Consider the following 143,740-nt stretch of genomic DNA (forward strand, 5'->3'; position numbering starts at 1 on the left):
GAACCACAAGAGATGGGTGAGATCCTGAATGAATATTTCACATCGGTATTTACGGTTGAGAAAGGCATGGATGTTAGGGAACTTGGGGAAATAAATAGTGATGTCTTGAGGAGTGTACATATTACAGAGAGGGAGGTGCTGGAAGTCTTAACGCGCATCAAGGTAGATAAATCTCCGGGACCTGATGAAATGTATCCCAGGACGTTATGGGAGGTTAGGGAGGAAATTGCGGGTCCCCTAGCAGAGATATTTGAATCATCCACCGCTACAGGTGAGGTGCCTGAAGATTGGAGGGTAGCAAATGTTGTGCCTTTGTTTATGAAGGGCGGCAGGGAAAAGCCTGGGAACTACAGACCAGTGAGCCTGACATCTGTAGTGGGTAAGTTGTTAGAGGGTATTCTGAGGGACAGAATCTACAGGCATTTGGAGAGGCAGGGACTAATTAGGAACAGTCAGCATGGTTTTGTGAGAGGAAAATCATGTCTCACGAATTTGATTGAGTTTTTTGAAGGGGTAACCAAGAAGATAGATGAGGGCTGTGCAGTAGACGTGGTCTACATGGACTTCAGCAAAGCATTTGACAAGGTACCGCATGGTAGGTTGTTACATAAGGTTAAATCTCATGGGATCCAAGGTGAGGTAGCCAATTGGATACAAAATTGGCTTGACGACAGAAGACAGAGGGTGGTTGTGGAGGGTTGTTTTTCAAACTGGATGCCTGTGTCCAGCGGTGTGCCTCAGGGATCGGTGCTGGGTCCGCTGTTATTTGTTATTTATATTAATGATTTGGATGAGAATTTAGGAGGCATGGTTAGTAAGTTTGCAGATGACACCAAGATTGGTGGCATTGTGGACAGTGAAGAAGGTTATCTAGGATTGCAACGGGATCTTGATAAATTGGGCCAGTGGGCCGATGAATGGCAGATGGAGTTTAATTTAGATAAATGTGAGGTGATGCATTTTGGTAGATCGAATCGGGCCAGGACCTACTCCGTTAATGGTAGGGCGTTGGGGAGAGTTATAGAACAAAGAGATCTAGGAGTACAGATTCATAGCTCCTTGAAAGTGGAGTCACAGGTGGATAGGGTGGTGAAGAAGGCATTCAGCATGCTTGGTTTCATTGGTCAGAACATTGAATGCAGGAGTTGGGATGTCTTGTTGAAGTTGTACAGGGCATTAGTGAGGCCACACTTGGAGTACTGTGTACAGTTCTGGTCACCCTATTATAGAAAGGATATTATTAAACTAGAAAGAGTGCAGAAAAGATTTACTCGGATGCTACCGGGACTTGATGGTTTGACTTACAGGGAGAGGTTAGACAGACTGGGACATTATTCGCTGGAGAGTAGGAGGTTAAGGGGTGATCTTATCGAAGTCTATAAAATAATGAGGGGCATAGATAAGGTCGATAGTCAAAATCTTTTCCCAAAGGTAGGGGAGTCTATAACGAGGGGGCACAGATTTAAGGTGAGAGGGGAGAGATACAAAAGGATCCAGAGGGGCAATTTTTTCACTCAAAGGGTGGTGAGTGTCTGGAACGAGCTGCCAGAGGCAGTAGTAGAGGCGGGTACAATTTTGTCTTTTAAAAAGCATTTGGACAGTTACATGGGGAAGATGGGTATCGAGGGATATGGGCCAAGTGCAGGCAATTGGGACTAGCTTAGTGGTATAAACTGGGCGACATGGACATGTTGGGCCGAAGGGCCTGTTTCCATGTTGTAACTTCTATGATTCTATGATTCTATAAGAGAGACTGGGAAGATTGGGTTTGTTTTCCTTGGAGCAGAGGAGGCTGAGGGGGGACATGATTGAGGTGTACAAAATTATGAGGGGCACAGATAGGATGGATACTAAGGAGCTTTTTCCCTTCTTTGAGGGTTCTATAACAAGGGGACATAGATTCAAGGTAGAAGGCGGGAGGTTTAGAGGGGATTTGAGAAAGAACTTTTTCACCCAGAGGGTGGTTGGAGTCTGGAACTCACTGCCTGAAAGGGTTGTGGAGGCAGGAACCCTCACAACATTCAAGAAGCATTTGGATGAGCACTTGAAATGCCATAGCATACAAGGCTACGGACCAAATGCTGGAATATGGGATTAGAGTAGACAGGGCTTGATGGCCGGCGCGGACACGATGGGCCGAAGGGCCTCTATCCGTGCCGTATAACTCTATGACTCTATGAACATAAGAAATAGGAGCAGGAATAGGCCAATTGGCCCCTCAAGCCTGCTCCGCCATTCAATAAGATCATGGCTGATCTGATCCTAACCTCAAATCTAAATTCATGTCCAATTTCCTGCCCGCTCCCCGTAACCCCTAATTCCCTTTACTTCTAGGAAACTGTCTATTTCTGTTTTAAATTTATTCAATGATGTAGCTTCCACAGCTTCCTGGGGCAGCAAATTCCACAGACCTACTACCCTCTGAGTGAAGAAGTTTCTCCTCATCTCAGTTTTGAAAGAGCAGCCCCTTATTCTAAGATTATGCCCCCTAGTTCTAGTTTCACCCATCCTTGGGAACATCCTTACCGCATCCACCCGATCAAGCCCCTTCACAATCTTAAATGTTTCAATAAGATTGCCTCTCATTCTTCTGAACTCCAATGAGTAGAGTCCCATTCTACTCAACCTCTCCTCATATGTCCGCCCCCTCATCCCCGGGATTAACCGAGTGAACCTTCTTTGTACTGCCTCGAGAGCAAGTATGTCTTTTCTTAAGTATGGAGACCAAAACTGTATGCAGTATTCCAGGTGCGGTCTCACCAATACCTTATATAACTGCAGCAATACTTCCCTGTTTTTATATTCTATCCCCCTAGCAATAAACGCCAACATTCCGTTGGCCTTCTTGATCACCTGCTGCACCTGCATACTAACTTTTTGATTTTCTTGCACTAGGACCCCCAGATCCCTTTGTACTGCAGTACTTTCCAGTTCCTTGCCATTAAGATAATAACTTGCTCCCTGATTTTTCCTGTCAAAGTGCATAACCTCACATTTTCCAATATTGTATTGCATCTGCCAAATCTCCGCCCACTCACCCAGCCTGTCTATATCCCCTTGTAGGTTTTTTATGTCCTCCTCACTCTCCACTTTCCCTCCCATCTTTGTATCACCTGCAAACTTTGATATGTTACACTCGGTCCCCTCCTCCAAATCGTTAATATAGATTGTAAAGAGTTGGGGACCCAGCACCGACCCCTGCGGAACACCACTGGCTACTGGTTGCCAGTCCGAGAATGAACCATTTATCCCAACTCTCTGCTTCCTGTTAGATAACCAATCCTCCACCCATGCCAGAATATTACCCCCAATCCAGTGATTCTTTATCTTGAGCAATAATCTTTTATGTGGCACCTTGTCGAATGCCTTCTGGAAGTCTAAATACACTACGTCCACTGGTTCCCCTTTATCCACCCTGTACGTTATGTCCTCAAAGAACTCAAGCACATTTGTCAGACATGACTTCCCCTTCATAAAGCCATGCTGACTTTGTCCTATTAAATTATGTTTATCCAAATGTTCTGCTACTGTCTCCTTAATAATAGACTCCAAAATTTTACCCACCACAGATGTTAGGCTAACTGGTCTATAATTTCCAGCCTTCTGCCTACTACCCTTTTTAAATAAGGGTGTTACATTAGCAGTTTTCCAATCTGCCGGGACCTTTGCCGAGTCCGGAGAATTTTGGAAAATTATTACCAAAGCATGCACAATCTCTACTGCCACTTCCCTCAAGACCCTAGGATGTAAGCCATCAGGTCCAGGGGATTTATCCGCCTTGAGTCCCATTAATTTACTGAGTACCAATTCCTTAGTGATTTTAATCGCATTTAGCTCCTCCCCCACTAGAGCCCCCTGTTTGTCCAGTGTTGGGATATTCTTAGTGTCCTCTACCGTAAAGACTGAAACAAAATATTTGTTCAGCATTTTTGCCATCTCCATGTTTCCCACCATTAATTTCCCAGTCTCATCCTCTAAGGGACCTACGTTTGCCTTAGCCACCCTTTTTCTTTTTATATAACTATAGAAACTCTTGCTATCTGTTTTTATATTTTTTGCTAATTTATTTTCATAATCTATCTTCCCTTTCTTAATCAATCCTTTAGTTACTTTTTGCTGCCTTTTGAAGACTTCCCAATCTTCTATCCTCCCACTAAGTTTGGCTACCTTATATGTCCTTTTTATGGCTATGTGTTACTGGCTATGTGTTCCCATTATTGGTCCAGAGTCAACAGGAACACTGGCTGTGTGTTCCATCATTGGCCCAGAGTCAACAGGAACACTGGCTGTGTGTTCCATCATTGGCCCAGAGTCAACAGGAACACTGGCTGTGTGTTCCCATCATTGGTCCAGAATGACAGGAACACTGGCTGTGTGTTCCCATCATTGGTCCAGAATGACAGGAACACTGGCTGTGTGTTCCCATCATTGGTCCAGAATGACAGGAACACTGGCTGTGTGTTCCCATTATTGGACCAGAATGACAGGAACACTGGCTGTGTGTTCCCATCATTGGACCAGAATGACAGGAACACTGGCTGTATGTTCCCATCATTGGCCCAAAGCACTGAGGCTAATTCCCCCAATATTTATTTTTATTTATATAAAGAGCAGCACTTCTAATTTAGAACATCCATAATGTTACTTTACTTTTTCCCACATATTTTAATAGATAATGCCTTTTAAACAGTAAAAAATCTGGAATAAAAAAAAACTAGTATCAGTAATGGTGGCCATAAAACTACTGGATTGTCATAAAAACCCATCTGGTTCACTGATGTCCTTTAGGGAAGGAAACCTGCCGTCCTTACCCGGCCTGGCCTATATGTGACTCAAGACTCACAGCAATGTGGTTGATTCTTATTCGCCCTCTGAAATGGCCTAGCAAGCCACTCAGTTCTTCTCAAGGGCAATTAGGGATGGGCAATAAATGCTGGCACTGCCAGCGATGCCCACATACCATGAACGAATAAAAAAAAACTATAAAGCATTAATGAATGCAAACGGGTGCTGCAGTTAATGGAGACCTGTGCCAGAACCATGATATAATGCCAACAAATGGAGAGTAATATGGGGCATTGATCTCATTGTGGCACAGTCAGGGGAGGAAGGCTCCTTAAATAATTAGCTGCCTCAGTGCTCCAATGACCTGCCTCTTGTGGGACTGAGTTATACTGACCAGGATCAATCCTTGGTCTGTGCTGAGTTAGCTGATCTGAGTCAGTTCAGGAGTTGGGGCATCCCGGTTGCCCAGGCTGCTCCTGGGTTTGGGGTGGGCGGGGAAGGGAAATCAGCTGGTGAACAGCGTTGCAAAGCCCATGTGCGTACACATTGCGTGAGGTCCCAATCAGGCTCTGCTGCGATGCACCTCATGACTGAATAGACTGCTGATGCTGACTGACTAGGCTCACATTTGAAAAATGGTCACTTGAGTGAGGTACCCTGGCCTGCCAACATCCATGGAGCCATCCCCTAGCATGGGAGAAAAGCCGATGGAGCTTATTTTACTTTCAACGATTAATCCAAATCCATAGAATTCCCATCCTCCTGAACGATTTCAGCCAGTTTAACACATGCAGCGATAGACGGCTTGATTAAAATGGGATGTGAACAGTGAAAAATGTCAGATTTCGTTTTAAACGCATTGAGATTTGGATTCTAAATGGGAACAGTGTCCTGAAAAATCTGGAATGAATTTATACCCCTCGGCCTCTTCAGTGCCCGAGTGTAAGACGTCCATCAGTGCGTAAAAACATGGGCAGGTTACTCCCAAATCTGGGATTGGAAATCCTGGCAGGTGAAGTTCTTATAACCGGGCACCGAGGAGGAAACTTGGGCCTTCCATCCTATTGACACACAAATGCATTTCTCATCAAGAATGCTAATATAACTCTTTCCTTTGGTGATTAATTCTTTCCTTTCATGTGTTAGGCCTTCCATACGCCTCAGATATCCCTGCCTGGCAGACAAGAACTGGAGAGATTGAAGGTAATTAATTCCTGAGTTCTCTACTGTTTGTTTGCCATTCTGATTGATGCCATGATAGAATTATAGAATTACATAGAATGTACAGCACAGGAACAGGCCATTCGGCCCAACAGGCCCAGCAGATGTTGATGCTCCACATATGCCTCCTCCCCACCCCTCTTCATCTAATCCCATCAGCATATCCTTCTCATGTGGTCACTGCTATTCTTGAGATAGTATGTCACAAGCATCATAGAATCATAGAACCTTACAGAACAGAAATTCCAAGATGCTTTGAAAGAGGCCATCCAATTACACCCACACCCCTGCTCTTCTCCCATAGCCCTGCATCTGACCGTCCTTGTCAAGCGTTAGGAATTGCGATGTCATCTGCACCCTCTCAAGTTTCCAGATGAATTCAAAATAGGAGCAGATAGCGAGATAGCAACACAACCAGATCCAGAATGACTTCGATTCTTTAAGTAACTGGTAAAGTAGGTAGCAGCTGCAGTTCAATGAGGATTCTTTTTTCTTTTGTTTATTCATTTTGAGGAAATGGGCATCGCTGGCAAGGCTGGCATTTTATTACCCATCCCTAGTTACCCTGAGAAGGTGGTGGTGGGCCTTCTTCTTGAACCGCTGAAGTCCGTGTGGTGAAGGTGCTGCCACAGTCGGGAGTTCCAGGATTTTGACCCAGCGACGATGAAGGAACGGGTGATATATGTCCAAGTCGGATGGTGTGTGACTTGAATGTGAAAAGGGTCAAATAATTATTCTGAGGAAGGATTTTCGCGGATTTCTCAATCTTCCACCGTAACTTTGGCAGAAATTTTGGTGATATGGTTCAAATGCCCATTCCTCCAGAGTTTCCATCATTTTCCCGCCAAATTTACAGCAGGCGATCAGGAGAATCCCCGAAGAAATCGTAGATGTATGGGAAAAAGTAACCATAACAGGGAGTGTGTTGAGCGGAACAGTAGAACAGCACCCTGACCAGGAAAGAGATCTAGGGATTGTAGTGGGCAAACTTAGGAGACCATCAGATCAGGGCTTGGCTGTCGTGCAAAAAGAGGTAGTTGAAGTATTGGATTGTATAAGCAGAAGGACAGGAGTGCAGATCAAAGGAAGTTGTGTTGTTGCTGTGTTTTTTTTAATTCGTTCATGGAGTGTGGGCGTCGCTGGCGCGGCCGGCATTTATTGCCCATCCCTAACTGCCCTTGAGAATGTGGTGGTGAGCCACCTTCTTCAACCACTGCAGTCCCTGTGGTGAAGGTTCTACCAGTGCTGTTAGGAAGGGAGTTCCAGGATTTTGACCCAGCGACAATGAAGGAACCGAGATATATTTCCAAGTCGGGATGGTGTGTGACTTGGAGGGGAACGTGCAGGTGGTGTTGTTCCCATGTGCCTGCTGCCCTTATCTTTCTAGGTGGTAGAGGTCGCGGGTTTGGGAGGTGCTGTCGAAGAAGCCTTGGTGAGTTGCTACAGTGCATCCTGTGGATGGTACACACTGCAGCCACTGTGCACCGGTGATGAAGGGAGTGAATGTTTAAGGTGGTGGATGGAGTACCAATCAAGTGGGCTGCTTTGTCCTGGATGGTGTCGAGCTTCTTGAGTGTTGTTGGAGCTGCACTCATCCAAGCAAGTGGAGAGTATTCCATCACACTCCTGACTTGTGCCTTGTAGGTGGTGGAAAGGCTTTGGGGAGTCAGGAGGTGAGTCACTCGCCGCAGAATACCCAGCCTCTGACCTGCTCTTGTAGCCACAGTATTTTTATGGCTGGACCAGTTAAGTTTCGGTTCAGTGGTGACCCCCACGATGTTGATGGTGGGGGTGGTGTAAAGTAATTGGTTACTTAATCATAGGAAGGTTGTTGTTACCCATAATAGAGGACAGAAGGGAGAAGTACGATGATCTCTGGAGTTTGAGTTAGGAGGAAAAATTAAGTAAGTTGACCTTGTTTTCTAAGGAAAAGTGGAGACATCAAGGTGACTTCAATGAAATTCAAAAGGTTATGTGACAAATTTGCAACATTGATCCAGGAAAATTGTGCACTGTGGCGACTGGTTTAGATCCCAGCGGATCGTGTTAAAAATAAAACACAGGGATTTTAGCAGCAAGTAAGGAAGTCAGGTGGAGCAACTTCACTTAAGGAATAATAGAGTTGGATAAAGTTACAAGGGAGCGATTGAAGCAGACAGCATAAATGGGTACAAGAAACAATGAGAGGGATTTCTGGAGAGAGAAAGGAATGGGAAGGCAGATAGACGGGGTTGATCTGTGTAAAAGAGAAAGGCCTCTTTCTAAAATCTCACGTCCTTAACTGTAAACACGCATATGCAAAGCTCCGCTTTGTGTGGCTGGACAGCGGTGCATAGCAGTGAGTATAACTCAGCACTGCGAACTCCATGGTGCCAGTCTGAAATAACAGATTCACTAATACCTGTTTCATTAGGTCCAATGAACATGGATAGAATTAATCATTCGTTGTTAATTTATCTTGCATTCTCAATTCATCCACTCATATTTTTCATGAACTGCATGATTACCTAGGCACTTTCATATATTCCCTTTACAGCCATTTGAAAACTTTTCAAAAAGCTGAATTTCCCACTGTCACCACGCCAAGAGAGAATTGTATCAGCCCCATGATGAGTGATTATCTGGCATGAAATGCTCAATAATGCATTGGCTGTAATAATATTTAGCCATATCAGCCTTGGCTCAGTGGTCTCACTCTCACCTCTGAGTCAGAAGGCTGTGGGTTCAAGTCCCACTCCAGAGTCTTGAGTACAAAATCTAGGCTGACACTCAGTGCAGTACTGAGGGAGTGCTGTGCTGTTGGAGGTGCCGTCTTTCGGATGAGATGTTAAACCAAGACCCCCGTCTGCTCTCTCACATGGATGTAAAATATCCCATGGCACTATTCAAAGAAGAGCAAGGAAGTTCCTCCCAGTGTCCTGGCCAATATTTATCCCTCAATTGACATCACTAAAACAAAACAGATTATCTGGTCAGTGTAACATTGCTTTTTTTTTTGGACCTTGCTGTGAGCAAATTGGCTGCCAAGTTTGCTACATTACAACAGTGACTACACTTCAAAAAGTATTTCATTGGCTATAAAGCACTTTGGAACGTCCTGAGGTCGTGACAGGTGCTATACAAATGCAAGTCTTTCTTTCAATTTATAAATTTGGGTAACTGCCTTCATCCCTTGATCTGCAATATTCTTTTCTTCAAAAAAACTCATTTTCTTATGATTTTTGGACTCGTTAAGGTGAGGAATTTAAGTGCCGGGTAATGGAGTTTAGATCCTTTCTTGGGTTGTGATGTATTATAACTTACATCAACTGCTTTATTTTCATGCAGTATTTTTCACATTGATCAAGGAACTATGATCATATTTATTTTATAACTTGATGTGTTGGAATATTCATCCACCTTTCATCAACTCTGACAATCTGGGAAGGGATTGAATGATTGGAGATAAGGTAGAACACTGTATCCCCGATTCGCCAAGCTGATTTCCATCCAGGTATGGGTGCCCGTTGGGAGTGCAGGATTATGGAATCACTCCCTTTATGTCTTGAATCATGGAAGCAAAGTGGAAGCTTTCAATGAATATCATTCAGACCCTGGTATTGGGTTAGTATCTAGGATTCCCTCAAAGCTGTCCCTTACACTTATAGTCCATTTAAGTATAGTATAGATGTCGACCTTGGCTCTGAGGCAAAAGGACATAGGTTCAAGCCCTGCTCCAGAGACTTGAGAATGTAATCTATGCTGGCACTTCGGTGCAGTACTGAGGGAGTACTGTACTGTCTGAGGTGTCGTCTTTTGGATGAGATGCAAGGCATCATGTGCCCTCTCTAACCTCATAGTCCCACAACCCCACACAACCCACTTCTACCTCCTCCCCAAGATCCACAAACAGACAGTCTTGCTAGACCTATCATTTCAGCCTATTCCTGCTCCATGGAACTTTTTCCTTTTATCTCAACTCCATTTTTTTCCCCCTTGTCCAATCCCTATCCATCTACACCCGTGAGGTTCTGACGAAGGGTCATCAACCTGAAACATTAACCTTTTTCCTTTCTCCACAGATGCTGCCTGACCTGCTGAGTATTTCCAGCCTTCTCTGATCAACAGCCATCTTTGCTTATTTGGCTGCACCCACCAAGATGCCACCAACTCTGTAGGGCCTGGCAGTAACCATGGAGAACTGCCATCTCAGGGTCTGGGTCAGCAGAGAGGCAGAACAGAGCTGTTCCATCTGCTGCAAGGACAGCTGCAGTTACCATGCAGCATAGGGCTGGCACATCCAGAGACAGTAATGGGCAGTTGTGGCCTGAAACTTGGCTACACCTCCTTGCGGGCATGCTGCAATGCTGAACTATAGGATTGGTGCTCTACAGTGGAACAGAGGGCCAGTTGTCAAGGCAACCTCTCATGTAGCACCACATCCTCCTCAGCAGCCACCAAACTGGAGGTCAGGTGCTGGGCTGTTCTGTCACTGGCCTGCAGATGGAAGCCTTTCCCTTCATTTTTGCCTATCATTAACTTAGACCTCTACTTCTTCAGCCTTGGAAAAGGCTCCTAATGGGTTGAGATGTCTTTTGAGGCTCTCCAAACTCTTACAGAATTTTTGTCTCCTGCTGTGACACAATTGACCTCATCCATTTTAAATTGAGTTGACCTCAGAAAATTGGGTTTAACCAGCCCACGTCTGTTTAGTCAGTCTAAAACCCGGCAGTGTCCATTCTGCCTTAAATAACGACAATACAGTCCGAACCGCTTTTGCAAGCGTGTTGGTGCGAAGGTGATTCTCCCGTTATAAGCATAGGATGGTAAAACCATCATAGCTTCAGATGCCTTCCAGAGGATTCGGAATGTATCGTTAAAAGTTACAAAGTAAATCCAAGTGTGTTAATGGTAGCAGCATATGGTAAATGCTGGAGGCTGAATCAAATAAACTACAAAAAACAGTGCTGGCACTTAAGTTGGTTTTAAATTTCAAGCCCATAGCTCCTGATATTCTGGATGGAAGTATGTGCTGAAGTCTTGGAGTGGGGCTCAAATCTGCAACCTCCTGACTCAGAGGTACAACTGAGCCAAGCTAACACTGAAATAGGAAGCGATGAGGACTCAACTACAACCACCGTTCTTGGATTGTTTTGCTGTGTCTCATCGTGTACTCTTTTCGGCTCTTTGCAGGAAGCTTGCGAGACTACCGAAAGTGCAAGGCTCCTTTCCGCCACAGAGGATGAAGAAACATTGGTTGAGAAGGTTCAGAATTGAATTGAGGACCTCATTATTGCTGATCCCAATTACGTCAAGCATTTGTTCTTTCTCTGACTGGGGATCCTGGCAACTGCGTTGAATAACTTGTATCTAAGCCACCAGTCAGTGAGCAGCAAGAGATCCAGCTCCTATCAACCAAGATTTACTTGTCATAACACACCTCTAACTGTGCGTGTCAATAAACATGGCCGTTAACAATTGTGTTGTCACTGCTGAGGGCAAAACTTCTATCTGCCTGTTCTGTTCATGGCTAACTGTACACATATATTGAAGTTGTGTTTTAGTGGGTGCCACAGAATGTCTATGAGCTGTTCACCAAACTTCAAGCTACTGTTTGTACAAGTAACACTACTCGTGCTGGTGTGTGAATGGACTTGCATGCTCAAGCTTGTCTACCACTAATTATACCATCCAATAGTTCAGTCTTCTTTGCTCAAGCAATGGAAGAATCATCAGCAGTATCCTTCACGTTGTAGATCAAAGGAGTAATTTTCAACTTTGCGTGCCCCAGAGAGAGCCTTGCTTGATAAAAGTATTGTTTGGAAATTCTAGGGCTACTGCCCTTGATTTTAATTTAATTGGTCAGAAAACAATGCACAGTATGATCCAAAATTTCTGATCTGCACTCCCAGCAGATGAAGGTCTCCTCCGGGAGCATGAAGTCAGAAAATTACCCATGAAATAGTATTTATGTAGATGAATGCACTTGTGTAACGATCTCCTCATCTTCTGATTTCATTTTCACACTCTGAATAGTATAGTCAAACCTCCAATATTTGCCGTTGGATTATCTGCTGAACTATTTTGTGGGACAGGGTCTAGCACTACTCATGTTTGTGTTTCATCGTTTCTTGATGGTTAACTCTATATCGTTTTGTTTTTTTTACCATTTCTTTGGTACTATCTTCATTCTGTTCCTGTGCTATTTCTACATCTTATGGATAAAACCAATAATTGGAAAATGCTTGATGACCTTACCAATTTGCTCTTGTATCTAAGCAGGCCAGAAGGTCCTCCACTATGACATGTAAAGGAAGTCCCAGCCTACTGCTACATCCATACCCTAAAATGCAGCCCTTTTCTCATTCATAAATCAAGTCAAATAATGTGGGTGTGATTTTCTTGTTGCTCCTTTGTGTTGTGTCTGTGTTGTTGGAACAATGGAATATTTTGGGAGTCTTTGTTACGCAGATGGAAATTTGCAAGTGTCTGTGTGTTGTCATTATAGTGTCCAAACTGGTGCACTGTATGTAATGAGATTGATGTCCACTATCCATGTTGGGATTGATGAGAGATTGTAAAGATTCACCATTGGGCACTGCCAGTGAGGATTGGCGCTCGTAGAGAGCACTAGTTGGGCAGTAGTAAGCACGGGGCCATCTGGTTCTCAGTCCCTCAATTTAGATGGATGGAAAATTGGGAGGTGGGACTGTGAGTTCTTCAGAGTGTCACTCCTCGACGGGGAAAAGCTGATCAGAGAATCAGCCCTGTGGAGTGTACCTTGTGTGTGTAACGGAAATAATAGAGTATGATTTCATATGAAATATAGTACGTGTCACGACATATTCTTGGGAACATGTAATTGAATATACAGCAGACAGCCTGTATTTATATAAACCATTCCTATTAAACTTGTTATGTTTCACGGTATTGTGACTGACTTGGTCCCTGTATGTCCAGTTTCAGATGGCTCTGTTCTCCATCTCCTTGTCACTTTTTGCCACAGAACTTGCATTTATATAGCACCTCTCCGTTATTTCCTCTGGTGGGGGAGTCCAGAACAATGGGGCACATCTGGAATGAAATCAGGAAGCACTTTTTCACACAAAGGATAGTGGAAATCTGGAACTATCTCCCTCAACAGGCTATGGGTGCGGGTTCAATTGACATTTTTAAGACTGAGATCGATTGATTTTTGTTGGGTCAGGGTACCAAGGGATAAGGGTCAAAGGTGGGTAAATGGAATTGAGGTACAGATCAGCCGTGATCGAATTGAATGGTGGAACAGGCTCGAGAGGCTGAATGGCCTCCTTCTGTTCCTATCTCCCAAAGCGCTTTACAGCCAAATAATTACTTTTTAAAAGCAAAATACTGCAGATGCTGGATATCTGAACTAAAACCAGAAAATGCTGGAAATACTCAGCAGATCAGGCAGCATCTGTGGAGAAAGAAACAGAGTTAACAGAAAGGTCATCGACCTGAAACGTTAACTCTGTTTCTTTCTCCATATAATTACTTCTTAAGTGTAGTCACTATTGTAATGTAGGGCATTGCAGCAGCCAATTTATGCACAGCAAAGTCTCACAAATAGCAATGAGATAAATGACCAGATAATCTGTTTTTTGGTGGTGTTGGTTGAAGGATAATTATTGCTCAGGATACTGGGAGAACTCCCCTGCTCTTCTTCGAAAAGTGCCATGAGATAGTTTACATCCACCTGAGATGGTACTCGGGGACTCAGTTTAACATTTAATCCAAAAGACAGCACCTCTGACCATGCAGCACTCCCTCAGTACTGCACTGAAGTGCCAGCCTAGAAAAAGAAAATATTTATATAAATATATACATAAAGTATTATTTAAAAATATTTATCACGAAGGCATATCGACCAGAAGGTCCCAGGTCGAGTTCTAGATCTGTTGGCTGATTTTAGCTGAGTTGCCAGTAAGGGGGAGTTACAATGGCCTATGTACCCTCGGATTAGATCAAAGAAAGAAATCAGCATCTGATCCTCTTCCTGGAGGAGGTGGCTACGAGAAGGAATGTCCTCTCTGCCTGACCATGGCCCCATCCCCATGGGTCAGCATTGTAGCGTGCCTGCAAAGAAAAGTTTCAGGCTGCAGCTCAGCAGTACTCAGTAACTACCGATACCAGCCCTGTGCTGCATGGTAGCTGCAGGTGTCTCACCATATGTGAGTTAGCTCATCTCAGCCAGGGTGGTATCTGGAGGATCAAACTGCAGGGAAGGAAGGAGAATATCACTAAAGGTTCCCTGTCTTGGTTACCACCCACTGATGGACACTGTGCGTGGATGCTAGGTGAGGTCAACATCAGGCACCTCTATGGTTGAGCAGATCACTGGCAATCATTACTCCGGCTCCCGTTTGCAGAATGGCCATTTGTACAGAAAGGTGACGGGCATTCATGGACAATAGGGGTCAGCGCCTTCAGGAGAGAAGGGGAATAAAAGCAGAGAAAAATGGAAAAAAGAACTTGGAATGGTGAGGAGTCAAGATGCAATAAAATCAACTGGCAACCCACCAACCTCAGATGAGACCCTCCTATTGAATTAATATTAATCATTCTATTTTCCTCATTGCCTCTGTTGACTCCTTATGGCAATAAGAGCTGATGTGGAAGAAGCAAGGGGCACGATTGCTTCCCAATGTTAATTTTTTGCTGCAATCTGAGCATTGATGATTGGTTCACTCAGGGCGACCTTGTAGAATTTGCCGCTTTGCCTTCCATTTCCAATGTCTTTATGCCCGCTGGGCTCCCCTCTCTGACTTTGGTGTGACAGGAATGGCCTGTTTTCAGCACTGCTCCCTCATTGGTGAATTCTCCACCAATGAGAGAGCGACATTGATAACAGATCATAGAATCATAAAAATTTACAGCGCAGAAGGAAAAAATTCGGCCCATCGTGTCTGTGCCGGCCGAAAAAGAGCCATCCACCCTAATCCCACTTTCCAGCTCTTGGTCCGTAGTTTCCAAATGATGTTGTTCCCACCCCACACCGTGCCAAATTCAAACAGGAGATCTGAGCGGGATCAAAATATAACTGGGCAAACAGTGAGAATGGGCTGCAGGATCGTGAGTGATGAGTCAGTGGGCCTTTTGTATGGCAGGTAGCTAGTCCTCGCAGACTCAGTGTGTTGTTGAATTAGAATCAGGAATAATAAAACAGATAATGGGCTGGATTTTCCTGTGAGCAGCGAACCCCACCTGCCGTTCGTTAGATTTGCACTCACACAGGGACTTTTCATGGGCATTTGCGGCAAGTTCCTCTCATGACTGCTCAATCAGCGTGGTGCCCTCTACAGCGCGGATGCTCAGTCATTGAGTATATTCAAGGCTGAGATTGATAGATTTTCGGACACTAAGGGAATCAGGGGATATGGGGATCGGGCGGGAAAGTGGAGTTGAGGTAGAAGATCAGCCATGATCTGATTGAATGGCAGAGCAAGCTCGAGGGGCCGAATGGCCTACACCTGCTCCTGTTTCTTATGTTCTTATGCACAAGGCATCTGGGACCAATGTGAACGGGGCAAGCAGCTGTGTATCCCCTTAACCAATCAAATCGAAGCATGTTAATAAGCAGCGCAGTGTCAGAACCAGGAAGTGTAAGTTAGAATAGTGAATTCAATGTCAAATCAGGTACAGAAAGTGAAATAAAGAGAGGGTAAGAAAGATTGAATTAAGAGACAGAGATAAAGGAGACAGAAAGAAAAAGTAAAAAAGTTAAAGTTAATTTTTTTTAAAACAACGTCCAACAACAATTAAAATCTGAAGGAATGAGACTCCACACTTGTAAAAGTTAATTTTCAGTGGCAGAGAGGTTGTTTGGCAGTCATTAAGACTGAAATGACTTGGCCTACCCGTTCTTGATGAGATTACTCCATATCCACCAGGGCAGTGCAGGAACCTTACACCGTTCCATTCATTTGAATGGAGAGCCAGCCGGTGAGATGTCGTTCTCGAGGAGTTTACGGTGGATGGTTACATCTGGTACAGCAACTTCTGGATTTCGGCGTTTAACTGCGCATGTGCAAGCGCCAGAATTTACTGTACCAAATGCACAGATATAACGGTCAGCCCTGTTAGCCTCGCTGTTACTTTCACAGGAAAAGCCGAGCCAATGGGTCTTGAGAAAGTCTGAACGGTATTTACTCAGGCACCAACTTGTGTGTAAAGAAAAGTAAGAACTTGCATTTCTATATCACCTTTCACAACATCAGGATGTCCCAAAGTGCTTTACAGATAATGAACTCGCTGTTGTAATGCAGGAAACACGACAGCCAATTTGTGCACAGCAAGATCCCACAAACAGCGCTGTGATGTTGACCAGATAACCTGTTTGATGGATAAATATTGCCCAGGGCACCAGGGAGAACTCCCCTGCTCTTCTTCAAATAGTTTTACATCTACCTGAGAGAGCAGACAGGTCAAAGGTTTAATGTCTCAACCGAAAGTGCTCAGTACTGCGGTGAAGTGCAAGATTATGCCCGCGAGGCGCTGAGCCCACCACATTTCACGGGCCAGGAGGGGGGTCTTTGGATTAAGATGCCTACAGCAGGCACCAGTGCCACTCGAGGCATGTCTTGTGTGTCTGCCAATCCCAACATGCCAGAAAGCCTGGGGAATGGTAAAGGGTAAAGTAGTGCCCCCCCCTTGGCCCAACTGTAAGGGGATTGAAATGCAAAGATTGTTGGCTTCCTCTTTGGAGGTCCAGGCCTAGATCTAGGCCAGGACCCCAAATTAGGCCCCACAACTACCTGGCCTGCCTGGTTACTAGGCACACAGTCAGTGACAATAGACTGGGTCCCTTCGAGATCCGGGGATGTGGGAACTCCTCCCGTCGGGAATCCTCACCACCTGCTACGCCACTGACCATGTATGGGGCAGAAAGAGACTCCACCCTTTCCAAGGCCCACACAATCTTTGACATTAGGCCAGAATTAGCACATCTGGGTCCCGTTCTAATGTCCTGGCCCTTAAGGCGCACTCTTGCTTGAGTTATGGCAGAGGGTCGGGAATCGGAGGTGCGAGGACTGAAGCGGGGGACGATCCATCTTGCCCCCCCCGCCCAGAACATGAGGCCCAGGAAATTCTAACTCCCGGGGCCTCATTAGCATACTCCCGGGCTTGAAGCCTCTGCCTACAGATACGAGTGTGCAGATACTGGCAGGTGGGGACAGAACACCCCTCATGGCACTTGACTTGGCCGCCTTCATATCTTCGGTGACCCTCTTCTTCCAAACACCGCAGAAAGGGGGTTCCCCACTGGGACACCCCTTGGTGCCAGTAAGGATAAAAAATAAATCGATTGGCACTAAAGGTCGTGGAATCTGAGGGTTAGCAGAAAATGAAAATGGGTCTGCAATGGCCCATTAACACCTCCCTATACATGACCAGGCCACTAAATAATCTTCTATATCACACACTTAAAATAATTGGCAAAAAAGCCAGGGGGGAGATGAGGAGACATTTTTTATACAGCGAGTTGTAATGATCTGGAATTCACTGCCTGAAAGGATGGTGGAAGCAGATTCAATAATAAGTTTCTAAAGGGAATTGGACCTGTACTTAAACCAGAAATATTTGCTGGGCTATGGGGAAAGAGCATGTATGGGGCGGGGTGGGGGGGGGGGGGTGATGGCGGGGAAAGTGGAACTAGTTGCACAGCTCTTTCAAAGAGCCGGCACAGGCACAATGGACCGAATGTCCTCCTTATATGCTGTGTGATTCTATGATTCTGTCTCAGTCCTTAGCAATCGTGTGAGCCTGGTTGTTAAGAGCGTATCTAAGACCGACTTTCCTGCACATACGAACTACGCAAAATGACATCTCTGTCCTTTTTTGTGGTTAGTTACATCCCATGTAAAAGTCAGCCCCTCGCTCTTGAATCTTACATGTGAAAAATTGCCTCTTTGGAAGGGGTTAAGAAGGGCCGAATGGCCTTTCTCATCCATACATAGGGGAGCATCTCACGCTAATGGCAGCACTGGTGTCAGACACGGTCTGATCACTCGCTCCAGTGACCTGTCGTGGGGGCCTGGAAAATGAGTGTCAGCAGGCTGCTCGACTGTGGAGGGCATCCTGTCCTCACCCACCATCAACATGTATACACATTGAACAGCGACTTGGAGGGGAAACCCTGGCTGATTTTTCTTTCTTCCTCGCACCTTAGTCCACACTACAACCCCCGGCTGAGATCAGCTGACTCAGCACAGGCCGGGGATCAAACCAGTGATGAGTGGAAAACATAACGGCAATGTGCCTCCAGGCTCCTGATTAGTGCTGTGGGAGGGCAAGGCTCCGTGTTAGGAGCACGGTTTTCTAAAATGGCTCCATGGCCTTCTTGTGGTAGATGTAATGACTGTCTGCGCCAAGGAAAGGACAGTCATAAAACACACTGAAAGCTATCTATACATGGGCAGACTAACTTGAACAGGCCATATTTAGAAGACATTACATTGTCCTTTTTGGCTCAGGATAGTGGAAATTTGTAAGTGAGATGCATTCCAGGAATGTAGATGATTGCAGTGCCCTAGGGTCGCAAATGTTTTGGATGCAACTAATTGAAACCAGTTAATTAGTGATTTGTCATCTCACGGTCGTTTACCCAGTCATTTAAGGTAGTTCAGTTCCCCGTCATGGAAAAACGAAATGTATTTATTGACTCTGCCTTTTTATGTTCATCAAGGTGAGGGCCTTTAGTGCTGGGGAATGGAACACTTTCTATTTCGGACACACCTAATGTCAGCAGAAAGCATTCCTAGAATTACATAGAGTTACATAGAATTTATGCCCAGAAAGAGGCCATTCGGCCCAACAGGTCCATGCCAGTGTTCATGCTCCACACGAGCCTCCTCCCTCCCCTCTTCATCTAGCCCTATGAACATATCCTTCTATTCCTTTCTGCTTCCTGTGTTTATCTAGCTTCCCTTTAAATACATCTATGCTATTCGCCTCAACTACTCCTTGTGTAGCGAGTTCCACGTTCTAACCACTCTCTGGGTAAGGAAGTTTCTCTTGAATTCCCTATTGGATTTATTGGTGACTAACTTATATTTATGGTCCCTAGTTTTAATCTCCCCCACAAGGGGAAACATCTTCTCTACGTCTACCTTATCAAACCCTTTCATAATCGTAAAGACCTCTATCAGGTCATCTCTCAGTCTTTTATTTTCTGGAGAAAAGAGCCCCAGCCTGTTCAGTCTTCTCAGTTCTGGTATCATCCTAGTAAATCTTTTTTGCACCTTCTCCAGAGCCTCTATATCCTTTTTATTATATAGAGACCATTCCTAGTTCATGTATATCATGCAGATTAAAGCCACTCCCAGTACTTGCCCATCAATGTGCTTCAGTTCCCAACCTCAGAAGAGCGCCCTCTACCGCAGCAGTCCGACAGGCCTCCCTGGTCGATGCCACCCCACTGTGCACCGTAAAACGAGATGGTCTGATTTGCGTGATCACGATTGGAACACTCAGACCTCCACCCGCTTTGCGTCCTGCGCAATTTACCGTGAGCGGGGAACATGGGCAAGAAATCGCCTACCTCAAACAGGTAGGACTGTCATTTACATATTAATTAGGGGGCATGGACAACCCATGTGCCACTTTGTAATTACACCCAGCTGAAATAGGCACCCAGTAAAGGTCAACATATAGGTCAGACAAAAGACACAGTAATGTTGAGGTAAATGTGAGGTATTACATTTTGGTAGGAAGAATAAGGAGGCCACATACTGCTTGGATAACAAGAGTCTAAATGGTGTGGAGGAGCAGAGAGATCTGGGGATACTGGTATACAAATCATTAAAAGTAGCAACGCAGGTTAATAAGGCCATTAAAAAGCAAACCAATCCGTGAGGTTCATTTCTAGAGAGAGAGAATTGAAAAGCAGAGAAGTTATGCTAAACTTGTACAGAACCTTGGTTAGACTACACATGGAGTACTGTGAACAGTTCTGGTCTCCATATTACAAAAAAGGTATAGAGACAATGGAGAAGGTACAAAAAAGATTTACTAGGATGATACCAGAACTGAGAGGTTATACTTATCAGGAAAGATTGAACAGGCTGGGGCTGTGTTCTCTAGAAAAGAGAAGACTGAGGGGTGACCTGATAGAGGTCTTTAAGATTATGAAAGGGTTTGATAGGGTAGACGTAGAGAAGATGTTTCCACTTACGGGGGAGACCAGAACTAGGGGCCATAAATATAAGATAGTCACTAATAAATCCAATAGGGAATTCAGGAGAAACTTCTTCACCCAGAGAGTGGTAAGAATGTGGAACTCGCTACCACAAGGAGTAGTTGAGGCAACTAACATAGATACATTTAAGGGGAAACTAGATAAACACGTGAGGGAGAAAGGAATAGAAGGATAGGCTGATAGGGTTAGATGAAGTAGGGAGGGAGGAGGCTTGGGTGGAGCATAAACACCGGCATGGACCTGCTGGGCCGAATGGCCAGTTTCTGTGCTGTACATTCTCTGTAATTCTATATAATTTATGTCAACATTTCTTATCTGTTTTTTGTTTTTTATGTGTGCCTTTTTCCTGCTGACACACATGATCCTTTGAGCCAATTGATGCAATTATTTTTTGCCCCCAACATGATTACTGGCACCAATGCATTTCCCACTGGGAATTCTCCCCTTCCTCTTTGATGTGTTTGGAAGAATAGCAGCACCAATGGAGGTGACTCTAGGTGAGTCAGCTTGCACAAGAGGTGGCATGTGCCCAGCTGCCAGCACCCACACACCCACATCTGCAGATAGGGTTGACCAAGTCTTGCTTCAGCAGCTGATTAATGGATGCAGATGCTCCTATTCTCATAGGAAGCTGGGACATGTGAATGCTTGGCCACTCAGCGACATCATGGACATTTGGGAATTCCTGCTATTTGGAATGGCTTGGCTTTCTCCTGTTGTTCTCTCTAGCCTGTGATGTGCTCGCGTGCTCTTGTAAACTAGGCATCAGTCACCTGCTTTATGGATAAGTGGACTGCAGATTGACTGATGTTTAAGCCATTTCTCTGGGGGGGGGGGGTCATGTTCTCGCTGAAGTTATGGCTGAAGATCAGGACAATCCCCATGGAGATTCAGGGCCCTTGTGACCGAAAAATGTAGCCTAGCGACTCAAATCACACATCGTCGATGGAGGCACTTTCAAATTGCAGCAAAGGGAGGACAATTACTTAGAAGGTGTTATTATATCACTTATACATCACTGATATTTCATTTTCAGGAGTTTCCAACACCTAAACGGGAAATTAAGGGACGGGAAAATCATCCGCTGTGTCCAGCAGTTTGATCTGAAGAACCGTGAGAGGTAAAGGAGAAAGATTTACCAAATCCCCTTCATCAGTGATTTCATCAAAAGTAATGGACAATCCAGGACGACAGCCTGTAGAAAACATCTTAAAGTAACATGGGAAAGGAAGTGTGCACCATATGTTTATTTGACTCAGTGTGTTATACAAGAGGTTGGCACAGTGCCAGCGGTGACTGATGAGGCTTGTCAGACCTGGTGTGAACCTGCTCGCAGCCATTTTACCGTGGGCAAGAGTCGACCCATAAAAATTAATGGGGGTTTCAGCTCCGATGGGGGCCAGGGACATGGCGACGAGCAGGGTCCTCCCTCACGAGCACCGGATTCCAACAGAATACAGACACCTTCCACAAGCTGCCTCTTTGCTTCGATTCAATTTCCAAATTGGGCCGGCTCAACTAGGCTGAGACCGGGGTTAGAATCTTAATGTTGGCAATGTAGAAGGCTGAGCCCAAGCTGACTAAACACCTGGAGCTCAGCCAACATTTGCTTGCACTCATAATTGGGACTCAGCAATTCCAGTCATTCTGAATTCAATGGTCGATCACTTCGGAAGAACGGAAGTGCAAGAAACTGATGGTGACGTTGGCACCATCTGTTCTGGTCACCTCCTAACCACTCTGGCCACCTCCTGACCACCCCAGGCACTGCCTGACCACCTCGGGCACCTCCTGACCATCCTGACCACCTGCTGACCATCCCGACCACCTCCTGACCATCCCAACCACCTCCTGACCATCCCAGGCACTGCCTGACCACCTCGGGCACCTCCTGACCATCCTGACCACCTCCTGACCATCCCGATCACCTCCTGATCATCCCGACCACCTCCTGACAATCCCGACCACCTCCTGACCATCCTGACCACCTCATGACCACCCCAGGCACTGCCTGACCACCTCGGGCACCACCTGACAATCCCGACCACCTCCTGACCATCCCGACCACCTCCTGACCATCCCAACCACCTCATGACCACTCCGGCCACCTCCTGACCACTTCAGGCACCTCCTGACCATCCCAACCACCTCCTGACCACCCCAGGCACTGTCTGACCACCCCAGGCACAGACTGGCCATCCCAACCACCTCCTGACTACTCTGCCCACCTCCTGACCACCCCAGGCACCTGCTGAGCACCTCAGGCACCTCCCGACCATCCCAACTACCTCCCAACCATCCCAACTACCTCCTGACCATCCCAACCACCTCCTGACCACTCCGTCCACCTCCTGACCACCCCAGGAACCACCTGACCGCCCCGGGCACCTCTTGACCATCCCAACCACCTCCTGACCATCCTGACCACCTCCTGACCACTCCGGCCACCTCCTGACCACTCCAGGCACCTCTTGACCACTCCAGGCAACTCCTGACCACTCCAGCCACCTCCTGATCACCCCAGGCACCTCTTGACCACTTCAGGCACCTCCTGACCACTCCTGCCACCTCCTGACCATCCTGGCCACTTACTGACCACCTCGGGCACCTCCTTACCACCCTGGGCACCTTCTGGTTAAAAGAAAGAAGGACTTGCATTTCAATAGCACCTTTCACGACCTCAGGACGACCCAAAGCGCTTTACAGCCAATGAAGTACTTTTGAAGTGTAGTCACTGTTGTAAATTAGGAAATGCAGCAGCCAATTTGAGCACAGCAAGGTCCCACAAACAGCAATGTGATAATGACCAGATCATCTGTTTATCATGATGTTGGTTGAGGGATAAAAATTGTCCAGGACACCAGGGAGAACTCCACTGTCCTTCTTCAAAATACTGCCATGGGATATTTTACGTCCATCTGAGAGGGCAGACGGGGCCTTGGTTTAACGCCTCATCCAAAAGATGGCACCACTGACAGTGCAGTGCTCCCTCAGTAATGCACTGGAGTAGCTGTCTAGATCTTGTGTTCAAGTCTCTGGAGTGGGTCTTGAACTCACAACATTTTGATTCAGAGCTGAGAGTCCTACCAACTGCACTATGGCTGACACAGCAACCACTGTTATACGTATCCCCTAAGCAGCTCTCCTGGGGCCTACATCAGCCTATTATAAACAGGGCCTCCTTTCCTCATCCAGCAGCAGCTACACCAGATAAATTGGGAGTTCTCGGCTCTCCCATAGACCTCATAGACATTTTTGATCAGATATCTTTGTGCTCTGCTTGGGTGAATACTTGGCCCTGTGGGCTGCTGCAGGCCTTTAAATCCTGCAGCAAGATGTTATGTCCCCTCCCCTTCACCCTTCCTCTGCAGGCTGGTGAGTTCCTAATCCTGGAGCTCACCCTGATTACTTTATCGAGGCTGACTCTGGCAGGGTCGTCCTACTTTGCAACCGGTTGGCGTGAGTTGCACTCTGCCCTACTTATGCTTGGGTCACCATTTTTTTAAATTCGTTCATGGGATGTGGGCGTCGCTGGCGAGGCCGGCATTTATTGCCCATCCCTAATTGCCCTTGAGAAGGTGGTGGTGAGCCGCCTTCTTGAACTGCTGCAGTCCGTGTGGTGAAGGTTCTCCCACAGTGCTGTTAGGAAGGGAGTTCCATGATTTTGACCCAGCGACGATGAAGGAACGGCGATATATTTCCAAGTCGGGATGGTGTGTGACTTGGAGGGGAACGTGCAGGTGTGTTGTTCCCATGCGCCTGATGCTCTTGTCCTTCTAGGTGGTAGAGGTCGCGGGTTTGGGAGGTGCTGTCGAAGAAGCCTTGGCAAGTTGCTTCAGTGCATCCTGTGAATGGTACACACTGCAGCCACAGTGCGCCGGTGGTGAAGGGAGTGAATGTTTAGGGTGGTGGATGGGGTGCCAATCAAGCGGGCTGCTTTGTCCTGGATGGAGTTGAGCTTCTTGAGTGTTGTTGGAGCTGCACTCATCCAGGCAAGTGGAGAGTATTCCATCACACTCCTGACTTGTGCCTTGTAGATGATAGAAAGGCTTTGGGAAGTCAGGAGGTGAGTCACTCGCCACAAAATACCGAGCCTCTGACCTGCTCTTGTAGCCACACTATTTATATGGCTGGTCCAGTTAAGTTTCTGGTCAATGGTGACTCCCAGGATTCTTGATGGTGGGGGATTCGGCGATGGTAATGCCGATGAATGTCAAGGGGAGGTGGTTAAACTCTCTCTTGTTGGAGATGGTCATTGCCTGGCACTTGTCTGGCGCGAATGTTACTTGCCACTTATCAGCCCAAGCCTGGATGTTGTCCAGGTCTTGCTGCATGCGGGCTCGGACTGCTTCATTATTTGAGGGGTTGCGAATGGAACGGAACACTGTGCAATCATCAGCGAACATCCCCATTTCTGACCTTATGATGGAGGGAAGGTCATTGATGAAGCAGCTGAAGATGGTTGGGCCTAGGACACCGCCCTGAGGAACTCCTGCAGCAATGTCCTGGGGCTGAGATGATTGACCTCCAACAACCACTACCATCTTCCTTTGCGCTAGGTATTACTCCAGCCACTGGAGACTTTTCCCCCTGATTCCCATTGACTTCAATTTTACTAGGGCTCCTTGATGCCACACTTGGTCAAATACTGCCTTGACGTCAAGGGCAGTCAGTCTCACCTCACCTCTAGAATTCAGCTTTTTTGTCCATGTTTGGACCAAGGCTGTAATGAGGTCTGGAGCCGAGTGGTCCTGGCGGAACCCAAACTGAGCATCGGTGAGCAGGTTATTGGTGAGTAAGTGTCGCTTGATAGCACTGTCGACGACACCTTCCATCACTTTGCTGATGATTGAGATTAGACTGATGGGGCGGTAATTGGCCGGACTGGATTTGTCCTGCTTTTTGTGGACAGGATATACCTGGGTAATTTTCCACATTGTTGGATAGATGCCAGTGTTGTAGCTGTACTGTAACAGCTTGGCTAGAGATGCGGCTAGTTCTGGAGCACAAGTCTTCAGTACTACAGCTGGGATGTTGTCGGGGCCCACAGCCTTTGCTGTATCCAGTGCACTCAGCCGTTTCTTGATATCACGTGGAGTGAATCGAATTGGCTGAAGATTGGCTTCTGTGATGGTAGGGATATCGGGAGGAAGCCGAGATGGATCATCCACTCGGTACTTCTGGCTGAAGATGGTTGCAAACACTTCAACCTTATCTTTTGCACTCACGTGCTGGACTCTGCCATCATTGAGAATGGGGATGTTTGCAGAGCCTCCTCCTCCCGTTAGTTGTTTAATTGTTCACCACCATTCACGGCTGGATGTGGCAGGACTGCAGAGCTTTGATCTGATCCGTTAGTTGTGGAATCGTTTAGCTCTGTCTATAGCATGTTGCTTCTGCTGTTTAGCACACATGTAGTCCTGAGTTGTAGCTTCACCAGGTTTGCACCTCATTTTTAGGTACGCCTGGTGCTGCTCCTGGCATGCTCTTCTACACTCCTCATTGAACCAGGGTTGATCCCCTGGCTTGTTGGTAATGGTAGAGTGAGGAATATGCCGGGCCATGAGGTTACAGATTGTGGTGGAATACAATTCTGCTGCTGCTGATGGCCCACAGCACCTCATGGATGCCCAGTTTTGAGCTGCTGGATCTGTTCTGAATCTATCCCATTTAGCACAGTGGTAGTGCCACACAACACGTTGGATGGTATCCTCAGTGCAAAGATGGGACTTCGTCTCCACGAGGATTGTGCGGTGGTCACTCCCACCAATACTGTTATGGACAGATGCATCTGCGACAGGTAGATTGGTGAGGACGAGGTCAAGTAAGTTTTTCCCTCGTGTTGGTTCCCTCACCACCTGCCGCAGGCCCAGTTTGGCAGTTATGTCCTTCAGGACTCGGCCAGCTCGGTCAGTCGTGGTGCTACCGAGCCACTTTTGGTGATGGACATTGAAGTCCCCCACCCACAGTACATTTTGTGCCCTTGCTACCCTCAGTGCTTCCTCCAAGTGGTGTTGAAGATAGAGAAGGACTGATTCATCAGCTGAGGGAGGGCGGTAGGTGGTAATCCTTGCCCATGTTTGACCTGATGCCATGAGATTTCATGGGGACCAGAGACAATGTTGAGGACTCTCAGGGCCGCTCCCTCCTGACTGTATATCACTGTACCGCCACCTCTGGTGGGTCTGTCCTGCCGGTGGGACAGAACATACCCAGGGATGGTGATGGAAGAGTCTGGGACGTTGGCTGAAAGATATGATTCTGTGAGTATGGCTATGTCAGGCTGTTGCTTGACTAGTCTGTGGGACAGCTCTCCCAATTTTGGCGCAAGTCCCCAGATGTTCGTGAGGAGGACTTTGCAGGGTCGACTGGGCTTGGTTTGCCGTTGTCGTGTCCGGTGCCTAGTGGTCCGATGCCGGGTGGTCCGTCCAGTTATATTCTTATTATGACATTTTTTAGTGAGATTTTACAACTGAGTGGCTTGCTAGCCATTTCAGAGGGTAATTAAGAATCAATCACATTGCTGGGGTCTGGAGTCACATATAGGCCAGACTGGGTAAGGACAGCAGGTTTCCTTCCCTAAAGGACATTAGTGAACCATGGTCCCAGAGTTCCTTGAATCACGGTCCAGAGTTTGAGGAGGGAGGCTGAGCAAGAGGGTCAATAGAGCCATGGTCGGGGATCTAGCCACTTAAGCAATTAATTCCACATTATACCTTCTTTACGGGTCTAAACTGCTCCCTTGGCTTAGACCTCACTTGTGGTGCTCACAAGTTCCATTGTGGAGATGGGTACACTAAATTAGCAGACTGACTGCTATGACCACCTCCTAGGATCAGGAGCAGGAGCTCCCCGCCCTAGCACCAATCCCTGGCTGTCAGTTGAGTTGTAAAGGGTGGACAGAGGGTTCTGTCTCTTCCCAGGCAACCAGGAAACACTTGGAAACAAGAGCAACTCAGTGCAACTCGGTCTCTAACATTTCCTGAGGTTCTTGCCCCCAAGGAATTTCAGGCCTATGTTATTTTTCTCTTTCTTCCTTCTCTCTGCCTCTCTCTCTCTTTCCTGTCCTCTCCCTATCTCTCTGTGTCTGTTTTCTTTTTCCTCTCTTCTTTCTGTCTCTCTCTCCCTTCTATCTTTTTTCTTTTTCTGTTTTATTCTCTCTCCTTCCCTTTTCAATCGATCTCTCTCTTTCTCGCTGTCTTTTTCTCACTCTTCTGTCCGAATCTTTCACTTCCGTTCTCTTTTCTTGCGTCTCTCTCTTTCTCGCCAGCACTCTCTTCTCTCAATCTTTCATACTCTTCTCTTTCTCTGTTTTGCTCTCTCTCTTTCTCACCCTTCTCTCCATTTCTGTCTTTTTTTTCTCTCTCCTTTCTCTTCTCTCTCAGTCTCTCTCTCTTTTCTTTCTCTATCGCTTTCTCTCTCTCCTCTCTCTTCTTCCTGCGACAAGATCCACTCCAAAACATTGATGAGCAGAAGTTTTCCCAAAATAGATGCGCAGTTGTTCTCCTACTTTATTCAGTCCTCTTTTTGACCCCAGTTCTTCTCAAGCCTAGCCACTAACTGCGGTAATATCGACATTATACCTGGCATTCATAAGGGCTATTATGTTTAATAATTGAAATTAAAGAGAAATGATGTTGCTCTGTGGTTAACCATTCAATAATTTGGATGGTGATACATGGAAACAGACGTCAGAACAAATTAATAAATAACAACAAAGTACATACGGTTAAACTATCCATAAGTCACCTATGCAGGGAGTGTTGACTCCTCTGATTTGACTAAATGCTAGTGGAGACACTTCCTCCTGAAGACCTTCGGACCTGCCCCTTCCCCTCTATCCAGAATGGCCGGGACAGTTTGGTTCCCATCTATGAGATCCTTTGCAGTTTTGCAACTGGCATTGATACAGAAGCTTGGGGCCTTGCCGAAATGTCGCTGGCACACTGCCGACACCTTATATCGAGCCTGGCATTGGTACAGTGGTTTAGCTCCATGCCAGTATAACTCAGGCCGTCATAGTTACTTCACTTGTACTTGGAGACCTCATTGAATAGAACCACATAGAATCATAGAATCTTACAGCACAGAATGAGGCCATTCAGCCTATCATGCCTGTTCTGGCTCTTTGAAAGATCTATCCAATTAGTCCCATTCCCCTGCTCTTTCCCCATAGCCCTGCAATTTTTTCCTTTTCAAGTATTTATCCAATTTCCTTTTGAAAGTTTCTTTTGAATCTGCTTCCACCACCCTTTCAATCAGTGCATTCCAGATCAGAACAACTCACTGCGTAAAAGAAATTCTCCTCGTCTCCACTCAGGTTCTTTTTCCAATTATCTTCAATCTGTATCCTTTAATTATCGACCCTCCTGCCAGTGGAAACAATTTCCCCCTAACTACTCTATCAAAACCCCTCATAATTTTGAACACGTTTATTAAATCTCCTCTTAACCTTCTCTGCTTTAAGGAGAACAACCCCAGCTTCTCCAGTCTCTCCACATAACTGAAGTCCCTCATCCCTGGTACCATTCTAGTAAATCTCTTCTGCACCCTCTCCAAGGCCTTGACATCCTTCCTAAATTGTGACGCCCAGAATTGGACACAAAACTCCAGCTGAGGCCTAACCAGTGTTTTATAAAGGTTTAGCATAACTGCCTTGCTTTCGTACTATATGCCTCCATTTATTAAACCAAGGATCCCTTATGTTTTTTTAACAACCTTCTCAACTTGTCCTGCCACCTTCAAAGATTTGTGCACATATACCCCAGGTCTCTCTGTTCCTACATCCCCTTTAAAATTGTACCAATTAGTTTATACTGCCTCTCCTCATTCTTCCTACCCAAATGCATCACATAGATGATGAAAAAATGCATTAACAACTCGATGGTTTGGATCAATTGTTTAAATTCTCCGATGGACTGAATCATACATAGAACACCAATTAATGATTAACTCCATGGATCAATGAATAAAATTTATTGAGATTAAATAAATTTGGCGAAGAATGACTGAGAGTTGATGATTACTTGTGGCAGCAAGGAATTATGTCCAGTTTTATTGAACGCTTGGCATCAAAGTTCCACGATCCCTGCATCAGAGATGCCAACGTGCAGACAATGTGGACGTCACTAGTAAATCTAACAGAACAACGAGAGTAAAAGGAGATGGGAGCAGGGCAGGCACGTGGGATGAGGGGGAAGGATCAACAGCAAAATGGACTGGGTGGGCCGAACGGCCTGTAATTTCTATGTTGCTCAATGCACCAGTTGCACGGTGGCAATAAACAGCTGATCGAGATTAAATAACTCATTTGATACTGTTTGAAATAAATCATTGCTGCTGCCATAATACTTAATAAATCTCAACTGAATCCATAAATTATACTATTAGAATCGTAGAAGTTTACAGGATAAAAGATCAGTTTCAAGCCACCCCTGTGCACCATAAGGTGGTATGATGCCTCTCCTCATTCTTCCTTCCAAAATGCATCACTTCATACTTCTCTGCATTAAATTTCATCTACCTTATGTCTGCCCATTTCATCGCTCTGTCCATGTCCTCCTGAAGTCTGCGACTATCCTCCTCACTGTTTACTACATTTCCAAATTTTGTTTCATCTGCAAACTTTGAAATTATGTCTCCTATACTCAAGTCCAGGGCATTAATATATCAAAAAGAGCAGTGGACCTAACACCGGCCCCTGGGAATACCACTGCACACTTCCCTCCAGTCTGAAAAACAACCGCTCACCACTACTCTCTGCTTTCTGTCCCTTTGCTAATTATGTATCCATGCAGCCACAGCCCCTTTAATCCTATGGGCTTTGATTTTGCTAAAAAGTCTATTGTGTGGCACTTTATTGAACATCTTTTGAAAGTCCATATACACAACATCAACCGCACTACCCTCATCAACCCTGTCCATTATTTAATCTACTCTCAGTGGCAAAGCATTTCATGCCCGTAATACACTCTATATGTAGAAATTTCTCCTAAAATCTTTCCTCACTCTCTTAGTGACAATTTTAGGTTGCTTAGCCCTTGTCACTGATTTCCCCAACCAGAGGAAATAATCTTCCCTATTCACTCTTCAAAACCCTTCATAATTTTAAAAATGCAACTTCTGCTAAATCTCCTCTTAGCCTTCTCTGCTGCAGTTGAAATAGTTCCGGTATCTCAAGCCTCTCCTCATTGCTATAGTTTCCCATTTCAATGAATGTAGACTGTATGATCTCTATGGCTTTAATGTCCTTTCTATTAATGGGACACACAAACTCAACTGAAACCAAAGTGTCAGCCTTGGCTCGGTGGGTAGCATTCTTATCTCTGTGTCACAAGGTTGTGGGTTTAAGTCCTGCTCCACAGACTTGAGCCCCTAATCCAGGCTGACACTCCAGTGTGATACTGAGGAAATGCTACACCGTCTGAGGTGCCGTCTTTCTCGATGAGATGTTAAACCAAGGCCCCGTCTGCTCTCTCAGGTGGATGTAAAAGATCCCATAGCACTATTTGAAGACCAGCGGCGTTCTCCCCTTGCCAATATTTATCCCTCAATCAACACAACTAAAAAAGATTGTCTGGTCATTTTCTCGTTGCCATTTGTGGGACCTTGCTGTGTGCAAATTGGCTGCCGCATTTCCTACATTACAACAATGACTACACTTCAAAAGCACTTCATTGGGTGTGAAGCATTTTGGGACGACTTGAGGTCGTGAAAGGTGCTGTATAAATGCAAGTCTTTCTTTAATTTAAAGTTAATTAGGAGTTAGCAGTAAAATTGGGGAATGTTGCCCCGGAATTCAGGTCTCTCACATCATTGTCCTATACTCCAACCGACACCAAACACAGGATGTCCACATTGTCAGTTCGAGATGATCAGTTAAGAGATCAAATAATTTACTTGTTTAAGTTTCAAATTAACTTTTTTTCAAATATTAATTTAATGAATGCATGAGGAAGGCATAGAATTATGATGGGTCTTGTTTACACCACTCTTTTGCCTTCACTAGAGATTGTGCACAGGGCAAATCTGTACAGAGATGAGCACCACTCTGGTTCCTAGAAAGTCAGCCAGAAATTGCTGATTATTCTGAAGAAAACAAGACTTAAAATGTCTGTCCCCAGCATAATAGCAGTGCTGATCTGCGTGCATGAATGCTTTTGGTGAGGTGCAGACTTTTAGGAGATCATTAACAAGCTAGGAGAGTAAGCATCGATCCTTGCAAGACTGATTTATGCCACTTCCTGTTTTTGAGTTTTATTTATTTTTTGCTGAGTTCAGAGATTTTCAAAGATGATGCACCCAACATGGAGCCTCATTAAATGGGAGTATAAGTTGGACAATCTGTGTCACAGCACTATCCATGACCATCTGGTAAGGATTCCTTTGCCCCACTATTGGATGCCATGCCTTCAGCCACCTAGGCCTTAAGTTCTGGAATCCCCTCCCTAAACCTCTCCACCTCACACTCCTCCTTTAAGGTGCTCCTCAATACCTACTTCTTTGACCAAGCTTTTGGTCACCTGCCCTAATGTCTCCTTCCTTGGCTCAGTGTCAATTTTTTTGTCTGACTACGTTCCTGTGAGGTGCTATATAAATGCAAGTTTTGTTGTTGATTCATGTTGGGAGCAGAATCTCATAAGATTAGCTCTTCGGAGTTAGGTGATGTGAATTGAAGGAACAGTTTAGACTCAATCCATCTTAATGAGTGTGGTCAGGAATCCAACTCTCATGTAATCATTTTTGACGGCTTTTTTTCGACTTCATTGTGAATTTTTTTGTCATTAAAGAGAAGAATGTTAACGCAGAGGGAATGGGGCACTAGTCACTTCAGGTACCCAGTGTCAACATCAAGCACTCCCAAGTTAGCTACAGCACAGGTTCGATACAGAGTAAAGTTCCCTCTACATTATTCCATCAAACACTCCCAGGCTGGGTTCAGCACGGGTTAGATACAGAGTAAAGCTTCATCTACACTATCCCGTCAAACACTCCCAGGGCAGGTTCAGCCCGGTTAGATACAGAGTAAAGCTTCATCTACACTGTCCCGTCAAACACTCCCAGGGCAAGTTCAGCACGGGTTAGATACTGAGTGAAGCTTCCTTTGTCCTGCACCACCAGTGTGCTCAACCCTAACCTGAGAATAGCTTCTCTTAGTACATCAGTGTGACATATTTCCAATTCTCACATCACCCATCTAGTGGCCTCTCTGAGTGAGACTGAACAAGAAGACAGTTTCGTGCCATGCTGATTAGGCCCTAGATTGAGACTGCCCAAACTAACTTCACATTGGACTCTCACAGCCAGCAGAGAGGGAAAACAGTCTTCCCAACAGTTTGGGCCAGAATTGAATGTGGTTCCCACAGGTGGAAGGTCAGTGATTGGCTCAATCCTATTTAGGTACTTCTAATTTAATGAGCAGAACTGAAATTGGATGAGTATCATTGAGTATTTTTAGATCTATATTAATTACTTTTGATATTTTTATTGGGTTATGTTATTTGGCATTAGATAGACCGATTATGTGAGCTGATGGGTTTGTAACATATGCCCATACTAATTGACAATAATTAACATTCAGACTGGTTAATGGTTGTCGGTCTGATGTTACTTATCACAAAACAACAAGAATAACAACATCTTGCAGTTATATAGCTCCTTTAACAGAAGGACATCCCAAGGCTCTTCACAGAGGTGTATTCAAAAAAAATAGATGTTGAGCCAAAGGAGAGATTAGGAGGGGTGACCAAAAGTTTGGTCAAAGAGGTTGGCTATGAGGAAGGTCTTGAAGGAGGAGAGAGAGGTGGAGAGGTAGAAGGGTTTTGGGAGGAAATTCCAGGACGGAGGGCTTAAACAGCCCAAGGCACAGCCACCAATGAAAGGGCAAGGGGAGAGAGGGATGCACAAAAGCATGTGGCCTAGTTAGCTGAAGGCACGGCTGCCAATGGTGGGACAAAGGGAGGGGGGGATGCATGAGAGGCCAGAGTGAGAGGAGCAAAGAGTTCGAGAGGGTGATTTGTAGGATTGGAGGAGGTTACAGTGATAGGGAGTGGCGATGCCATGAAAGGATTTAAACATGAGGATGAGAATTTTAAATTGGAGGGGGCCAATGTATGTTAGTGGGACAGGGGTGATGGGTGAGCGGGATCTGGTATGAGATAGAATCCAGGCAGCAGAATTTATCGATCAGCTGGAGGGTGTTGGATGGGAGGTCGGGGAGGAGAGCATTGGAAGGCTTGTCATGGGTGAGGGTTTCAACAGCAGATGGGCTGAGATAGAGGCAGAGGCGGTGCCAGATTGCAGGCACTTATTACCCCGGAGATCAGGCTTAGGACATGTTTATCCATTCATTGATCTAATAAGTCACAACCAGTGCTACTACTTCAGGAGGTCATTTTGTGCTTATCTCTACGTGTTCTTCCCTTTTCTCCTGAGGCCCTAACTCCTGATGGGCTATGGGTCCAAGGCTACTGGCAGCCAAATGTTACCTCACCCAACCTAACATTAAGCACTAGCAGGCTATTCAACCGTAGGAAGCATCACAGTTGAATTCAGTTTTTCCCAAATTAACATAAGCACACAGGTAATCACTGGTAGTGATCAAGAGGAGGAGTCCTGGTTGAAGTTTCTGCTCCCTCACTCAGAAATACTCAGGTCAAATATGATTCCAGTACTGTGCCCTAGTTGAGATGATATAACTCAGCACAGATTAAGGAACAACCCTGAGGCCTCTATAGTCTGTATGGCTTATATAGATGCAATTACTCAGCAGGGAAGCCCCTGACTTTGTTTGTAATGGGTTTTACAAATTTGAATCTCGGGTTGGAATTAATCTAAATGGCCCTCTCTTCATCCATTCACTGCTATTAAATCCATTAGCTGGCTTCTTCGTTCTTCCTCTTCTTCACCCATCTCCTTATTTTTGGTCATTCTTATAAAGATGAAGAAGAACTTGAATTTATATAGCGCCTTTCACGACCTCAGAATGTCCCAAAGCGCTTTACAGCCAATGAAGTACTTTTGAAGTGTAGTCACTGTTGTACTGTAGGGAAACGCGGTAGCCAAAAGTGGCACAGCAAGGTCCCAGTAACAACAATGAGATAACGACCAGATCATCTGTGTTTTTTAGTGATGATGGTTGAGGGATAAATTTTAGCTAACACTCCCCCGCTCCTTTACGTTCACCTGGGAGGGCAGACGGGGCCTCGATTTAACATCTTATCCAAAAGACAGCACCTCCAACAATGCAGCACTCCCTCAGTGGAGCAGTCAGCCTAGATTATGTGCTCGAGTCTCTGCAGTGGGGTTTCGAACCCACAGCCTTCTGAGTCAGAGGCGAGAGTGCTGCACATTATCATACCTGGTTAATTCCAAGCTCAGTGCCTTTGCACGAAATGCTAACGTTTTTGTTACCGGATGTGAACAGAATTTCCACAGTTTTGGTTTTCAAAGTGTTTGATAATTTTCAGATAGCTTATCAAATTAAGAAAATATAGACTCAGTTTATTGAAATTATTAAGATGCACCTAGGGCCTGAAACCTTTACCAGAACACAGGAGAAACCTGGAACTGCTCCAAACTGACAGGGAAGCCTGTCAGGAGAGTTCTTTTAAATGTCATTCTCTGATATTTGTTCTCTTTCTGTGACTCATGCACAATGACAGGCCTGATCTTGGTAAATCAAAATAGCATTGAGAAAAATAAAATCAGAGAGAAGAGAAGGATTATATAACTGAGGCCCATTGAAACTCCAGTGTGGGATAAAATCAGCTCTACTGTGTTCCCAACTGGGAATCTGCACTCAAATGATGTGTGGGTTGGTAATAAGGTTATAACACTGAAAAAATACCAACTTTACATATTGGATATTGTTAGCAGATGAAGAAACAGCCTGTATTGCTGTAGATCGTAGGACTTTAGACTTTGGCCCTTGGCACTAGTCCTAGGATGTCTTAGTTTGAATTTGTTGATCCCCCAGGGACTAACAATTACAGAGTCAAGAGCTGTACAGTGTATAAATAGCCCCACACTCAGTCAGATTTGCCAGTACTAATTAAGGACCACAGAGTGTTTACTGTATAATGGAAGCTTCTTGTGAAACATTAACTCTTTCTTTAGTCAGACTTTCCCACTGTCTCATTTGAAAGTGCTGCTCTCACCCGATATTGTTCTCACCAGATGCTGTCTTCACCCGATATTGTCCTCTCCCAATATTGTCCTCACCTAATCTTGTCCTTAACCTATGTTGTTCTCATCTGCTGCTGTTCTAACTTGCTGCTGTTCTAATCTGCTGCTGTTCTAACCTGCTGCTGTCCTCACCTAACGCTGTCCTCACCTGCTTCTATACTCACCTGCTGCTGTCCTTACCCGATGTTGTCCTCACCCGATGTTGTCCTCACCTGCTGCTGTCCTTACCCGATGCTGTCCTCACCTGCTGCTGTCCTTACCCGATGCTGTCCTCACCTGCTGCTGACCTTACCCGATGTTGTCCTCACCCGATGTTGTCCTCACCTGCTGCTGTCCTTACCCGATGTTGTCCTCACCCGATGTTGTCCTCACCTGCTGCTGTCCTTACCCGATGCTGTCCTCACCTGATGATGTCCTTACCTGATGCTGTCCTCACCTGATGCTGGCCTTACCCGATGTTGTCCTCACCTACTGTTGTCCTCACCTGATGCTAGCCTCACCGGATTTTGTCCTCACCTGATGCTGTCCTCACCTGATGCTGTCCTCACCTGATGCTGTCCTCACCTGATACTGCCCTCACCTGATGCTGTCCTCACCAATGTTGTTCTCCCCTGATGCTGTCCTCACCCGATGTTGTCCTCACCTGATGCTGGCCTCACCCAATGTTGTCCTCACCTGATGCTGTCCTCACCTGATGCTGTCCTCACCCGATGTTGTTCTCACCTGATGCTGTCCTCACCTGATGCTGTCCTCACCAATGTTGTTCTCCCCTGATGCTGTCCTCACCCGATGTTGTCCTCACCTGATGCTGTCCTCACCTGATGCTGTCCTCACCCGATGTTGTCCTCACCTGATGCTGTCCTCACCCGATGTTGTCCTCACCTGATGCTGTCCTCACCAATGTTGTTCTCCCCTGATGCTGTCCTCACCCGATGTTGTCCTCACCTGATGCTGGCCTCACCCGATGTTGTCCTCACCTGATGCTGTCCTCACCTGATGCTGTCCTCACCCGATGTTGTTCTCACCTGATGCTGTCCTCACCCGATGTTGTCCTCACCTGATGCTGTCCTCACCAATGTTGTTCTCCCCTGATGCTGTCCTCACCCGATGTTGTCCTCACCTGATGCTGGCCTCACCCGATGTTGTCCTCACCTGATGCTGTCCTCACCTGATGCTGTCCTCACCCGATGTTGTCCTCACCTGATGCTGGCCTCACCCGATGTTGTCCTCACCTGATGCTGTCCTCACCTGATGCTGTCCTCACCTGCTGCTGTCCTTACCCGATGCTGTCCTCACCTGATGCTGGCCTCACCCGATGTTGTCCTCACCTGATGCTGTCCTCACCCGATGTTGTCCTCACCTGATACTGCCCTCACCTGATGCTGGCCTCACCCGATGTTGTCCTCACCTGATACTGCCCTCACCTGATGCTGGCCTCACCCGATGTTGTCCTCACCTGATACTGCCATCACCTGATGCTGTCCTCACCCGATGTTGTCCTCACCTGATACTGCCCTCACCTGATGCTGTCCTCACCAATGTTGTTCTCCCCTGATGTTGTCCTCACCCGATGTTGTCCTCACCTGATGCTGGCCTCACCCGATGTTGTCCTCACCTGATGCTGTCCTCACCTGATGCTGTCCTCACCCAATGTTGTCCTCACCCGATGCTGTCCTCACCTGATACTGCCCTCACCTGATGCTGTCCTCACCTGATGCTGTCCTCACCCGATGTTGTCCTCACCCGATGCTGTCCTCACCTGATGCTGGCCTCACCCGATGTTGTCCTCACCCGATGCTGTCCTCACCTGATGCTGTCCTCACCTGATGCTGGCCTCACCCGATGTTGTCCTCACCTGATGCTGTCCTCACCTGATGTTGTCCTCACCTGATGCTGGCCTCACCCGATGTTGTCCTCACCTGATGCTGTCCTCACCTGATGCTGGCCTCACCCGATGTTGTCCTCACCCGATGCTGTCCTCACCTGATACTGCCCTCACCTGATGCTGTCCTCACCAATGTTGTTCTCTCCTGATACTGCCCTCACCCACTGTCCACATGTGTACTTTCCAACATGGAGTACTGGATAGTGATCAGAACCAGCAATGCCTCTCCCCCCATGACCCACAGGGACCATTGTAAATGCCTCTGCTGCCACTAAGACCAGCTCACTCTCTACAGATGGGGAGTCAAAACAGTTAAGGGGAAAGGACACAAGAATGGGACTAAGTGGATGGCTCTTCTGTGCTGTAAATTCTTGGATTCTATCTGGGGACCAACTGAGCTATATGGTTTAGTGACTCACCAGGAAGAGTGACTGTTAACCTTCTAGCTATTATTTTGCAGATATGATATCAATATATAGGAACATAGAAAGATAGGAACAGGAGTAGGCCATTTAGCCCCTCGAGCCTGTTCTGCCATTCAATGAGATCATGGCTGATCTGTGACCTAACTTCAGATACATGCCTTAGCCCCATATCCCTTAATATCTTTGGTTAACAAAAACCTATCAATCTCAGATTTAAAATTAACAATTGAGCTAGCATCAACTGACATCTGTCGACGAATTCTTCAAACTTCTATCACCCTTTGCGTGTAGAAGTGTTTCTTAACTTCACTCCTGAAAGTCCTGGTTATAATTTTTAGGCTATGTCCCCTAGTCCTAGACTCCCTAACCAGAAATAATTTATCTCTATCTACCCTATCAGTTCCCCTTAATATCTTGAAAAATTTGATCAAACCACCCCCTTAATCTTCTAAATTCCAGGGAATACAACCCTAGTTTGTGTAATCTCTCCTTGTAATTTAACCCTTGGAGTTCAGGTATCATTCTAGTAAATCTATGCTGCACTCCCTCCAAGGCTAATATATCCTTCCTAAGGTGCGGTGCACAGAACTGAACACAGTACTCCAGGTGTGGTCTAACCAGGGCTTTGTATAGCTGTAGCATAACTTCTATTCCCTTGTATTCTAGTCCTCTAGCTATAAAGATCTGCATTCCATTGGTCTTTTTGACTATTTTCTGTACCTGTCCATGACATTTTAATGATCTATGAACATGGACTCCTAAGTCTCTTTGGACCTCCACTGTTTCAAGCTTTTCACCATTTAGAAAGTACTCTGATCTATCCTTTTTAGATCCAAAGTGGATGACCTCACACTTTCCTACATTGAAATCCATTTGCCACAGTTTTGCCATTCACTTAATCTATTAATATCTCTCTATAATTTTATGCTTCCTTTTACACTGATTACAATGCTGCCTATCTTTGTGTCATCGGCAAACTTCGATATGTGGCTCTCTATCCCATCATCCAAATTGTTAATAAATACAGTGAATAGTTGCGGCTCCAACACAGATCCCTGTGGGATACCACGAGTCACATCCTGCCAATTTGAGTACCTGCCCATTATCCCTACTCTCTGTCTCCTGCTGCTCAGCCAATTTCCTAACCAGGTCAATAATTTGCCCTCAATTCCATTAGCTTCAACTTTAGCCAACAGTCTCCTATGAGGGACTTTATCGAATGCCTTCTGGAAGTCCATATAAACAGCATCCATTAACATTACCCTCTCCACCACTTTAGTCACCTCTTCAAAAATATAATTCTATCACGGTTCCTTGGCCAAAAGGTTTTATACATTTTATGAATCATTGACACTGATGTAAAAAAAACCTCTTTGTAACACATGATGGAAAGGTAAGTCAATGCTTGCAATAGTCAATGGACCAAGCTAACATTTTGAAAATAGGAAGTAGAACCGGAGGACACAACACTATTCGAAGAAGAGCAGGGGAGTTCTCCCCGGTGTCCTGGCCAATTTTGATCTCTCAACCATCATCACTAAAACAGATTACCTGGTCATTATCACATTGTTGTTTGTGGGTGCTTGCTGTGAGCAAAATTGCTGCTGCATTTCCCTTCATTGCAACAGTGACTACACTTCAAAAGTATTTCATTGGCTGTAAAACACTTTGGGACGACCAATTTAGCCATCAAGGCTACATCATAGCTCTTGTTCCCCTTCTCTTCCTCAAGCTTTAGGTCACCTGTCCTAATATCTCCTTATGTGGCTCGGTGTCAAATTTTGTTTGATAATCACTGCTGTGAGGCGCCATGAGACCTTTTACCACATCGAAGGTGTTATATAAATGCACGTTGTTGTTGTTGTTGTTGTTGTTGTTGTTGTTTAATTGGCCGCGGACCTTTGAGACCTGCAACCACATGTTATTTGCCCGCCCCCAATGGGGAGCAGCCAATCCCAGGCGTGACCTGCACCTGCCGTTCAACCCGTTGTATCCTAAGAAGGCTGAACCCAGAACCGCCGCCAGAATCAATGATTGTGGACTCGAATGGATGCTGTCCCTGGTGAACCAGTTCCAAAACCGGATATGAAGCTCGGACCCTAGAAATGCAAAATAAGTCACTTCTGAACATATTGGGGGTCAAATTGGTTTCGGGCGGTCATGCAAAATGGGTGATAGCGAATCAGCAGCCCATTTTACACCCATCCCGATTGTCTTTTCAATTGACTTCAATTTCACCCTAATAGGATTGCATGGAAACTACCTCACAGAAACGGGCCATTCGGCCCGTGTTGGTGTTTACCCTCCACATGAGCTGTAGTCCTAATCACATGTACCCACCCTGTTCCTATATCCCTTATCCAATTTTCCCCTCAAACACCTATCTAACCTATTCTTAAATGTCGACATGGTCTCTGCTTCAATCACTAACTCTGGTAGTGCATTGCACAGCCTCACAACCCTCTGTGTTAAATGGTTTCTCCTGGTGTCTGTCCTAAATCTCTTACCTCAGGCCCGACCCCTTACTGTTAATGTGCCAGAGGTGAATTGGAACAAGTTAGGCTCTCTTTCTACTAAATTCTGTTTCTGAATGGAAGTCTCTACACAGTGGGCAGTTAAAATTGCATTGGGGTCCTAATGACATCACATGACCCTGCCTTACATGTATTCATGATGCCAGAGTCAGGCAGGCACCTCAACTGCCCAAGAAAACTGCGGTGTTAAAATGGCCACAGGCGGGAAAAGAGTAGTGAGCCCACTGCTTAGATTTTAACTTCCATTCTGCCCGGTTTCAGCCTTGCCTGTCAGAAATTGGGATGGGGCGAGGTGGGGGGGGGGGGGGTGGGGGGTTGGTCACCAAGGGTGTGTCAGTCTTCGAAGGAATGTTTACAAACCACTTGTGTATTGGGGCATTTGAGTCATCATTATGGGTGCTCTTCACAACATCAGTAGGGCTAAACTCAGCAAAACAACCTTATTTAAGTTAAACAACCATGGCATGTATCATGGGGGTAGATTTTCAGCTTGCCACTTGGGCATAAAACTGGCATTACGGATAAGCCACCCGTAATAGAAACTGCCCAATTTTTATTTCCATTGATTTCAACCCGCGACCTCCACTACCTGGAAGGACAAGGGCAGCAGGCACATGGGAAAAGCATCACCTCCAAGCTCCCCTCCAAGTCACACACCATCCTGACTTGGACATATATCGCCGTTCCTTCATCGTCGCTGAGTCAAAATCCTGGAAGTCCCTACCTAACAGCACTGTGGGAGAACCTTCATCACACGGACTGCAGCGGTTCAAGAAGAAGGTCCGCCACCACCTTCTCAAGGGCAATTAGGGATGGGCAATAAATGCCAGCCTTGCCAGCGACACCCACATCCTGAGAATGTATTAAAAAAAGGGAGGTTTCCATAATGGGCAGCCGATCCGCAACGAAAGAAAAAAGGAAAGAACTTGCATTTATATAGTTCCTTTCATGAACTCAGGATGTTCCAAGGCGCTTAACAGCCAATGAAGTACTTTTGAAGTGTTTTGAAATGTAGTCACTGTTTTAATGTAGGAAACGCAGCAGCCAATTTTCACACAGCAAGGTCCCACAAACAGCAATGTGATAATGACCAGATAATCTGTTTTAGTGAAGTTGGTTAATGGATAAATATTGTCCAGGACACCGGGCAGAACTTCCATGCTCATCTTCAAAATATGGAATCTTTTACGTCCACCTGAGAGGGCGGACAGGGCCTCGTTTAATGTTTCATCCGAAAGACGGCACCTCTGACATTGCAGCACTCCCTCAGTACTGCACTGGAGTGTCAGCATAGATTGTGTGCTCAAGTCTCTGGAGTGGGTCTATCAACCCACCTTCTGATACCGATGCAAGTGTGGTACCATTGAGCGACAGCTGACACCTTCATGCCAGTTTTATGCCCAAGCTGCAAGTTGAATATCTACTTCAATGCTCTGTGCCCACTGTGAACATTTTACCCAAATGGCTGTGGATTTTCTAATAGATAAGATGCAAGGCAGACTGGTCTGTTGAATTATAATTGAATTCAAGGTGGTTAATGATATATCAGTAGAAGTAACAACCTCTGGTCATTCTGAATGAGAAAAGGCTGGTTATGACCAGATGTGCTTCAGTACACACAGACGCAGAATCCTGTTGAAACTGAAATTTAAGTTCCTGGCTTCAAATATATCCACAGAGTTTAAGGTTCACTTGTTGACAGGGGGATATCATAGCTTTGTCCAAATCTTTTCTGTACTCAGAAGACTCTTGAGCAGTGAGGTTGAGAGGCTCATCGATTAGAATTACATAAAATGTATAGCACAGAAACAGGCATTTATGCTCCACACGTGCCTCCTCCCAGCCCTCTGCATCTAACCCTATCAACATATCCTTCCATTCCTTTCTCCCTCATGTGTTTATCTAGCTTCCCCTTAAATGCTTCTATGTTATTCACCTCAACTACTCCTTTGAGGTAGTGAGTTCCACATTCTAACCACTCTCTGGGTAATGAAGTTTCTCCTGAATTCCCTATTGGATTTATTTATTGGTGACTATCTTATATTTATGGCCCCTGGTTTTGATCTCTCCACAAATAGAAACAGCTTCTCTATGTCTACCCTTTCAAACCCTTTCATAATCTTAAAGACCTCTACCAGGTCACCCCTCACCCTTCTCTTTTCTAGAGAAAAGAGCCCCAGCCTATTCAGCCTTTCCTAAGTATATCCTCTCAATTCTGGTATCATCCATGTGAATCTTTTACTTCCCCTTTTATAGTCAGACCAAGGTTTTAGTTACAGTCTACGACCCCTTTTGCTCTAACCCTCAAACACCTAGAAAAGAGAGATAGCATGAAAGTGGACCCAAGAGTATTGGAATTCGTTCCAACACCGTAAAATGATTCCGATTGAGTCTTCACTACTGCAAAAATCCTGAGTTCCAACCAGCCTTGTATCTCCAAAAGGACTGGACTTCAGTTAAAGTTCTTTTAAAAGTGTAAATATATGTCAGGTGACACGATAGGGAAAGTAGAATAATCTCATGAATTTCATCCAGTAAATCTGGGGCAGTTGGGCTTCCCGTGATGTTAGCAGCAGACTCATAAAGCGATTGGCGATTTCAGAAAACCGGCAGAGAAACAAAAATGACTTTTATTACGAGTTTTACGCAATGTGATTTCACCCCTTTCAAGGTCTGTCAACGATTGCTACGTGCAACTATGGAGGAAGGTGTTGTCTCAATCGGCTTTGCGGCCACACTGACTATCATGGGCTGTGGCGGTTTAATGGAGCGTGTGCTCCATTGTTTATTTGGCTTCTTCCTTCATACACACACAATTGCTGAGCATGGTTACCGAGTGCCTTTTGTACCAGGAAAACTTGTTGCTTTTGACTCCGACTGACGTATCTGCATTTCTGTGCCCAATGGAAGGACATAGTGACTGATGAAATGCCTCCTGTGATGTGACGATGATTTCACCGATCCTGTGTTTTCAGAGGGGAGCCATGTTAGTAGAGAGTCTGGGTTGGAGACATGGCCACCATGCTGGTTTTCCCTCTCAGTGCTCCCTTCAAATGCAGCTCCCACACTGGGGTTGGTCGCCGTCACTTTTGTGTCAATGCAAAGCTGTTTGGAAGTGGCACTATAGCTTGGAGTCAATTTCAAGGAATTTCCCAGAATTTTTTTTCCTTAATTGGCCCAAATTTTTTTCTACATTTTTTATTTGCTTCTCCCAGGAGTTTGGGTGGCTGCAGGGAAAAGTGGGGTGAGGTGGGATTGGTTTAATAGTGTGAACAGATTGCACCATGCAGGACAGGACAAGCTTAATGGATCAGCTGGGCCTTTCCTGTCCTCTGCTCATACATCAACGATAGGGAGCCTCACACTTGAGTTGATCATACAATCATAGAATCTTACAACACAGGAGGAGGCCATTTGGTCCATCTTGCCTGTGCCGGCTCTTTGAAAGAGCTCTCCAATTAGTCCCACTCCCCTGCTCTTTCCCCATAGCCCTGCAATTTTTTCCCCTTCAACTATTTATCCAATTCCCTTTTGAAAGTTATTATTGAATCTGCTTCCACCACCCTTTCAGGCACTGCATTCCTCATCATCTGCGACAAATCGCTGTGTAAAATAAATTCTCCTCATCTCGCCTCTGGTTATTTTGTAATGTGATGACAGGCAAAGGAATTAATAATTGTAATGCTTGGATGCACTTTCTTGATTAAAAGTGGGACTTGGAGAAATTTGCATGGGTGGAGACCATGACAGGGCAAAGTGTTCGCAGTGTGTGAGGAAAGTAGAGGCTGGATGGGCCTACTCCTGCTCCTATTTCTTATGTTCTTATGTTCTTTCCTTGCTTTCTATTCCCTTATGGTCTTAAATTCAAAAGCAACAACCATCCATTTCTTGTTTGTCATTTTGAAAGTTGCATTGATTAAAAAAAAGACTTTTTTTTTATTCATTCATGGGATGTGGGCATCACTGGCAAGACCAGCATTAATTGCCCATCCCTAATTGCCCTTGAGAAGGTGGTGGTGAGCTGCCTTCTTGAACTGCTGCAGTCCGTGTGGTGACGGTTCTCCCACAGTGCTGTTAGGAAGGGAGTTCCAGGATTTTGACCAAGCGACGATGAAGGAACGGTGATTTATTTCCAAGTCGGGATGGTGTGTGACTTGGAGGGGAACGTGCAGGTGGTGTTGTTCCCATGTGCCTGCTGCTCTTGTCCTTCTAGGTGGTAGAGGTCGCGGGTTTGGGAGGTGCTGTCGAAGAAGCCTTGGCGACTTGCTGCAGTGCATCCTATAGATGGTACACACTGCAGCCACTGTGCGCCTGTGGTGAAGGGAGTGAATGTTTAGGGTGGTGGATGGGGTGCCAATCAAGCGGGCTGCTTTGTCCTCGATGGTGTCGAGCTTCTTGAGTGTTGGAGCTGCACTCATCCAAGCAAGTGGAGAGTATTCCATCACACTCCTGACTTTTGCCTTGTAGATGGTGGAAAGGCTTTGGGGAGTCAGGAGGTGAGTCACTCGCCGCAGAATACCCAGCCTCTGACCTGCTCTTGTAGCCACAGTATTTATATGGCTGGTCCAGTTAAGTTTCTGGTCAATGGTGACCCCCAGGATGTTGATGGTGGGGGATTTGGCGATGGTAATGCCGTTGAATGTCAAGGGGAGGTGGTTAGACTCTCTCTTGTTGGAGATGTTCATTGCCTGGCACTTGTCTGGCGCGAATGTTACTTGCCACTTATGAGCCCAAGCCTGGATATTGTCCAGGTCTTGCTGCATGCGGGCTCGGACTGCTTCATTATTTGAGAGGTTACGTCTATATAGCGCCTTTCATGACTTCAGGACGTCCCAAAATGCTTTACAGCTAACGAAGTATAGTCACTGTTGTAACGTAGAAAACACGGCAGCCAATTTGCTCACAGCAATGTCCCACACACAGCAATGAGGTCATGACCAGATAATCTGTATTTTTTAGTGATGTTGTTTGAGGGATAAATATCTGCTAGGACACCAGGGAGAACTCCGCTGCTCTTCAAAATAGTGCCATGGCACCATTTACACCAACTCAGAGAACAGACTCAGTCTCTCGCTTTAACCTCCCATCAGAAAAATGGTACCTCCAACAATGCAGCACTCCCCTGAAATGTCAACCTAGATTAAGTGCTTAGAGTCCCTGAAGTGGGCACTTGAACCCACAACTATCTAACTCAGAAGCAAGTGTGCTACCAACTGAGCCACAGCTGATACCTAGCCCACTAAAGAGATGCAATTACAAATGACAAGATGCCATCCTATTTCCCTTGCCAGTTCTGTAGTATAGAGAAACTGGTCATGTCTGCAATACAGAGATCAAACCTCAATGTAGAAAGAATCTTACAACCATCAAAACACCCAAAGCTTTTAATTAGGAGTCACTTCCACTGCAATTTGTCCTGCAGCTTAAACCACTGTTCACCAATTACAGCGAACCAGAGACCTTAGTTTTAACCTTGAAGCAATGAAATGATTACAACATGAAAACATACTGTGCTTTTGCAATCACTGCCCACACAGTTTGACAAGAAGAAGGAAGATTTTAAATTAATGACATGTTATTAAAATTGTACAGTCCAAGCCTTTGTTATTCTGAGGTCTGTTTGATTGGCTGTCATTGGATAGTTAGAGTTTTAAATATACAATAACAATCACAGAAGACAAAGATGAGCTTAGACAGTGTCTCTCATCTCAGAACATTGGTGACATGACAAGAAATTAGGTTTTATTACTTGTTCTCAGGTTGTGGGCAAAGCCGCATTTATTGACTGACTGAGTGGATGAAACTGTGGCAGATGGAGTTCAATGTGGGCAAGTGTGAGGTCAGCCACTTTAGGTCTGAGGAAGACAAATCGGAATATTTTCTTAATGGAGAGATACCAGGAGCTGTGGAGGAGCAAAGCAATATTGGGTGTCCATGTACACAAATCACCATAAGCTGGTGCAGAGGTATGGAGGATAATCAAAAAGTATAATGGAGTCATAGAATCATACAGCAAAGAAGGAAGCCATTTGGCCCATCATACCTGTGCCAGCTCTTTGAAAAAATGTCACCCTTTATCTCAATGGGATTGGAATACAAAAGTGAGGAAGTGATGCTTCAGTTGTCAGAGCCTTGGTCAGACCACATCTGGAATACTGTTTAAGGCACCAAACCTAAGGAAATATATATTGGTCTTGGAAGAGCACAGATTCATCAGAATAATTTTGGGGCTTAAAGGATTAAATTAAGGGGTTGAATAAACTTGGTTTGTACTCCCTTGAGTTTAAATGATTAAGGGGTAATCTCATTGAGGTGCATAAAATGCTAAAAAGATTCAATAGGATAGATACCGAGAAGCTATTTCCTCTAGTGGGGGAATCCAGAACAAGGAGACATATTCTTAAAATTAGAGTTAGGCCATTTAGGAGTGAAATCAGGAAGCACTTTTCCACATAAAGGGTAGTGGAAATCAGGAACTCTCTCCACCAGAAACCAAATCCCTTTTGAAAGTTACTATTGAATCTGCTTTCACTGCCCTTTCAGGCAGTACATTCCAGATCGTAACAACTCGCTGTATAAAAAAAATTCTACTCATCTTCCATCTGGTTCTATGAGGCCGCTTTATAAGATAAAGTTGTGCCGCATACAGCATAATGATCCTTGAGACCCTTGCTGGACTATGTTGCAGGACCCCCCCCCACCCAGATCAATCCTGCACTTTCAACGTGGCCGTGGTGTGCTCAATTATTACCAATGAGCAGCCAATTCAATATTGCACATTTCACACCGACGTCCAAAGTTAAAATTACCCCCATACTGAGAAACTGCTGAGAGGACCGCCAGTTAATTGGTCCCAGGGCCGCCAATTCTTAGGTTCTAGGGTGACCAGCTCCCATCATGCAGTTGGGGGGTAGGGTTGCCAACCCTCCAGGATTGTCCTGGAGTCTCCAGGAATTGAAAATTAATCTCCAGGACACTCCTGCGAGAAACTCAGGAGAAAAATCATAGGGGCATTAAAAAAAATGGTGTCTTTTCATTTTCTTTGAGCACTTTCATTTATTGGTTATAAAATTATTGGAGATGGGGAGAAAAGGTTGTTTGACTGACAGTCAAGATTATCCAATGGGTTAACAAAGAGTCTGTTCGCTTTCCAATTGGCCGTAGGAAGGCAGTGCTCCTGGAGGACGGACCAATGGCGGGTGTGTGGGCACGGGGTGGTTCAAGGCAGGAGGTCATGTGATGAAACTTCCAGGAATACACCCAACCAGAGTTGGCAACCCTAGCTGGGCCTCCCGCTGCCAGTCCCAGACTAGACAGCTGCTCGCTAGGCCGCTTTCCCACCTGAGAGGTAAAACTCCCCCCATATGCTCTGTAAGCGCTCATCAGCAAGGAGAGAAATAAAATAAAGAGTTAACCTTGTTATTAATTCATAGCTTGTTGATGTGGGCCCAAGTCCATGAAATGGGACTGTCCAAACAAATTTGATTTAGGGTCGTTACAATCAAGAAATGGAGCTAAACTTCCTCCCCTTGGTCTGGGCCGGATTTGAATCCTGACGTCAGAGGTGAAAGGTCACGGTCTAACCTACTGCACCAACTTACTTCCCGCAATGTTCTGTCAGTGATGTCGTTTAGACACATGTCGGCTCAATGAATTATATTGCATTGCTTCCCAAGATTTGGCTTGAACACAGTGACCTTTGGATCAGGATTGGAGAGGTGGTACTGTAGATCAAGCCAGACCAAAGATTCTAACAAGGAATGAGTCCTTGGAAGCCAAACGGATATTTGACGCCTCAGTTGCCTTTCGGTAACAATTAATGGTTTGAGTTGAGCAACAACGAGCTTGTCTTGTTGAACTGAGCAAAGCCTGAGATGAAGGTCAATCTCTTAATTCTTTCAAGCCCCAACGCCAGTCTGACGAGATTACACATGAAAAGGGGTGAAATTTGTCTTGGACGGCAGTGCAAAGTGGACGATAGGGCATCGGCTGCCCGATTTACACACTGCCAAAATTTTCTATTGACGTCAATGGAAAGGGAAATCAGGCAGGGTGTAAAACGACCTGTCGATTCACTACCACTGCTTTGCAATTCCATCCAGGACCAATTTCACCCTCGAAGTCCATTATTACCACTTTATTACTCTATACCAAGTCAAGTAATTTCACCCTCGAAGTCCGTTATTACTGCCTTATTACTCTATACCAAGCCAAGTAATTTCACCCTCGAAGTCTGTTATTACCACTTTATTACTCTATAACAAGCTGAGTAATTTCACCCTCGAAGTCTATTATTACCACTTTATTACTCTATAACAAGCTGAGTAATTTCACCCTCGAAGTCCGTTATTACCACTTTATTACTCTATAACAAGCTGAGTAATTTCACCCTCGAAGTCCGTTATTACCACTTTATTACTCTATAACAAGCCAAGTAATTTCACCCTCGAAGTCTGTTATTACTGCTTTATTACTCTATACCAAGCCAAGTAATTTCACCCTCGAAGTCCGTTATTACTGCTTTATTACTCTATACCAAGCCGGGTAGTTTCATCCTCGAAGTCCGTTATTACCGCTTTATTACTCTATACCAAGCCGATTAATTTCACCCCTGAAGTCCGTTATTACCGTTTTATTACTTTATACCAAACCGGGTAATTTCACCCTCGAAGTCCGTTATTATCGCTTTATTACTCTATACCAAGCCGAGTGATTTCACCCTCGAAGTCCATTATTACTGCTTTATTACTCTATACCAAGTCGGGTAATTTCACCCTCGAAGTTCGTTATTACCGCTTTATTACTCTATACCGAGCTGAGTAATTTCACCCCCTCGAAGTCTGTTATTACCGCTTTATTACTCTATACCAAGTCGGGTAATTTCACCCTCGCAGTCCGTTATTACCGCTTTATTACTCTGTACCAAGTTCGGTAATTTCACCCTCGAAGTCCGTTATTACTGCATTATTACTCTATACCAAGCCGGGTAATTTCACCCTCGAAGTCTGTTATTACAGCTTTATTACTTTATACCAAGCCGGGTAATTTCACCCTCGAAGTCCGTTATTACCGCTTTATTACTCTCTACCAAGCTGGGTAATTTCACCCTCGAAGTCCGTTATTACGGCTTTATTACTCTATACCAAGCCAAGTAATTTCACCTCCTCGAAGTCTGTTATTACCACTTTATTACTCTATACCAAGTCGGGTAATTTCACCCTCGAAGTCAGTTATTACCGCTTTATTACTCTGTACCAAGACGGGTAATTTCACCCTCGAAGTCTGTTATTACCGCTTTATTACTCGATACCAAGCCGGGTAATTTTACCCTCGAAGTCCGTTATTACTGCTTTATTACTCTATACCAAGCCGGGTAATTTCACCCTTGAAGTCCGTTATTACCATTTTATTACTCTATACCAAGTCGGGTAATTTCACCCTCGAAGATTGTTATTACTGATTTATTACTCTATACCAAGCTGGGTATATTCATCCTCGAAGTCTGTTATTACCGCTTTATTACTCTATACCAAGCAGGGTAATTTCTCCCTCGAAGTCCGTTATTACCACTTTATTACTCTATACCATGCCAGGTAATTTCACCCTCGAAGTCTGCTATTATCGCTATATTACTCTATACCAAACCGGATAATTTCACCCTCGAAGTCCATTATTACTGTTTTATTACTCTATACCAAGCCAGGTGATTCCACCCTCGAAGTCTGTTATTACTGTTTTATTACTCTATACCAAGCCGGGTAATTTCACCCTCGAAGTCCATTATTACTGTTTTATTACTCTATACCAAGCAGGGTAATTTCCTAATGATCAACTGTTGATTGTCAGCGGGTAGACGTGCAACGATTCCACAATAATCATTATTGACCAAGGTGCCTGACCAGTAATGGCCCTGCTTCAGGGCCTTAAATCCCAAGATGTACCCTACAGGTGCATAGTAGCACATCCCGCTGCACACATACCCACCGAGCCATCAGGTGAGCTGATTGTCTGTAGTTGACCTCATTGTATGACCACTACTTCACCATGGTGCCATCCTTGGCTCAGTGGTAGCACTCTCACCTCTGAGTCAAAAGGTTGTGAGTTCAAGTCCCACTCCAGAGATATGAGCACATAATCTAGGCTGACAATCCAGTGCTGTACTGAGGGGGTGCTGCACTGTCAGAGGTGCCGTCTTTCGGATGAGATGTTAAACCAAAGCCACATCTGTCCTCTCAGATTGGCGTAAAAGGTCCCATGACACTATTCGAAGATGCACATGAAAGTTCTCCTGTCATCTTGGCCAATATTAATCCCTCAACCAACATCACTAAAACAGATGATCTGGTCATTTCTATCACTGCTGTTTGTGGGACCTTGCTGTGCGCAAATTGACTGCTGCGTTTCCTGCATTACAGCAGTGACTATAATTCAAAAAGTGCTTCATTGGCTACAGAGCACTTTGAGATGTCCTGAGGTCACGAAAGGCGCTGTATAAATCCAAGTCTTTCTTTCATTCACCTGTCTCAAAATTCGAACAGGTAACTTTCAGGCAATGCGCTTTGAGCATTCAAATCAACTACAGCTGAATTAATCAAAAGTGTTATCATGAGATGCCGTACTGGACAGTAGAAAACAAGCCTGTTGGAAAAATGCCAAGGACCCATGCCAAAGTAGTGCTTATGCAGCAAGAAGGGGAGATCTTGTGCCTAGCACATTACCTCATGATCACATTTCTACCACTTGTGAAAGAGTACGGAATGTTGATTTATTTTATGATTCAATCATCCTTCGTTGCAAAAATTATTCAGGTGTACAGACCTGGGACTGAGTTCTAACTCCACTCAGTCCCAGAACTGCGTCAGATAATAATAATTTTGAAGTGTATTTTTTCTCCTTCCTCTGTTCCCAGCCCACTCCCTCAAAGGTGCTGTCTCATACTGGGGTATAGTCCCACAGCGACTGAAAGTCCTCCAATATTGCGTTCAATATACTTTACCCAAATCAGCTCTTGTATCCTAACTCGCACCAAGTCCCGTTCTCCCATCACCCCTGTGCTCGCTGACCTACATTGGCTCCTGGTCCGGGAATGACTCATCTTTGTTTTCAAATCCCTCCATGCCCTGGCCCCTCCCTATATCTGTAACGTCCTACAACCCTCCGAGATCTCTGCGCTCCTCCAATTCAGGCCTCTTGCGCATCCCCGATTTTCATCGCTCCACCATTGGCAGCTGTGCCATCAGCTGCCTAGGCCCAAAGCTCAGGAATTCCCTCCTCAAACCTTTCCGCCTCTCAACCTCTCTCTCCCCATTTAAAACACTTTTTAAAAACTACCTCTTTGACCAAGCCTATGGTCACCTGTCCTAATATCAGCTTATGAGGCTCAAATTTTATTTGATAACACTCCTGTGGGACGTTTCACTACGTTAAAGGTGCTACATTGAAGTTGTTGTAGACCTTTCAACCATGGGGGGATCCCAACCAAGGCCAGTTCTGCCCTCCCTTGACATCTGTGCACACGTGCTTTCCAATAGGGATGGCTGTGTATCAATCAGGAGTGGGGTCGACTGGGGTCGCTGGCTGATTTTCCCTCTCTTTGCCATTGTAGTAGCTCCTACAACAGTCCTCCTGAGATCAGTTAAGAGAAATACAGCTTAGCACACATTAAATAAAAACCGTTCCTGCTGGGAATAAAATGATAGGCCAGAAATTCTGCTCCTTCTTGGGCAGTGAGTCGGCAGATGGACCGGAAGTTTGGGCAGAATCGGGATCCTCCACTTTTCTGTCCCACTGATTCGGCAGCAGAAAATTCTGATGGAGGAGGCTCGGGCACTTCTGCTCACCTGCCTGTGCCGCAACCTCATTTTGGGGTTAGGGCATGTCTGGCCAGCCTTCCTGGTCTGCCCCTGCCAATCCCACCAGACGCACCACCGCAAGGCCCAACGATACTGCCACCTGCACAGAGCAGGCATTGGCACCGTTCTGGCCTGTTGGTGGGGCCCACCAGCGTTAAACTGGTTTTGAGTTTGCTCACCGCAGCTCGGGCCAAATAAGGTTCAAGAGTGGATGCTTTGGAAAACAACTGTATTCGCAACCAACCAATGTTGAAGAATTTGGCACGCATTTAATTCTTCGGCCTGAACGGCCTGTGGCTCCCTCTCTTGGAGAGGCAGGGTGCAATTCTGAGATTCCGACTTCTCCATTGTGTGGGAGACCATGCTGAGCACAGGTGGCCACCCCCATTATGATAATGATCCCACTCCCGGGATTTAGGGTGGGGTTTATGGCAGGGCCAAAGCAGCAGGTGGAAACTCTATCCCCACCACAGCAGGCCCACTGGAATTCCTAACCTCTGGTATTTTTGTCTACTTTTAGTCAGTGGCTACCCCTTTAAATCCCGTACACTGTACATAAGGGGTTTGAAAAACACAGCTGCAGTTTAAACTGGCTTTCAAATTGTAAGCTTGAGGGCATGATCCAAACTAACTTCCAACAAACACAGAAGGTATGCTAGAATAGCGTTTAACTTCATGCTCTGATGCAACCTAGCACACTACCCATCCTCTAATATGTAATTTGCATAATTAATACCGGTCATTGATGTCACAGCTTACCTCAGAGGTGATGCAATGGGGAGAGTTTGCATTTTTAGTGGATTACTCAGGAGAATTTATACTCAAGCATTTTTCTTGAGTTCTCGGTATTAGGTAATTAAAAAGAAATAAAGACTTGCACTTCTATAGCGCCTTTCACTACCTCAGGACATCTCAAAGCGCTTTTCAGCCAATTAAGTAATTTTGTAGTGTAGTCACTGTTGTAATGTAGGAAACACAGCAGCCAATTTGCACGCAGCAAGATCCCACAAACAGCAATGAGATAATGACCAGATGTTTTAGTGATGTTGGTTGAGGGATAAATATTGGCCAGGACACTGGGGAGAATTCCCCTGATCTTCTTCAAAATAGCGCCTTGGGATCTTTTATGTCCACCTGAGAGGGCAGAAGGGACCTTGGTATAACGTCTCATTCGAAAAGGAGCACCTCGGTCAGTGCAGCACTCCCTCAGTACTGCATTGGAGGGTCAATCTGGATTATGTGCTCAAGTCTCTGGAGTGGGACTTGAACCCACAAGCTTTATGACTCAGAGGCAATGGAAACGAAAACCGGGCAGTTTCTATAGTGGGCGGTCGATCCACAACCCCAGTTTTATACCCGGGTGCCAAATTTTTACCCCAATGAATCACATCACAAGATCTCAAAAGGAATGGATAGGAAGAAGACCATACAGCCTAGAAGCTCAGCCATCCAGGGAACAGAAAAACTTACATTTCCTCCATCATGTCATCCAACTGTATATTGAGAGAATCTCAGATTGTCTCCTTCACTGCGCTACCTGGAAAACCAAGCCAAATATTGATCACTCTGCTCCAAGCTTTATTTCCTGACATCAATCCTAAAATTGACCATTCACCAGTTCTTCTCCACCAAAATCCGCTCCATGTCGGCCTCTGTTTGAGTTTTTCTAACCTTGCCTATGTCTTTCCCAGAACACAGAACTGGTCAAAGTCACCAATGACACCCAATGCATCTGCAACCATAGCATATTATCCCTTCCTGACTTCCCCTGAGCCATCGATACAGTCCATCCTCCTCTGCCAACTTTTCTCGATTATCCACCTTTGTGGCACTACCTTCTCCTGGTTCCATCCCTGCGTCTCCCATTCAGAGCCAGTTCATCTTTTCCAATGGCTCTCTTTCTGTCTCTGCTTTGTCACCTCCAGACTGCATCTTTGGTTCATTTCCTCATCTGTTCACTGCCCCTCACTGACTTTATTCATAAACATGAAGTCAGCCTCCACATATAAGCTGATGTCACTCAACTCTACCTCCTTTCATGATTTCATCACAACTACCATCCCGCCCAACATCGTGTCCTAGATTAACTCAATATATAAAAGATCGAGTCATCTTCATCAACTCCTGTCAGAAACAAAGGAGCTGAGAATCGGATTCAACCTCCATCCCCAACTGTTCATTCCGATTGAATCTGCAGGTCGTCAACCTCAAAGTCCCATTTGACCCTCAGTTCAGCTTCAGACCTAATATCCATTCCATTGTTATGACCACTTACTGAACATTGACTCCATTTGCCTCTGCTTCATTCCATCGGATGCTGAAGTTTTCATCCATTCTTTAATTTCTTCAAGATTTGATTTCATCATAGAATCATACAGAACAGAAGGAGGCCATTCGGCCCATCGAGCACTCTTCAATGCAGCACTGAAGGAGTGCAGCATTGTCAAAGGTTCCACCTTTGGGATGAGATGTTAAACCAAGATCTTGTCCAGGTCGAGCGTAAAGGATCTCATGGTGTCCTAGCCAACAATCCTTTCAACTACAAATCTGTAAAATTGCCCCCTATAATGCTATCCAGGTCTATCTGAGCATTGGGTTAGAACTCAGCACACTCCTCCAAATACCATAGGGGCGAATTTCCGAATGCCATTTTCCTGGGTTTCCGCAGCTCTCCTGCCGAAGTTACCACAGACGATTGGTGCAATTACCAAATATGTAAACCTATGTAAATTCTAACTTTGATTGACCCTAAGACTGGTGGGGATGAAAACGTCAGAGAATGCCATTGGTCAGCTCCTCACTCGTTTCTGGGCAGAGAGTGGTAGCTGAGCAATGAAGATCGGACAGCTCGGAGGCTGCCTGCCAACACTAAAAGAAGGCTGTCGGCAGCAAGATGAGTCACGGGAGGAGGGGTGCTGCGAGAGTCTCACGGCTGGGAAAGAGGGGGGAGCAAAGGCTCGGATTTTCCTTATGGAGCCCAGTGGAGCAATCCTGCTCCAACTAAGGAAAGTTTTTCACTTCCATTAAGTGGTCTCGTTGGCTTCCCGACAACTTTACCTGGTGGGATAACTGAGGGAGGGGCCCCACTCAAGAGTAGGTTAAAATGCCATCTTGGTTGCATGTACGTCATGGGACTCCAATTTGCGCTTATTAACAAGGTTCCCGCCACAGAGTCCGGCAGGACCCTCATTCACCACCAAAAAAAAATGGCGTTAAACTGGGAACAGAGAGGGAAATGGAGCTGTTCCATTTTAACTGCCCCCTCTTCATTTCCCACCCATCGGGGAAGAGTTAAATACCCCTGTGTGAGTGTCCCAATTCCCAGCATTAACATGCTTTACCTCGCTGACCGCCAAAAAAACATTACGTTGCTTCTGCCCATCTGAAGTATTTTAAGAAACTGGCAAGCTGTGTTATTTGCGTCTGAACTGTGATTTGGTAGAATACACAGTCCCAACTCTCACAGTGTCAGCACTTTCCCCACCAAAAGTTGATTATAAATTAACAATGTCCGGCTTCCTAAGCAGTGGTTAGTTATTGCAGGTGCACGCTCTGTGCGTTTTGGTGCTGTAGACTTTGCTCTCTTGGTCCGAGTATAAAAAAAAGTGTCTAAATAATTTCTTCTCAAACTGGGTCAAGTGTGTGAATGTGAGAATTCGTGTGAAAATCTGTTCCAAAATCAGGTAAGGCACAAACATATATTAGAGTGTCAATGAGTCGATAAATTGCAGGTTTGATTACTGGTGATGTTTGTATTTGAATTGAAGTAATTAAAATGTTGTCGTGTATGTGTATTTATCCCCCTTTTTATTTGAATGCTGCCTAATGGAAGAAAATAATTAAATTACTTACTTCATCAAAGTTCAAGATATAAATGCAGTATTGGATTAAAATTTTCTGGGCATTGATTTAATGAACCCTTATTAACAGTTTTGCAAGACCCTGTCTGTGCTATTTTAACACAGTGGGTTAATAATTGAGTTCAAGTCATACAATTCCAAGGTGTTAAGAAGATAAGCTAAAAATAATACACGGAAGAAATTAATTGTGCTTAAACGGCTGTATGTAAACTGGAGAATAATCAATTATACATTATTTCAAACCTAGTCTGTGAGGAAAACAGCTTGGATGAATAAAATTGAAAGAGCTACTTTTAGACAATTAATCTTCCAGTGCAGCTGTATCCTCAATTTATTTTTGAAACATATCCTAAGGTGCTTCACGGATGGGGGGGAGGAGGAGTGCACACACAGCCCATGTGGGAGTCAGGAGAGATGACCGGACATTTGGTCAAAGAGATGGATTTTGAGGGTGGCTAGGAAGATAGAGAGGCCGAGGAGTTTAGGGAAGGAGTTTCACAGTAGGCCCAAGGCAGCTGAAGGCTCTGCCCCCACTGGTGGAGCAGAAGAAACAGAGATCTAGAAGAAGCCAGAGGACCAGAGGGCAAGGGAGAGAGCACAATACTGGATGGGTTACAGAGGTAGGGTAAAGAAAGACCACAGGTCTCAATTTTAACATACTTTAGCCAGAAAATATCTCATGTGCTGGAGGTGTTGCCAAAATCAATTCTCTATATTGGAATTGTAAGTACATGATCATTTTCTGAAAAAAGCAGGATATAGCAACACGGTCATTTATTTCAGTCATTGTATCCAGCGTAGACCCTGAGCCACCCAGTCGCAATCCCAGAAAATTGTCCAAGCAGGGACAGAATGCCAAACTATTTTCTTCATCTGAATAAGTCCGATTGGGTCCAAAATCCAGATATTCCAAACAATCTAAATTTTGGATGTATTCGGATTATGTTGACACAGAAAGGCCTGTTCTTTCCAAAGCAGTGTACATTGACCGATGGACAACCTGTCCCTTCTTATACACGTTCAACACTATTTTGGAAGTCATGCAAAATGCCTGCAGACTGGGCCAGTGTTGCCTTGAAGAGAGTAACCAGCAATAAACAGGGGGCTAAGGGATTAAGTCTCTTTTATTTTTGTTCATCCATTTTACGAGTTGGTCCGAGTGACCACAAGTCCAGTGACCACATGTTTATCCATTCCGTGGCAGTCTAAGGGAAGAGACTACATCCAAATTGTACAACAGGGTTCCTGGAGATATAGTAACAATCTTCATCACTGTTGCTGTGGCTCAATGATAGCACTCTTGCCGCTGAGTCAGAAGGGTGTGGCTTCATAAACCCACTCCAGAGACTATGAGCACATAATACAGGCTGACACTCCACTGCAGTACTGAGGGAACTCTGCCCTGTCTGAGGTTCTGTCTTTTGATTAAGATGTTAAACGCCTGCCCTCTCAGGTGGACGTAAAAGATCCCGTGGCATTATTTTGAAGAAGAGCATGGTAGATCTCTCCGGTGTCCTAGCCAATATTTATCCCTCAACTAACATTACTAAGGGCTGTTCTCCTTAGAACAGAGAAGGTTAAGGTGAGATTTGATAGAGGTGTTCAAGATCATGAAGGGTTTTGATAGAGTAAATAAGGTGAAACTGTTTCCAGTGGCAGAAGGGTTGGTAATTGGAGGACCGCAGATTTAAGGTGATCGGCAAAAGAGCCAGAGGCGACATGAGGAAACATTATTTTATGCAGTGAGTTGTAATGATCTGGAATGCACTGCCTGAAAGGGCTGTGGAAGCAGATTCAGTAGTAACTTTCAAAAGAGAAGTAGATAAATACTTGAAGGGAAGACATTTACAGGGCTATGGGGCAAGAGCAGGGGAATGGGACTGATTGGATAGTTCTTTCAAAGAGCCAGCACAAGCACGATAGGCTGAATGGCCTCATCCTGTGCTGTGCCTACTATGATACGATGATATTAAAACAGATTATCTGGTCATTATCACATAGCTGTTTGTGGGAGCTTGCTGTGCGCAAATTGCAATCATCTGTCTGCCACCCCACCACCCCCCCCCCAATTATGGGGGCAATTTTATGAGGTGTTCCTGGGCTTCAAAGGGAAATTTCTTCTTCTATGTCCTTGAAAGATCTGAGAGGAACTTGTGCCAATTAAAACTTGGTGTGAGTCTTTTTAAAAGGCCCCAAATCTTTACTAGAGTAAGGTGATTAACCCCGAAGAGAAGGCATTAATTACCTTCTCTGGTCAGAGTAGTTCCATTGGGAGTTGAAGAGTTGTAAAAAAATACGTTTTCTTTGGCGCATTTGGTTCTCTGCTCTGCCTTAGAAGGGAAGATCGGTTTGGGCTGGGGCAACCCGCCCTTCTAATGGAAATTATCCCATCCCTGGAATTTAGGATAGGGTCTCTGGCCTTATGCGAGGGCAGGCATTTACACCAGGGGAGAAGTCCACTGTCTTCCACTATTTTAGGGTTGACTTGTTTGGGTTCAACACTTCAGCGAATCCATTTAAAAGAACTTTGTGACATCTTTTCACATCCTCAAGAGGTCCTTAAACACTTCACGTGCAGTGAATTCATTTTTGAAGTGCAGTCGCTGTTGTGATGTAGGCAAATATGGCAACCAATTTGTGGACAGCAAGGTTCCCACAAACACAAAATGAGTAAAAGAAAGGACTTACATTTACATAGCACCTTTCATGACCTCAGGACATTCCAAAGCGCACTACAGGCAACTTTAAAAATGTAGTCACTCTTGAAATGTAAGGAAACACGGCAGCCAATTTGCACACAGCAAGTTTCCACAAACAACAATGTGATAATGACCAGATAATCTGTTTTAGTGATGTTGGTTGAAGGATAAATATATTTCAGGACACCAGGGAGAACACCTCTACTCTTCTTCAAAATAGTGCCGTGGGAACTTTTACATCCACCTGAGAGAGAAAACGGGGCCTCGTTTTAACATCTCATCCAGGAGACAGCACCTCTGACAGTGCAGCACTCCCTTAGTACTGCATTGGAGTGGCAGCCTAGATTTTGTACTCAAGTGTCTGCGGTGGGACTCGAATCCACAACTTTCTAACTCTAAGGCCACCAACTGAGCCACAACTGACACAGTCATGATGTGCATCTCCACAATATCCATAATGTACATCCCATACAATTTGCCTGCTATGCATCCCATACTTTATGCATGATATACATCCCATAGAGTATGCACGATATCCATCCCACACAATAGGCATGATACACATTCCACACGATATGTATGTTATACATCTCATACAATATGCATGACAAACATCCCATACAATATGCATAATAATATCCCATACAATATGATATATATGTACTTTGCTTCTAAAGCCAAGGAATTCCTTTAAGTTCCCTAATTTATTTTTTTAGAATTGTTATGGGATAGCTGCCAGCAACTTGCTTTCTTGCAGAATGTAGACTGGGAGAGATGTTTCTGACATCATTGCGGTTGCTTCTTTGCCTGCTAAGTCTTGGGAGTGATAATTCTAACAGAATGACATGTCCTTCTTTATTGTGCAGCCTTGGAGCGCGATGGCGTCACATCCAGGAACCAGTCCAGTCAGTCCCAGGACAGTGCACCGCGGACCTCACTCCCTTCCAAGTGGGGTTGCACCTGACTCCCCCCGGCTGCCATGTGCAATCATCAACGGTATTCAACTCTAGGGGGCGCTCATAGTCAATGAGGACCCTTTTCCACTACAACATTAATAAACAAGATCTGTGACATGAAACTCTAAGTATGATTATACATATATAAGATGTGTCTGATTATGCAGCGGTGTAAAGCAAATTAACCTTCTATGAGAAGTGAATAGAGGGTTCCAGAGGGCATGGTGGGAAGAGGCAATTAGAGTGGGAGGAGACTCTTGATGGACTATGAACACCGATATAGACCTGTTGGGCCAAATGGCCTGTTTCTGTGCTGTAGATTCTAAGTAATTCTATATATAATTATAGAAGTCTTGTATTAAGTGCATGTCCTTCACACTTCATACTCCCTCTTCAAAATGTCAAAAGCATCAAAAAAAAGAAAGAAAGCCAGTGATTTCCTACTGGTTTTGTTGACCTTGGTCACCTGGCCTTGCCCCAAGGCCAGTGGCTCAGGGATTTACAAGTAGCTGCCAATCTACAAAATTTCCCATGGAATTTAAAAATACTCGTACGAAGTGAACACATTTGTGGCTATAGATTAATTCATTGGCGAGCATGTGAATTTCATTCATATCTAAAAATCGCTGCCATTTAGACTTTGCAGTTCGACTCACCAGACATAAACTCGTTCTTTCAAGTGCGTGGGTCGCTGTCAGGAATCAGGTTGGGCCAAGACTATCAACAGGAATTGAGATGGGGTGGGATAGTGGTCAGAAGTGGGGATCCTGGTTAATTTTCCCTTCCCTAAAAAGAAAAAAAGAAAGGTTTGGATTTCCAAAACACCTTTCACATCCACAGGACGTCCCAAAGTGCTTTACAGCCAATGAAGTACTTTTTAAAGTGTGGTCACTGTTGTAATGTAGGAAATGCAGCAGCCAATTTGCACACAGCAAGGTCCCACAAACAACAATGTGATAATGAGCAGATAATCTGTTTTGATTATCTGCTCATTATCACATTGTTGAGGGACAAATATTGGCCAGGACACTGGGGAGAACTCCACTGCTCTTTTTCCAATAGTGATGGGATCTTTTACCTCCATCTGACAGAGCAGACGGGGCCTTGATTTAATGTCTCATCCAAAAGACAGGATCAGATTTCAGCACAGATTGGCTAAACACTGAACACTAGTGGGAGACTTTAACTTATTCTTTTGTATTCTTTACATATGTGAGGGCTCAACCTCCAAAATGGAAGCTGCTAATATCGAGCAATACTTTCAGGGAGCGCTGTTCAGGAAGTTGTGAGTCCGCAGCACCTGATTTTCCAATCCATTTAAAGGAATGAATGAATGGAAATTCTAGGAGCTGGGAGCCTTCAATTTCCCAGCCGGTACCCCTGCGAGTGCTACGCCACACCGGGAGGGGAATCAACCCGTATAATACAAAGTGCAACAACTATCATTGTGTCATTCAAATGTGACAGGCATGAACGGGGTCGCTGGCACTAAACCGTACCCTCTCCCTGCGGTCGGAGGAGTTCCACACTCGGACCATGGATACCTCTGCCCGGGCTCAACGGTCAACCTGGTGGACAGCATGGACAAGTTTGAGATTGACACGCACTCGGCTAAGGCATGGGCATTCCCCAAGCTGGACAATTCCAACGTACTTCAGTGGAGAGGTAAGTAGTGTGCTTTCAACTTAAACATCTCAAGGGAACATTCTTCCTGAACTTTGCGTTTGTTTTTTTTTTGTAGTTTTTTTCTGTTGGACAGGTAGCCACTATCTGTCGATCAACACCGGTAAATAGGACCAATTGTACAATTGCGCACTCCCAGCGGGAGAGTCTCCAGTGCAGGAGCATGCACAGCAGAAAATTGGCTCTGATGTAACGTTAATGGTCACTTAACCAGAGCACAAAGAATATGCTGGAAACACACGACTGGTCAGTCAGCGTCTGTAAAAGTAACGGACAGATTAATGTGCAGATTTGAAAAGTGAAGGATATGAAAGCCCTTAGATGGCACTGAACACAAAAAAGAGAGAAAAAATGCAAAGACACAGCAATCACAACAACAACTTGCATTTATATAGCACCTTTAACGTAGTAAAACGTCCCAAGGTGCTTCACAGGAGCGTTATCAAACAAAATTTGACACCAAGCCACATAAGGAGATATTAGGACAGGTGACCAAAAGCTTGGTCAAAGAGGTAGGTTTTAAGGAGCGTCTTAAAGGAGGAGAGAGAGGTAGAGATGCGGCGAGGTTTAGGGAAGGAATTCCAGAGCTTATGGTCGAGGCAGCTGAAGGCACGGCCGCCAATGGAGGAGCAATGAAAACCAAAAACAAAGGAGGAGTTAAAGGGCTGAATAGCCTACTTACAAAAACGCAGTTCACAAAACATTCAATGCATTAACTCAGTCAGACATCCCATATCTGTGCAGTTTTTAGGGCTTTTCCCTTGCTTGGTTTACTCCTAGGCCTTTTGGTCATCTTAAGCTATTTTCACATTCTTTAGTCTTTTCATTACCTTACTGCAACAAACTTTTAAATCATCTGTTAATGTTGTGATTTTGTGTTAGAAAGAAGTGACAAGTCAGGATGTGCCTAGGAGAATAACCATGAGGAAGAGAGAACTACAGGGCTAGGTCAATAGCCCAAAGCTAATAACGAGGCGCAGCTAATGGGCTTGAACAGGTCACTTCCAGATTTGAATATGTGAAGTGAGGTTTACATTTTGTACATTTTGCAAAGGTAACCATGGATTTTTTTTAAAAATTCAATCTCGGGATGTGGGCATCACTGGCAAGGCCGGCACTTATTGTCCATCTCTAGCTGGCCTGATAAAGTTTTTTTAGGCCTTCTTCTTGAGCCGCTGCTGTAGCAGTTTGATACAACTGAGTGGCTCGATGGACCATTTCAGAGGACAAAAGAACAGAAAATGCTGGAAACTCAGCAGGTCAGGCAGCATCTGTGCAGAAAGAAACAGAGTTAATGTTTCAAGTCAATGACCCTTCATCAGAACTGGAAGAAGTTAGAGATTTATCAGTTTATAAGCAACCATTGGCGGCCATGCCTTCAGCTGCCTTGGCCGTAAGCTCAGGAAATCCGCCACCTAACCTCTCTACCTCTCTCTCCTCCTTTAAGACGCTCCTTAAAACCTACCTCTTTGACCAAGCTTTTGGTTACCTGTCCTAATATCTCCTTATGTGGCTTGGTGTCAAATTTTGTTTGATTACGCTTCTGTGAAGCACCTGGGGACGTTTTACTACGTTAAAGGCGCTATATAAATGCAAGTTGTTGTTGTGATTGCTGTGCCTTTGCATTTTGTCTCTTTTTTTGTGTCCCGTGCCATCTAAGGGCTATCATATCCTTCACTTTTCAAGCCAGGGAAAAATGGTGGGGGGTGGGGGGAGGGGAGAAAGAACAAAAGGGATAGGGTGGAGGACAAGAGTGATTAAATGACAAAAGGGATAATGGTGCAAAGCAAAAGGGAATGGTAATGGGGACAAGTAAAGAAACAAAAAATGGGTCCAGAGGAGGTGTAAACGGTTACAGCAGAGCCATTACCAGCACCTACTGTCTGAGAAAATGGGCATGATGTGGAGATGCCGGTGATGGACTGGGGTGGACAAATGTAAGGAATCTTACAACACCAGGTTATAATCTTACAACACCAGACTATAACCTGGTGTTGTAAGATTCCTTACATGAGAAAATGGGAGCAGTGGTTATGATCTGAAGTTGTTGAACTCAATGTTGAGGCCAGACAGCTGTAAAGTGCTTAATCGAAAGATGAGGTGCTATTCCTCAAGCTTGCGTTGAGTCAACTTCAGAGGACAGTTAAGAGTCAACCACTTTGGTGTGGGACCGGATTCACATATAGACCAGATTAAGGACAGCAGGCTTCCTTCCTTAAAGGATTGATGAACCAATTGGGTTTTTATGACAATCCAACAGCTTCATGGTTTCTTTTACTGATCCCAACTTTTTATTTCCAGACTTTTTTAAACTGAATTCAAATCCTCAAAACTGCCATGGCGGGATTTGAACTCTTGATTATTAGTCTAGGCCTCTGGATTACTAGTCCGGTAACACAGGTTAGGAAGTCAAGAATTTAAAAAACAAAGATTCAGGCAAACAAAGCAGTGAGTCAGACATGGCCCCAATATAGAAATCACGGAATGAGAATGGCTTTGGCAGCATTCAGCAGGGAGATGGAATCGACAGCTGGGAAGATTTCTGATGAGCGCAAGGCCCCAAAGCATGAAGCTGTCCGATGGTGATGAACTTGCTGCGCTGTCCAGTATTTTCTCTATGACAAAGTATAGATGTGAGCGTGGAGCTGACATCAAACATTGAAATCGCTGAGCAATATCCACAGTAAAATAAAAATAAAAGATGTAGTGTATATGGACTTTGAAAAGGTGTCTGATAAAGTGCCGCATTGGAGGCTTGTCATCAAGATTGAAGTCCATGGAATAAAGGGGGCATGGACACAAAACTGGCTAAGTAACAGGAAGCAGAGTAGTGGTGAATGGTTGTTTTTCGGACTGGAGGGAGGTGTACAGTGGTGTTCCTCAGGGGCCAGTACAAGGACCACTGCTTTTCTTGATATATATTAAAGGCTTGGACTTGGGTGTACAGGGCACAATTTCAAAATTTGCATTTGACACAAAACTTGGAAGGGTAGTGAACAGTGAGGAGGATAGTGATAGACTCAAGAGGATATAGATAGGCTGGTGGCATAGGCAGACACGTGGCAGATGAAATTTAATGCAGAAAAATGCGAAGTGATACATTTTGGTAGGAAGAGCGAGGAGAGGCAATATAAACTAGGGGGCATAATTCTAAAAGGGGTCCAGGAACAGAGATATCTGTGTGTATAAGTGCACTAATTGTTGAAAGTGGCATACGGGACCCTTGGCTTTTTAAATAGAGGCATAGAGTACAAAAGCAAGGAAGTTATGATGAACCTTTATAAATCATTGGTTTGACCATAACAGGAGTATTATGTGCAGTTCTGGGCACCGCACTTTAGGAAAGATGAGAAGGCCTTAGAGAGGATGCAGAAAAGATTTTCTAGAATAATTCCAGGGATGAGGGACTTTAGTTACATTGATAGACTGGAGAAGCTGGGGTTGTTCTCCTTGGAACAGAGAAGGTTGAGAGGAGATTTGATAGAGGTATTCAAAATCATGAAGGGTCCAGACAGACTAGATAGAGAGAAAGTGTTCCCATTGGCGGAAGGGTCAAGAAACAGAGGACATAGATTTAAGGTGATTGGCAAAAGAAGCAAAGATCACATGAGGAAAAACTTTTTTATGCAGCAAGTGGTTAGGATCTGGAATGGACTGCCAGTGGGGGGGTGGGTGGTGGAGGCAAATTCAATTGTGGCCTTCAAAAGGGAACTGGATAAATACTTGAATGGAAAAAAAATTGCAGGGCTACAGGGATAGGGTGGAGGAGTGGGACTGGCTGAATTGCTCTTGCATAGAGCTGGCATGGACTTGATGGGCCAAATGGCTTCCTTCTGCGCTGTAACCTTTCTATGATTCTATGAATTTTTGACACAGCTGTTAAAAAACTGAGAAGTGTCTTTGTTTTTCAGAGTTGGATGCAAAAGGGAAAGTGAAATCAATTTTGAACTCGATGATGAAGATCCTGCTGCTCTTTAGCTTTCTTTACATGTTTGTGTGCTCGCTCGATGTCCTCAGTGCAGCCTTTCAACTTGCTGGAGGTAATGGATGCTTCATTCTTCACACTTCAGACCAAAATCCATGTTGCCATTTCTTTCAAGCTGCAGTCAAACTCTACGGAGGACAAAGTCAAGATGGTCATTGTTGACAATCATTATCAAACTACCTTAAACAAGCTGGAAATAACGTAATGTGTTTAAAATGTTAAAAAGATTCAATAGGGTAGATATAGAGAAACTATTTCCTTTTATGGGGGAGTGAGGGACATAATTTTAAAATTAGAGGTAGGCCATTTAGGAGGGAAATTAAGAAACACTTTTCCACACAAAGGGTAGTAAAAATCTGGAATTCTTTCCGCCAAAAGGCTGCGGATGCTGGGGGACAATTGGAGCTTCCAATACTGAGATTTTTGCTCAGTAAGGGTATCAAGGGATATGGAGCAAAGGATGGAGTTGAGATACAGATCAGCTATGATCTAATTGAATGGCGTAGCAGGCTTGAGGGGCTGCTTGGCCTACTCCTGTTCCTATGTAATAATTGGGGCCAGGAATTAGATGGTGCACTGGATCAGATGGGGTGCTCATTCACCTTTGGACCTGGGTTCAAAGCTTGGACTAATGGGATGAACATCGTCTGTTTCCGTTGGCTGTAAGGGTCCTGTGTGAAGTAGTACATATGTCCTGTGTGATTTCTTCAAATATATTTTTGATTCGTAGCTTCTAATGAATCAAACAGACCGCTATTTAAATTCTGCTCAGACTCGATGTGGAAGTATTTATCAGTCTATCTTTTTCAAATCGTTGAGCTCGTCAGGAGGCTGCAGAGAGTCAGCGAGGCTGGATAGCTTCCTTTATTGGAAGATAAAAGGAGAAAAGAAATGTTATGTTCAAAGAATTATTTCTAAAATAGTTTAGTATAGCAGTTGTTAACTGTTCATTATTTTCTATTACGATGAGGAGCAAAGCTGCTGTGAAAATCTGCATTGTGTTACTGTGAAATTCTAAGGTCCCTGCTCCACTGCCAGAAGTGCAGTCGGATGGGATTCCTGGTTACCTCTAGCAGAGGACATGGCCCCCTCCCAAATCCCAGGAGTGGGCAACGGGCACCTGTAGATGCTCTGCATTGGCCCCCCCACCCCCGTCCCAAAGAATTGACGGGGAATCGGTGTGGCGCCATGTCACTCTGATTGGAAGAGTCAGAGACCCTTAACGGGCTGAAGATGAAAGTTTTCAAAATTACCTCTATCCCCCCCCCCCCCCCACAGAGAAACAATGTGCTCCAGGATCGATTACCTTCTTGTTTTAGGCGGCTGCTCAGGATGCCTAAAAAATGGGCCTGACGAATTTAGCAGCAGCCCGAACACACACACACAGATTGGGCAGGGGTCTCCCCACTGCTAAATTTGTCAGCGTTGGGCCCGATTTAGACCTGAAAAATGGGCGCAACGCATACTAATCTCTGAGTTAGGTCACTTTGAATGCTTCTTTTTCCAGAAGAGAATAAGACCAGTACAAGACGCAATGTGTCAGGGATAATTTAGATTAGCCAGCATTACCCTTGACAGACATATGTGTGCATATCTTGTTGGGAGTGTGCCAATGAGGTCTCTCTCTTTCAGGCAAGGTGGCTGGTGACATTTTTAAAGACAATGCAATCCTGTCTAATCCTGTGGCCGGACTCGTGGTGGGAATCTTGGTCACTGTTCTTGTCCAAAGCTCGAGTACATCAACGTCCATCATTGTCAGCATGGTGTCATCAGGACGTAAGTAAACCAATCCTATCTACAGGAAGATCAAGAGCGCACAAGAAGTAAAGACAGAAGGAGGGAGATAGAAAGCTCTCGGTTCACCTTAAATCATTGTCAGCCATGAAAACCATTAATAAACATGATAATCTATACCATGAAATGCTGATTTTGATGACCCTACCCTTGGGAGAACATCATAAAAAGACATACCTGCACACTTACAAATATTTTCAAACTCACTCTTGCTTTTACGGCATAATCTACATGCCGGAGATGGTCTGAGAACAGATATTTTGTGTAGCTCTCCCCTTGCTGTGATTTCCAGTATCCCTCTGGTGACTCCAAGATTTGGGGTGGTGCCCACAACCCCCAATTCCCCATTCATGATGCTGCTGGATCACAATGTCACGGTGGCATTGAAGAGGAGACTCCCGACAAAATGTCTGCTCCCACATTTTCTCCGACCAGTAGCTTTAAGGCATTAAGGACAGCAGAAAATGGAGACCAGAAGACCAAACAAGCCTAGAAATGAATGTTGGTGATATTAGGGGATGGATGACATTGCTTTGTGTGCTATTTAAGCAGAGGTGATAACTCATTAAAAACAAACGGTTCATGCCTGTGTTAAAATAATGGGGCGAGGAATATTTTAGGAACACTAAAGCCATCAACTTTGGCCTCCACCACAAATCCCGTACCCTTGTCACTGATTCCATCCCCCTCCCCAGCCATTGCCTGAGGCTGAACCAGAATGTTTACAATCGCAGTGTCTTACTCAACCCCAAGCTGAGCTTCTGACTCCATATCCTCTCAAGCGCAAAGACCACCTACTGCCACCTCTATAACATCACCCACCTCTGCCACTGCCTCAGCCCATCGATGCCTTTGTCACCTTCAGACTCGACTATCCCAATGCTCTCCTAGCTGGTCTCCCTTTCTCCATCCTCCATAAATTTCAGCTCATCGAAAACTCCGCTGCCCGTATCATATTCCACATCATGTTTGATCACTCAACAACTCCAATTTAAAATTCTTATCCTTATGTTTAAATGCAAAGATGGCCTTTCCCCTTTCTACATTTGTAGCCTCCTACTAGCCCTACCACCCCTCTCCCCGAACTCTCTGGTCCTCTGACGCCTTTTGTGCATCCTCCCTCCCTTCACCCCATCATTGGCGACTGTGCCTTCAGCTGCCTAGATGTTCCATTCTGGAACTTCCTTCCTAAACCCCTCTGCCTCTCCACATCTCTCCCCTCCTTTAAGGCCCTCGATAAAACCCACCTCTTCGACCAAGATTTTGCTCACTGCTCCTACGACCTCCTTCTTTGTCTTGGTGTCAATTGTTGTCTGATTACACCCCTGTGAAGCACTGTGGGGGATTTTTCTATGTTAAAGGCAAGTTGAGATTGTTGACGGTAGTTGTTGGTTTTTGTTGTTGTTGGATTTGCTAGTAACTGGCTAACATCAAATTCTAAGATTACGTTCAAATTCTTATTGAATTATCTTACTATGTCTTGACCTTTGTCAGATTCCCCTGTGATGATCAGATGGAGTGCCTTTTACATGGCGTTTCATGAAAATATAGATGTTTCCATCACTTTATCTTATGCAAGTTTGCTTATGAGGTTTCTAAGGCCCAGGTTTGTTGTTTGTCTAACTTTAACAAAGGGTTCTGTTGAAAAGTTTGAATGAGTCCTTGAACGTTCCCATATTGTAGAGGAATGTAGCTTCCTCAGCTTTAATGTGCCAATGCAGACGGTGCTGCAATCGGGACTCATCTGTTCCAACCCATTGGGGTATAAATTTGTCTTAGACTTCAATGCATTAGAAAATCAGGCATAGTATAAAACGGGCTGCCGATTTGCTGTCGCCCGTTTTGTGCTACTGCCGGAGACAAATTTATACCCCATTCTTTCCTTGGACCTCAGTACCGTGGAGCTCCTTACCTTACCCGTTCTTCCTTTCCTCCCACAACCTACAGGCTTTTAAAACCCAAACATGCTGTCACCCAACCATGACTTCCGGAATGACCTCATCCTCACCAACCCCAAGTTCCCAGTGAGGGAGCTGTGTTTGAAGAGAGAGAGAGAGAGAGAGCTGGTCAGACAGCGCTGCAGAGTGGGCTCGGTGAATCTACCCTTTTCTCTTTACAGCCCTTGGTGGTTTCATGTGATGCGGGTCTTGGCTCATCCTTTAGGTTTCTCAATAAAAATAAATGAATAATGGCGAAAGAATTGTACACTGATAACAGATACAGGTGATACATATGACCATATGAACAATGACGGACAGGAAAAGATCCACTAGTCCATCCAGTCTGTCTCACACAAATGTGATGCCTTGTATATACAGTCCCCATTCCACTCTAAAGCCATATGATCTGCTGGGAGAAGCGAAAAGCCAGATAAAAACCCAGGCCAATTTGGGGAAAGAAATCTGGAAAATTCCTCTCTGACCCCTTTAGGTGATCAAAACTAGTCCAGGACACCACTCTGGCCCTGATATATGTTATATAGTGCCTACCTTTTGTACGAGGTAGGCACTATACAAGTTCAGCTCTCGCTTGAAGGAATTCAGTGGATTGGCGTCCACCGCCAAAGCCTGTTCCAGAAGTCCATTATTCTTGGAGAAAAACCACCTCCTGACATCTAACCCAGATGTGGCCATACATAACTTGAGATTGTGAGATATAACGGCATCAGACAGATAATCTGTAGATGGTTAATGTAAGGTAATATACGTCAATAGTTGATGCCAGATGTGCTCTCAGCATTCTAATGGAGACATTTGTGCTCATTTTTAATATTGCTTAACAGGTTCTGCTTCTGCAATATACTGAATATAAGTGCTTAACTTTTCTTATATCTTTGCTTTTTCCAGTACTGGGAGTGCGTTCTGCAATTCCCATTATCATGGGATCCAATATTGGTACCTCGGTAACGAACACTATTGTAGCACTAATGCAAGCCGGAGACAGAAATGAATTCAAACGGTAAGATAGTCCACTAATTCTGCTGCAGCAATGACAAGCCATCGGGATTGGGTTCTTTCAAAAGCATTTGGGATCTGAGTAGGCTTATGCCCATGAGGGTCAGTGGGTTCAGTCCTGGTCAGGGCTAATACAAGCATACGAACAATGACGGACAGGAAAAGACCGTCTACTCCATCCGCCTGTTCCACACAATTGTGATACCTTGCATCAGATACACTCCCCACCCCATCCAAAGCCATGTGATCTCCTGGGAGAGGCGAAAAACCAGATAAAAACCCAGGCCAATTTGAGGGGAAAAATCTGGGAAATTCCTCTCCGACCCCGCGATCGGAACTAGTCCTGGAGATCATTCTGATAGTTCTACGCATTACATTACCTACCTTTTGTACGAGGTGATCTCCGCCCCAGCCAGAAACAGGTCCAGCTCTCGCTTGAAGGAATTCAGTGAATCGGCATTCACCACACGAGCCGGCAGCCTGTTCCAGAGGTCCACTATTCTCTGGGAAAAGATGAACCACCTCCTGACATCTAACCTAGACCTGGCCTTATATCGCTTAAAATTGTGACCTCTGATCCTTCCTAACCTATTTAATTGGAAAATATTTTAATTTAATAATTTAATCTCATAGTGAATTGTCTTCAACGCTCAGACTATCTATTGGTGCAATGATCAAAAGAAGCATCACTAGATGTTCTATAATCCTATGTCAACCAACCGTACCTGAGCACAGAGCAGCATATATACCAATGCTAAGGCACAGTCTGCTTGTTGAGGTGCGAGCTGCCAAATAGAGACAAAGGTGGAAAGTAAGGATTTATTCTTAAATGGAGATGTAGTGGCCTTTTTCTACTGCCATGACTATCTAACTTATTTTGTTCTCTCCCCATGTCCTGAGAACACTGATGGGGATGGTCCTCTCGGCCTTGGCTGCTCTCCAATGCCTTTCCCAATTAGTCATTCTCCATGGGCGAAGGGCAGAGTTTCCGTTTCCCGCACTCGCAGTGCGAAACCGCACCTGTTGTGTGTTCGTATCGAGAAACTGCGCGTGAACCCAGTTCACGATTTGCGGTCTATTAAAGCTCGAGTCAAATCTTGAGTGTCAGTGGGCATTTTAACTATGGGGGTGCCATTCCGGCCAATCCCGATCCTGTCCGTAACAACATGTACAAGTCCACAGGGGTCACGGGAGAACAATCAGGTCATGGAAACTTTGGCTGATCTCCCCTCTAATCTAGGAGCCCTGAGTTGCCTTACCTCCATTGCGGCTCTGGCTAGGCTCAGCTAAACTCAGGACAGCCCAGAGATCTAAGCTTGAGGCCTTCCAGGTCAATATAGAGCTCAGGCCGTGCACTTATCAGTGAGCCATGCGGGAAAATAAAATCTCCCACTCGTTCTGTGATCCAAACCGATCGTTCAAGTTTCTTTCTAAAAAAAACACTCAAGTCATTCTACATTGCTGCACATTTCTTAAATGAATTACAGGGCTTTCGCAGGCGCCACTGTCCATGATTGCTTCAATTGGCTCTCCGTGCTGGTGCTGCTGCCAATCGAGGTGGCCAGCGGCTTCTTGTATCGACTTACTGCGGTCGTGGTGGGCAGCTTTAAAATCCAGACAGGGAAGGACGCACCAAACCTCCTTGGTATCATTACAGATCCATTCACTGACCACATTATACAGGTACGGACAGCCGTTATCCTATTGGTGACATTTATTACTCATGTCACGTGTGCATTTGAGTATGATGCATAATGTTTTGAATTAGTGGCAGCTCCTTTAAGACCAGTCGCAGTACATAAGCATTTAAAGAATAAGCAACTGCAGTTCAGATTCCTGTACCTAGCTTATTTCAGTAGAATATTGCAAGTTTTGTTAATTGCAGGCTGGAATGAGGAAAAGTTCTAACTTAAAGAATGTTGTGTGATTGGTTCAGTTTGTATATAACTGAGAGCTCATTTTAAAATGTCAATGGTCAGATAGTCAAAATCCAGAAAGTCCCCAGTGACTCTTTTCTTGTGATATAAAAGGAGCTGTTCTGTTCAAACCAGAGTTTGTTTCAAGCTGAACAAAAGAAAAATCGATTTGAATTTCCAAGAAACAGTTTAGATTTATTTGGCTGCCACAATGGCAGGATATTCAAGGAAAATAATCACCGTGTATCATTTAAAAGTTATTTACAAAAGGATTAGCTCAGTTCTTTTATTTTTTTTGTCCACTCAAGGAATTAGGTAGAAGAATGTCTACTTGAAATATAGAACTATGTTAAGTGACTGTTGGTTATGCATCTTGTTCTCCTATTTTTTAATAACTTTGTTTAATATTTTTGACTTTAAATGAGATCTGACATGATGCTTTACCATTTCCGAAGACTGGAGTGAGATTTTATGAAGGTGAAGGATGTGTCCAGTAGCTGAAAGTAATTGCTAGACAGGGTTTACTGTTTATTTCCCAAGCACATTACTAAAAGCTCACCCAGCAACCCCACGGAAAATCACCTAGTAATATCAGTCTTACATTATATCGTACAACTCACTGTGAAGAACACCACGGGAGATCACCTAGTAAAATTAGCCTCACACTGTGTCCTACAACTTACTGTGAGCAACCCCACGGGAGATAACCTAGTAAGATCAGCCTCACACTGTATCCTACAACTCACTGTGAGCAACCCCACGGGAGATAACCTAGTAAGATCAGCCTCACACTGTGTCCTACAACTTACTGTGAGCAACACCATGGGAGATCCACTAGTAAAATCAGCCTCACACTGTATCCTACAACTCACTGTGAGCAACACCACAGGAGATCACCTAGTAAGATCAGCCTCACACTGTGTCCTACAACTTACTGTGAGCAACACCATGGGAGATCCACTAGCAAAATCAGCCTCACACTGTATCCTACATCTTACTTTGAGCAACCCCACGGGAGATAACCTAGTAAGATCAGCCTCACACTGTATCCTACAACTCACTGTGAGCAACACCATGGGAGATCCATTAGTAAAATCAGCCTCACACTGTATCCTACAACTTACTGTGAGCAATACCACAGGAGATCCATTAGTAAAATCAGCCTCACACTGTATCCTACAACTTACTGTGAGCAACACCACGGGGGATCCATTAGTAAAATCAGCCTCACACTGTGTCCTACAACTTACTGTGAGCAACACCACGGGGGATCACCTAGTAAAATCAGACTTACACTGTATCCTACAACTTACTGTGAGCAACACCACGGGAGATCACCTAGTAAAATCAGCCTCACACTGTATCCTACAACTTACTGTGAGCAACACTACAGGGGATCACCTAGTAAAATCAGACTTACACTGTATCCTACAACTTACTGTGAGCAACACCACGGGGGATCACCTAGTAAAATCAGACTTACACTGTACCCTACAACTTACTGTGAGCAACACCATAGGAGATCACCTAGTAAAATCAGACTTACACTGTATCCTACAACTTACTGTGAGCAACACCACGGGAGATCACCTAGTAAAATCAGACTTACACTGTATCCTACAACTCACTGTGAGCAACACCATGGGAGATCACCTGATAAAATCAGACTTACACTGTATCCTACAACTCACTGTGAGCAACACCACAGGAGATCACCTAGTAAAATCAGACTTACACTGTATCCTACAACTTACTGTGAGCAACACCACGGGAGATCACCTAGTAAAATCAGACTTACACTGTATCCTACAACTCACTGTGAGCAACACCATGGGAGATCACCTGATAAAATCAGACTTACACTGTATCCTACAACTCACTGTGAGCAACACCACAGGAGATCACCTAGTAAAATCAGACTTACACTGTATCCTACAACTTACTGTGAGCAACACCATGGGAGATCACCTGATAAAATCAGACTTACACTGTATCCTATAACTTACTGTGAGCAACACCATGACCAACACCATGTCACTCACCATGACCAATGCCACAAGAGGTGCAATAGTAATGTTAAAGTAATAGAATATTTGAGAAAAGTATCTCCATTCTTTCTTTCTTTGACATTTTTTTTAGCTTGATAAATCTGTAATCACCGCAATAGCGATCGGGGATGAAAGTTTCCGGAATAAGAGTCTTGTGAAGATTTGGTGCATCAAAAGGATTGTACAGGTAAGAAAGTATCTCAGTCACTGGGAAATGTCAAATATTGCTTCAGCTTTAGGTCTTCCCTATTATTATTTGAAGGGAGGCAGACTAAACCAACAGTGTGATATGCAAGAATTCATGCAGGAGCAATGTTTATCTTGTAGGGATATAGTAACAACAGCAGCTTGCATTTATATAGTGACCTTAACACAGGAAAACATCCCAAGATGCTTCACAGAGGTATGAGAAGAAATGGACACCGAGCAAAAGATGGAGAAATTAAGTGGGGTGATCAAAAACTTGGTTGTAAAAGTGGGTTTTGGGAGGGTCCCAATGGAGGAGAGAGAGGTGGAGAGCTGGAGGGGCTTAGTGAGGGAATTCCACAGAGTGGGACCTAGTGGCCGAAGGTTGCCAATGGTAGGGTGAAGGGAGGGAGTGGATGCAGAGAGGAACGGAAAGTTTGGGGGTGGTATTGGCCTGGAGATTAGAGAGATAGGAAATAATAAGGCCATGGAATTAAAGACAAGGACAAGACTATAGTGCTGTAGTGGCTCCCATATATTCTTATTAAACCTTAGTATGTCACAAGTGAGGACAATTCTCTGTGATTTATAAATGCGATAGGTTCGAGGATTTCATTTCCACATTCACCTGAGGAAGGAGGAAGCCTCCGAAAGCTTGTGGATTTTAAAATATAATTGTTGGACTATAACTTGGTGTTGTAAAATTGTTTACAATTGACAATTCTCTGGGCAGATTCTTCCCTGTAGGCCACTGACTTGTTCAGCCATTTTCCTGTCCTCCTTCTTGTTTCAGCACTAAAAGATATTTCAGATGTTGACCTGGTCACATGTGTGACTTTATGTCACATCATTCGCCTTCACATCAATCTTCATTCTTGTAGCTTTTCTTTGGCTTAAAAAAATATGTTTTGGACGCTATTTTTTCTTAGCCACTTGGAATTAACTTTTCTTTAGAACAAGATTCTCCGACTACCAAACCAGAATGCAGGAATCAGGAAAGAGAAAGAAAGGGAGAGAGAAACAGAAAAAGAAAGAAAGGAAGAGAGAGAGAGAGAAAGAGAAATAGAAAGAAAGGAGAGGAGAAAAAGAAAGGCAACTGCTTTTGATGATGGGTTTTAGCACAAAAGGTAAAGACTGGTTAGAATGGATTAAACAGAAAAAAAGTTAATAAAATAAAAAAGGGCATTGAAATTGGGGAAGAGAAGCAGGAAAGCAATGATGGGGAACAGAATTAAAATGTATTTTATTTTAATTAAAGTTGTTCTGTGGTTTTTTATCTCTGTATTTTTAAATTCATGTTACTATAATAAAACTATGGCAGACGTCTGAGTAATGTCATTTGTGTTTATTCCAATTGCTGAGCTGAAAATTTACAAAACCTTCAGCCCAGGGAGCCTCTTATCTCCCTGGACCTACATTAGATGAGTTATCAATTACTCAACTCATGAAGTAATACAATATAATATTAATATAATATATACTGAATGGTGCACTAATTGGTATATAGCACCATTGAACAAAAAGGCAGGCTATAACCATGACAACATCTCAGGTGTAATCATATTCCATGCAGCATTTTTTTCAATTGGTCCTCAGTTTTGGGGTTATGTTCAATGGGTGCTTGCCACAGGGTGTCCACGACACTGGCATTTGAGTCTCTAAAAAATAAATAATTTGCATTTATATAGCGCCTTTCATAACCTTGGGATGTCCCAAAGAACTTCACAGCCAATGAAGTGCTTTTGAAGTGTTGTCACTGTTATAATGTAGGCACGCATGGCTGCCAATTTGTGCACAGCAAGGTCCCACAAACAGCAGTAAGATAAATAATCATTATTTTTACCTTTACCTCTTCAGCTGTGCAAGATGGAGTGAGCCTTTGGCCTAATGGTAGCATTTATGCCCCTGAGTCTAGAAGGCATAGGGTTCAAACCCTATTATAGCTAGTCATAGCAAGTGGAGACCAGAGCTTCCTGCTTATAAAACTACAATGGACAAGAGTGCAACATAGATTAGTGCAGGGCAAATTTAGAACTGATGTCAGGAAGTTCTCCTTTACACAAAGAATGATCAACAAATGAAATAGACACCTGGGTAGGGGCAGAAACCTTACAATCCTTTGAGGTGACACCGTGTTTGTTCTGGGTGGATGGGCTGAATAAATTTCTTCACCCATCTCTAACTTGTGACAGAGTTTAAACCCGACTGTTACTGCTGTCTTTTGAAGGCCTCTTGGTTTGTGCTGCTAATGAGCTCTTACTCACAGCTGCAGGACAACATTACCGTGGACAGTCTAGAGAAGTGCACGTCACCAGAATCGTGCTGGCAAGACAAGAACTACACCTGGACCTTAGTCAACAGAACGTATGAAGAAAACTTTGAGAAATGTAAGTTTGAAAATAAGTATCAGGATTTGATGCTAGTTCACATATTAGTGCAAATGTATACAGAGCAGACAGTGCTCGGTGGTTTTGTTGATCTAATTATTAAGTAATATTGGGTTCTTTCAGTGAGTGTCGAATAGCACCCAGCGTTTGTTAGACTTGCACTTGCCCATGGGCTTTTGCGGGAAGTTCCTCTCACGAGTGCTCAATCCAACGAGGCGCCCTCTCCCGGGCATCTGGGACCTGTGTGAACGGGGCGAGCAGCTGTGTATCCCCTTAACCAATCAAATTGAAGCATGTTAATGAGCAGCGCAGTGTCAGAACCAGGAAGTGTAAGTTAGAATTGTGACTTCAATGTCAAATCAGGTACAGAAAACAAAATAAAGAGAAGGAAACAAATATTGAATTAAGAGGCAGATAAATGAGACAGAAAGAAAAAGTAAAAACATTTAAATTTTTTAAAAAATGTCCAACAATTAAAATCTGAAGGAATGAAACTCCACACTTGTAAAAGTTAATTTTCAGTGCCAGAGAGGTTGTTTGGCAGTCATTAAGACTTAGCACGCCGTTAAAATTGTGCTTAGACTTGAAACGACTAGACGTACCTTTTTTTGGCGAGATTATTTTGTATCCATCAGATCAGTGCAGGAACTTCACGCCGTTCCACTCATTTGAAAGGAGAGTCAGCCGGCAAGATGTGGTTCTCGCGAAGCTTACAGAGAAGCAGGGCATCTGGTAGAGCAACTTCTGTATTTCTGGGTTTCACAGGAAAATCTGGCCCTATATAGAATTGCAGTTGCATTTGTCGAGTGCCTTACCATGTCACAAAATGGTTTAAGGTATTTCACATGTGTCACATTCACACATACATACACATAAGCACACACGTACGTGCATACATGTACGTACACGCGCATATGCATACACACACATACATGCACACACATTCATATACATATGCAGAATTCCCCACCATTAACATCCTGGGGGTCACCATTGACCAGAAACTTAACTGGACCAGCCATATAAATACTGTGGCTACAAGAGTAGGTCAGAGGCTGGGTATTCTGCGGCGAGTGACTCACCTCCTGACTCCCCAAAGCCTTTCCACCATCTACAAGGCACAAGTCACAAGTGTGATGGAATACTCTCCACTTGCCTGGATGAGTGCAGCTCCAACAACACTCAAGAAGCTCAACTCCATCCAGGACAAAGCAGCCCGCTTGATTGACACCCCATCCACCACCTTAAACATTCACTCCCTTCACCACCGGCGCACAGTGGCTGCAGTGTGTACCATCCACAGGATGCACTGCAGCAACTAGCCAAGGCTTCTTCGACAGCACCTCCCAAACCCGCGACCTCTACCACCTAGAAGGGCAAGAGCAGCAGGCACATGGGAACAACACCACCTGCACGTTCCCCTCCAAGTCACACACCATCCCAACTTGGAAATATATCGCAGTTCCTTCATCGTCGCTGGGTCAAAATCCTGGAACTCCCTTCCTAACAGCACTCTGGGAGAACCTTCACCACATGGACTGCAGCGGTTCAAGAAGGTGGCTCACCACCACCTTCTCAAGGGCAATTAGGGATGGGCAATAAATGCTGGCCTCGCAGCGATGCCTACATCCCATGAACGAATAAAAAAAACACACAAATACATGCATATACACACACATACATGCACACATGCATATACACATGCACACACATGTATATAATATATATGCTCTCTATGATTCTGTTGACTTCACAGCAGTATCTATGGAGCAGAACAATGAGCCATTTTGAGACTTAGGAACCTCTTTGTGATGCACTAGATGAACTCCATCCTCTAGGCTCCTTCCGAAGGCTCAATGGGAGAATGTACCCGGTGTGTTACTGAGCTTTACAGAGCTTTGCAGGAGAGGCAATGTTCTGATCTCAGGTCTGTGCTGAGTTCACTGATTTGACCCAGGTGGCAGTGGAGGTGTTGAAATCAGATAGGAAAAGTCAGTCAGAGTTCCTGCTCCTAATTGCTGTTCAGTGCCAGCTGCTGGAGAATGGGATTGTGTGGATGTTGAGGTGAGGACTGGATCAGGCTCAGCTGAATTCCTGTTCTTCCCTGCCCTCCCTCCCCACTACTGAAAACTTGCTGTTTACGCATGAAGAACGCCCAGTAGGGTGAATAATAGAGAGATGGCTAATGAAATCACCTCAGTCTCTGCCTTCAGGAGAAGAATGGAGCTGATGGGACAAGTGTGTAATTGAACGTCAAGTTAGCGAGGAAGAGAGGAACATTTTTTTGTAATTAAAGAACATAGAAAATCCCACATTATTTATGGAGACCCCATGTGCCTAACTAAATGACCCTTTATGTTAAACTTATCACCTATGCAGTGTATGATGGAGTGATTTCAACTCAAGTTTTAGTAGTGAGCTCTTAAGATGCTTTTATCAAAGATGGGTAAATGGAGTTGAGGTATATATCTAATTGACTTCGACATAGATGCATTTAAAGGGAAGCTAGATAAGTACATGAGGGAGAAAGGAATAGAAGGATATGTTGATAGGATGAGACGAAGTAAGGTAGGAGGAGGCTCATGTGGAGTATGAACATCGGCATAGACCTGTTTCTGTGCTTTAAAATTAGATGTAATTCTATGAATGGCTGAACAGGCTTGAGGGGCTGAATGGCCTACTCCTGTTCCTATCTGAATGGAGATATTGACTGCTGATGTGGGGGTCTCACGCTGTCCATTAGAGCTCACAAGTGTAGCCAACCTAACCTCTAGACCACCAACAGAATTGGAGACTCATTTCTTCATGGGTCTGCCAATCTGTCAACGGAACAACGATCTCCTCCTACAATCTGCTAAACACGTCGAGACAGCACAGTGTGTCAGCACGCTCTGTGTCAAGATAAAGAAAGAGCATTGCTGACACACGGGACTAACTCAACCTTGAGTGACTTGGCCTGCCCGCAGAGTCCAGCTGCGTCATGCTGCAAGATTGCCAGGCCCCCCCCCCTTGAACTGGTCTTGGACAGGCCTACATGGAAACACTAGGGCAAGAAGGCAGGATAGGCTGAGAGAAGGACACATGGAGGAAGCTCTTTGAGACCAGGGCCAAGAGGAAAGTAAAGAAAAAAAATTGCATTTATATAGCGCCTTTCACAACCTTAGAACATCCCAATGCATTTTACAGACAATGAAGTACTTATCGAAGTGTAGTCGCTGTTGTAACATCGGAAACGCATAGCCAATTTGCGTACAGCAAGATCCCACAAACAGCAATGAGATAAATGTGCAATTAATCTGTTTTAGTGACGTTGGTTGAGGGCTAAATATTCACCAGAACACCAGGAGAACTCCCCTACTATTCTTCAAATAGTGCCATTGGATTTTTTACGTCCACCTGAGAGGGCAGATACGGTGTCGGTTTAGCATCTCATCCAAAGTACAGCGCCCCCTCAATGCCGGACTGAAGTGCTAACCTGGGCTATACGCTCAAGTCTCTGGTGTGGTGCTTGAACCCACAACCTTCCGACTCAGAGGCGAGAGTGCTACCAAGGTGATACAAGTAGGTGTGACAGCATCTGTAGTTAGTAATGGCGGGACTCACTGCACCATTCAGCAGCTGTAAACGCAGAACAGGAAATGGGTCGTTTGATTGACAGGTACTTGGGGATGGCATTGCTCAGTACGTCCTCCATCTTTCGTCAGTGCAGGAGCCACTTGCCATAATTGGGAATCCTTGCTTCATCCTTTGTTTGTGCCTTGTTTCCAGGTAGCCATTTGTTTGTGAACTCCACCATGCCCGATCTCGTGGTGGGCCTGATCCTGCTGGCTGGCTCCCTGGTGGTTCTCTGCACGTGCCTGGTACTGATTGTCAAGCTGCTGAATGCTATGCTGAGGGGACAGGCTGCTAAGGCCATCAAAAAAGTCATCAACACCGGTAAGACGCTGAATGCATTTTTTTTTATTCGTTCATGGGATGTGGACGTCGCTGGCGAGGCGAGCATTTATTGCTCATCCCTAATTGCCCTTGAGAAGGTGTTGGTGACCCAACACTTCTTGAACCGGTGCAGTCCGTGTGGTGAAGGTTCTCCCTCAGTGCTGTTAGGTAGGGAGTTCCAGGATTTTGACCCAGCAACGATGAAGGAACAGCGATACATTTCCAAGTTGTTCCTGCAATTGAGGGATTGAGTTTCCTGGTGTGACCATTGGAGCCTTTAGTGGATTTGTTTGTGTCAGGGGAACAGTTAACACAAACACTCGACCACTGCCATTTCTTCTGAGCAGAATTTTAGCAAGCCTAATCTAAACTGAAATCAAAACAGAAACCGCTAGAAACATTCAGCAGGTCAGGCAACAGCTGTGGAGAGAGGAAGGTTGGGTTGACGTTTTTGATCTATGACCCTTCATCAGAACAGAGAGTGAAGGGTTATAGTCCTCTCTCCACAGATGCTGACCGACCTGCTGAGTGTTTTAAATGGTTTCTGTTTTAATTTCCGATTTCCAGCATCTGCGGTACTTTGCTCTTTGCCTAATCAGAACTGAGCAGTTTAGCATCTTAGCAAACAGAATATGGGCCTCTTCACCATTATGAGCAATGAACTGTTCACCAATCCAAATATGCTTATCAGAAGCTTCATAGGTAGGGCTTAGAAGCCATGAATCAAGGCCAATTTTAACAATGCTCAGGTGTCAATCCTTGTTGCTAGGTAGGTACAAATATTGTGGGAGCAGGAGAGGAACATCCTACAGCTCTTTCTGATATTGGTTACAGGTTTTTTTTTAAATATCTCTTGTGTGCTTGCTTCCCGATAAGAATTAACATTACTAGTGAATGGGGAGGGAGATGCGCGAAGTTGCATTGTCCAATGGATAGGGTGACCGTTTGTATTGACAGCTCTTAAACCACCTGACAGAAAACAAATCTGGGAAGACATCAACAGCCAGGTCAATGCAGGATGTCAGGAAAGGATCTCACGATGGCAGAAGAACAGGCAGAAGCTGGGTTTCAATCATTAGGGACACAAGAATTGGGAGCAAGAATTGTTCTGGCCATTACATATCGAGACATTTTCATTGTATTCAAGAGAACATGTTTAGAATATCACTACACATAATGACCAAGAGCAATTCAACCCCACCCCCCACCCTTGGTAGTCATCAAGACAATATGAGTTGGGCAACAAGAACTCCAGGTTCTCACACCAACAGGAGAAGCTGGCTGTTCCAGTGTCAAATTAATAGTAACTGAGCAGGAGTGTGTCATAACAATTCCCTACCTAATATTGTCAAAATCCTGGAACTCCCTACCTAAACAGCACTGTGGGAACAACTTCACCACATGGACTGCAGCGGTTCAAGAAGAAGGCCCACCACCACCTTCTCAGGGCCAACTAGGGATGGCCAATACATACCGGCCTTGCCAGCGATGCCCACATCCCGAGAACTAATAATGAAAACATCTCCAGAAGAAACAAAGTTCTACATTGCTGATTTACAATAGGGGAAAACTGACCTGGTTATAAGGAAACTTCCAGTCATCATCAATGAAAACCTATTAATTATTGAGATTCATTGCTGTCTGAGGAGCCCATCAGGTGCTGACTATGATTGACAGCCTTGCTGTAAGTTGAGATAACTCAGGAAAGTGCTGTTGCTCTGAAGGATCCCAGATAGAGCCTATTTCATGCTATGTCCTCTGTTTGATTTCAGATTTCCCATACCCTTTTGGCTGGTTGGCAGGATATCTTGCTATGGTGGTGGGAGCTGGCATTACTTTTGTTGTCCAAAGCAGCTCTGTGTTTACTTCTGCCATCACTCCCCTCATCGGTAAGTTCACACGCGACTAGTCAGGGCCGCACTCTGGCAGCCAAACTACAGTCAGTGGTTAGAATCATTGAATCTTACAGCACAGAAGGAGGCCATTAGGCCCATGATGCCTGTGCCAGCTCTTTGCAAGAGCTATCCTATTAGTCCCACTCCCCTGTTCTTTCCCCACAGCCCTGCAAATCTTTCCTTTTCAAGTATATATCCAATTCCTTTTTGAAGGTTATTATTGCATCCGCTTTCACCACCCTTTCAGGCAGTGCATTCCAGATCATAACAACTTGCCGCGTAAAAAAAAGTCTTATCTCCCCCCTGGTTCTTTTGCCAATTATCTTAAATCTGTGCCCTCTGATTACCAACCCTCCTGCCAGTGGAAACAGTTTCTCCATATTTACTCTATTAAAACCCTTCATAATTCTGAACACCCCCAGCTTCTCCAGTCTCTCCACATAACTGAAGTCCATTATCGCTGGTATCATTCTGGTAAACCTCCTCAGCACCCTCTCCAAGGCTTTGACATCCTTCCTGCCCAGAACTGAACACAATCCTCTAGCTGAGAACTAACCAGTGATTTATAAATGTTTAGCATAACTTCCTTGTTTTTGTACTCTATGCCTTGATTTATAAAGCCCAGGATCCTGTATACTTTTTTAACAGCCTTCTCAACCTGTCCTGCGACCTTCAAAGATTTGTGTATGTAAACCCCCAGGTCTCTCTGTTCCTGCACCCCCATTAAAATTGTATCAGGGCTAATTATTTGAATTGACTAAATGTAAGGGGTGATTCTGCACATTCTCCCCCGGTGCCCTGGGCAATATTTATCCCTCAACCAACACCTAAAACAGATGATCTGGTCACTTATTTCATTGCTGTTTGTGGAAGCCTGTGCCCGAAACCCCAGTAGTGGTGGGCAGAAACCAGGCAGTTGACAGAATGGCCCCCGGAGCAATTTTTCCGCCCCGGCCTGCTAGAATTACACTGGACAGTCGGTATAACTCCAGTGGTAAATCCTCACCTCAGAGCTTTAATCGTTGAGCACCAATGCTTCCTGGCCTGAATATTTTAAGTACTCGATAAGCTAATAGTTGCTGTATGTACCATTTGATCAATTGGATTGTTTTGAATTTCATCTACTCGTGGTGTTGTTTCATATTGTCCAGGTATTGGGGTGATCAGTATTGAACGTGCCTACCCTTTGACCTTGGGATCCAATATTGGCACTACCACCACTGCAGTCTTGGCAGCTTTGGCCAGCCCAGGTGACATGTTACCAAGTGCTTTCCAGGTAAAACCAAATTTTTCCCACTAAGTTACAGTTTTCTGTATTCAGTGATGAACACAAATGTTGCAATACGTACAGGTCTACATGAAGTTTACTTTTTCCATCCAATTTTCCTTCTCTTTTTCTCTCTTTATTTCCTGGAGGTGCCTACTTGGGCTGGGGCATGGTTCCACGGGGTGCTGGCAGCCCCCTGGCACTACAGCCAAGTGCCCATCTATCAGGTGCACACCTCATCAGTGAGCTTCAGCAGGTGTTCGACCATGGAGGACCAGCACACCTTGTCCCAACACATGCACTTTCCAGCAGAGGTCAATAGATGGTGATGAGGAGCAGAAATCCCAATTGATTTTAACCCTCCCTAGATCAAGAGAGCTTGAATTGTAGATCCCCCTTTTTTTTGCATCGGCTGAGCCAGCTAACTCAATACAGACTGAGCACTGAATGCGAGACCTTCAGTATCACAATGACTTTGCTCATGTTGTCTTGCATCTTCAAATTGACCAATTATTAAGGTTTAGTTGATGTGTTATTATTGAAAAATGTACGACAGAAAGAGCAAGTGATTTGTTATCACACAGGTTTGCTCGGGAATCTTCACTATTATTGTCTCCAGGACTTTTCATGTGTAACCGTGATACGTGGTCAGTAAATCACGCTATCAGCTGTGGTTCAGTGGGTCGCACTCTGTCCTCTGAGTCAGAATGGTTGTGGATTCGAGCCCTGCTCTAAAGACTTAAGCACATCATCTAGGCTAACATGTAAGTGCAGTACTGTGGGAATGCTGCACTGTCTGAGGTTCCTTCTCTCAGATGAGATGTTAAATCAAGGCCCTGTCTTCTTATACAAGGTGGATTGCAGGGGAGTTCTCCTGGTGTCCTGCCCAACATTTATCTCTCAGCTAACATTATTATCATGGTCATTTATCTCATTGGTGTTTGTGGGACCTTGCTGTGCACAAATTGGTTGCCACGTTTCCCTTCAAAACAACAGTGGCTACAATTCAAAAGTACTTCATTGGCCATGAAGCACTTTGGGGCGTGCTGAGGATATGAAACATGCTGTTTATTTGCAAATTATTTCTTTTCTCTGTTCTCCATTTTAATACGGAGCTCCCCGATCTTACAACTTTTACCTGAGCGGATTGAGCAGTGGAGCCTTTGTGCTGCTGACTGCATTACTGCGGTGCTACTGAGCACAGTGCCAGCTCCTCCAAAGCTCTGAGCAATTATCTACTCAACTTTTATCTGGTGAATTGTGTAGATGAACTGCACCAAACTATAAATGGCTAGTACATAGCCTATAAGGAAAGAAGGTACAGGAACCAGTATAGAAAAAAAACAAATACTTAAATGAAACTGTAGGATAATGGAGCACATGTTCAAAATGGCAAAAGGCAAGTTTAGGACTGATGTCAAGAAGTTCTTCTTTTCATGAAGAGTGAACAAGACTTGAAGTGCACTTCCAGTCAGGGTAGTGGAGGCAAAACCCATGGAGTCATTTAAGAAATATTTGGTTGTTCTGATGAAGGGGGGGAGGGGGCAACTGTAGGTTCTTTCTGGATGAATGAGCTTGCATGGACCTTAGTCAACCATATCTATCTCGTGAGCTTGTTATTTGCAGATCTGCTCTTTAAATTGCTGTAAATATGTTGGGTGAGGTAATCAATGGATGTAGAGCAAGGGCGGGGCAAAAGGAGTGGAGGTGCAGACCAGCCATGATCTAATTGAATGGAGGAGCAAGCTCTAGGAGCTGAATGGCCTACTCACGTTCCTAATGTTCCTGTGAAGGAGAGAGTGCAACTCCCAGTGTGGAGTGGTGCTGACAGGGTGCAAATCTTGGGAAATCTAGGGCGCCCAGCCAATACTCCAAGGTAGCCTGGCCAAACCTGCTCCCAGGACACAGTCACGTTGAGTGAGGCGAGTGTGGTCACTTGATATGCACACATTGATCTGCTGGCGGTGAATGAAACAGATAGAGAGCCTTGCCTCATCTTGAAATATATTCTGCCCAGTGACCACCTCACCCGAAAAGATTTTAAATAAAAATAGGACATTGTGCAATTGCAACAGCAAATCAGTCAACTTCTCCAGTGAGAAAAGATCGATTAATTTTTTTAAGTGTACGCCCATTGTATTTCAAAATAAAGTCACTGGGGTGGTTCTTTTGGGGGGAATTAACTTTTTGGTGGGGAAATGGCAAAAGCAGCTGATGTAACTGGGACTAAATTGGGCGCTTGGGTTTAGTTCTGAATGAGAGGCTATTCCTCTATATCCAGTCACTGTACATAAACAGTTTAGGGAAAAAAAACAACTGCACTTCAGATTCCTGTACCAAGTTTATTTCAATATAATGTTACAAGTTTCATCAATTACAGGCTAAAGAGAGGGATAATTCAAATATTAACCAATGCTGTGCGATTGGTACAATTTGTACATGAGTGACAGTTACTTTTTAAATTTGAACGGTTGGATATTCAAAATCTTGGCAGTCCCGGTAATTTTCCAGTGTATATTAAAAAAGCTGTGCTGTTCAAATCAAAAAGTCAGTTTGAAAAGAACCAATCAGTACGAAATTCCTGAAAGAAAATATGGTTTGAATGTCCAAGAAACGGGGTGGGGAATTCTGGGGTCTCTGCTCCTCCATTGGAAGAGTGCCCCCTGCTGGCTCCCCACGAGCCTCCAGCCATAGACCACGAGCCCCATTTCGAAGAATGCGTGAGATCTTATGAAGGTATAGCTCAAGTCCCGTAGCTAAAAGCAATTTCCAAACCGGGTTTACTGTTTGTTTCCCAGGCACATTCCTCGAGCTCCAGGTAAGGACAGACACCCTCGAAGGTACCGGGAGTGGGACTCGCTCTCGAGAGTGATCTAAGATATGAGAGCTGAAATAATCTCAGGGAAGACGGTCAGGCAAGCCCAAAAATAACAGTAGTGAAAGGGAGAGCGAGTGCTGCTGACCTTCAGAGTGGCCAGCACCTATGTGTTGTTCCCTTCCTTCTGTCGGGACCTGCCTCGGGCTCCATGTGGCTCTTCAATGGGGAAGGGGAGCGGCACTGCCGGGAACTGGAAGTGGGCACCAGCCTACATTCCTTCCGCTCTTAAGAGCCGAGAGAGCTAACTGCCCGTTTCGTTGCCCGCTGGCACATCAGCTGCTTATGCCGGCAGGCGGTTTGGAGCAATGTTTCTTTTAAAGAGGCGGTGGTCCTTGGGCTGCTTGATATGTAGGCAGCTATTTGCTCAGGAGCCAGCGGTCAGGTACTCGGTCTGTGCAGGATCCCGTCTACACTTTCTATCAGAAAGTAACATTGTGGGATACAGTATAAGAGTCATTTCAGACCTATGCCACTTCTTTTGAAGAGCAGGGAGTTCTCCCGGTGGTGTAACCAACATTCTTCCCTAAACCCTCACCAGATTAAGTGGTCATTTATGTTGTTGCTGTTTGTTGGATCTTGCTATGCATAAATTGGCTGCTGCGTTGGCCTACAGGACAACAGTGACCACACTTCAAAAGCAATTAATTGGTTGTGAAGTGCTTTGGGGCATCCTGAGGATGTGGAAGACATCCTGTATGTTGATAGGGTGAGATGAAGTAAGGTGGGAGGAGGCTTGTGTGGAGCATAGACCTGTTGGACCAAATGGCCTGTTTCTGTGCTGTATGTACTATGTAATTATTTTCGGTTAGATTCTAACACTTATTATAGATGAGAATGAAGGTTTAGAAACCAGTAACAAGACATATGGTAAGCGTAGCAAGTTTGGGAGGAACAGGTGATTTTGGACCTATGGTTCTCAAAGTTCTCCCCCAGTGGGGTTTTTCTCATATCATGTTGGGGTCTGTTGTGGACTAATTGATAGAGATTGATTGCAATGATTAGTCAACAACTCCATTATCGTTGTATCATGTGACTACCAGGACAGTAGAAAGCGGACTAGATGGACCTGGGTCTTTTTCCGACGAGCAATTCCTATGTTGCTATACCTGAAACGCTAACCTAACTTTTTTCTATACAGATGTTGATTGGCTTGTTGTATTTCCAACATTCGTAGTCTTTCTTTATCCTGAAAGGGATTTTGCACGGAGCCAATCTTTGTTCAATCAGAGATGTCTTTGTCTAAATAACGATGAGTGCCTATTTACGTTCAAACTCTTTCTTTTTGCAGATCGCCCTTTCCCATTTCTTTTTCAATATCGCTGGGATTATACTGTGGTACCCGATTCCAATCACCCGCTTCCCCATCCGCATGGCAAAGACCTTGGGAGAACGAACTGCCAAGTACCGCTGGTTTGCTGTTTTATACCTGATCATCTGCTTCCTTCTGCTCCCCTCGCTTATCTTTGGCCTCTCCATGGCCGGTTGGCAGGTTCTGATAGGCGTGGGGGCCCCCTTTGTGGGCATACTGGTCTGCATAGGCATCATCAACGTCTTGCAAACACGCAGCCCCGGCCACCTGCCCAAGAAACTCCAGTCGTGGGAATTCCTCCCGAGTTGGATGCATTCCCTGAAGCCCATGGACCGCGCCGTAACCAACGCCGCCCTCTGCTGCACGGACCACTGCATTTGTTCCGATAAGGCAGGAACGCGGGAGGGTGCGAGCCGCAGCGGGAAATCTCCACAGATGAAGGCGAAGGGGGCCTGCGACAACCCAACCATCGCCTACTTGGAGGAAATGTCAATTGGAGCCTCGTCTCCCATATTAAACAGATTGCCTGTGCTGGATGTCACACAGCTGTAGCATCAGATCGAGTTTCCTCTTGTTTCCTTGACATTTTTCAAAGCTTGCAGAGTTCTTTTTTTTTTCCCTCCCCCCCCCCCCTCCCCCCGGACAGCGCAAGTTGGTTTCTGGAAGTCTTCGGATGTCGTTGGTTCCTCGTGTTCCGATCGCGTGGAAAGAATAAGGCTGGACGTGACTGCGATATGAGTGGGAGCAATTCACCCGACATTTCCCCTACTAGTTTAGCGGAGGCCTTACCCAGTTCAAAGTAGACGGGCTAACCACTCCTCTAAAATGGTGGATGGAGGAACGTTACCATGAATCCGCTAAACGTCCGCCCGCTTGGGTTGCCAACTCCGGTTGGCTGTTCTCCTGGAGGTTTCATCACATGACTTACTGCCTCCAACTGCCCCACCCGGTCAAACAGCCTTTTCCCCCTCATTTCCAATATTTTTTATGAACAAAAGTGTTCAAAGAAAATGAAGAAAACATACAATTTCTTTTAATGCCCCTATGATTTTTCTCCAGGTTTGCTCGCAGCAGTGTCCAGGAGATTTATCTTTAATCCCTGGAGGCTCCAGGACAATCCTGGAGGATTGGAAAACATACCGCCCGCTAATATCGGAACCAGTAATTTCTAACCCGAAGGGTACATGGAATAGCAGTGAAGCAGAAATTGTACACAGCTGCTTGAGGATACCGTCCTTTTCTATTTCAAAATAAAAAGATAGATGTGACTGCTGGCGATATCAGTAGAATCATAGAATCATAGAAGTTACAACATGGAAACAGGCCCTTCGGCCCAACATGTCCATGTCGCCCAGTTTATACCACTAAGCTAGTCCCAATTGCCTGCACTTGGCCCATATATAGAATCATAGCAGATGAGCAACTAGCTCACTCACGTGACATTGCTTTACTAGAATGGTCTTACCCCTGCCCCCACTCTTTGAAATAAATGGATTGACACCTCGACTGAAATGGTTGGGAGGCGGGGGGAGGAGGAGGGAACGTTGCATGAATCAGCTAAGGTGGGTTCACCGATCCTGCGCTGGAGGGGCTAGAGAATCGGGGCAAAATGGGAGCTGCATTGGGCGCACCGTCGGGTCTAACTTCTCGGGTCGCGCCCAAGGACGATAACAAATTCCAGGCCCAGGGCTACGGTGTTGCAGCCGTTTCTCCGACTTGTGCACCCTTCATGCGGGGAGCGTGAATATCCCTTCTTCAGCATTCATCGCCAACAGTAATTACTGGCCATAAGGACCGTGTTATATTGTCCACTTTTACCTGCCCAACGTTTATATCGATTTGTATTGGATCTGCTCAATCCCTAGCAACACAATCACTTGCCGTGGAAACAGGCATCCCAGTAAGTATTGAGACTCTGTTCCAATTTGCGATCATTTCAGGGCTTAGATTGAGATTTTTCACGCTACGAGTTGAGGGTAGTGATCTAGGTTCACTTGAGCGAGTGATCCTAGAGCCTCGTTCCCACTGAGCTTTCACCCTGATGCGATGACTCTTGTAGGTGAACATGCAGCTCCCTAAACTCCATAACACCAGCTGTGATTCATTTCCACATAGGGGCGCAGTTGGAACTGCTTGTGCAGTGAAATCAAACTGTGCGACGTTAGTGTCCAATGATTAATCTGTGTATATGGAATTCCCTTGTCCTTTATTTTAATTGAGACATTGGGGATGAAATTCATCTTGGACAGTACTGCAGAACGGGCGATAGTGAACTGGCCCCCCCATTTCACACCCCACCCCATATCTTTTCCATTGAAGTCAATGGGCGGGGTGCAAAATGGGCGGCCGACTCGTCATCGCCGGCTTTGTGCTTGTGCCCAAGCCCAATTCCCCATCTCCCCCCTCCCCAACCACCCCTATTAATCCTTAACAGACAAAGACATTTCATTCAAATGAGTTCAACGCTCAAGTTATGACATGATGTGGACATGCCGGTGATGGACTGGGGTGGACAAATGTAAGGAATCTTACAACACCAGGTTATAGTCCAACAGTGTTATTTGAAAATCACAAGCTTTCGTAGGAGAAAGCCTCCGAAAGCTTGTGATTTTCAAATAAAACTGTTGGACTATAACCTGGTGTTGTAAGTTATGACGCATAGTGCAAGTTCACTCTCTTGCACCTGTTGCAACTGACTCCCATCCAAAAGTATTCAGATGTTTACAAGCAAGTTGACAAGCAGCCGATCACAGGCCAGAGGCTGTCTGCTCAAGGAGAAGGGCAGCGGAACATAACAAGCATTGGAAAAGCACTCTCTTGTTTTACAATAGAGAAAAGAAACTTGAGGGGTGATTTTGCGAGACTCTGCTTCCAGCGTGGAGTCTTGCATGACAGAGACCAAAGAGTCGGGAGTGAAGGGCCTGACTCCATGGCGATCCCAATATTCCCACTCATTAAAATGAACGGCCGGAGTTTTGGGAGAGCTGCGGATCGGATGTGCTGACTTGCTCACCTGAGTCTCCGATCTCTTTGAGCGAGACTCCCCATGGGGACTCGGGAGTCACGCCAAGCTTACCGTACGTTCCCCCAAGCGAGTGCCTTGCTTTCCTGGAGTACTCTGCATTCTTCTGAAAATGTTGAGGACAACGAACGTTTCCTTAATGTTCACCTTTTCTAGGTGACGTTGCATTAATCAGTCCAGTTCTAATAGTCTGTTTGAATATATTAGATTGTGGACATGTTTTGTACTTTATACAGATATAGAGGCTTTTATTTAAAGTCTTTCTATATTTTTCTTGGTGCTGACGTGGTATATGGAATGGTGAAGTGCTAGAGAAGCTGTTGTACATGAAGGTACTGCTAACTATCCTGAGTAGAATACAAACATCTGCGGTCTGGTTATCCAAACACCCTCATATTACAGTGGGGGTAATATTCACCTTCACTACCTGGGCAGTAATCTGTCGGCACACTCTCATTGTGGAACCCACCCACGATTTTAATTCCATGGGATGAAAATCGGGTGGGTTCTACAATGGGCATGCAATCCGCTCCGACAGATTACTGCCCAGGCAGTGAAGGTGAAAATTACCTCTGTGTAACTAAACCCGACTGTTAATTAACTCCTCTGTAGGTGACCTAACTGTCTGATGTGGTATTTATACACCATGGATGAGGAATCCTAATTTATAAATAATCTCCTTGCAGCTTTCTGGTATTTGTTGGATTATGTGTTTAACACCTAAGCTTAAGTTAAAGTTCAGTAATGTGTAAAAACATTTTGATACAACGTCCACAGTTAGACCTTCTAGTTAACGCCGTGCAAATATTAAGAATGTTTCCATTTATATAGTACCTTATCATGTTAAAATTACCCAAAGGACTTTACACTTGCTGTTATGTAGTCAAGCAGGGCAGCCATTTTGTCCCAGCAATGTCCCACAGTCTTAAGATGAATGAGCAGTCAATCTGTATTTTGGTGCTGTTGGTTGAGGGACGAATGTTGTCCAGGACTCTGGGAGAACTGCCTGTTCTACTTTAAGTAGTGCCATGGGATCTTCACCAAACCCACCGAAACAAGCCATGGTTTAACACTGCATCTCCCTCAGTACCGCACTGGATTGTCAACCGAGATGAGCTCAAGCCTTGATGTGTGCCTCAAAGCCACACCCTACTGACCCAGAGGCCAGCAACTGAGCCAAACTGACATGCCCTGTGATCCTTTTGCTCAATTTTATATCTTCACAAGCTCTTATTGGGTCCCCCTGAATATAACTCAGATTTGGCAACCCAAGGCAGTGATTTCCCAAATTTTCTGCATGAGGGACCCTACAAATATTGGCACACTCTTCAGGACAACCTGCAAATATTGACATATTCCACGGCCCGACCTCTGACAGGTAAATGCTAGTTGCCCTAAGGGAGCAGTGCAATCTTTGCAGAATGCATATTTTATCAGCATACAGCAATTGAAATAATGTGTTAGTACCAAAAACCTATTGAATGCTGTATTCTCGAGGCACTGTGTTCACAGTGTATACTGGGCCTTGTCCCAGGTGGGCAGAAAGCTGACGACTGAGGCTTGTTTTAGAAACAATGCCTTGACACTCTGTTTTGAGGCCCTTTACACCTGTGCGTTTTCCTTCAGTCCCTAGGGTAGAGCTCTAGGTTCAGTGAGCTTTTTGGTGACAGCTGCCTTCCCTTGCCCCTGCCTGATACTAACAATGCCATTTTATCCCTTCACACCAATGGGCAGAAAACTGTGGACAGTGCAGCCTTCCATGTGCCAATGGTATGATGGTCTTGGAAAATTTCACCCATTTGTATCCACTTCAGTTGAGTGTTTAATTCCAGGTCAGATGTTTTGTTTGCCTCCCTAAATCTGACACAACCTCTATAAAAACACCCATTGGGATGAATGCGTCCACTATAATAACACACAGAGTCATAAAATTGTTGTTACCTCCAGACTCGACTGTTCCAATTCTCTCCTGGCCGGCCTCCCATCTTCCACCCTCCATAAACTTGAGCTCGTCCAAGACTCCGCTGCCTGTAACCTATCCCGCACAAAGTCCCGTTCACCCACCAGCCTTGTGCTCGGCAATCTACATTGGCTCCCAGTCCAGCAACTGTTCGATATTAAAATTCTCAACCTTGTGGTCAAATCCCTCCATGGTCTCGCCCCTCCCTATCTCTGTAATCTCCTCCAGCCCCTCAACCATCCAAGAACTCCACCTTCCTCCAATTCTGGCCTCTTGTGCATCCCCGATTTCCTTCGCCCCACCATTGGCGGCCGTCCTTCAGCCATCTAGACCCTAAGCTCTGGTATTCCCTCCCTAAACCTCTCCACCTCTCTCTTCTCCATTAAGACTCTCCTGAAAACTCACCTCTTTGACCAAACTTTTTGTCACCCGTCCTTCTTTGGCTCGGTGTCAAATTTTGTCTGATAACACTCCTGTGAAGCGCCTTGGGATGTTTTATTACGTTATAGGTGATTGTTGTTGTAAATACGTATTGCTTTAAAGAAACACAATGGAAAATTACCAAATGACCAATCAGCCGCTGTTCCAATCCCAGCAGGGGTATGGCTAACAGGGTACGGTAGCACAGTGGTTATGTTACTGGATTTGTAATCTAGAGGCCTAGACTAATAATTCATGAGTTCAAATCCTATCATAGTAGCTGGGGAATTTAATTAAATAAAATCTGGAATTAAAAAAACCACTATTAATAATAGTGGCCATAAAACTAATGGATTGTTGTAAAAACCCATCTGGTTCACTAATGCCATTTAGGGAAAGAAACCTGGTCTGGCCTATATGTGACTCCAGACCCACAGCAATGTGGTTGATTCTTAATTGCCCTCTGAAATGGCCTAGCAAGCCACTCAGTTGTATGATATTGTTGCTGGGTCAAAATCCTAGAACGCCCCACCTAACAGCTCTGTAGGAGAACCTTCAGACTGCAGCAGTGCAAGGCAGTGGCTCACCACCACCTTCTATAGGGCAATTAGGGATGGGCAATAAATTCTGGCCTTACCAGCGATGCCCACATCCCATGAATGAATAAAAAAAAATATTTGATGAGTTAGAAATGAATATTTTTGCCAATCGTTTCCTGGAGTCAATGACTCCTCAATGGGGTTATGAACCCTGTAGGCACTGGGCACCTCACCCAACTGGCCCTACTTCAACTGTGAGCCTAGACGGTGCTGGTCAGCAGCCTATTCAACTGTAGGAGGATGTCGCCGGGTAGGAATGAATCTGGACCTGTTTTTGGGGCCCGGACTCGGTGCTTCATGACCAGCGTGAGCCCTGACCTAGAGGCCAGAGAGAATGGATGGAAAGCGGTCCTCGGGCCTCCGTAGGCAGCTCACTCGAGAGAAGGCTTCAATTTCCGGCTGCTTGCCTTGCCTTGTCAGCAGTGTCCCTCAGGTATGTCCTGGAAAGTGGGTGGGGGGGGTGGAGGTTGGAACAGGCTACGGGGGATGGGGAGGTGATGGTGACTCCTGTGGAGTCGGGGAACTCTACAGTGCCTCCTGCTCCACAAGAACATTTTTTTTAATAAATAAAAAGTTTTCTTAACCTACCTTTGTTTGGCGCTCAATGAGGCTGAAGATTCCTGAGTGGAGCAGGTGTCGGAGACAAATTTCTAAAAGGGATCCTCAACTAACATTGGGCCCCCCCCAGTTACATACTGACAAATTATTTTTTTTGCCCAACCTGCCTTACACCCTAATAATACCCTAACAAGGGTCAGCGCCTTCAAGAACAAAAGGGAGAAAACAGTGGAAGAAATGATATCGACTTTGGGAAATAACAAGGAGTAAATGTTATTGTGGGCGATATCAGTGGCTGAACATTTAACAAAAGTACAAACATATGTGGAGATCTGTATTGCAAGTCTCACCTTATCCATCAGACAGCGTAATCTCACCACCCCATTCCTGGTGCCATCCAATCCATCTGCTTTCTTATCCGTGGTTCAGTGATAGCACTCTTGCCTGAGTCAGAAGGTTGTGGGTTCAAGTCCATCGATTTGAGCACATAATCCAGGCTGATACCCCAGTGACAGCACTGAGGGAGCTGCACTGTCGGAGGTGCCTCCTTTCGGATGAGATGTTAAACCGAGGACCCATCTGCCCTCTCAGGTGAATATAAAAGATCCCATGACACTATTTTGAAGAAAAGCAGGAGAGTTCTCCCCAGTGTTCTGGCCAATATTTATCCCTCAATCATCACTAAAACAGATTATTTGGTTGTTATCTCATTACTGATTGTGGGACCTTGCTGTGCTCAAATTAGCTGTCACGTTTCCTACATTACAACAGTGACTACACTTCAAAAGTACTTCATTGGCTGTAAAGCACTTTGCAATGTCCTGAGGCCATGAAAGACACTATATAAATGGAAATTCCTTCTTTTTTTTATCCAAATGTTGGTGTTTTGTTTGTTATTTTAACACAAGTGTTAGCCCATTTATTTTAAATGGATTAACGCCTGCTCTAAAATAACGGGCCGAGGAATTTTATACAAGCCCCGTGCTCCACTTTCAGCCGTATCTACTTCTGGGCTGTAATTTTTTATAATAATGCGATATTGCCTTCACTTTGTCTGAGAATATAGAGAAGGTTCAACAGGTGTGACGTAACCGGTGGCGTTTGGTATAAGAGGCGCATTTGTAGTAAAGAGCAGATTCGGATTCTGGCTCATAGTAATTGAAACCTTCCTTGCTTTGCTTTTAAATGTGTAAAAGGTGCTAACGTTCAATAAGGTGCTGCACAAGCCAACGAAAGCAATGTGCAAGCTTTGGGAGGGAAAATAAGCTGCGTATTTTGTAAAGACAATTGGGGTTTTTGCCGTATTCAGTGTTTATGGTATAAATATTTAAAGGATTGAATCCAATCATGATTTGTAAGGGAAGAATATTGAAATAAAGCTGGCCTGAGTCTTTGTGTGACTATGTACATTTATTTGGAAACTTGCTTTTCTTCAGTTTAAACATAAAAATAAATATGAATGTAATCGTCCTTTACTGAAGGTGCTGCCGCCTGCTGAGATTTGGTTGAATGGGTCTCCACAGCCACCGCACCCCCGCACCCCCGGCCGCCATACCTTGGCTGAGGTGCCACTCTTCATGTGACTGTTCAACCATAAAGGGCATCACAGCCAAGCCAAATCCAGTCTCCACCGCAAGCCTACACTCACGTGCTTTCCAACAGAGGTCGCTGGATGGCAGTCAGGAGTGGGAATCCCGGGCTGATTTTCCTCAGGGGTGCTGAGGCCAGCTGCAGTGACCCTGCCGCCACCGAACCTGGTGCCTTCTGGGCTACACTTTACCTCAAATCATCTGCGCCATCAAGAGAGAGGTCCTGCTAGTTCAAAATGCATTATAAACCACACTGTTTTATTTAGTGAGTTAAGGTGTCAGAGAGAATTGCTCACCTATTTCTGAAACTAACCCCTCTGCTGGCAGAGCTCCAATGGACTGGCTGCTGTTGCATGTCGGATTTTGCCAGGCCTTTTTGATGCAGTACTGATTCCCCCGCCAGCAGGCTACACTGCAGCACCTGGTACCACATCAGCTGAACTGCTCCTTAAATGGTTAAAGAACTGCAATCAGCACATCAGCATTGATTCCCAGTTAAAGTGTTTCCAAATGCTGCCTAGGAATGGCAATGATAACTAAAACCGAGCTAGTGGGGATCGTAGGACTGGAATAGATCATTTTGATCATCTAGCTAACCCCGGAGTTCAAGGACAGAGTTCATTACCGATAGGCCTCTATTGATTTTCTCGCCAAATCACTGTCTCACTCCGTTTTAAAATTACTGATATTATCAGTCTTGATTGCTTGCCTGTGCAGTCAATTCCAAACAGCAACAACAACTTGCACTTATATAGCGCCTTTGAAGAAGAAAAAACATCCCAAGGTGCTTCACAAAGGCATAATCAGAAAACAAAATGGATGCTGAGCCAAAGAGGGAGATGTTATAAGGGGTGACATAAAGCTTAGTTAAAAAGGTAGGTTTTAAGGAGGGTCTTAAAGGAGGAGAGGGAGGCGGCAACGAGGAGAGGTTTCGAGAAGCGATTCCAGAGTGTGGGGCCGAGGCAGTTGAAGGCACGGCCGCCAATAGTAGGGCGAAGGGAGGGGGGACGCAAAAGAGACCGGAGTCAGAGGAATAGAGAGTTTGGGCAGGGTGGGGGGTGGTTGTAGGGATGGAGGAGGTTACAGAGATTGGGAGGGGTGAGACATGACAGAATTTTAACACCAGGATGAGAATTTTAAATTTGAGGTGTTGAGGGGACCAAGATTAGCAAGGGCAAGGGGATGAGTGATTGGGACTTGGTGCAGGTTAGGATACAACAGTAGAGTTCTAGATGAACTGAAGTTTATGGAGGATGGGACACCAGTCAGGAGACCATTGGGGCCTTTATTTTGTCTAGCTTAGTTCTATGCCGTGAGCTCCATTTACCTGCCAAGCTATCGAGGAACTTTTTAGTAACGCTTTGATAAGGCACTGGTTGTAAAACAGTGAGGCGTGAACAGAATTGGGGAAGTGATCTGGGACAGTATGAGTCTGATCTAAGTTTTCTGGTAAACTCAATCCAATCTAATCCAATCCAATCGAATCTATCCCAACCCAACCCAGTCTAACCCAACCCAACCCAATCTAACCCAACCCAACCCAATCTAACCAACCCAACCCAGTCCGATCCAATCCAACCCAACCCAACCTAATCCAATCCAACCCAACCCAGTCTAACCCAACCCAACCCAACCTAGTCTAACCCAACCCAACCCAACCCAGTCCGATCCAATCCAACCCAACCCAACCTAATCCAATCCAACCCAACCTAATCCAATCCAACCCAACCAAACTCGATCCGATCCAATCCAATCCAATCCAAATCTAATGCAATCCAACTGAAAATAAGACCTTAGAGTTGTGCCCTAGTCTGTACTGCACCTTTGGAAATTTTGACACAGCACATTCATCTCATCTTGTGCATCATGAAACTGATAAATCATCAGAGTTATCGACGAAGGGAAATCCTACATTTGAGACTTTCACGCCTGATACATTGCCTCACAGCAAAAACATTGAAATTAATATGTGCATGGTTAGCAATGAAGATGTGAAATTCCTGTATCTGCTATTTTAACCAAAGCATCCACTTATGTAAACCCTTCTTTAAAAGCCGATAAGCTATAACAGAAACCCCATTTGTTCCTGACATGGCACAATGCAATTTCAATGTAATAGTTTAAAGCAGCGAGCTTATCATATGGGGCTCTGAGGATAGCCTATCTGTGCTTTAATTCCAGCCCACTGTCCTATTAACACTAATGAAGCTATTCTGAGTTACTGATTCTCTTCAGTTATCACTACAGCAACTGAGTTGCGTCTCCTGGCAACTATAGAAGTACTTTCAACCTATCAGAAATCGGCTGAAAGAGGTGGCTACATAACAGCAGTTAGTTCAAACCCCTACCACAAAAAGCTACCTCACAAAGTATACAGCCCAATGGCATTTATATTTTAATGACTGAAAAGAATCACCTTGGCAGCTATTTTCGATTATTAACAATGGCAGTGGGAGAATTAATTGCCAAGCATGGACCCCTGACTCTGGTAAATATATTGTATTCCATATAGGTCGAAAAAGACTATACTCAGGATTAGAGTTAGCAAGGGGAGATTTGGAAAAGTGCTGGGGAAGAGGAGGCATAGATTCTGCCTCAACCACTAACCCTGAAAATAGATTCCACAACCTCTCAACGCTGTGTAAAAAAGTTTCTCCTGCCTTCTGGTTCTAAATGTCTTACATTTAATCTTGTATCTACGGCCTCTCGGTCCAAAACCTTCACCAGCCTGCTTCTATCTATCCTGTCCCATCCTTTGATAATTTTAAACACTTCTATCTCATTGCTCCCTAATCTGCGTTGTTCTAATGATAAAAGCCCCATTTAAGAGCAGATTGCTGCTGAGTCCATGTACAATAGGAGATGGGTTGAGACATCCTATATTCCCCCCCTACTTAGCTCCATTGGTTAGGAGGAAGTGACGAGATGAGCCATAAAGGATAGAAAAGATCCAAGGTTCAATTCTGGGTCACAGTGAGGCCTGCTTTGCAATAGAAGTTGCCCATTGTCAACCAGTACTCCTTCTTCTCGAATGCTCGCTTCATTGGGTTCTCGGTTTGAAGTAATATCAACTGATTAAGGGATCATATCACTACCCTCGGAGCTAAAAGACTTTAGAGGGGAGATTTTCCACTTTGGTTCTCTGGAAATTGCGCAACCGCAGCCCATTATTTTCTGCCCACTAAAATGGACAGACAGAAAATCACGGTTGCAGTGCCTGATGTTCCCCTCGCCACTCAGCTGAGCGGGATGATCTTGGGGGTGTTTGTTGAGGAATAGTTACTATGGTGAAGCACTGGAGGGTGCAGGTATCCACATCCGGCAAGGAATCGGGGGAAACCTGCCATCCTTACCCGGTCTGGCCTTTATGTGCTCCAGGACAAAGCATCCCGCTTGATTGGCACCCCATCCAACACGCTAAACATTCACTCCCTTCACCACCGGCGCACAGTGGCTGCAGTGTGTACCATCCACAGGATGCACTGCAGCAACTCGCCAAGGCTTCTTCGACAGCAACTCCCAAACCCCCGACCTCCACCACCTAGAAGGACAAGAGCAGCAGGCACATGGGAACAACACCACCTGCACGTTCCCCTCCAAGTAACACACCATCCCAACTTGGAAATATATCGCCGTTCCTTCATCGTCGCTGGGTCAAAATCCTGGAACTCCCTTCCTAACAGCCACTGTGGGAGAACCTCCACCAGACGGACTGCAGCGGTTCAAGAAGGCGGCTCACCACCACCTTCTCAAGGGCAATTTGGGATGGGCAATAAATGCCGGCCTCGCCAGCGATGCCCACATCCCATGAACGAATATTAGAAAAATGTGACTGCAGTCCCACACCAACGTGGTTGACTCTTTACTGCCCTCTGAAGAGGCCTAGCAAACCACTCAGTTGTATCAAACTGCTATAAAGAATTGCAGCGGTTCAAGAAGGAGGCCTACCTCAGGGCAGCTAGGGATGGGCAACTAAAGCTGGCCTTTCCAGTGACGTCCACATACTGAAAATTAAATTTAGAATCTCCACTTGCGGTCCAGATCCCACCATGAACCCAGCCCAGGTTCCTGCATTGGGGGTCGTTTGGTATTCATGGTGGTCTACTGGCGGGAAGTCCACCAGCAAGTGGGTGCCCCTCCGCCCCCCCCCCCCCCCCCCCCCCGCCCATTGGCGTCCCGCCAGCAAGATCAAGGCGATGCTGCAGCAAAACTGGGTGGAATCATTAAAGGAGCCACAGGACCCCAGAGACTGGACCTGTTCATTCATTGAAGGCCTGCACGGAGACTGACGGGAGGGAAAAGGCCCAGAAAAACATAGCCAACCTCCCCCCTCCCCTCTCCTGGGAATTGGCATTGGGCAAGCGGGAAGGGGCAGCCTGCAGTTGGCTCCGGCGGTGACCGGGAGAGGGAACTTCAGCTCGGAGCGGTAGGGCTCACTGCCCAATATCGCTGTCTTTCCCGCACGCCATCCCATCTGATTTCGGGCAGGATAGTGGGGGAAAATCCAACACCTCAACATTGAACTTGTACTGGTGTCGCTGGAGCAGAATACATGAACAGTAAGCATTCCTAGCTGCTCCCTCACTGAATCTTCCAACTCCTACCCCATGACATTGAGATCTCCTTCAGATTAATGGCTGGGAATGGGAGGAACATGCTCCAAAGGCTTCCTTTGAAAATAACATCACTAATAGAGCCTGTTCAGTTCATTAGAGCTGCACTGGGCACCGAGATAAAAGACTTGCCTTGAAGTGGCGCCCTCAGTTCATAGAGAGCGCGTGCACTCAGCAGCTATTAAGGATTTGGCTGGTGATGAATCCGTTCGGGTTCATCCTCGGAGAACAACACTAAAGTTTCTTAACAAAAATTGAATTACCAGTGATTACCTCCGCTTCATTCAATGAGTTGGGAAACTAGTCTAAATCGGATACAAATGCTCATACATGTTGCACTCAATGGACTGCAAATTGGAACGAAGGTTTCAATGCCTTTCATTCCAGCAGCACAAAGGAGAAGCAACTTTATAATCTGGGGAAAAAACGATCACTGAATGCAATCTACAAAGAAAAAAAAGGTATGCATTTATATGGCAGATTCCCACCTTTCTTGGAAATATCTCTAATTCCAACTAACAGCCAACATTGCTCCCTCAAACCAAAACTGCCAAAAAGCTGATTACCCGGTCATTCTTTTCATTGTTGTTTGTGGGATGTTACCTTCCATAAAATGGCTGCCTCAGTTGTTTCCGTAATAACATTGATGACTTTAAAGTAATTCAAGTGAAACGCCATGGTTCTTTTCTGAGAGAATTGATGAAGGGCTATATAAATCCAAGTCTTTCTTTCTCTGAATAGTGCCGTGCGATCTTTAACCTGAGTCAGGGAAATGCAGAGATCTTAACATCACACGTGAAGGACAGAACCTCCGACAGCGCAATATTCCCTGCGTACTGCACCTGAGTGTAGTATGTACAATATACACATATGTATTGAGTATTTCTAGCTCTATAACAACAACTTGCATTTTTTTGTGCCTTTACAGTACTAAAACGTCTCAAGGTGCTTCGCAGGGGCGCAGATCAGACAAAAAATTGACACCGAGCCAAAAATGGAGACATTAGGACATGTGACCAAAAGCTTGGTCAAAGAGATGGTTTTAAGGAACGTCTTAAAGGAGGAAAGAGACGTGGAGAGGCAGAGAGGTTTAGGGAGGGCATTCCAGAGCTTAAAGCCTAGGCAGCTGAATGCACGGCTGCCAATAGTGGGGCGAAGGAAGTGGGGGGGTGCGCAAGAGGCCAGAATTGGACGAATGCAGAGTTCTGGAAAGGTTGTAGAGTTGGAGGAGGTTACAGAGATAGGGAGGGGCGAGGCCATGGAGGGATTTGAACACGAGGGTAAGAATTTTAAATTTTTACTATCTCTCGAGATGTATTTGCACTTTACTGGAGATCTGTAAGGATGTATCTATGTGTATGTGTGTAAGTAAAAGAGAGTATATGCACTTGTTTTCCAATCTCTGTGAAAAACTTGGTGCTCTGTACATTTGCTCCACCAACTTGCACCTGAACTCTTAGCGCTGCCTAGGTCCTAAGCTCTGGAATTCCCTCCCTTAACCTCTCCACCTCTCTCTCCTCCTTTAAGACGCTCCTTAAAGCCTACCTCTTTGACCAAGCTTTTGGTCACCTGTCCTAATATCTCCTTATGTGGCTGGGTGACAAATTTTGTTTGATAATCGCTCCTATGAAGCACCTCGGGACATTTTACCATGTTAAAGGCATCGTATAAATGCAAGTAATCGTTGTTGCTAACATCAAAACCTTTCTTGCTTCTGTTCCACTGCATATGCTTAATGTCTGATAAGCCCCCTGATTTCCTACCTTCTTCCTCCCGGCGTTACTTTCCTCTTCTTTCTTACTTCTTCATTATCAGTTGACTATCGTTGGAGTTCCGAGGACTCTCCTCCATACCTCTTTATTCATCATGAACCGTGGTGATTCCTCTATGAGGAGGAACTTTCTGTTTCCCGCACAAATTGAGAATTGTACTTGATTTTAGGCCAACCTCTCTTTTTGTTTCCATGCTTTGGTTCCCAGAATAATAATTCTGAAACCCATTCCCTCTTTGGCTCTGAAGGAATAACCAGCAAGTTTCAGCCTTCTACACTTTATTCCTATTGTTATTCTGTCTAAATCTCCACATGGTATCTCAATGGGGATGTGGTCTTTCCACCTCACATCTAAGGCTTTTCTCCAACAGTCTTGAGTAGGTGCCATCTAGTTTCTTAGTAAATGTCCATATCCCAACACTGACTCTACTTGCTTCCGAATATCTTGATCTTACATTTCCTGCCCAGCTCTTTGAGCTTCCACATTCTATTCATTTGGTTGCAAACTTACCAAGCCTCACCTATTGGACTCTAAGGGGATCAAGGGATATGGGGTTAGGGCAGGAAAGTGGAGTTGAAGTACAAGATCAGCCATGATCTGATTGAATGGCAGAGCAGGCTTGAGGGGCCGAATGACCTACTCCTACTTCTATTTCTTATGTCCTTATGTTCTGGTGTTAATATCTTTTTCTGTTGTTTTAATCCATGATCCCAAGAATATGACATCATTCACCTCCTCTTCCTTACTTAATATCCCCCTTGTCCCAATATTTGATTCCTTTACCCGACTCTCCATAACTATTCCACAATCATCCTGTTTCCAAGCCCCACCCAACACTATACCTCTGCTGAACTCATTTCCCTCTGTACCCTAGGCTCTTACCCTTACTGAACTGGCTCACTGTCTCCCTCTGGGCATCCTTTGCTGCACACAACACTAGTTTTACTCCATTCGTCGTTTCAACTGTTCCATTCCCCTCTAGTGATGACCCTTCCACCTGCCTTGCTCCACTGGATCTAATCTCCTTAACCTCCCCTTCATTTCACTCTGCTCCACACTCACCCTTCAATCTCTTCCCCGTGAGGCTCCTCTCATTTTCCTCCCCCAACCCGCCTAACTAACCTTGGGCCAATGTTCTTCTCCAAACGTCCCCACAAAATGTTCACTTGCTGGTCGACAAGGGCCAGCACACCCATGGCCTTATCTTGGAGGAACAAATCAGCGTCCTGAGCCTGACAGGATCCTGGTTTACTCTTAGTGTCTCCTCCTCCTCACTCACTGAGGCCACATCACGTTCTTCTCCCTGTTGGAATGCCTCACCCTCTCGTGCCCCTCACAACTCCCCTTTAAGAGCCGACTAAGTGTCAGCCTTGGCTCCGTGGGTAGCACTCTCACCTTTGAGTCAGAAATTTATGAGTTCAAATCCCACTCCAGAGTCTTGAGCACATAATCTAGGCTGTCACATCAGTGCAGTAGTGAGGGAGTGCTGCACTGTTGGAGGTGTTGCCTTTGGGATGAGATGTTAAACCGAAACCTTGTCTGTCCTCTCAGGTGGATATAAAAAGATCCAGTGGCACTATTCGAAGAAGAGCAGGGGAGTTCTCCCTGATGTCCTGGCCAATATTTATCTCTAAACCAACAGTTAAAAAAACAGATTTTCTGGTCATTGCTGTTTGTGGGACCTTGCTGTGCAAAATTGCCTGCTGCGTTTCCTACAAAAACTACTTCATTGATTGTAAAACGCTTTGGGATGCCCTGAGGTCGTGAAAGGCACTATATAAATGAAAGTCTTTCTTTCTTTATTGCCCCCTAGAAAGCCAATGCTTTCCTCACTGAAATCTCTTCCCTTCAGTCCAGTCTTGGCATCTTCACTGAGCTATTACTTATTCTCAGTAATTTTAAATTTCACCCGAAATTCACCTTCCTCCATCAACTTCCTTGTCCTACTCACTTCCTTCAACCTCACCCTCCACATATGGTTGGTCAGCCCTCAATCTCATAATCACACACGGCCTGGAGACCTTCAAAATTACGATCCCTGAATGGGCTCCTTTCATCCTCTTCCTCATCTCCACTTTCTTACATGTCCCTATCTGTTTGAAACCCCTGTCACTTTCCACCTCCGAAAAAATTGATTCCCCCCCAACTCATTCTCAAGCACCCTCTCTAACCATGACCTCCCCCACCTCTGACCTGTCACCTGTGTTGATAACAATGCCCCTGCCAATCTCCTTCACTATCATCTCACCTTCAGCTTTGATGCTTTTGTCCCCTTCAGATCCCTAAAGGTCATTCACACTGACTCTCCACCCCGGAATAACAGACGCCTAGGCAGCCTCCAAACTGTAGGTTGCACTTGGTGTGCTGTGCTTGGCTGTTGTATTGCTAGATCTGGCTGGACTACCTCAAGCCATGACAATGCTCCCCCTCCTTGACCAAAACTGCTTATTACTCCAAGATCGACATGAAGAGCAGAAATGACCTCAAGCTCTTCACCACAAGATGTCAGCCTTGGCTCAGTGATAGCATTCGCACCTGAGTCAGAAAGCCAGAGACTTGAGCACATAACACAGGCTGACATTTTGATGCAGTACTGAGGGAGAGCTGCACTGTCGGAGATGCCAACATTCGGATGAGACGTTAAACCACAGCTCCCTTCTGCCCTCTCAGGTGGACATAGAAGATCCCATGGTACTATTTTGAAGAAGAGTAAGAGAGTTCTCCTGGTGCCCTGGCCAATATTTACCTCTCAACCGACATCACTAAACAGATTATTTGAACACTTATCTCATTGCTGTTTGTGGGACTTTGCTGTGTGCAAATTGGCTGCCACGTTACCGACATTACAACAGTGACTACACTTCAAATATACTTCATTGGCTGTAAAGTGCTTTGGGATGTCCTGAGTTCGTGAAAGCCACTATAGAAATGCAAATTCGTTCTTTCACAAACCTTGAAATGACTCAAAAGCATCCAAACTGTAATAATGTAGACGTTGTATTGTTTCATGTGTGGGTTCACAATACGAACAGTAAAAAACTAATCTAATCCAAAAATAATTTCCATCAATTCCTTGGCAATGCTCAAAAAGCCAGCATGTAGGACTTTCTACATGCTGGCTTTTTGAGCCAGCATGTAGAAAGTCCTACAAGAGAGGGGGCGGTACTGGACCGAATTCTAGGGAATGTGGCCGGCCAAGTGGAAGAAGTGCTAGTAGGTGAGCACTTTGGTGACAGTGACCATAATTCGGTGAGATTTAAGGTGGTCATGGAAAAGGACAGGGAGGGGCCGGAAATAAAGGTTCTAAATTGGGGGAAGGCCGATTTTAATAGGATAAGGCAGGATCTGGCCAAAATGGACTGGGATCAGCTGCTTGTAGGAAAATCCGCATCGGAGCAATGGGAGTCTTTCAGAAGGGAGATTGAGACCATACAATGGCAACATGTTCCCGTAAAGGTCAAGGGTGGTTCCAAGAACTCCAGGGAACCTTGGATGTCAGGGGATATACGAGAATGGATTAGGAAAAAAAGGAGGGCTTTTGGCTAATACAAAAGGCTAAAGACGGAGGAAGCCCGAGAGGAGTACAAAAAGTGCAGGGGGATACTTAAAAAAGAAATTAGGAGATCAAGGAGGGGCCATGAAATAACACTGGCGAGCAAAATAAAGGAAAATTCTAAGATGTTTTATAAGTATATTAAGGGTAAGAGGATGACTAGGGAAAAAATAGGGCCCATTAGGGACAAAAATGGCATTCTGTGTGTGGAGCCGGCAGATGTAGGAGGGGTTCTAAATGAATTTTTTGCATCTGTTTTCACGATGGAGAAGGACGATGCAGACATAGAAATACGGCAGGGGGACTGTGATATACTCGAACATATTAACATCGAGCGGGAGGAGGTATTGGCGGTTTTAGCAGGCCTAAAAATGGATAAATCCCCAGGCCCGGACGAAATGTATCCCAGGCTACTGTGTGAGGCAAAGGAGGAGATTGCGGGGGCTCTAACACATATATTCAGAACCTCTCTGGCCACAGGGGATGTGCCAGAGGACTGGAGAACCGCTAATGTAGTACCATTATTCAAGAAGGGGAGTAGGGAAAAACCGGGGAACTATAGGCCAGTGAGCCTAACATCAGTGGTAGGAAAATTATTGGAAAAAATTCTGAAGGACAAAATTAGTCTCCACTTGGAGAAGCAAGGATTAATCAGGGATAGTCAACATGGCTTTGTCAAGGGAAGATCATGTCTGACTAATTTGATTGAATTTTTTGAGGGGGTGACTAGGCGTGTGGATGAGGGTAACGCAGTGGATGTGGTATACATGGATTTCAGTAAGGCCTTCCATAAAGTCCCGCACAGGAGACTGGTCAAGAAGGTACGAGCCCATGGAATCCAGGGTGCCTTGGCACTTTGGATACAAAACTGGCTTAGTGGCAGAAGGCAGAGGGTGATGGTCGAAGGTTGTTTTTGTGACTGGAAGCCTGTGGCCAGTGGGGTACCACAGGGATCGGTGCTGGGTCCCTTGCTGTTTGTGGTCTACATTAACGACTTGGATATGAATGTAAAAGGCATGATCAGTAAGTTCGCTGATGATACAAAAATTGGTAGGGTGGTAAATAGCGAGGAGGATAGCCTCAGTCTGCAGGACGATATAGATGGGATGGTCAGATGGGCGGAACAGTGGCAAATGGAATTTAACCCGGAAAAGTGCGAGGTGATGCACTTTGGAGGGACTAACAAGGCAAGGGAATACACAATGAATGGGAGGACCCTAGGCAAGACAGAGGGTCAGAGGGATCTTGGTGTGCAAGTTCACAGATCCCTGAAGGCGGCGGAACAGGTAGATAAGGTGGTAAAGAAGGCATATGGGATACTTGCCTTTATTAGCCGAGGCATAGAATATAAGAGCAAGGAGGTTATGATGGAGCTGTATAAACCACTGGTTAGGCCACAGCTGGAGAACTGTGTGCAGTTCTGGTCGCCACACTACAGGAAGGATGTGATCGCTTTGGAGAGGGTGAAGAGGAGATTCACCAGGATGTTACCAGGGCTGGAGCGCTTCAGCTATGAAGAGAGACTGGGAAGATTGGGTTTGTTTTCCTTGGAGCAGAGGAGGCTGAGGGGGGACATGATTGAGGTGTACAAAATTATGAGGGGCACAGATAGGATGGATACTAAGGAGCTTTTTCCCTTCGTTGAGGGTTCTATAACAAGGGGGCATAGATTCAAGGTAAAAGGCGGGAGGTTTAGAGGGGATTTGAGAAAGAACTTTTTCACCCAGAGGGTGGTTGGAGTCTGGAACTCACTGCCTGAAAGGGTTGTGGAGGCAGGAACCCTCACAACATTCAAGAAGCATTTGGATGAGCACTTGAAATGCCATAGCATACAAGGCTACAGACCAAATGCTGGAATATGGGATTAGATTAGACAGGGCTTGATGGCCGGCGCGGCCACGATGGGCCGAAGGGCCTCTATCCGTGCTGTGTAACTCTATGACTCTATGACTCTATGCTGTAACCCAGGATATCATATATTGTTTTACTATATCCGTCTTTCAGATGAGATGTTAAACCAAGGCCCCGCCTGCCCTCCCAGGTGGAGGTAAAGATTCCACGACACTGTTTCAAAGAAGAGCAGGGGAGTTCTCCCCGGTATCCTGGCCAATATTTGCCCCTCAACTAACATCACTAAAAACAAATCATCTGGTTATTATCATATTGCTGTTTGTGGGACTTTGCTGTGTGCAAATTGGCTGCTGTGTTTCCTACATTACAACAGTCACTACATTTCAGAAGTACTTCATTGGCTGTAAAGCACTTTGGGACGCCCTGAGGTCGTGAAAGGCACTATATAAATGCAAATCTTTCTTTTATATGAGTGAACACGGGCTGTGTCTCTTTAAAAGATGTCACTCTGATCAGCTATGTTCCTTCTTTACTGCGAATCACAATTCAAATTATTTTAGATTGCAGCCTTGTTATCTGTGCTTTGTGAATACGGGAAATTTCAGGCTCTCAGAGTGAATTTTATTAAAGCAATGACGTCCTAACCTCTTGATTGGTGGGAGCCACTGTTAAAGTGTGAGTGGAGATCACTGCCTGTTGTCTGTTTGACAGTGATTGGTGAGGACCGCAGGCTGCCTGCGAGACTCTGCTCTATAAATGCTCCTCCATTCTAACATTAACTTGCTCAAGTTGCTCAGTAGACCCCAGGTTTAGACAGCAGTGTAGTCCCTCGACTGAACAGCATCCTCATAACATCCATACTCAGAGATCGGTCGATTAAGCGGAGATTGTACTCCTGACTATCTTTATATATAACTTTAGCAGCACAGATAAATCATCTATGTGCTATCTGGACTGTACATCAGGGTAAGTAAAAACATTGCTTTGATTATTCTTTTATTGAGATAATCAATACTATTAGTAATAACATATTAGTAATAATAGTATTAGTAATAGCAATAGTGTATTAGTAATAGTATTACTAATAGTAATAGTGTAATAATATTATAAATAACAGTATTAGTAACAGTAATCATGTAATAATAATAGCATTAGTAATGGTGTATTAGTAATAATAGTACTAGTAATAGCAATAGTGTATTAGTAATAGTATTACTAATAATAATATTATAAATAACAGTATTAGTAACAGTAATCATGTAATAATAATAGTATTAGTAATGGTGTATTAGTAATAATAGTATTCATAATAATAGTGTTATTAATAGTAATAGCATTCATTTATAGTTATAGTGAACTATGACGTTGTCCCTTTTTAATTTCTGCCAGTGTTTGAATTTTATATCAGAATGAATGATCTGAACTGTCCCCCCTCCCTCCCCACTTTCTTTGTAGAAAATGAATCATGAGCTCTCTTTGGGAAGAGAGTAATTCCACCAACCACAGCCTGTCTCCTTTGACTTCTCTGGGGGAGGGGAATGCCTTCTCTCACATCCAGATCTCCCACCAAGAGGTGCTGGTTGGGACCATACTGACCACGGTGGACCTGGTGACGCTCCTGGGGAACATGGTGGTGTTCCTCTGCCCGGCTTTGGAGAAGAGACTGAGAACAGTGACTTACATGTTCATCCTGTCCCTAGCGACAGCAGACCTGCTGGTGGCATGTCTGGTCATGCCCTTTAGGTAAGTGTAAGTGTGGGGTGTTAAGCATATATATCCAATTCCCTTTTAAAAGTTACTATTGAATCTGCTTCCACCGCCCTTTCAGGCACTGCATTCCAGATCATAACAATTCGCTGCGTAAAAAAAATTCTCGTCATCTCCCCCTCTGGTTGTTTTGCTAGTTATCCGAAATCTGTGTCCTCTAGTTACCGACCCTCCTGTCAGTCTCGTTATCTACTCTTATATAAGCCCTTCATAATTTTGGGCGTCTCATATTAAAAGGTATCTGTTTCTTTGCTCAGCATAATCTATGAGGTGACTGGAATCTGGATGTTCGGCCGTTTGTTCTGCAAGGTGTGGATCTCCTTCGATGTGATGTTTTGCACAGCTTCCATCGTCACGCTCTGTTTCATCAGCTTGGACCGTTACTGTTCTGTGGCTACTCCTTATCACTACACCAAACGTATGTCCCGTGGGAGGTAAGGGAGACCCGACCTCATGCTTTGACGCTAAAAACAGGCATTCACTCACAAAATTCCTTTCCACTGATCAAAAACAGAACTGGGTATCAACAGGCATCTCATTCAATGAGAAAGTAATATTTTAGATTGTTCTGTCAAAATGGATACTTGTATTTATATCGATCCTTATCACTGATGAAACATCTCAAATCACTTCACATACAATAAATAACTTTTTTGGAATTAAATAACATGGTCTGCACACAGGCAACAACTGTGTTTTTTTGGGTGGTGTATTTGAGAACAGCCGTGGCTCAGTGGGTAGTGCGACTGATTGAGTCAGAATGATCCTGGGTTCAAGTCCCACTCCAGAGACTTGAGCACATAATCAGTGGAGTGCTGAGGGCAGTGCTGTCTTTCAGATGGGATGTTAAACCGAGGCCCTGTCTGCCCTCTTAGGTGGATGTAAAAGATCCCACAGCACTATTCAAAGTAGAGCAGGGGAATTCTCCCTGGTGTCCTGACCCAAAGGTGAGAATGCTACCACTGAGCAAGGGCTGACATAACAAAACTGCTTCAACCAATGTGAACTTTGCAGAGTGAATGTATCCTTGGGGCAGGCCACCCCTAGAAACTGGTGTTACACCAGTTGAGTAAAAGTTCTCTAACTTTTTTAAAACTTAATTGTGAATCTTGCTAATGTTATCCAGTCACCTGTTTATTAATGTTGAATTTAAAAAACAGGTGACTTGCTGATCAGAGCTGTCTGTGCTAATGAGACCTCTGATGCCTCATTCCTATCCTCTGCTCATTTAACCCTCCATTCCCACAGGTGCATTGCCATGACCGTTGCCATCTGGGTTTACTCCTCCATGATTTCATTCCTGCCGGTGATGCAGGGTTGGAACGAAATCCCGGGCGTGGATTTCGACGCCGACAGGGAGTGCGTCTTCGTCACCAACAGGACCTTCGCGATCGTGGCCTCCGCGCTGGCCTTCTACGTCCCTTTCCTGATCATGTGCACCATGTACTTCTTCATATACCGCGCCTCGCGCCTGAAGGCGGCGCGGATAATGTCGCAGACGCTCGAACTCCACTATCATCCCAACAGCAGGCGGCAGGACAATCTGCAGCTGGAGCACAAGGCCACCAGGACCATGAGTATAATCATATCGGTCTTCGTCCTGTGCTGGCTCCCTTACTTTGTGTTCAACGTCTGCATCGCCGTGCGCGGCCCGCAGCTCAACAACGCCGCCATTAGCTGTTTATTTAAAGTCATCACCTGGTTCGGGTATTGCAACTCCACCATCAACCCCATGATCTACGCCTTCCTCAATCGCGATTTTCAACGGGCCTTGAAAAAGATGCTGTTCTGCCAGCGCTGGAGGGTGCGGGTGGATATCGGAGACGGCATGGTTTCCATAGTGACCTTCTCCAAAACGGCTCAGGACCCAGACTGCAGTGCGAAAAACAGTGGCAGTTGCCAATAGCAACATGAGGCAGAAGGCAAAGCAATAGAAAGAAAGGGCTTGCATTTAAATAAAAAGCAAAACACCGCGGGTGCCGGACATCTGAAATAGAAAAAGAGAATGCTGGAAACACTCAGCAAGTCAGGCAGCATCTGCAGAGAAAGAAACAGAGTTAACGTTTCAGGTCGAAGGCCTTTAACATCTTCCAGTTCTGACAAAAGATCATCGACCTGAAACGTTAACTCTGTTTCTCTCTCCACAGATGCTGCCTGACTTGCTGAACTTTTCCAACATTTTCTGTTTTTATTTCTCACATTTAAGTAGCGTCTTTCACGGCCTCAGGACATCCCCAAGCACTTTACAGCCAATTATGTACTTTTGAAGTGCGGTCACTGTTGTAATGTAGGAAACGTAGCAGCCAATTTGCACACAGCAAGGTCCCACAAACATAATAATGACCAGATAATCTATTTTTAGTGATGTTGGTTGAGGGATAAATATTGACCAGTACAGCAGGGAGAACTCCCCAGCTCTTCTTCAAGTATTGACTTGGACCTTTTACATTCACCTGAGAGGGCAGGCAGGGCCTTGGTGTAACACCTTATATTAAGGACAGCACCTCCGGCAGTGTAGCACTCCCTCACTATTGCACTGAAATGTCAGCCTACAATTTGCACTCAAATCTCTGGAGTGGGACTTGAACCACAATCTTCTAACTCAGAGGCAAGAGTGCTCCCATTGAGCCACAGCTGACACTGAAAGAAGCATCAATGAATGATGGGACTGGGCCATAAATATAACTGTTTGTTCTTCAAAGATTTCTGGCATCCAATCGAGGTTTTGCCTGCAAGATGATCATTAAAGCAGAGGCCAACACCAGGACCCCTTTAAAAAGGCCGCCCCACTCTCCCTAATGGGTCACTTGGTAAATTCATTGCCCTAGTGTGGAACTGGGCCATGTAGCACATTAGGCCCCAGGTTGTATCACTGGTGTGTGCTGAATTAGCTGATCTCAGCCAGGCTCAAGATAAGAGGTACAGTCCCCATCACTTACACTGACCGTGCTTACCCTGGACAGCCACCAAATCGACCAAATGGCACTAACAATTTGCTATCACCCTAGGCATCAATTACAAAGGCATTGCTTGTAACATATTGAGCACGCAGGCTATTTCATGCAGTTCAGCACTTACCTGATTGAAGCTGCCCGAAGTCTCCACTTTCCGACTACCTCCCGTAATTGTTACCAGTGCGACCAGCTGATGGAGACTTCGAGCAGCTTTTCACTCAGCTGTTCAAACTGTTAACAACAATGGGGGCAGTCGTAAAGTGAAGACTTTGGGCAGCTTCAATCAGATGGCTTTACTGTCCACCGCGTACAGTGAACAAATCACATTAGCACGAACGTGCCCGCTATATATGGTGGGGACAACTACAAGGGGCCTTAGGGTTAAAGATCAACCAGGATCTCCACTCCTGATCCCTAGAGTGACATGTAGGGTTGCCAACTCTCCAGGATTGTCCTGGAATCTCCAGGAACTAAAGATTAATCTCTTCAACGCTACTGCAAGAAACGAGGGAGAAAAATCATACGGGTATGAAAAAAATTGTGTTTTTTAAAATTTTTTTTTGAACACTGAGTATTAGTTATAAAAAATATTTGAGCTGGGAAAGAAAGCTGTTTGACTGGGCCAGGCGGGAGGTCATGTGACGAAACCACCAGGAATACGTCCGACCAGTGTTGGCAACCCTAGCTGACGTCTGATGGGAACTGCGTGTCTTTGGATGTCAAGTGAGGCAGGATCAGATATGGGCATGATGCCCTTTAGCAGAATAACTCACTGACACTTACGGTCTAGGCTAACGTACGGAGGTGAGGAACCAAAAAGTGACTACTACCTATAGCAGTGTACCCCAGCATCAGCTGGCACCTTCAGGAGAGGAGGGGACATTTTTTTTTAAGACTGCCTCACTTTATATATCGTTTACGATAAAAAGAAGTCTAATTTTTTGTGATCAATTTAGAGCAGAATCCTGCCAAGTAGTCTTCTGTCCAGCTCATACAGTTTAAAATAATTATGGTGAATTTCAGTATCCTTCTTTTCCCATTCGTTGTTTTTAAATAAATTGTAAACGCTGATGGCAGACTTTAGAGCAGTAGTCTTTCAGATGAGACGTTAAACCAAGGTCCCGTCTTCTCTCTCAGATGGATGTAAAAGATCCTATGGCACTATTCGAAGAAAAGCAGGGGAGTTCTCCCTCTGTCCTGGTCAATATGTATCCCTCAACCGAGATCACTAAAACAGATTATCTCGTCATTATCACTTTTCTGTTTGTGGGACCTTGCTGTGTGCAAATTACCTGCCACGTTTCCTACGTTACAAGAGTGACTACACTTCAAAAAGTACTTCACTGGCTGTAATGCGCTTGCGGACACTGAGGACATATAAATACAAGTTCTTTCTTTCCTTTTTTCATTACACGTTGATAACACACGCGTGGAAGTGAGTTATTGGGCAGCAGTAATTCAAATCAAAAATTCAGATACTGTGAATGGTCAAGCAAGTGAAGCTCCTTCAGGCTGATAGGTTGAAGTTCTCCTCTGTCTGTTGGCTATAAAAGGAAATTAATTGAGACAGTCTCAATCCAGCTCGTCCATTGAGACTATCTCAATCCAGCTCATCGATTGAGACAGTCTCAATCCAGCTCGTCCATTGAGACTGTCTCAATCCAGCTCGTCCATTGAGACTGTCTCAATCCAGCTCGTCCATTGAGACTATCTCAATCCAGCTCGTCCATTGAGACTATCTCAATCCAGCTCGTCCATTGAGACTGTCTCAATCCAGCTCGTCCATTGGGATTGTCTCAATTCAGCTCGTCCATTGAGACTGTCTCAATCCAGCTCGTCCATTGAGACAGTCTCAATCCAGCTCGTCCATTGAGACAGTCTCAATCCAGCTCGTCCATTGAGACAGTCTCAATCCAGCTCGTCCATTGAGACAGTCTCAATCCAGCTCGTCCATTGAGACTATCTCAATCCAGCTCGTCCATTGAGACAGTCTCAATCCAGCTCGTCCATTGAGACTGTCTCAATCCAGCTCGTCCATTGAGACTATCTCAATCCAGTTCATCCATTGAGACAGTCTCAATCCAGTTCATCCATTGAGACAGTCTCAATCCAGTTCATCCATTGAGACAGTCTCAATCCAGCTCGTCCATTGAGACAGTCTCAATCCAGCTCGTCCATTGGGATTGTCTCAATCCAGTTCGTCCATTGAGACTGTCTCAATCCAGCTCGTCCATTGAGACTGTCTCAATCCAGCTCGTCTATTGAGACTGTCTCAATCCAGCTCGTCCATTGAGACTGCCTCAATCCAGTGCTCCATTATCCCTCTCACTCAGAGACTTCAGGATGGGCTAGTGTGAGAAATAGAAAAGTATCGCACATTGGATCAGTATGAGGTGCTTTTCTGAGGCTAGGGTGAGGTATATGTTGGGACAGTGTAGAGGGAGCTTTACTCTGTATCTAACCCGTGCTGTACCTGCCTTGGGAGTGTTTGATGGGACAGTGTTGAGGGAGCTTTACTCTGTATCTAACCCATGCTGTACCGACCGGGGAGTGCTTGATGGGACAGTGTAGAGGGAACTTTACTCTGTATCGAACCTGTGCTGTACCTGCACTGGGAGTGTTTGATGGGACAGTGTTGAGGGAGCTTTACTCTTTGCCTAACACATGCTGTACCTGCCCTGGGAGTGTTTGATGGGGCAGTGGGGAGAGAACTTTGCTCTGCCTCTAACCGATGTTGTACCTTCACCATATTGATAATGAAACTAGGTGCCTGAAATGGGAAAGTGTTCCATTCCCCACCTTGATCAGTACAGAATACACATATTTTTCTTTTTAAAAATGTGAATCTTTAGTAGTTTACAGCAGTTAGCTACAATCGGATCACTCCCTATAGCTCACTCGCAGACATTACAGCATCTTCACTGGGGCAAGGAAGAAAGCAGGAAGAAAAAAATTGGGTGGATTTTAACCTAAAGAGATTACCTACTGATGCCAGCGTCGGTTAGGCATGAAATACCTTCTGAGCGCAGCACTGATTCTCGTCCCCATTGCTGAACAGGCCTGGACACTGCCACAGGGTGGCAAAAACAGCCTACTCCTTGAAGTCTCCTGTTTTCTCCTTAATTACTAAGATGGGGGTCTCCAAACTGCGGCCCATTGACCACCAGCAGCCGTTGGGTCCTGAAACCCGGGCCACGGAGCCTAGGCAACTCAGTCCTATCTGTGCTTACATTGCTTCCTCACTGGTTTGTCCTGCTTGAATCTTATGGAGCCGGAGATTTTGAAAGGGCTGCCATGGCTGTTGCCTCTTTGGAGGTTAAATCCCAAATAATGACGCCAAGATCTGTTGGCATTAAGAGCTTGAGGTACACGCAAATTAATGGGAACATTAAGTTAAAGTTTACACAGGGCATGTGAGACTCCATGATAGTACCCACGGTGGCCCACAGCGACAAAACGAAAGACTTACATTTACATACAAACATACGAAATTGACGGGCAGGAAAAGGCCAGCTGGTCCATCAAGTCTGCCCCATACTCATGATGGCCGGAGCATCAGGACTAAACACTTCTTCCCTCTTCCACCCTCCTTCCCTCACACCCACCCCTGCAGCCGTGTGATCTCCTGGGAGATGCAAAAAACACCCCGGGCCAATAAGAAAAAAAAAACTCCATAAAATTCCTCTCCGACCCCCTCGGGTGATCAAAATCTATCCAGGAGATCACATGGACCAAGTGTTATCGACAACGCCTTTCATGATCTCAGGATGCCCCAAAGTGCTTCACAGCCAATGAAGTACTTTTGAAGTGTAGTCACTGTTGTAATGTAGGAGACGCAGCAGCTGATTTGCGCACAGCAAGGACCCACAAACAGCAATGAGATAAATGACCAAATAATCCGTTTTTAATGATCTTGATTGAGGGATAAATATTGGTCAGCACAGCAGGAGAACTCCCCTGCTCTTCTTCGAAATAGTGTCATGGAACCTTTTACATCCATCTGAGAGGGCAGACGGGGCCTCGGTTTAATGTCTCATCCGAAAAAGATGGCACCCCCGACAGTACTGCAGTGTAGTGTTAACTTAGACTATGTGGGCAAGTCTCTGGAGTGGGATTTAAACCCACAACCCTCTGACTCAGAGGCGAGAGAGCTACCACTGGGCCACGGCTGACACATAAAGGTTGGACACACCTAAAAGTTGGGACTCAGTTTATCCGTCTGGTAAGGACGATAGGCTGATTGACCCTTTCTGTCTCCAGACCTGGCATTTAACTAACTCAGTTACCCAACCTCTGGAGTTAAACACGTGGCAACACCTTTCTGTCACTGTTCATTCTTGCAGTGGACTATCGGAGAAGATACTGAACACGGTATAATTAAATCATGTAAATTAAAATTCATTATTTGCTGTAAATTATTCATTGTTAAATTAATTTTATGATGTCAGTAAAAAAAATGTCAAGTTATATTCATTTTATAATAAGCAGCTTTTAATAGCATGAAGTAAACAGTGTGTGTTTCTCTTTATACACAACACATTTTTAAAAATTCATTCTCGGGATGCGGGCATCGCTGGCAAAGCTGGCATTTATTGCCCATCCCTAGTTGCCCAATAATGGTTTGATACAACTGAGTGGCTTGCTGGGCTGCTTCAGAAGGCAGTTAAGAGTCAACCATGGTGGTATTGAACTGGAGTCACATATAGGTGAAGACCAGGTAAGGACGACAGGTTTCCTTCCCTAAAGGGCATTGGTGAACTAGGTAGGTTTTTACGACAATCCAATAGCTTCATGGTCATTTTTACTGATACCAGCTTTTTATTTCCCAGATTTTTAAAAACTGAATTCAAATTCTCAAACTGCCACGGTGGGATTTGAACTCACGTTCATCTGGATAACTAGCCCAGCAGTGAGATACAAGGACTATTCTTCCTAATGAAAGGTCCATTTTTGACTGGTTAGTTGTCCTTTTAAGGCAATTTACTGGGTCAGTAAACAAAAGGTTACCATGGTGATCTAATCGGTCATGTTGCTGATGCATTTGGTCCTACGAATTTTTACTATTATTTCAAACTCGATCGAGGCCGAGATTAAGGAGCTTCTCCGCTGGTGAATGGCCCTGAGCAATACAAACACGAACGGTCCCCTGCTCCATCCCAGCTCTGTGCTGAGCTTACTGGTTTCAGCTGCGGTGCTACAGATTTGCCTCAATGTCACTGGGCCGGGGAGGCTGGAGAAAAGAAATTGACCAGGCGTTCCCATTCTTATCCGATGACTTCTGTTGGAAATTTCCACAGGCGTGGAATTTGGGTGAGGGCGGGAGCAGGCTGTGCAGCGATGCTCCCCGTGGATGAATACCACTGACATCGTCCAGGATCACGCATGGAGCACCGATGCCCAGAAGGCAACTGACACAAGCACGCCAATGCAAGTTGTCAGCATCTTTAGGAGATGAAGAGTTGGAGACTGCTGGATTGAAGATTAAAACAAAAACTGCATTGCAAAACTTGAGGGGGTGGGCGGGATGTCCCATTTTTTGTTTGGATTAGGCTAATCTAATAACTGAATGAGGGTAGTTTTGACTTTGGGCAATGGACGATATTGATTCAGCTGCCTGTTATACACCTCTCCTGATTTTCATTGCCATTGATTTCAATGGAAGTAAAAATCGGGGAGAGATGTGTAACGGGCGGCTGATCCGATATCGCCTGTTTTACACTATCGGCCAAAGTCAAAATTACCCGCATTATGTCCAAAATCTTTCCGCTTGAGGGGATTGCAGCCCCTTTAAGACCTCTCTAACCCAGTGGTGACTTTGCCATTGGCGAGTGCTGACATCATGCTCATTCATTAGATCGTGCAGGTCCTGTTGGCTCTCAAAGTATCACAATTGGCAGCACGTGACCACTTTGTCTGTCAGTGTCAGCCGTGGCTCAGTGGTAATACTCACACCTCTGAGTTAGAAGGTCATGGGTTCAACGTACCACTCCACAGACTTGAGCACATAATCCAGGCTGACCCTCCAGTGCAGTACTGAGGGGGTGCTGCGCTGTCAAAGGTGCCGTCTTTTGGATGAGATGTTAAACCGAGGCCCCATCTACCCTCTCAGGTGGACGTAAATGATCCCACAACACTATTTTGAAGAAAAGCAGGGGTGTTCTCTCCAGTGTCCTGGCCAACATTTATCTCTCAGCCAACTTCACTAAAGATTATCTGGTCATGATCTCATGGCTGTTTGTGGGACTTTGCTGTATGCAATTGGCTGCTGCGTTTCCTACAGTGACTACACTTCAAAAGTATTTCATTGGCTCTAAAGCACTTTGGGATGCCTTGAGGTCATGAAATGCAAGTCTTTCCTTAGTCTTCATTGTTTCAGCATTTATAAAAATCTAATAAACCTAAAAAATAAAGCTGCAGAATTCACTTTTTTAGATGGTTTGCTTGTCTGATTTCATTAACTTATTCAATTAGGAAACTCATTGAGTAGCCAGTTTGCCACCATTGGTTGCACTGAATCAGAAGGATGTAAGTTTGAGCCTCGGTCCCGGATCTGAGCATGTCATCTAGGCTGCCATTGCTGTGCAGTACTGTGGGAGTGCTGCATTGCCAAAGATGCCACCTCTTGGATGACATTAAACTCCCTGCCTGTTCAGGTGGCTGTAAGTGATTCCACAGCACTATTCAAAGAAGAACAGGGAGTTCTCCCAGTGTCCTGGCCAGTATTCTTCCCTTAATGAACAGCACCAAAAAACAGATTAACTAGTCATTCAACTCATTTGTTATTTACAGGGGATAGGCTGTCAACCAATATCTATTATAAGCCCACCGACTCCCACAGCTACCTTGATTGCACTTCCTCCCATCCTGCTTCCTGTAAGGACTCAATTCCATTCTCCCAGTTTCTCCATCGTATCTGTTCTGACGATGCCACCTTCCACATCATATGTCTTCCTTTTTCCTCAACGGAGGATTCCCCTCCACCGTAGTTGACAGGGCCCTCGACCGTGTCCGTCCCATTCCCCGCACTTCTGCCCTCACCCCTTCCCCTCCCTCCCAGAATGACGATAGGGTCCCCCTTGTCCTCACCTCCCACCCTACCGGCCTCCATTCAATGGATCATCCTCTATCATTTTGCCACCTCCAGCGTGATCCCACCACCAAACACATGTTCCCCATCCTTCCCCTTTCAGCATTCCAAAGGGACCGTTCGTGCCGCAACACCCTGGTCCACTCTTCCATCACCCCCAACACCCACTCTCCTTCCCACGGCACCTTCCTGTGCAAGCGCAGGAGATGCAACACCTGCCCTTTCACCTCCTCCCTTCCCACATTCCAGGTCCCCAAACACTCCTTCCAGGTGAAACAGCAATTTACTTGTACTTCTTTTAATTTAGTATACTGTATTCGCTGCTCACAATGCGGTCTCCTCTACACTGGGGAGACCAAACGCAGATTGGGTGATCGCTTTGCTGAACACCTCCGTTCAGTCTGCAAGCATGACCCCGATCTGCCGGTCACTTGTCATTTTAATTCTCCGTCCCACTCCCACTCTGACCTCGGCCTCTTACACTGTTCCAATGAAGCTCAACGTAAGCTCGAAGAACAGCACCTTATCTTTCAATTAGGTACTTTACAACCTTCTGGACTCAACATTGATTTCAATAACTTCAGATCATAAACACTGCTCCCATTTTTTCGGACAGCAGGTGCTGGTAATGGTTCTGCTGTAGCCATTTACAGCTACTCCTGACTAATCTTTAATTTCTTTACTTGTCCCATTACCACCCTCCTTGCCTTTCACCATCATCCCTTTTGTCATTCAATCACTCCTGCCCTCCACCCTATCATAGACCTTCCCTTTCGATCTTTCGTCCCATCCTCTTCCTCCCCCCTTTGACAGAATTAGAGAAGAGCAGAGATCTCGGAGGGTGGTAGGGCTGGAGAAGGTTATAGAGATAGGGAGGGTAAAAATCCAACTAGTTAATTAATATCCTTCACCCCTACCCGATCTGGCCTCCATGTGACCCCAATCCCACATTATTCAGTTGACTCAGGGCAACTAGAGATTGACAATAAACACTGCATGCCTGTGTCACCCACATCCTCTATTCTGTCACCTCCCAACATCAAGGAAGAACACAAGAGCATGTAATAAAACTGGTAAGCTGAAACAAACCGGAGAGTGGTTCTCCATTCAATCCCTGGCCACACTATTTCCCTGGATAACTGGGCAAGTGAAAGCATTGTCTGAAACGTAAGGGAATGAGTGCTTACCTTACAGGTTATTGACACCGAACCCCCCAAAATTGCTCAAGTAGAAAAATAATGTTTAAAATGTAGCAGTTTCCTCCTTTCAAGGCTAAAGATCTCAATTACTCCACAAACCAACTCAGGTCAAACACCGTTTTATTTTTAATCTGAGCCGATTGCGTGCTCCTACAACATAATAAAAGTAGGAACTGAACCTGAACAAAAGCCCATGATGTAAAATTACTGACTGACTGAGATCTCCATTAATCGATGGATGAGGGTCAGTCATGATTGGTGTGATACAGCTCTTGTTGGGTTTAATGTACTACAGCTTTCAGAATTTATTTTGTAATCAATGTTTCAAAGTGATGGAAGTCGTACAAAATGTCATTTAACATTCTCTGGAGCTAAATAATCATTTGCATTCTTTTGGAAATCTCCTTGACATTTACACGAATGGTAATCAGTGGCCATTAAGTTTAACTTTTGGGGATTGCTGTCAGTGTAACTGTAAATATTTGAATCAGAGATTGATGCATATTAAGTGCTGCCTCATTTTTATATGGAAAGTCACAGCTTCAATAAAGTGCCACTACGTCTTCGAGTGAACTTTACGAAACTGCACTCTCGGAGCACAGAGCATCATAAGTGGAAGGTCTATCCATTTTGACAGGACATCCAGTGGGCCTCACTGAACTCTGTGCCCAAAATTCCCAACTCAGCACAGGCCAGGGACATAACCTGGGACCTACTGGTCTGTATGGCTCAGTGTAACACCATTGGACGAAACTGAGTGCCCGTGATAGTGTAGATTAGAGGATATTGAGAGCTCACGATAGCATAGATTTACATCGAGTCTACTGCACAGAAACAGGCCGTTCAGCCCAACTAGTCTTTGCCAGCATTTATGCTCCACACAAGCCTCCTCCTTCCACTCTGCATCTGATCCGAATAGCATACCTTTCTATTCCTTTCTCCCTCATCTGCTTATCCAGCTTCTCTTAAATACCTCTGTGCAATTTGCCTGAACTACTTCTTGTTGCAGCGAATTCCACATTCTTACCACTCTTTGGGTAAAGAAGTTTCTCCTGAGTTCCCTATTGGATTTATTAGTGATTATTTTATATTTATGACCTCTAGTTCTGATCTCCCCCACAAGTGGAAATATCTTCTCTATGTCTATCCTACCAAAACATTTCATTATCTCAAAGACCTCCATCAGGTCACCCCTCAGTATTCCATTTTCTAGGGAAAAGAGCCATCGGAGGAAAATGAGAGTCTATGATAGAGTAGATTGGAGGAAATGAGATTCTGTGATAGAGTAGATCGGAGGAAAATGAGAGTCTATGATAGAGTAGATCGGAGGAAAATGAGAGTCTATGATAACGTAGATCGGGGGGAAATTGAGAGTCTATGATAGAGTAGATCGGAGGAAAATGAGAGTCTACGATAGAGTAGATCGGAGGAAAATGAGAGTCTACGATAAAATAGATCGGAGGAAATGAGAGTCTATGATAGAGTAGATCGGAGGAAAATGAGAGTCTACGATAGAGTAGATCGGAGGAAAATGAGAGTCTACGATAGAGTAGATCGGAGGAAAATGAGAGTCTATGATAACGTAGATCGGGGGGAAATTGAGAGTCTATGATAGAGTAGATCGGAGGAAAATGAGAGTCTACGATAGAGTAGATCGGAGGAAAATGAGAGTCCATGATAGAGTAGATCGGGGGAAAATGAGAGTCGATGATAACGGAGATCGGAGTAAAATGAGAGTCCACGATAGAGTAGATCGGAGGAAAATGAGAGTCTATGATAGAGTAGATCGGAGTAAAATGAGAGTCTATGATAGAGTAGATCGGAGGAAAATGAGAGTCTATGATAGAGTAGATCGGAGTAAAATGAGAGTCTACGATAGAGTAGATCGGAGAAAAATGAGAGTCTATGATAGAGTAGATCGGAGAAAAATGAGAGTCTACGATAGAGTAGATCGGAGAAAAATGAGAGTCTACGATAGAGTAGATCGGAGAAAAATGAGAGTCTATGATAGAGTAGATCGGAGGAAAATGAGAGTCTACGATAGAGTAGATCGGAGGAAAATGAGAGTCTATGAAACGTAGATCGGGGGAAAATGAGAGTCTCTGATAAAATAGATCGGAGGAAAATGAGAGTCTACGATAACGTAGATCGGGGGAAAATGAGAGTCTATGATAGAGTAGATCGGAGGAAAATGAGAGTCTATGATAACGTAGATTGGAGGAAAATGAGAGTCCATGATAGAGTAGATCGGAGGAAAATGAGAGTCTATGATAGAGTAGATCGGAGGAAAATGAGAGTCTACGATAAAATAGATCGGAGGAAATGAGAGTCTATGATAACGTAGATCGGAGGAAAATGAGAGTCTACGATAGAGTAGATCGGAGAAAAATGAGAGTCTACGATAGAGTAGATCGGAGAAAAATGAGAGTCTACGATAGAGTAGATCGGAGGAAAATGAGAGTCTACGATAGAGTACATCGGAGGAAAATGAGAGTCTCTGATAGAGTAGATCGGAGGAAAATGAGAGTCTATGATAGAGTAGATCGGAGGAAAATGAGAGTCTACGATAAAATAGATCGGAGGAAATGAGAGTCTATGATAGAGTAGATCGGAGGAAAATGAGAGTCTACGATAGAGTAGATCGGAGGAAAATGAGAGTCTATGAAACGTAGATCGGGGGAAAATGAGAGTCTATGATAGAGTAGATCGGAGGAAAATGAGAGTCTACGATAGAGTAGATCGGAGGAAAATGAGAGTCTATGAAACGTAGATCGGGGGAAAATGAGAGTCTATGATAGAGTAGATCGGAGGAAAATGAGAGTCTACGATAGAGTAGATCGGAGGAAAATGAGAGTCTATGATAGAGTAGATCGGAGGAAAATGAGAGTCTACGATAGAGTAGATCGGAGGAAAATGAGAGTCTATGAAACGTAGATCGGGGGAAAATGAGAGTCTATGATAGAGTAGATCGGAGGAAAATGAGAGTCTACGATAGAGTAGATCGGAGGAAAATGAGAGTCTATGATAGAGTAGATCGGAGGAAAATGAGAGTCTACGATAAAATAGATCGGAGGAAATGAGAGTCTATGATAGAGTAGATCGGAGGAAAATGAGAGTCTATGATAGAGTAGATTGGAGGAAATGAGATTCTGTGATAGAGTAGATCGGAGGAAAATGAGAGTCTATGATAGAGTAGATCGGAGGAAAATGGGAGTCTATGATAACGTAGATCGGGGGGAAATTGAGAGTCTATGATAGAGTAGATCGGAGGAAAATGAGAGTCTACGATAGAGTAGATCGGAGGAAAATGAGAGTCTATGAAACGTAGATCGGCGGAAAATGAGAGTCTATGATAGAGTAGATCGGAGGAAAATGAGAGTCTATGATGGAGTAGATCGGCGGAAAATGAGAGTCTATGATAGAGTAGATCGGAGGAAAATGAAAGTCTACGATAATGTAGATTGCACAGGACTGATATTCCGAACACATGCTGCCCATGGCCAAGGCAGTCTGATGGCAGCTCATATTTAGAAAATAGTCCCTTATGTGCTCCGTGCAAAGAGAAGGCCTCATGATCCCATAATGGCTTTTTCTCATTTTGTGCTTCTCTATTTCCCTTTAAAACATAAAGTGGTACACTTCAAAAAGGCAGAGGGTTGTTCATTTTAACCTTAAGCAATTAAACTAGAGAGGGGGCAAAACTTGACCTCCTCTTGGGAAATAAGGAAGGGCAGGTGACAGAAGTGTTAGTGAGGGATCACTTTGGGACCAGTGATCATAATTCCATTAGTTTTAAGATAGCTATGGAGAATGATAGGTCTGGCCCAAAAGTTAAAATTCTAAATTGGGGAAAGGCCAATTTTGATGGTATTAGACAGGAACTTTCAGAAGTTGATTGGGAGAGTCTGTTGGCAGGCAAATGGACGACTGGTAAGTGGGAGGCTTTCAAAAGTGTGTTAACCAGGGTTCAGGGTAAGCACATTCCTTATAAAGTGAAGGGCAAGGCTCGTAGAAGTAGGGAACCTTGGATGACTCAGGAGATTGAGGCCCCAGTCAAAATGAAGAAGGAGGCATATGACATGCATAGGCAGTTGGGATCAAGTGGATCCCTTGAAGAGTACAGAGATTGCCGGAGTAGAGTTAAGAGAGAAATCAGGAGGGCTAAAAGGGGACATGAGATTGCTTTGGCAGATAAGGCAAAGGCGAATCCAAAGAGCTTCGACAATTACATAAAGGGCAAAAGAGCAACTGGGGAGAGAGTTGGGCCTCTTAAGGATCAACAAGGTCATCTATGTGCGGAACCACAAGAGATGGGTGAGATCCTGAATGAATATTTCACATCGGTATTTATGGTTGAGAAAGGCATGGATGTTAGGGAACTTGGGGAAATAAATAGTGATATCTTGAGGAATGTACATATTACAGAGAGGGAGGTGCTGGAAGTCTTAACGCACATCAAGGTAGATAAATCTCCGGGACCTGATGAAATGTATCCCAGGACGTTATGGGAGGTTAGGGAGGAAATTGCGGGTCCCCTAGCAGAGATATTTGAATCATCGACAGCTACAGGTGAGGTGCCTGAAGATTGGAGGGTAGCAAACGTTGTGCCTTTGTTTAAGAAGGGCGGCAGGGAAAATCCTGGGAACTACAGACCGGTGAGCCTGACAGCTGTAGTGGGTAAGTTGTTAGAGGGTATTCTGAGGGACAGGATCTACAGGCATTTGGAGAGGCAGGGACTGATTAGGAACAGTCAGCATGGTTTTGTGAGAGGAAAATCATGTCTCACGAATTTGATTGAGTTGTTTGAAGGGGTAACCAAGAAGATAGATGAGGGCTGTGCAGTAGACATGGTCTACATGGACTTCAGCAAAGCCTTTGACAAGGTACCGCATGGTAGGTTGTTACATAAGGTTAAATCTCATGGGATCAAAGGTGAGGTAGCCAATTGGATACAAAATTGGCTTGACGACAGAAGACAGAGGGTGGTTGTAGAGGGTTGTTTTTCAAACTGGAGGCCTGTGACCAGCGGTGTGCCTCAGGGATCGGTGCTGGGTCCGCTGTTATTTGTTATTTATATTAATGATTTGGATGAGAATTTAGGAGGCATGGTTAGTAAGTTTGCAGATGACACCAAGATTGGTGGCATTGTGGACAGTGAAGAAGGTTATCTAGGATTGCAACGGGATCTTGATAAATTGGGCCAGTGGGCCGATGAATGGCAGATGGAGTTTAATTTAGATAAATGTGAGGTGATGCATTTTGGTAGATCGAATCGGGCCAGGACCTACTCCGTTAATGGTAGGGCGTTGGAGAGAGTTATAGAACAAAGAGATCTAGGAGTACAGGTTCATAGCTCCTTGAAAGTGGAGTCACAGGTGGATAGGGTGGTGAAGAAGGCATTCGGCATGCTTGGTTTCATTGGTCAGAACATTGAATGCAGGAGTTGGGATGTCTTGATGAAGTTGTACAAGACATTAGTAAGGCCACACTTGGAATACTGTGTACAGTTCTGGTCACCCTATTATAGAAATGATATTATTAAACTAGAAAGAGTGCAGAAAAGATTTACTAGGATGCTACCGGGACTTGATGGTTTGACTTATAGGGAGAGGTTAGATAGACTGAGACTTTTTTCCCTGGAGAGTAGGAGGTTTAGGGGTGATCTTATAGAAGTCTATAAAATAATGAGGGGCATAGATAAGGTAGATAGTCAAAATCTTTTCCCAAAGGTAGGGGAGTCTATAACGAGGGGACATAGATTTAAGGTGAGAGGGGAGAGATACAAAAGGGTCCAGAGGGGCAATTTTTTCACTCAAAGGGTGGTGAGTGTCTGGAACGAGCTGCCAGAGGCAGTAGTAGAGGCGGGTACAATTTTGTCTTTTAAAAAGCATTTGGACAGTTACATGGGTAAGATGGGTATAGAGGGATATGGGCCAAGTGCAGGCAATTGGGACTAGCTTAGTGGTATAAACTGGGCGACATGGACATGTTGGACTGAAGGGCCTGTTTCCATGTTGTAACTTCTATGATTCTATGATTCTGTGAAACCCATCCCTATTGCCAGAGTTAATTTTGAAACACTTCTACCATTAAAGATAGTTGAAGGTTAATAGTACTGCATATGTAGCTCAATTTACAATGAATGGACAACTGGAAGCTAGGTAATTATAATGGGCCAGATCTTGCATCTTGCTGGAGCGAGGCATCTCGTGGTGTGTGTTGTTAGTTAGACTTTGTCTTGAACCCTTCAGCTCAAATATAATTTGCGCCATAACTTGCTGGAAGTGCGAGCTGATAACAGAGCTGCGAGGGCAACAGGGCATCTGGAACCTCAGTGAACGATAGGACCTACAGTCTGTCTCCTTGATCAATGAGATTTGAGGATTGAAAACGAAACAGAGGAACGACGGAGAACGAGGGTGAATTAAAGTCAAATCAGGTACAGAAAGAGAAATAAAGAGAGGGAAGGAAGATTAGGTTAAGAGAGAGAAAAAAAGAAACAGAAAGGAAAAGTAAGAAAAAAAAATTAAAATTTGAAATTTTTTAAATCTCCAGCAGCAATTTACTACATGTAGGAATGAGACACAAAAGTTTAAATTGTTCCCTTTCTGGGCCGGAGAGCTTGATTGGCATTGCATTAACAATTATCACATCGTTAAAAGGATACTTACGTTGTTCATTATGAGGCCTAACTTTCTGCGGCGAGTTAAATGGGCAATTAATGTGCAAATCCAGCAAGTTCTTAAAAATAACGTCCTGAGAATGAATAATAATGAAAAAACATTCCTTGATCGAATGCGCCCAACAAGAATTGGCACTGGCAGAGAGCACTGTGGGAAATCATTGGCCCGCAGCCCCCTGATTTTCAACCCATTTAAATTAATGGTTAAATTAAAGTTAGAGGCTGAAGGCCCTTAAGGCATTGAAGCTCCCAAAATCTTCCTCCTTTTCCCCAGTCATTTACATCAAAGGAAGTCATCCTCCCTGTACTTCCCACACAGGATTTGCTGTCTTTCTACTAAGGCAATCTTTATGTTGAGATGTTAATGTGCCGTGGGCTTTTAGGGGCACTGCTAAGGTAATTCTTGTGGGCAAGTGGTGTAAACTGGTTTTGAGGTCAATTAGAGGCTAATTATTGTTGTTGGAAGCTTCTATATTGGTAGCTACTTGGCTCGTCTTGTTAACTCTCCAGGGTATCACAAGATCGGCAAAACCAGCAGGTTTTTGAGAATATTCAGCTGTGGTTTATTCGTGTTTTATACAAAGCCTGACGTTCGGAATGCGATGCCTAGATTGTCACATTTGGATTGTGACAGACGGTCTCGAAACCTTGATATAGAATTAGATTCCGGGTGATTTCTGAGATTCTTTCGCAATTTCTCCACCAGCTTCTGGTTAGTCGGAAAACTTTACAAATTCCCCTTTATTTGAGTACATTGTTTGCCTCTGACCTTTATGTGTTGCCATGGATATGTTGATTGTAAAGGAACCTCACAGCATGAAAGTTACAATGAAGAATTGTACTTGGTATTGATTAAATGTCAGGGAAAATGAAGTGCGGTGCACATTTTTTGGTTTTCCATGTGAACTTTTTGTTCCCCGATTTTACCTATTGCACCAGAAATTGGTACCAAGGAAGTTTGTCGGAAATAAAAACAGAAAATGCTGGAAGTGCTCAGGCAGCATCTGTGGAGAGAGGAAATTACGGGGTAATTTGATAGAGGTGAATTATGAAAGGATGGGGCAGGGTAGATAGAAACAGACTTTTTCTAATAATTGAGGGGCCTAGAACAAGGGGACATAGATATCAGATTAAATGTAAGAGATTTAGGACAGAAAACAGGAGAATTTTTTTTTAACACAGAGTATTGTGAAGCTGTGGAATGCATTACCAGAGTTAATGATTGAAGCAGAGACCATATCAATATTTAAGAATAGGTTTCGATAGATGGTTGAAGGAAAGGGGGAATAAAGGGATATGGGAATGGGGCAGGCACATGGAATTAGGGCTACTGCTTGTGTGGAGGATCAACACCAACATGGACTGGTTGGGTCGAATGGCCTGGTTCCATGTTGTAGTTTCTATGTAAGCCTATGTAATAGTTACCTTCTGACTTTCTGCCCCTAGTAGGACGCTCCCCCGCAGGGAGTATTTATTGAAAATTGATGGTCAGAATGTCACATGCAGCACATCCTCAAGTTTAAGATACGTGCTCCCAGCGGATGAGGCTCCAGCTGGGAGCACCAAGTCCTAAAATTGCCCCCCTGAAAGTGCAGTGCGACAAATTTGTTGATGCCCGCCAGAAGCTGTAATTTGCATATCTTTGACATTCACGTTTAATGAAAGGTGCCATCTTCTGTGAATGAGTTTGTGCTGCTGTGCCATTTGCCAGGGCGGAGCCAGCGTCTTATGCAAGAATCTGTATGCTCATACAGTCTGCCTTGGAGGGAGTTGGTGAAAGGGCAACACCATGGTGCCGAGCTGTAGATGGAGGGATAGGAAAGACAAGCGAGGGTATGAATAATAGTAATACATAAATATGAGGGGGATCCTGGTTTGACTCTGAGATATCACTTATTATTCCAAATATGATAGAGTAATTTTTATGGGTAGGCAAATAGTTATTATTGGCTGAGGAAAAGGCCACGCAAAGACTTTGGCGTTTATCAAGTGGCTTTGTTTTGTGATTGCTTCCTCCTTGACCGCCTCCAAATAAGCCATATTGCAAATGGGGGGGGGTGGGGGGAGAGGGGAGGGGGGTGTGTTTACCAAACTAAACAAAGTCTCCATCACTATGATTTTTTTCATTCTCAGAATGTGGGCATCTCTGGCAAGGCCGGCATTTATTATCATTGAAAACACATGATCTGGTCATTAAGAATAAGGGGGTGGCCATTTAGGACTGAGATGAGGAGGAATTTCTTCACTCAGAGGGTTGTGAATCTTTGGAATTCTCTACCCCAGAGGGCTGTGGATGCTCAGTCGTTTAGTATATTCAAGACTGAGATCGATAGATTTTTGGACTCAAGGGGGATCAAGGATTATGGGGATCAGGTGGGAAAGTGGAGTTGAGGCCAAAGATCAGCCATGATCTTATTGAATGGCACAGCAGGCTCGAGGGGCCGTACGGCCTCCTCCTGCTCCTATTTCTTATGTTCTTATCTCTAGTTGCCCTGAGAAGGTGAGCAGTTTGTTGCAACTGAGTGGCGACTCCAGAGTTAAAAACATTGGCATGAGACTGAAGTCACATATAGGCTAGACTGGGTAAGTCTGGCCATCAGTGAACCAGTTGGGGTTTTTACAACAATCTGACAGCTTCATGGTCAATTTTACTGATAGCAGCTTAATTATTTCCAGATATTTTTAAACTGAATTCATATTCTCAAACTACCATGGTGAGAATTGAACTCACTATTCTCCTGGATTATTAGTCCAGTAACGTAACCACTACACTACCAGAATTAATTCATTTGGTGATGAACTTTCCTCTCTTCCCCCTCCCTCCTTTTTTAGACAAGTATCAGTCCCATCTTTGCTTCTTTGAAAAAGGGGAGGAGCAATGGAAGGATTCCAGGCTGGTGAGGCCACACCTCAGACACCCACTTACCGATACCCCCACAGTGGTGTGCACTGGCTAAGCCAATGCGACCCGTGCTTGACTGAAGAGCAGTGCCTGCAAAGGCTTCACTTTCCAAAGTAAGCTCCAATGGAGCGTTGCCATCTCCTGCAAGTTTACCTGTAGCCCACCTCCGTCACGTACACCAATGCTCTGTCAATGGCTGCTCAGGTTATAACCCACTGTAACATAAAGCAAATGGCTCTGCTATATTGGCGAATTCTCCCAGGTCTCATTAGCCAAAAGTTCTCCCTCAATCAATATCACTGAAAACAGATTATCTGCTCATTAATAATAAAAACAGAAAATGCTGGAGAAGCTCAGCAAGTGAGGCAGCATCTGTGGAGAAAGAAACAGAGTTAACGTTTCAGGTCGAAGACCTTTCGTAAGAACTGGGAGATTTTAAAGATTTAATGTTTCTAAGCAAGTACAAAGCCAGGGAGAAGGTGGGGAGGGAGGGGACGGGAGAAAGAACAAAAGGAAAGTCTGTGATAGGGTGGAGGGCACGACTGTTTAAATGACAGAAGGGATGATGGTGCAAGGCAAAGAGGGTGGTAATGGGACAGGTTAAGAAACAAAAGATTGGTCTGGAGTAGCTGTAAATGGCAACAGCAGAACCATTACCAGCACCTGCTGTCTGAAAAAATGGGAGCAGTGGTTATGATCTGAAGTTATTGAAATCAATGTTGAGTCTGGAAGGTTGTAAAGTGCCTAAATGAAAGATGAGGTGCTGTTCCTCGAGCTTCCATGGAACTTCATTGGAACAGTGTAAGAGGCCGAGGACAGGGAGGTCAGGGTAGGAGTGGGACGGGGAATTAAAATGGCAAGCGACCGGCAGGTCAGGGTCACACTTGCGGACAGAGCGGAGGTGTTCAGCAAAGCGATCACCCAGTCTGTGTTTGGTCTCCCCAGTGTAGAGGAGACCGCATTGTGAGCAGCGAATACAGTACACTAAATTGAAAGAAGTAGAAGTAAATCGCTATTTCACCTGGAAGGAGTGTCTGGGGCCCTGGATGGTGGGAAGTGTCTGGTCATTATCTCATTGCTGTATGTGGGACCTTGCTGTGTGCAAATTGACTGCTGCATTTCCTGCATCACAACAGTGACTTCAAAAAGTACTTCATTGGCTCTGTAGTGCTTTGGGGCATCCTAAGGTCATGAAAGGTGCTGTATAACATGCAAGTCTTTCTTTATGCACCTTTGCAACAAACATATCACCAATGAATTGGTCTCTAGTGCCAGCCATTGCATCAGCTTTCCCATGGACAACCGATGGCAGCATGCAATTTTACAGTGGCGGGATTTCCCGAGATCGAAGAGCCATTGGTTGCACCCACTTGGCTCTATGTGCTCTCTTGCTGGATGACATTGTTAGGGAATGGATGTTTTTACTTATAAGTTGATAACTTATTCCACAAGATAATAGGATTCAAAGGCATTTATTGGCTTTCATAGGAAATAAGTATACAATGATAACTTTTACCAATAATAATTACACATATACTCAGCTTCACACTTACGATACACGTTACCAGAGAATTCGCCACATTACAGGTTTCGAGCTCGAGGGGATCGGCTGGCCAAGCCTTGTCGAATTCTGAAGTATCTATTCTAACTGCCCTCTTTTTATACCTTTCTTTCACTCTATCTACGTGAGGATCCTCATGTTTCAAAGTATTTCCTCTTCCAGTTAGCTGCTATAACTCCAGTTATAACAGAACTCATTCCCCACAACCGTTCATGGTGTCCTTGGAGGAGTTAATCTCCAGGAGGAAAGTTGAGATACCTATGGGGCTAAGACAAAGAAAGCTTGTAGCTGACTGCTTATCAGCTAAAGTCTCTGTCAGGTAACTTTTAATTCCCACTGAACATTTCACTGGAAACAAAACTGATATTTACAGCCTTCTAACAGAAACTCACTTAAAAGCCAAAGTTAATATAAAGAATTGAACCGTTTCCTCACAACATCATCTACATCAACAGGAAAGGTCTCCACGCTCTCAATGTACAGCTTGGTCGAGACCAGGGAAGGAGTCAGGGAGGGAGTCAAACTTGGAGACTGCCAGTCACAAAACCAGGCCTTCCAGCAAAACCATAGAAGTTTCCAGCACAGGAAATGGCCATTCGGCCCGTCGTGTTTGCGCCAGCTCTTCCCTAGAGCAATCCAAAACAAAACCCACTGCTCTCTCCCAGTAGCCCTGCATCTTCCTCTGCTTCAAGTATTTATCCAATTTTCCCTTTTAATATTTTCTTAAGATTCTTTCCGTTTATTACCTCCTTGTTTTCCTTGTCCCTTTCCTTATTTTCTCGTATGTTCTCTGATTTTTATCACACCAGTAGGCTCCATATGCCCTCTTCTTCAAATTTAGTTTGTTTTTAACTTCTTTATTTATCCATGATATTCTGATGTAGTCTCCTTTTTTAATGGTCTGTATTTATTCTGAAACTTTTCAGTCTCCTTTTTAAAAACATCCCATTTTGATCCACATCCTGTGTACCAATTCCTCTTTCCACCCCATCTTTCTAAAATCACTCCCCTTCCAATCTGCATTCTTTGTTTCTGCACTAACTTTTTCCCTTTCGATTTGGACCCTTATACCTTAAACTGTATCATATTATGGTCACTACCCCCAAGGTGTTTATCCACATTTAACTCATCTACCTGATCTATTCCATCACTCATAACTAGATCTCTCCCCCTTTGTAGGTCTACTAACAAACTGCTTGAGGAAGGAGACCTGTTCACATTTCAGGGATTCCATTCCCCTTTCTCAATGAGGGATTCATTAGAATTTCCTGCGACAATAATTGTCTTATTCCTACTCATCTTGCTGACCTGTCCACAGATTTCCTCTTCCATTTCCCTCTCACAATCAGGGGGTCTATAGTACAATCCCACTAATGTAACAATCCCTTTTTTATCTTTGATCTCCAGATTTACTGACCGTGTCTGAACTTTTCTTTGTCTGCATCAGTCCTCTGCACAGCATGAAGTCTCCCTTCGCCAATATCACCACTCCTCCTCCTTACCTATTCCGTTTTTACTAGCCATGTCAGCCATGGCATAGTGGTAGCACACTCACCTCAGAGCCAGAGTATTGTGGGTTCAAGTCCCACGTCAGAGACTTATGCACATAATGCTATGCTGACACACCAGTGCTGTACTGTTGGGAGTGTACCATCATTTGAATTAAACCAAAACCCTATCTGCTTTCTCAGATAAAAGATCCCATGGTACTATTTGAAGAGCAGGGATGTTCTCTCAGTGTTTTGGCCAATATCATCCCCCAACCAACATCACTAAACACAGATGATCTGGTTATTATCACATTGCTATTTGTGGGACCTTGCTATATGCAAGTAGACTGCCATGTTTCCTACATTACAACAGTGACTATACTTCAAAAAGTAGTGCTTTGGGACATCTTGAGGTTGTGAAAGATGCTATATAAATGCAATATTTAAAATAATTATAACCCAATACGTTCATTTTCCACTCCTGCCCAGTTTGCAGCCAAGTTACTGTTTGTGCTATTAAATCTTCCTGTAAAATAATTGCTTCCAATTCCCTTCTTTATATCCCAGGCTCTGAGAATCCCAATACATGCATTTTATTTTTGTTTTTTGATTGTATTTAACATTGCTCACCTTCACTTGATTGTTCTCTGTCTAAGCTAATGCCCAATTCCCTTGAACAAAAGCACAATACTACCAGAGGATAAATAGATAGATAGATAGATAGATATGGAAAAATGAGACCCTTAACAAAAGAGTTGGTGAGTAATCGCGAATCATGCCTCAACTGTGCCTTTCGAAGATCTTTTTTTTGTGCTGTGCCGAGTGATAAAGCTGCGAATTTGAAGTCATTTCAGGCAGGGGTTATTTGTTCTCTTCTCATCCGTGTATAAGATGATGTTGCTCGAGGAAGGCATGTCAAACAACGTGACCAAGTACCCCGCTGCTGCCAGGGGATTATAAGGAAATGCTTTCAGCAACAAGTGCTCCTCTTCACCAGTAACCTCATGGTAATGGAGTCAGACACACTGTAGGCCCTGAAATTCTCAAGGCTTGTCAACGTCACTACTGCTAATGGTTATTTATGTGCACGTAAAGGCATTAATTTTTGGATTCTTGGAATCAGACATTTGCTGTAAAGCTCTTTAGAACCTCTTGAACAAGTTAAGCCGAAAGGAACAATTCGCTCTTGGTCACTAAATCCTCCCCAAAAAAGAAATGACAAGAAAAAAACACTTGAAACCGTGGTGAGGACTGAAAGTCCTGTGCTGAGAAACATCCATCAGTTAACACTTTCATTGTATCTGTAATCCTCTGCGGAGATGGTGCAGCTCCCCTCTCCAATGCATTGAATAGGCTATTGATACATGAAGAATGGCCACTTGGATTAAGTACCAGAGGGCAGCGGGTGTCTATGGACCCACGTCCCAGAAAAGAGTCAAGTTGAGCCCATCACAGTTGAGCCCAGTCCAGTCATCACCTGCCCTCCACACAAATACACTTTACTGGCAAGGGATTACTGGATTGTTAGCAGCAATCCTGGCTGAATTTTCCACCCCCCCCCCCTTAAACGGTGGGAGCTGAGGTCAATCGCAGAACAACAACAACAACAGCAGCAACAACTTACATTTATATTTTATTTTTAACGTTGCAAGGCGCTTCACAGGAGCGTTAGCAAACATATTTTGACACCGAGTCACAAAGGAGACATTAGGACAAGTGACCAAAAGCTTGGTCAAAGAGGTAGGTTTTAAGAAGTGTCTCAAAAGAGGTAAAGAGAATTCCAGTGCTTAGCACCTAGACAGCTGAAGGCACGGCTGCCAAAATTGGGGGGACACGCCAGGGGCCAGAATTGGAGGAACGCAGAGTTCTCAGAGGGTTGTATGGAGGGATTTGACACTACTGCTACTGAGAGCTGTTAATTCAGAGCACAGATTAGGTTTTGAACATGGGGCCTTCCTGATTTCATGCAGCTCACTACTACACTGAGCAGTACCCTGAGCCACCTGGGGAGCTCTGTGGTGACACAAGTGTAAAAGTAAATTGTGGCAAGTCTATCATGAACCTTCGGTACTTGCCGAGGATGAACTGGGGCAAAATCCTCCTCAAAGCAGCTGGAAATAGTTACTACTTTGGCAGACTTATTCAGTGAGGTCTGGCCCTGGTGCTTACCTTGGTGTTATGCAGGCTGTGTTTGACGAACAGCTATATGTCAACTATGGCTCAGTGAAGCCCTCTTGCCTCTGAGTCAGGAAGTTGTGGGTTCCAGTCCCACTCCATGGACTTGAGCACAAAATCTAGGCTGACACTCCAGTGCAATACTGAGGGAGTGCTGCACTGTCAGAGGTGCCAACTTTTGCACGACATGTTAAAACGAGGCCTCGTCAACCCTCTCGGGTTGACATAAAAGATCCCATGGCACTCTTTTGAAGAAGAGCAGGGGAGTTTACCCGGTGGCCTGGCCAATATTTATCCTTCAACCAACACCTAAAACAGATTAACCGATCATTACATTAATGTTTGTGGGTCCTTCCGTGTGCAAATTGGCTACCGTGTTTCCCACATTACAACAGTGACTGCAGTTCAAAAGTACTTCATTGGCTGTAAAGTGCTTTGGGAAGTCCTGAAGTTGTGAAAGGCATGATATAAATGCAACTCTTTCTATATATACACCACTATTACAAGGGGCTACTGTTTTTAATGCTGAATTGACTGAGGTTCAGAGAAAGGTGTCACCCTTGACTCAGTGGTTGCACCCATATTGCTCTCCAGAGATTGGAGCTCATAATCTAGGCTTACACTTAAGTGCAATACTGAGGGAATGGAACACAGGGGGTTGGCATATGTGGGAGAGAAAATATTGCTTGTGCAGATGCCATTATTGACAATCACTTGAATAATTGGAGCGAGCCTTTGACTCAGTGGTAGAATTCCCCACCCCTGAATTATAAGGTGGCAGGGTTCGAACCTCACAAGTGGAGACTCTGAATTCTGGGTTGACATCCAGCGGGACACTTGCGCCCGGTGGGTGTGGGTGACCGTTTGGGGTGTAGGAGCCCATAAAACCTTCCTGCTGTAGAGGAGTAACCACCCTAAAGGCTGGTATAAAGATGTTTAGGGGCCATGGAAGGAGTGTTCATGTTGTAGATTGTTAATCAGCCTACTAATCCACACTATTCTCGAAGGGAAGATTGTGAAGGTATGTAAAACAACAACAGCCTGAAAAATTCACTTTGGTTTAAATGTTTTGAGTAGCACTGATAGCTGCTGATTTACCTGATGCAAAACATTAATTAACACAAAGTAATGATAATTCACCATTGTAAGATTCCGAAAGCACACGTCAGATTCCACAAGTACGTTGACGACACCCAGCTCTACCTCACCTCAACCTCTCCACTGTCTCCCATTTGTCACACTGCTTGTCTGACATCCAGTACTGGATGAGCAAACATTTCCTCCAACTAAATATTGGGAAGATCGAAGCCATTGTTTTCGGTCCCCACCACAAACTCCATTCCCTAGCCACCGACTCCATCCCTCTCCCTGGCCACTGTCTGAGGCTGAACCAGATCGTTCACAACCTAGGCGCCTATTTGACCCTGAGATGAGCTTCTGACCACATATCCGCTCCATCACTAAGACCGCCTACTTCCACCTCCGTAACATCACCCGTCTCCGCCCATGCCTCAGCTCATCTGCGGCTAATAACCCTCATCCATGCCTTTGTTACCTCTAGACTTGACTGTACCAATGCTCTCCTGGCCAGCCTCCCATCTTCCACCCTCCATAAACTTGAGCTCATCCAAAACTCTGCTGCCCCTATCCTAACTCGCACCAAGTCCCGTTCACCCATCACTCCTGTGCTCGCTGACCTACATTGGCTCCCGGTCCGGGAACGCCTCAATTTTAAAATTCTCATCCTTGTTTTCAAATCCCATCATGGCCTCGCTCCTCCCTATCTCTGTAACCTCCTTCAGTCCTACAACCCTCCGAGATCTCTGCGCTCATCCGATTCTTGCCTCTTGTGCATCCCTGAATTTCAGCGCTCCACCATTGGCGACCGTACCTTCAGCTGCCTAGGCCCTAAGCTCTGGAATTCCCTCCCTAAACCACTCCGCCTCTCTACCTCTCTCTCCTCCTTTAAGACGCTCCTTAAAACCTACCGCTTTGACCCAGTTTGTGGTTACCTGTCCTAATGCATCCTTATGTGGCTTGGTGTCAAATTTTGTTTGATAATCGCTCCTGTGAAGCGCCTTGGGACATTTTATGACATTAAAGACGCTATATAAATGCAAGTTATTGTTATTGAATGCCAGTTGCAGGGTGGGCTTTCACAAGGTTGCAGCCTGCTCAGTGCTGCCCTCCAGTGGCTGTATCCTCCTGTTCATTCTATATACTCCTCCACATCTGCTGAGACCAATGTAAGAGATAGAGATCATAGAATCATAGAATGATACACAGAAGGAGGCCATTAGGCCCATCGTGCCAGTGCTGGCTCTTTGAAAGAGCTATCCAATTAGTCCCATTCCCTCGCCCTTTCCCCATCACCCAGCAAATTTTTCCCCTTCAAGTATTTATCCAACTCCCCTTTGAAAGTTATTATTGAATCAGCTTCCACCACCCTTTCAGGCAGCATATTCCAGATCATAACAACTCGCTGCATTAAAAAAAATCACTCCTCATTTTGCCTCTGATTCTTTTGCCAATTACCTTAAATCTGTGTCCTCTGGTTAACAACCCTTCTGCCACTGGAAATAGTTTCTCTTTATTTACTTTATCTAAACCCTTCATGATTTTTGAATACTTTTATCAAATCTCCTCTTAACCTTCTCTGCTCTAAGGAGAACAACCCCAGCTTCTCCAGTCTATCCACATAACCCTCATCTCTGGAACTATTCTAGGAAATCTTTTCTACACCCGTTCTGAGGCCTTCACATCCTTCCTAAAGTGCGGTGCCCAGAATTGGACACAATACTCTAGCTGTGGCTGAACCAATGTTTTACAAAGGTTTAACACAACTTCCTTGACTCTATTTATAAAGCCCAGGATCCCGTATGCTTTTTTAACTGCTTTCTCAACCTGTCTTGCACTTTCAAAGATTTGTGTACGTACACCCCCAGGTCCCTCTGTTCCTGCACCCCTTTTAGAATTGTACCATTTTGTTTATATTGCCTCTCCTCATTCTTCCTGCCAAAATATATCACCTCGCACTTCTGTGTTAATTTTCATCTGCCACGTGTCCGCCCATTCCACCAGCTTGTCTATGCCCCTTGAAGTCTATCACTATCCTCCTCACTGTTTACTACACTTCCAAGTGTTGTGTCATCTGCAAATTTTGAAATTGTGCCCTGTACACCCAAGTCCAAGTCATTAATATATATCAAAAAAAGCAGTGGTCCCAGTACTGGCCCCTGGGGAACACCACTATATAGCTTCCTCCAGTCTGAAAAACAACCATTCATCACGACTCTCTGTTTCCTGTCACTTAACCAATTTCATATCCATGCTGTCATTGCCTCTTTTATTCCATGGGCTTCAATTTTGCTGACAAGTCTATCGTGTGACACTTTATTAAATGCCTTTTGAAAGTCCATATACACAACATCAACCACATTGCCCTCATCAACCCTCTCTGTTACCTCATCAAAAAACTCAATCAAATTAGTTAAACACAATTTGCCTTAAACAAATCCGTGCTGGCTTTCCTTTATTAATCCACACTTGTCCAAGTGACTATTAATTTTGTCCCGGATTATCGTTTCTAAAAGTTTCCCCACCACTGAGGTTAAACTGATTGGCCTGTAGTTGCTGGGTTTATCCTTACACCCTTGTTCAAAAAAGGGTGTAACATTTGCAATTCTCCAGTCCTCTGGCACCACCCCCATATCTAAGGAGGATTGGAAGATTATGGCCAGTATCTCTGCAATTTCCACCATTACTTCTCTCAGCAAACTAGATGCATCCCATCCAGACCGGGTAACTTATCTACTTTAAGCACAGCCAGCCTTTCTGGTACCTCCTCTTTAACAATTTTTAGCCCATCCAGTATCTCAACTACCTCCTCTTTTACTGTGACTTTGGCAGTATCTTCTCCTTGGTAAAGACGGATGCAAAGTACTCATTTAGTGTCTCAGCCATGCCCTCTGCCTCCATGCGTAGATCTCTTTTTTGGTCCATAATCAGCTCCGCACCTCCTCTTACTGCCCGTTTACTTTTACATGCCTATAGAAGACTTTTGGATTCCCTTTTATGTTCACCGCCAGTCTATTCTCATACTCTCTCTTTGCCCCTTTTATTTCCTTTTTCACTTCTCCTCTGTACTTTCTATATTCAGCCTGGTTTTCACTTGTATTATCAACCTGACATCTGTCACATGCCCCCTTTTTCTGCTTCATCTTACTCTCTACCTCGTTTGTCATCCAGAGTTTAGTTGCCCTACCTTTCCCCCTCGTGGGAATGTATCTAGACTGTACCCGAACCATCTCCTCTTTAAAGGCCACCAATTGTTCGATTACAGTTTTGCCTGCCAATCTTTGATTCCAATTTACCTGGGCCAGATCTGTTCTCAACCCACTGAAATTGGCCCCCCTCCAATTAAGTATTTTTTACTCTAGATTGTTCCTTGACCTTTTCCATAACTAATCTAAACCTTATGAAACTATGATCACTGTTCCCTAAATGTTCCCCCACTGACACTTGCTCCACTTGACCCACTTCATTCCCCAGGACTAGATCCAGCAATGCCTCCTTCCTCGTTGGGCTGGAAACATACTGAGCAAGAAAGTTCTCCTGAACACACTTCAGAAATTCCTCCCCCTCTTTGTCCTTTACACTATTACTATCCCAGTCTATATTAGGATAGTTGAAGTCCCCCATTATCACTACTCTATGGTTCTTGCACCTCTCTGTAATTTCCTTGCACATTTGCTCCTCTATATCCTTCCCACTAGTTGGTGGCCTGTACAGTACACCCAGAAGTGTAATGGCACATTTATTATTTCTTAACTCTAACCAAATAGATTCTGTCTTTGACCGCTCAAGGACATCCTCTCTCTCCAGCACTGCAATATTCTCCTTAATCCATACTGCCACCTCCCCCCACCCCCCTTCTTTTTTTCCTTCCCTATATTTCCAGGAAAAATTAAACCCAATCCTGCCTTTTTTGAGCCAGGTCACTGTTATTGCCACAACATCGTATTCCCATGTGGCTATTTGCGCCTGCAGCTCACCGACCTTATTTACCACACTTCGTGCGTTTACACACACGCACTCTAAATCTATCTTAGACCTTCTCGTATTCTCTCAGTCTGACCCCACCTAATACTGTACTATTTCTTACTCCAGCGTTATCTGTCTCTCCCAATCCTTTGCGCACCTTGTTTCTCCTCTCTAATGCTACATCCTGGTGCCCATCCCCTGCCACATTAGTTTAAACCCTCCCCCACAGCACTCGTGAACCTCCCCGTGAGGTCACTGGTCCCAGCTCTATTGAGGTGCAACCCGGCCGTCTTGAACAGGTCCCTCCTGCCCCAGAACTGGACCCAATGCCCCAAGAATCTGAAGTCCTCCCTCTTGCACCATGTCTCTAGCCACGCATTAACCTGCCTTATCTGCCTATTTCTGTACTCACTAGCGCCTGGCACTGGGAGTAATCCAGAGATTACTACCTTTGAGGTCCTGCTTTTTAACTTCCTCCCTAGCTCCTGAAACTCTGTCCACAGGACCTCATCCCTTTTCTTTCCTATGTCATTGGTACCCACATGGACCACGACTTCTGGCTGTTCCCCTTCCCCCCACAGAATGTTCTGCACCCTCTCCGTGATGACCTTTACCCTGGCACCAGGGAGGCAACACACCATGCGGGACTTACGTCGGCGGTCATTGAATCGCCCGTCTGTCCCCCTGACTATTGAATCCACTATGACTACTGCATTTCTACACTTCACTGTGCCCCCACTGTACAGTCCTTTGCCCCATGGTGCCATGCTCAGGACTGCACTCCTTCGAGGTGTCGTCACCCTCACTGGTGTTCAACGCTGAATACTAGTTTGAGAGTGCCACACACCCAGAAGATTCCTGCACTGCCTGCCTCTTCCTACCCTTTCGGATGGCCACCCACTTGCTATCCTGAACTCTCTGTGACTGTGGGGTGACCACCTCCTGGAACGTACGAGCCAGGAAACCTTCAGCCTCTCTTTGCTCTGCAGTGACTCCAGCCGCCCCTCAAACTCAGAGACCCTCAGCCTGGGCTCGAGCAACTGGAGGCACTTCCTGCACATGTGGCCCTTCAGAACACATGAAGCATCCTGAAGTTCCCACATGATGCAGGAATTGTGGGCAATGGGTCTCAGCTGCCCGTCCATTATATTTAGAAACCTTTTTTTTCTAAACTCCTTTACATACTCGATTATTATTAATTTACTTACCCCGATTAACCTCCCCTTTTATTCCAGGACTCTCAGAGCTCCTCCTCTCTGTTCACTGTGATGCCACTCTCTTTGTTTTTAGTGAATGGGGAATGGGCTCCTCCCCCCAGTGCTCAGCACCACTTCCCTCGACTCCGCTCCGCTCCTGCTCTTGTACTGATACCTGGGACTCCTCCCCCAGTGCTCAGCACCACTTCCCTCGACTCCACTCCATTCCCGCTCTTGTACTGATACCTGGGACTCCTCCCCCGGTGCTCAGCACCACTTCCCTCGACTCCACTCCATTCCCGCTCTTGTACTGATACCTGGGGCTCCTCCCCCAGTGCTCAGCACCACTTCCCTCGACTCCGCTCCATTCCCACTCTTGTACTGATACCTGGGACTCCTCCCCCGGTGCTCAGCACCACTTCCCTCGACTCCACTCCATTCCCGCTCTTGTACTGATACCTGGGACTCCTCCCCCGGTGCTCAGCACCACTTCCCTCGACTCCACTCCATTCCCGCTCTTGTACTGATACCTGGGGCTCCTCCCCCAGTGCTCAGCACCACTTCCCTCGACTCCGCTCCATTCCCACTCTTGTACTGATACCTGGGACTCCTCCCCCGGTGCTCAGCACCACTTCCCTCGACTCCACTCCATTCCCGCTCTTGTACTGATACCTGGGACTCCTCCCCTGGTGCTCAGCACCACTTCCCTCGACTCCGCTCCATTCCCACTCTTGTACTGATACCTGGGACTCCTCCCCCGGTGCTCAGCACCACTTCCCTCGACTCCACTCCATTCCCACTCTTGTACTGATACCTGGGACTCCTCCCCTGGTGCTCAGCACCACTTCCCTCGACTCCGCTCCATTCCCACTCTTGTACTGATACCTGGGACTCCTCCCCCGGTGCTCAGCACCACTTCCCTCGACTCCACTCCATTCCCGCTCTTGTACTGATACCTGGGACTCCTCCCCTGGTGCTCAGCACCACTTCCCTCGACTCCACTCCATTCCCGCTCTTGTACTGATACCTGGGACTCCTCCCCTGGTGCTCAGCACCACTTCCCTCAACTAAATTATCTATTTATTTATAGATAATTACTTTCCAGTCTGTTTTGGTTATTTTTTGCTTTTAAAAAAAAAATTTAGCTCCTCCTTCCCCCTCTACACCTAATTCCCACTCTCACCAAATTCTGAACATGAACATAAGAAACAGGAGCAGGAGTAGGCCATACGGCCCCTCGAGCCTGCTCCACCATTCAATCAGATCATGGCTGATCTTCTACCTCAACTCCACTTTCCCGCCCGATCCCTATATCCCTTAATTCCCTTATTGTCTAAAATTCTATCGATCTCAGCCTAAGATCTAAAAGGAAATAGCTTAGTGGAGTGACAGAAATCGATAGCATGGGAATTAAAGTATCATCAACTGACACATCAATTGTCAACCCAGGCTGTGTCAAATATAGTTCAACTAATAATAATTTAAATTCCTCACAATGTGTGGTGACATATGATGAAAAAACAATTTAAGCAAGTAGAGGACATGGTGTACTTCTTTCAATTTGGTATACTGTATTCGCTGCTCACAATGCGGTCTCCTCTACATTGGGCGATCAAATGCAGATTGGGTGATCGGTTTGCTGAACACCTCCACTCAGTCCGCAGTGTGACCCTGACCTTCCGGTCGCTTGCCATTTTAATTCTCAATCCCACTCCCACTCTGACCTCTCTGTCCTCGGCCTCTTACACTGTTCCAATGAAGCTCAACAGACGCTCGAGGATCAGCACCTCATCTTTCACTGAGGCACTTTACAACCTTCCGGACTCAACACTGATTTCAGTAACTTCAGATCATAACCACTGCTCCCATTTTTTCGGACAGCAGGTGCTGGTAATGGTTCTGATGTTGC

At 44.9% G+C, this 143,740-nt stretch overlaps 2 protein-coding genes across 3 annotated transcripts; both read left to right on the forward strand.

Annotated features, from left to right (window-relative positions):
- Positions 1-55,663: 55,663 nt before the first annotated feature.
- Positions 55,664-95,790, forward strand: LOC137332587 (sodium-dependent phosphate transport protein 2A-like). Of its 2 annotated transcripts, XM_067996523.1 has the most exons (13): positions 55,664-55,768; positions 59,511-59,640; positions 61,068-61,265; positions 65,195-65,323; positions 66,901-67,044; positions 69,909-70,020; positions 71,504-71,699; positions 74,072-74,167; positions 76,433-76,553; positions 80,322-80,489; positions 82,262-82,378; positions 83,536-83,660; positions 87,818-95,790. In XM_067996523.1, exons 2-13 carry the CDS (start codon positions 59,523-59,525, stop codon positions 88,388-88,390), a joined length of 2,097 nt encoding a protein of 698 aa, XP_067852624.1. In that variant the 5' UTR covers positions 55,664-55,768; positions 59,511-59,522; the 3' UTR covers positions 88,391-95,790. The 2 variants fall into 2 exon arrangements, with proteins under 2 accessions (XP_067852624.1, XP_067852625.1); XM_067996524.1 differs by lacking the exon at positions 55,664-55,768 and having other exon boundaries at positions 59,547-59,728.
- Positions 95,791-109,240: 13,450 nt separating this feature from the next.
- LOC137332228 (histamine H2 receptor-like) lies at positions 109,241-111,448 on the forward strand. The gene is made up of 3 exons (XM_067995921.1): positions 109,241-109,518; positions 109,800-109,976; positions 110,791-111,448. The coding sequence occupies exons 1-3, from the start codon at positions 109,241-109,243 to the stop codon at positions 111,446-111,448; spliced, it is 1,113 nt and encodes a 370-aa protein (XP_067852022.1).
- Positions 111,449-143,740: the final 32,292 nt, after the last annotated feature.

The sequence above is a fragment of the Heptranchias perlo genome, chromosome 14 (genome assembly GCF_035084215.1).
Source record: "Heptranchias perlo isolate sHepPer1 chromosome 14, sHepPer1.hap1, whole genome shotgun sequence".
Classification (NCBI taxonomy): domain Eukaryota; kingdom Metazoa; phylum Chordata; class Chondrichthyes; order Hexanchiformes; family Hexanchidae; genus Heptranchias; species Heptranchias perlo.

What these genes read in the sequence shown, in the direction of transcription:
- LOC137332587 (XM_067996523.1), top strand. Translation starts at nt 59,523, where the DNA reads ATGGCGTCACATCCAGGAACCAGTCCAGTCAGTCCCAGGACAGTGCAC. An exon ending in GACAGAAATGAATTCAAACG is followed by an intron (nt 70,021 to 71,503) that starts GTAAGATAGTCC and finishes AATGAATTACAG; the next exon opens with GGCTTTCGCAGGCGCCACTG. An exon ending in TGTTACCAAGTGCTTTCCAG is followed by an intron (nt 83,661 to 87,817) that starts GTAAAACCAAAT and finishes TTCTTTTTGCAG; the next exon opens with ATCGCCCTTTCCCATTTCTT.
- LOC137332228 (XM_067995921.1), top strand. Translation starts at nt 109,241, where the DNA reads ATGAGCTCTCTTTGGGAAGAGAGTAATTCCACCAACCACAGCCTGTCT. An exon ending in TGTCTGGTCATGCCCTTTAG is followed by an intron (nt 109,519 to 109,799) that starts GTAAGTGTAAGT and finishes TTCTTTGCTCAG; the next exon opens with CATAATCTATGAGGTGACTG. An exon ending in AAACGTATGTCCCGTGGGAG is followed by an intron (nt 109,977 to 110,790) that starts GTAAGGGAGACC and finishes CCATTCCCACAG; the next exon opens with GTGCATTGCCATGACCGTTG.